General features: G+C 39.3%; 2 protein-coding genes across 6 annotated transcripts; both read left to right on the plus strand.

Annotated features, from left to right (window-relative positions):
- The first annotated feature begins 32,497 nt into the window (after nt 1–32,497).
- On the plus strand, nt 32,498–70,594 carry nrip1b (nuclear receptor interacting protein 1b). 3 transcript variants are annotated; one of them, XM_052117782.1, is made up of 3 exons: nt 40,673–40,898; nt 58,380–58,482; nt 65,365–70,594. In XM_052117782.1, the coding sequence occupies exon 3, from the start codon at nt 65,673–65,675 to the stop codon at nt 68,880–68,882; it is 3,210 nt and encodes a 1,069-aa protein (XP_051973742.1). In that variant the 5' UTR covers nt 40,673–40,898; nt 58,380–58,482; nt 65,365–65,672; the 3' UTR covers nt 68,883–70,594. The 3 variants fall into 3 exon arrangements, with proteins under 3 accessions (XP_051973743.1, XP_051973742.1, XP_051973741.1); XM_052117783.1 differs by lacking the exons at nt 40,673–40,898; nt 58,380–58,482 and adding an exon at nt 32,498–32,599; XM_052117781.1 differs by lacking the exon at nt 58,380–58,482.
- Nucleotides 70,595–81,562: 10,968 nt separating this feature from the next.
- usp25 (ubiquitin specific peptidase 25) lies at nt 81,563–113,665 on the plus strand. Of its 3 annotated transcripts, XM_052117216.1 has the most exons (26): nt 81,563–82,053; nt 84,586–84,663; nt 85,810–85,954; nt 87,182–87,305; nt 87,523–87,685; nt 88,567–88,653; nt 89,538–89,675; nt 89,925–90,001; nt 90,308–90,381; nt 95,588–95,739; nt 98,255–98,382; nt 98,669–98,764; nt 99,057–99,221; nt 99,398–99,618; nt 100,134–100,204; nt 100,361–100,589; nt 101,077–101,301; nt 103,283–103,422; nt 104,115–104,282; nt 104,898–104,993; nt 106,740–106,918; nt 107,580–107,658; nt 108,486–108,565; nt 108,868–108,991; nt 111,026–111,221; nt 112,203–113,665. In XM_052117216.1, exons 1-26 carry the CDS (start codon nt 82,012–82,014, stop codon nt 112,379–112,381), a joined length of 3,456 nt encoding a protein of 1,151 aa, XP_051973176.1. In that variant the 5' UTR covers nt 81,563–82,011; the 3' UTR covers nt 112,382–113,665. The 3 variants fall into 3 exon arrangements, with proteins under 3 accessions (XP_051973176.1, XP_051973177.1, XP_051973178.1); XM_052117217.1 differs by lacking the exon at nt 104,115–104,282 and having other exon boundaries at nt 81,564–82,053; XM_052117218.1 differs by lacking the exons at nt 104,115–104,282; nt 104,898–104,993 and having other exon boundaries at nt 81,567–82,053.
- The last annotated feature ends 7,722 nt before the right edge of the window (nt 113,666–121,387 follow it).

Genomic DNA, 121,387 nt, shown 5'->3' on the forward strand with positions numbered 1-121,387 from the left:
TTCAGCAGAAGAAAGTCAAACACATCTGGGATGGCACGAGGGCGAGTAATTGATGAGAATTTTCATTTTTGGGTAAACCAACCGTTTAACCCTCCTTTTATGTCATTTTGAACCTGTTTAAGAGTTAAGAACAGTGACAAAATAATCTTAATCTTGAATTTGGTAAAAAATTATTTTGGATTCTCCACAATAAAGAATAAATGAATAAGTAAAAAAAAAAAAAAAAAAGGATATATATTTTTCTTTTTATGATACTTGTTAATATTTATGCAATGTCAGGGTGTTTTGGGGGTTACTAGGACTTTGTTATGTGGTTGCTGGGCATTACTAAACAGTTGCTAAATTGTTGCTTACTGGCCAAAGTGAAATAAGACTATCCCCAAATATTTATTAGATCTTGATCCCTGGATATGTGTGGGGAACTTTTCAATGGAAGTCTATGGGATGTTTTGCTCATTCTGAATTAACAATCTTTTAAATATAAACCATGATTCTGTATTTGTTCAGATGCAATATTCCAATTATCAGCTTTTTTTTCCTCCACTCAGAATCAAGTGTGTTTTTTACTTTTGATATACAGTGTATATAGGTGGTGCTCATACACACTGAAATGCTCCTATTAAAGCTTGTCGATGTCGATGTTCATGCTTCTAATCAAAAGGGACGTGTGCTGTATATCTACTGTGCTCTGCCTATTTTATTTTATTTTTTACTCAAAAAGGGTTAAAGAGATTCTAGAAGTCTTGGATGAGAGGTCAAAGGTGACACGTCACAATTTTGATTCAAAGCAGACTTTTTTTGCCCATCTGAGTAAATCAAATATCTCTGCTTCATAATGTGGATAAAGGTCCTGACCTTTAATCTAAAGATCAGCATTCACAGAAAATTAAGTGTAGATTTTCCAAAGACCCCTTTCGCACATGTACAGGGGCTGGCGGTTGTTGGTTAACTGTATCCGGATTCAAAAGAATGCAGTGGCTGCTGAAGCAGAGGTTCATCACATGCTCTAATCTATGAATAGGGCACTTTCCTCTCTCAACAACCTGCTGATCCATGATCTACTAAGGAGCTCTCTGTCTCACAGTAATCCAATTCTTACCTCAGCTCAACGTTTCCATACACACTACACCGCCAGCCAAATCCATCCCTCTCAACTTCTCTTTGCCTCTTAACTTTTCTTTCTCTGAAACACTGAAACTCTGAACTCTGAAATCTGTGCATGATTCAACATATTAAGGGGATATCATCATCATTTACTCACCCTTATGTTGTTCCAAACCTGTATTACTTTCTTTTTCCATGGAAAACCAAAGGGAAGACTGTAAGGGACAGCCTCAGTCACCATTCCCGTTCATTGTACAGAAAAAAAAGATGCCATGAAAGTGAATGGTGATTGAAGCTGTCAGTCACTTACAGTCTTCCCTTTGGTGTTCCATAGAAAAAGAAAGTCATAAAACATGAGGGTGAGTAAATGATGACAGTATTTTAATTTTGGTGTAAACTATTCCTTTAAAGGAATATTCCGGGTTTAATACAAGTTAAGCTCTTTCAACAACATTTGAATACCTCAAAAATGTATTCCTACTCATCTCTTCTTTTTTAAAAGAAAAAAAAAAAAAAAGATTAAATATTCGAGGTTACAGCAAGACACTTACAATGGAAGTGAATGGGGACCATTTTTGGAGGGTTTAAAAGCAGAAATGGCTTAAAATCTTATGAAAGCACTTACATTCATTTTTCTGTTAAATCTGGTGTATTATTTGAGTTGTCAAGTTGTTTAAATCATTGTTTTACAATCGTTTTAGGGTTTACAGCATTACGTCGTCATGGCAACAAAGTTGTATAATTGGATATAACTTAACACAGAAAGGGTTAGTAAGCAATTTGATCATACTAAATAATTTTAACACAGATATTGTTCACATCTTGTGGCAATAATTTTGAAACAGTGAGTATTTTGTAGGTTATGGACTTGCTCCATTAACTTCCATTGTACAGTACGTCTCACTGTAAGCAAAAATTTTCTGGTTATCAACATTATGCCACAAATACGGTCAATTCAGCTTAACTTGTAGTAAACCCAGTATATTACTGCTGTAATACAATGTACAGATATTTCTCAAGTTAAACCAATACTAGCGGAATCAAAGATCTAATCTTGTTCTTTTACAGGCAGAGATGCATGTAATCAGTCTAATCTGATATCACATGCAATGTCAGGGTAAATCAATTCAGATCTTGGTCTCATTTCTGTAAATGTTCTCAAAAATTTGACGAATCAGTCCTGTTCTATCACATAAACAGCATCCAAATCAATTCTCCTTCCAGCCTGACGTCAATGTATAAAAATGAACAAATGAGGAAACATTCTCTTACCAGAGTGAAGCAGAAGAGGTTCATTTTCCTGAACTTTGAGTCTGTGTCTTTCGCGCACTCTTACTGGAGAGATACATACTGTATGTGTGTATGTGTGAGAGAGTTCAGTGTATGAATGTGTATGTCAGCTCCCAGGCACAGAGAGCGATGGGATTGAGTGGCTGTTGGACTGAATGTGGCCTCACAGATTAATGCAAATTGAAAATCCCTCTCATAATCCAATAGCAGCAGTGGGCCGTCACTTTCTGTGTGGCCTTCTCTCACTGCTCCAGGCCTGCCTGTTAATGTGCCACAAATACCCCCTATGTCCCAAAGTCAAAACCAATGTCCCGACTACATGCTGTCAGAGGATAGAAGGACACATGGCAGAGGTGGACTCTTCATTGTCATAGATATGACTTCAATTTTGTTTTAAGCTGTATTATTCAAGTCCTGTAATGAAAAGTGAATATTTGCTTTCACAATTCATGTTTAGAGAACAAAGTTTCAGGGTGATTTGTGCTTACAAAAAGTGCTTTTACTGTGATCTAGTGATGGAAATATAATGGTAGATATGCTACTTTGATATATACCATGGTACCAACTGAAGTGCCCTAAAGTACTTCAAAGAATATTATGCTAATACCATGGCACATAGTCCAAACACATAATATTGCCATGGTATAAAAATAGTACCATTCCCCCCCCCCAAAAAAATTGATCTTTTTTTTAATTTTTTTATTAAACCTTTAATGAAGTGAATACCTTTAAAGGTACAGTAAGACACACATTTGATCTAGCAGGTCTATTTCTGACAGTGTAATTAAAGGTGCTTTTCTTGTACTGCTCATCCTGGAAAAGTTTCAGGGTTAGTTGGTCAAAAAAAATCAGTTTCTTTAGATTAAGAGAGAAAGACAGTGAGAGAATATGCGAGCAAATATCTCTCAAAAGGTAGCATACTTATCAATATTTCCTGAATACACTAGAATTATGTGTGAAAGTAATCTGGACTTGCAATGTGAACTAACTCAACTGGCTATAGACATAAACAGCTCAGCTCAAAGCATGTGTAAAACAGTCGTTTCCTGCCTCAGTGTAAACAAGGTCATAGAGGTAGTTGTGGTCACGAAATTTAAATTAACTCTATTAGTTTAATAGGTTACGAGGTCTCATTAAAGATGTTACTGCATTATAAAAACTTCATCTGGCAGATGATCTGTCAGCGCCCCTTCTGGATAAATTTGTTTCAAAATAAAATAAAATGGAGAAATTACACAAATTATATTCTGCATCCAGTTTGTCATGAATGCATCAGATTTGAATGGTGGAAGGGAAGATGTTGTGAATCAGGGTTTACAATATCTTTGTGTAAGGGACAGACATCAATTTATGTCTTCAGATAACATGGAATAGGCTATTGATGATGAGTCGTATGCACTACTTTTATGACGCTTTAATTGGCTTTTTGGAACTTCACAGTCACAATCACCATCCCTCATTCATCTCTGTTTAGTTTCCACATATGAAAAAAAAATGTTTTTCAGAACAAGTTTTGGAACAACACGAGGGTGAGTAAATGATGGAGAATGTTCAATGCTACTTTATATTTATTCATTTATTTTTGCGATATTTTAAAGTAATTTCCTATTCATTTTGCAACACAGAAAGTATGTTTAAAATTAAAAAGAATACAATGTAGCCCTTATGGCAGAAGGTTAATTTAATGAAGGAAAAAAAAAAGAACAAAAATGTCAAAACCGTTTCAAATTCTTGGATGTCTTTATACCCTCCTCCACTTGAGGGCGCTGTTGCTATGACTATAATTTCAACATTTTTACCACTATCATGGTTAGCAAATCCCGTAATTTAAAGCATTGAAATATGTGTTATCCTAGGGTGACCATATCCTGGTTTTCCTAAAAAAGGACACCTTTTAATATAGGGTTCAAAACAGTGTTACTATGAATGCAAACTTTAATACAGGGAAAAGACACTCTATTAGCATAGCATACATATATATAAATAAATAAAAATGTCCAACATTCTTTTGAATGTCCATGTACTAAAATAAAATAGTTAATGCCATGAAGTGTACCTTCTTTTACAATTACTATTATTTTGAATGGCCATGGAAAATGAAGCAACGTGATAGCAATGTTACTTACCTGATGAACTTTCACCTTTTGCTGACCCTTTATGCTTCGCAGAGCTAGTGTGTGCTTCTAAATCACTTGCACCTTTATTAGCAACTGACACATAAGTGCCATCTTTACATGTCATACATTCTGCTTCCCACGGATCTCGACCTGAACGAAATCATGGACATTTTTTGTGCAAACCTTCTGTAAATTTGCACTTTCGTTTGGGCATTGTTTCCACTCATCTGTCATTTGCTACTACTGTCAAGCAACTGTTGCTTCGCGCGTTTGCGGAGAGATTGACAGGCAGGAATTTGGCCAATAGTTGCAGCAAGCCTCTAACAATCGACCAATTGGTGTGTGAGAAGGCGGGACTTACAAAGTCTGGTAACGCAATGCAAATATGCGCGCGCACACAATTAAGTATTAGACCAGATGCACCTCATAATGCAACTAAAGCCGAATCCCGGACATTTGCGCGAATTTAGAAATTCCGGTCGTACGCTTTTATAAGGTCCGAAAAAGAGGACATATGGTCAACCTAGTTATCCATGCTATTTGTTTTTTGTGTTTTTAAATGTATTCCATGGTTGCTTTTGACACAATAACATGGGTATCATAGTATTACTCGTGTGTGATTTATCGTGTATATTTAGTTTCATTGGGCTATTATTTGGGCAATATGAGAAGGAACCATAGGCCAAAATATATAACGTGATAAGATAAAAGAGGTTGAGGCTTCTGGTCAAATATGTGTGTCTCTCTTTCAGAGAGATTGCAAAACTCACAGGTGGGAGGGAGTGTAATAGGTGAATGAGAGGAGAGGACCTCTGGAGTTTGAGATATGCACCCAAGCGTGAGGTCCCAGAGCCACAGATGATGTGCAGAGCTGCCATGGCATTGATTTTGTCTGCCCTTGTTGAGAATTGGTAAATTGTTCTGACTGGCCTTTACTTTTCACATTAGCTTGCAGCCTTGACTTCAATATGAATTGAGAACAATTCTTTCTCTCTCTCTCTCTCTCTCTCTCTCTCGCTCTCTCTCTCTGATTATATTAGTTGCATTTTTTGTTTGCATTTTGCATTGATCTTCCGCTGCTCTCCATGACCATATCAGAACAGACCTGAGACACATTTTTGGGTCAGAACCCATTAATTGAGAACCACTGTTCTATGACAATGTTTACATAGCTGTTCTATTCTCCTGCCTCTGGTATAACACAAAATGTACTGTATGAGATGCAATGGTGGTATTTAGTCACTCCCTAATGAAGGATTTACACAGTCTGAATCCTGATGGACCAGAAATGGTTTCAGAAGGATACACAGAACACAGTTTGGTCTGCGCTTGTGTCAAAAAGATTCATGTGCACGGATGATTCAAGCTGTCGTTTGTGAGCCAGGCTGCACGAAAGAAAGAAAAACATCAATCCATCACCAATATTTTTGAGAAACAACATCATCTATCACCTCAAGGGCATCACATTTTGTTGATAGGGAAAGACTTAGAGCATATTGAGGTTTCTGTCCATAACCGTTCCAGAGGTGCGTGAGGTGAGCAGGATGGGATGGGGGGCACATCACTCCCCACAGGCATCTTACATGCCTCTGCTGACCTTTGAACCCTGGTGTGCTCGGAATCTGAACCCAAAGGTTGTGACCCCTTACCCTCTCTCCTGACCCCTTGAATGTTTGACGCCCTTTAGTCAAAAAGTGAAACATTTTGCCCCCGTGCCAGGTGACCTCTCGCCCCTTCTCGTCCTGCTAAGGTATGAGAGCACGTTGACCTGGTGTGGTCTTTATTAACTTGGCCTGTTATTAGTCTCACAGCACAAGAATTATCCATCAACACATCAGGCAGGCAGATTCAGTTAAAATGTGTTTATAGCACAAGACTGAAAAGGTGTTGAAACATGCTGAATTTCTCGTATAATCTTTACTATTATCTTAAAAAAAAGAAAGAAAGAAAGAATGACCAATTGTATGACTACTGTGCATTTTCCATCTCGATTTTTTAAAATCAAATTGTATGTTATATTTCCAGGAGTGATGGCAATTCATGTTTTTGAGACATTATAAACATAACATGAAAAATTTGCATAATTCATTTTGAGTCAAAGTAATGGCCTGCATCATCTAATTGCTGCCAACCATGATAAAATAAAACGATACATTATAAATTCTGAATCTATGTACTGATTGCCATTGTCCCATGTCTGCCGAACATGTTGAGTGGTCCAAACATCATCTGCAGCCTGAAACTAAACTTTTGATAAGAAGTTTGGATTGGATGCACTTAGCTGCATAGTAATCAGATGCTCCCTTTCTCCCTATTTAGTGAATGATTTAACCTCCAGTGTGCTGTCTGTCTGCACTGGTCTGAAAACTGGTCTAACTCCATATAAAGCCTCTGAAAGCAACATTTTACAGCTTTTGGATGGATCCATTTATTCTCAATGTGATAATGCACAGTAAATATAAAACTTCCAAGGAAAAAATGCGCTAAAGAACACATTAGTGTTTAGCAGCGTGGCGTTTCGTGATAAATATATATATATTTTTTAAATGGCATATTGGATGATACTAGAGATCTTTTGACTCAAACAGGATTTAATGTAAAAAAAGATTTTTGTTATGTATTTCTCCCAAAGACAAACTCCGCTGTGGTTGGCGCCATGTTGTTTTGTCACATGATTTCCTGTGTTGAAAGTTTGACCCTTTTCTGACATCACAGAGTCTCCTGAACTGAGATCAGTCGGTTTTAAATTAATTTAACTATGCGTTGTGTACAGTGAGCCAAAATACAACGTCCACGCATGTGCAGGGGCGGGTTTATGATTTCTGAGGCCCCAATCAACCGACCAACCCAGGGCCCCATTTGGAAGATTTTTGCTTAAAAAGTTTCATTAAATGTATTTTAAATCATAATTTTAAATCCGTCCTATAAGTCGTACATATATAAAAATTTATAATGAAATAAAAATCTAGTTAAATGTAATTAATGCATGTTTTCCTGTTTTTCCACAGATAAAAAAAGCAATATTTACCTACATATATTTGTACAAAAACATATATTTTTTTTTTTTTTTTTTTTGTGAATAGGGTGTGCAACACCTACTAATTCACCCAGTAATATTTTGGAATTTAGTTGGTATTAATTAATATTATAACCCATCAATTATTTATTGTTGTCCAGTTTGTCATTATAACATGATACAGTATTATTATTATTACTTTGAGGATTAGTTGTATTCAATAGTATTATAGTATTATTTTTACTTTAACCTGGAGCTTATATTCAGATGCTGCAGTGTATTGTTCACCATGTTGCAAAAGGCTGTATTTTTTGTAAGCATCGTAGGCAACATTCATAACAGTAACAGTAAACACACAAGGCATGTCGGCCCCTCAGCACACTAGAGCAGAAGGGGAAAAACATTGCCGTTTATTTAGCTCTCGTAAAGGGATTAAAGGGAGAGGAGGAGGCGAGAACCGGCTAGATAATATAAATAATAGTTTCATATAAAACTTAACCAAAAGACAAACACACACAGGTGTCAGACAGCTGCACGTAACTCTCTCTCTGTCGCACTGCCATCTCCGGTCGGCCCTTATCCCTCTCGGAGGCTTGATTAGCCTGATTAGGGGCCTAGTGTGTGGAATCACGACCCCACCACGCCCTTCGCCCTGCCACATTCCTCCCTCGTTCTCTCAGGCTGGGGAGCCCCGGCATGACGTAACCCCCCCACCCCCACCCTGTCTTTCCCTAGGGGGGGCGTGCCTTCTGCCCTGTCTGCCGGCAGGTCATCCCTGTCTACCTGGATGAGGAAGGGGACAAGGGGCGGGAAACAAAAAAATAATAAATGCTATACTTACACTGTACAAACTCATCCATTCGTGCGTATCTGAGCGTGTGAGTGAAACAAGTTCGGAAGGGCTATATATATATTTTCAGAAATTACAAATCCAAAGTCCTGCTGACCTAAACCCGGCAGCTTCTAAGGTGAACTACTCTGAGAGTGCTGACAATGGCGTGTCCGCGAGTGTACCCAGAACAACATCACCTCAAGCATTTTTTGCATGGATATCCTACCGGGTTGGGGGCCCTCTCGACGTCCGGGGCTCCACACATTTGCGTGGTTTGCTCGGTGGTTAAAACCGCTACTGCGCATGTGGCTGCGGGGTCACAACATTTCATACAAAATGGAAAATATAAATTTTTCTGAAATGATAACTGATAACACTTTTAATTAATTTATGTAGTAATATGTCATACAAACACAGCCCATGTCATATGCTTTACATTTTCCATCAGAGGTTAATAAAGTGTTTTTACTGCTCACCTGTGATCCTGCTCTTAATTAGAGATGATTCCAATTTGCAGCAATTGTCCATTTTAAAGTGTAACCTCTTTAAGATGAGGTGTGTTTTGGGGAGGGGTTACGGCAACACATTTCCATCATATTTGTTCAAGTCATTTATTCACTCTAGTGCTACAAGACTACAGAGAGCTGATCTGCTCTGACACATGCCATCTGCCCTACAGTGGTCAAACCTTTGGCTCCATGAAAGCTTTAGTTCTGCTTGGATAAGTGTAGGTCTCATGTGTGTTTTTCAGGGAGGGCCACTTGTCTCAGGATGGCATGCGGAGTGTGACGTGCATCTGACAGTTGCGGTCACCGTGGTGACTCTGCCACAGGGTGGGACGCGCACGTCATTCCGCACACTCAAATGTCAGTCAACAGCGTCTGTCCTCAGGCCTGCATTCACCCCTCTAATCAAGCCAAAGACAAAATGATTGTCAGTTTTTGATCAGCGTTTTCACACTTCATTTCATTTAGAGTTGTTTAGATTTTGCTTTGATGTTCCATTGCTTTTTTTGTTGTATTTCATAGGTTTTAAAAGGCATGTTTGACCCTGTTTACACCCACTATTAAAACCGTCTCCGTTGATCCGATTACAAGTGGTCAGTGCTAAATCCACGTGCAAATATGGTTTAAATGTTCCGTAGTCTGATCACTCAAACTTCATTCGGAGGTAGTCATAAATCCATGTGATCACATCACATTTGATGGTTTGCTGGTCTCCCAGCCTGACCAGCTGAAAAGTGGACAAAACCCCTCAAAAACAAGCCAACAAAACAGCTTGTCCAGGCTGGGACACCAGATAATCAGCTTAGGCTGTTTTGAGCTGGGGGGTGGGGGAGAACACTTCTGAAGTTTGGGTAAGTTAGGTACTCGACCGTGTATGTGTGTGCATGTCTGCAGGATTCTTACTGCCCTTTTAGTGACCCATGACCTCTAGTGACCCTGAGCCATGAGTTGCCCTTTCATTCCCAGCGGGCTGCCAACAGTAAGGCTAATTCCAGAGGGTGCAAGCAGGCGCCATAAAAGTGTCCCCTTTTAATGATGACAAAGCCCATTCAATGCTTGTTCTCCTTTAATTGGTCTATTTTTGCCTGTTGTTTCCTTTTTTACAAGTATCAGTGTAAGAAGCTTCAGGCTCCTTTCTGTGTGTATTTTAAAGACTTAGAACAATTATAGGTTTATTTATTTATTGCTCTTTACTTTAAGCAACATTTATTTAGCAGAATATGTAGATGATGGAAGAGTTTTGTGTGTTTTGAGTTTAAAATCATATTCTGGTGGCATTTGCACAGAGACTGAACAATTTTGGATGGACTTTTTTGCCAGACAAGGATTTGTAGAAAACAATTTCATGAGTATACATTATTTTCATATAATCCTAGATAAAAGTAAATATATTTAGGTTGTAGACCGTGATAGAGGGCTTGAGCATGCGTGAGACTCAACTCGAGTGCTAAATTCCCTCTGAACTACATAATTAATGAAGATTATATAACATTAAATACATAATAGAAATGAATAAAAGTAGAGGTGGAGTTGGGGTGGTGGAGAGAATTGTCACAGGATTTAGGTAAGCAGCCGTTTATAACCTTGTGTTGTGATTGACAGGAATAGATGGACATGCCCAAGTTTTTCATAGAGGTTAGTTATGTGACGCTCATTTTGTTTCCATCCAGATCTATTAAGATATTCAAAAATACATAAAACATGCAATTTGCACAAATTTTTATGTGGTGTTACTGTCCAGAGACACAGCAATAAATAAATAAATAAATAAATACAATTCTCATTAAATGCTGAAATTCTTAAAAAATATATTTATACTTTTATAATTATTATTTCTTTAAAAAAAAAAAATAAGCAGTGAAACTATTTTGTTTTAAAATATTATTAATATTTAAAATCAAAGTCATGTGGTGCAACCAACATTTAGGTTGCCATTTTGTTGTTATGTGATATTTTTATGCCTTTACACCCTCAAGACTGTGTGGTTTAAAAAACTATTTTGAAAGATATTTTGAAAATGTTATGAAAAGTTAAATTTGGTCAGTAACCCTGAGAAAACTTCTTGATATTCTTGACTGAAAGAAATCATGATATTTGTAAAAAAAAAAAAAAATTTTACTTTGAAATTTTTTTTTTCAAAAAACAATTTTTTCATTATGATTAATTATTACGTTGTGTACATTCTCATGGTTCAAGGAAAGTATATTCATATATTTTACTTGATGTTTATACCACATGACATTTTTAAAGTCATTAAATAATTTTTTTGTTGAATAAAATTATGAAACCAAATTGGACACAAAAATTACATGTTTTTGAATTGACACGTCTATTTGAACTAGATTTTAAAAAGCTTTCTCATTTTTATCACCAGGGACATCCTTATTTGTCTGAATGTCCCTACAACACCATATTGTGGTGGTACTAGAAGGTAATACTATAGTACTTATAGATATACCATGGTATACAATGATTCATCATGGTATTTACATGGCACTCCAAGGTTTTTCAAAGAATGCCATGGTAGAAGAATAGGTGACATTACTATGTACAAAAAAAGACAGTATGTTAATACTGAACCATGGTACATTTTTGTAAGTGTTTCAAGCAATTAAACCATTGCCTATCAGCATAAAATACAGAATGGTTGATAACAATGTGAATATTGCTGTCAAAATAAGAAATCTCAGCAGGGCTAATGTGAGAAAATTAATAAGGAGAACATTTTCCCCAGATGTACAAACATCTAAAGAGTCTCTATCAATTACAGAGGTCTGTTACTTTGAAGCCAGGCAGAAATTAGGACCCATCAGTCAGAGTGCAGGGTAATATCCCAACCTTTGGCAAAAGACTGTCAGCTGCTGCAAAGTCTGCTACTCCCGGGTCTAATTCCCACCATGTGTGTTATTGCGCTAGTCCTAGTTATTCCTCTACGGTCGGTCTTCAACTGCATACTGTAATTGTTTCCATGTGTACTTTAATAGGATTGACTGTTAAACCTATTTTCTGGTCAACACAGAACCATTCTTCTCAAGAATTTGGAAAGCCGGCGGAAAAGCGGTTTTAGTAGCGCCCATGTCGGAATTCTGCATTGATTCTTCAATTATAAATTGCATTGTGCTTATTCCACTGGCATATTTGGCATCAATGGTGTAGTGTAGAACCCTTAAACCCCGAGGAGGGCAGAACACTCATTCTCACCTAAGTACAAAAACTGACGCAAAACGAGAAAACACTGCTTCAACTAGATTAACGTGAAAATAGAGTTTTGGAAGCGATTGATGTCATCTCTTTTGTCTCCAGGGAATAGGTTACCTTGTTGCATATTCATTCAAGAGGAAAAAAGCAGACCTGACTTGACATTGATTTTGTTTATCCATGATGTCCATAGAGATGGAGGTAGCAGCTAGATGGCCATGTAGTGTATTTGTAAAGGGCATAGTCTAGAATCAGTGGATGAAGCCCAGGATGGAGGTTAGACTGTGGGGAATATACGCTGGAGGATTGGGTGTATCAGGAGACATCTTGTTCTTCCAACACCTCCTAACATTCCTTTTTTACCCATATTTCCTGAACGTCCACTGTTATTTTGCTTCAGTTGATGAAAGTAGACGAAGCGAGAAGGATTCTAAAAGCATGTTCGGTCTTAGGTAAGTTGTCAACGGTGCGTGTGCTTTCTCAAGGTCAATACACCCTAATAAGAATTCACCAGAGACCACTGTTATAATCAGCTAACAACGAAATGGCAAAGGGGGGAAAAACTAATTATTTCCAGGCATGTGATAAAGGCTCTCATTGCTTCTATTGAGGAAGGAATAGTTTTAGAAGATGTTGATTTCCCAAAATGCCTATTTGTTTGCTACCGTCAAGAGTTGATTGTGCTTCATGCTGTCTAGCGCTAGTTAAAAATCATGAGATACCCTTCAGACAAAACAAGCTGCATTATTAGTTTCTGTGCAGCATCCAAGTGAAATGCCCTCTGAGGAATCCATGATAAATGTTCAAACTCAGGCGGTTAGGCCTTGGACGTGCTGTAAAACTGCAGCCATCACTCTGTGTCTGATGTGGAGGTCAGTGCCAGCAAAGCCAAAAGGGCACATACATTTTTACAACCCTCATGAGGACGAGCAGGTTTTGCTATCTCTCCATGGCCTTTCTGTGTGGGATGAGTTGGCTTCCGTTGTTTCTAAAGTCTGTTATTTGTGTGAATCTTAAAATGTCCTTCATTGTGTGTGTGCATACAAATAGATTTATGAAGTCTGATGCAATTTAATGATTTAGTTCATTCAGATGATGCACTTTAATGAATGGTTAAAAAACAAACAATTCACTGATTTGTTTTAGTGAATCATTTGTTTTAGGGGTGGGCGATATAATGTGAAAAAATTGTATATTGCGATATTCTTAAAATGTATGGTTGATAACGATATTTATATCACAATATAAAAATGTTTATGGAGATATATTCATTAACTATTGAAAAATACTGAAAGTTTTTATTTATTTATTTAAAACTATGTCTAAATTACTGGTAGACCTTTCATGCCCATTGCAATTAAACAAATGTATTAAAAAATATAATATTATTTTTAATGAGAAATTATGTATTTATATAAGCAAAAAATTAAGGTTCCCCCTTTTAATTTAAACCTATAAGCATTTGCTTTGCTTTTGAAGCAAACCCCTTCATCACATATTTGTTTTTTGGATACTAGAAACCTTTTGGTGACTATATACTAGATTTAAATGCACAGTTGACAAGGGTGTTCTTTTAGTAACTCCTGATGCTTTTCAGCACGCTCTCATCCTAGAAGACTGTGAGAAAAAGGCCCCTTTTAATGCAACATAACGCAAATGTAGCTAATGAGATACAATAATACAATGATTAAAATCTATAATGATTATTTATTTATTTATAAGTCCCTTTTAACCTCCTGAGAGCCGAACATGACTGCTGTGTGCATTTTCCATTTCCCTTTTTGATTTGTAACTAGTAGCACCTAAATTAACATGCCAAAATAAAAAATAAAAACATTCTAGAGCAAATCGTTTTCCTAAAAACTGGTGGCAACATAAGTGTACAATGGGACTAAGTTGTGAAATTTAAAGTAAGACAAAGCTATAGAAAGTCATATTTTTTATCAAACATTTTATTTTATTTCCAGGAGGGTTGGTTATTCATGTTTTTGAGATGTTACAGACATTACATCAGAAATTAGATTTATTCATTCTGATTCAAAGTAACTGCCAGCATCATCCAATTACTGCCAAACATGTTAAAACAAGTTCTGAATCTATGTACTGATTACAATTTTCCCATGTCTGCCAAACATGTTGAGTGGTCCAAATATCATCTGCAGCCTGAAACTGGAAATTTAGATTGAATGCACTTATGCTGCATAGAGAGCTCAGGATGCTCCCTTGCTCCCTATTTAGTGAATGACTTAACCTCCAGTGTGCTGTCTGTCTGCAATGGTTTCAGAACAGTTTGAAAGATGCAGTTTTGTTGGCAGTTCTCCCAAATACAAACTCCGCTGTGGTTTGTAATTTAACTCTGTCCATCTAAAGTTTAACCCTTTACTGACAGCACAGAGTCTGCTGAACTGATATCAGTCAGTTTAAATGAATTTAAATTATGCGTGACGTATAGCTAAGCCAAAATGCAATGTCCACGCATATGTACACAGGGTTGGACGAGGTTAAGGCATGTCAATCCACTTGGCAGTCATGTCTGGAACGCTGCCGGACAGCTACGCGTTTTCTGTGGATTTAAGCAGCATGAAAGTACAACTCCATTCTACTTGAATGGGGAAAGACAGAAATATCCAAAATGGTAGGTTACGATCAAAGAACATATTTCAAATCAGCAGTTAAATCTGACAACAATGGTATCATAAATTGTGGTTCTGTAGCTCAGACAGGGCTGGACTGGTAATCTGGCATACCGGGCATTTTCCCGGTGGGCCGACGCACTTTGGGGCAATCAAGTGCGGACTGGCCATCGGGAGAACCGAGCGGGCTGAATGGGCCACGATAAGCTAAAATGAGCCACCCCGTTATGCAGAACGGACCACAAAACGGCACCGCAAAATGCAGAAAAAGACAGCGAACTTTCAATTTCTCCCATTAATTTTAATACAAGTGCTCCATCTCGAGCTAAATAATCTCTGATGGAATGTGCATTTCCTATCAGACAATATAATTTTGCATAACTACGGTACTTGAAAATTTCTATCGGTTGATACGTCACCACATAATCACCCATTTTAGTTTTGAAGAATATTTTTTCTAATTAAGTTCAGCATTATTCGAGTAATTCACTACAACATTATTTGAGTAATTCACCAAAACTTTGCCAACCAGTTCAACCAAATCATTAAAAAATACTCAAAAAATCTCAAAGGAATTATTAATTTATGAAACAGAGCATTTTGTTGATTTGACTACATTAAAATCAAAATTAGCCTCAAAATAAAATCTTTTGTCCTATTTATTATGACTTATCTCTCTTATTTTTATCATCACTTCACAAACAACTAAAGTATGAACAACATGGCTGGTGAAGCTCCAGATGATTATGAGATGTTATCAGACGCCATTGGTCGGTGCCCTACTTTCCAGTGTAGGAGTTTTGCAAACAGTTAAAAGTGCCAGCCAATCCTTCAGCTTTCTTTTTGGCAGCACAAGGACGAAGCGATGGCTTAGACAGCTTCAGGGGACAACAGAGCCGGAGAGAGATAAGAGAACAAAAACACAAACAAAGCTGAGGACGGAGGAGAGGACGACGAAGAAGGAGAGCAAGTTGTCAAATATTAGGGTGATCCTGTGCCACACAAAATCATCTCTTGCCAAAAACCAAGAAAAAGGAAACCAGGTCACCTTGTAATCTTTGCGCTCGGCAGTCGGGTATGGTGTCAAATCAACAAATACGGACACGCTAACATTCTGGAGAGAATGTTTTTGAAAAGCCCTTTCTATCTGATACTCAATCAAAATATCTAAATCTGCTCAGAGAAAAGAAAAAATTTGCAATCTACCTCAAATGATTGCAAGCTTTCTTGCATTCTTTGCCAAAATCAGCATTAAAAAAGGGCCAGGCAGTGACTGATGTTCCCAGCTGTGCTCATAAATCTCTTGTCGTGTCTATATAATCAGAAGAGGTGATGTTTCTGCCAGTTAAATGGTAACAATGGCATCTATGTTTCTTAAAGGAATGTTCTGGGCTCAATTCAAGATAAATTCAATCGACAGCATTTCTGGCATAATGTTGATTACCACAGAAATTAATTTCATGTCGTTCCTCCGTTTCTTTAAAAAAAGGAAAAACCGAGGTTACAGTGAAGAACTTACAATGGAAGTGAATGGGGCCAATTTTATGGAGGGTTTAAACACAGAAATGTGATGCTTATAATTGTATAAAAGCACTTGCATTCCTTCTTCTGTTAAAACTTTAGTATTATTTGAGCTGTAAAGTTTTTCAAATTGTCATTTTTACAGTCGTTTCAGGATTTGTTGACATTACATTGTCATGGTAACGAAATTGTAAAATTGGCTATAACTTCACACAGAAAAGGTTCATAAGTGATTTTATCACACTAAAATCATGTTTACACACATATCCTTTCTGTTTTGGGGTTATACTTTTGAAATAGTGAGTATTTCTATGTTATAATTGTCCCCCTTCACTTCCATTGTAAGTGCCTCACTGGAACCTCGATTTTTGCTTTGTTTAAAGAAAAGGAGGAACAAGTAGAATATTTTTTTTTTTTTTGGTAATCAACATTATGCCACAAATGCTGTCGACTGAGCTTAACTTGTACACAACCCGGAAGGTTCCTATAAAAGCAGACCCTGCTGCCCTCTCCCTGACAGCATGGATGACCTCTCATATGGGTCTTTTGTTAGTACAGTGCATGTGAGAATACATGCATTTGCATTTTACAATTGTTTAACAAATAGCCACCCGTGGCAGCCTATTATCCCCTATGGAGACCCCCAACACACACATGAGATGCACTCAGACACAGCTGTGGCCTGGCATTCGGGGGTTTGTTGCTACCTAATGGAGGGAAGCAGGCGGTCAGATAGATAGATAGATAGATAGATAAATAGATAGATAGATAGATAGATAGATAGATAGATAGATAGATAGATAGATAGATAGATAGATAGATAGATAGATAGATAGATAGATAGATAGATAGATAGATAGATAGATAGATAGATAGATAGATAGATAGATAAACTACACTGTTGTTAAGTTAAGGACACAATGAGTAATGATTCATGTAAATTAACCGTTTTGTCTCATTAAGCTCGATTTTACTCGTATGCCACCAGCAGATAATTCACAGGTAAATTAAGAGGGGAAGTTCAAATGAGTCAAGACTTTATTTTCCATATATCATTAGATGTTTTGTTTAGATGAGCCCAAATGTTTGAATATGGCTCTGTTTAGAAAGTAAAGCAAGGTAGAATCCTCTCCTCAACTGATGAAAATTCAATTGCTATGAGGTTGCAATAAAATTATTGTGTTGCATAGCCCAGATCATTTGGTTTGGGTATGGAAAATTACATCATATTGAACTCTCTGACTTTCGAAGGCTGACTTTAGTACAGTACATTGGCAAAACTGAGCATCAGCTTCAGAAATTGTTGAAATCGCTTCCAAAATATGAGACACATGAGGACCTTTCTTAGGACAAAAATTTAAATGTCCTCTCAGTTGGAAGGAAAAACTTCCTTGAGACACAAATCTCATTTGTGATTTTTCTTTCCCTTAACCGATGTGTTAGTGGACAAGAATGTGACCGCATAATCAGGATTGGGATTTTCTGTAATAATATAATATAACAAAATAACACTCATAGTGCGGATGCGATATCAGAGACTATTTAACAGAGATGGGCCACATAAATTAAATGAATGGGAGAAATTGGAACACCCAACTGATGTAGAAAGGAAGTCCTGCCGAAGTCTTACAAGTAAAAGAGCCAATCACCTTTTAGATACAGACATCGCCTGTCAATCAACTCGAGAACACGCATGCGCATTAACTATACAAGCCGGGAAAAGTGTCACAAAAACCTCATAATCTGAGGAAAAGAAGCACAATTTATGATTCCAGTGTTGTCCGGTTTTACTGCTGATTTGAAATATATTCTTTGATCATTCTTTTGACCAGCCTTTTGGAGATTTCATTTTGTCCCATTCAAGTGTGTAGGAGCTGGACTGGAAATGTCTTCCCGGGAGCATTCCAAAGTTGGCCGCCAGTGGACTGACTTGCTGTAAAGACTCTGGCAGTATTCAATATCTGATAATAATAATATCTTTAAAAGAAAATGTGATTACTACATGTTTCTAAGGTAACAGGAATCTGTAATTTTACATTACATTTTTATTTATTTTTTTTGCATTGGCTTTAAATTTCACCCTAAATTTAGAAAAAAAAAATGTAAGTGCAAACTACATTTTTGTACATAGGCTTTACACACAAATATGTGCATATGTACATTTAGTGAATCAAACCCTTGTTTTTGATCCTAAAATGGAGATTATTGAGTTTTTGTCCATCCAGCATAGGCAGAGTTGTGCAACCTGATCACACAGGAAGTCAATATGTAGCTATCAAATTTTCCAGTACCCTGATATCGACAAGCAGCTTCTACCATCAGTTCAAATGTGTTTACCTTCTGCTGTGGCGCGACAAATAGCACTTTGTGTCAGCAGCCTTAGTCAAACGCGTTCTCGTCCCATGTTGAAAATAGGAAGTAATCGCGTTCACATAATCAATCGCAAGCACGATACGGTAGTTACATTTTCATTCCAATGACGGTTAGTTTTAAGGTTGGGGTTTGGCCTTGAGGGTAGAGTTAATTATATCCTTTGCAACTAAAAACAACTCGCTTTTTGTGCCACTCTGTGGACATTTCACCCGGAAACTGGAGCTGTCGGCAGTCGTTATACTTTTTGGTGAGCACAGACAGAGTTTAGTTAAAGAACGTTTGACCTACTGTTGCTGAATTCCCTGTGAGATCAGTCTGTCATGTGAGGAGTTCATCTAGGTCTGGGGTTATGCCTTATTTGGGCAGTTTTATGTCTCGTTGGCTTCCTGTGTAGTCCCTCCACAGCTGACATTGCGTGGTCAGAAAGAGCGGAGTGGAACCGACAGCACTGTTTTTGTGTTTGTTAGCAGGACAATCTGAGTCAAGAGTTGACTGTCAAGAACATGCTTTGCATATGAGGGTCAGTGCTGCTCTTGTATGCACTGGGAGATTCCCTCCAGGCCAGAACAGGTTGCAAACGTAGAGAACACTGCCAGTGTTGTTAAGCCTGAGTTTGTGTGTGTAAGTTCACTGTGTTTCTGTTAAGGCTGCTGATGCATGAAATGTAACTCAGGTAAGCTTGAGGGCCTGAGGCTGTCTCAAGTATTCAACAAAGTGATTTTACTCTAGCGCAATGATTTTGTTCCTCACAAGCTCACACCGGGCAGAAAGAATAAGGTGACAAACAAAGTCCTGAATTTTGACTGGATTAACCCTTGGACTACAACACATACACACATATTATTTAAGCTGAAATAGACAGCAGATAGGTCTCACTTATGGGGTCTGACCAGTAAGGCTGGGTATCGATTTGTGTTTTTTGTTATGGAAGAGCTTTTTCAATGGCTTCTATTGTTATTATATTGTGTTGTATTTTTTTAATTATAGGCTATTTTCTATCCCCATTTTTGCAGTGTCGAATTCTCAGGGCCAGCAAAGCCTTCTCTGCTGGCTTAATGTGCCAAACAAACAAATATTTTTCATCCTTTCATTCTCAATCATCTTTTTGCCTATGTTTCCACTTTTATTTAATCTACAAACAAATAAAGAAAACGAAAAGTTTATCCAGTCAGAATTTATTCCTTGATGCTTACAAGCAAAGTGTAACAACTTTTTCACAAATTGCATGTCTGAAGCCGAGCTCGTTAGCCGAAGCAGCGTGTGTGTCTGAGCTCCACCACCTCAGGCCTTCAGAATTTCTACAGAATCCCTCAACAGTGCAAATGAATGTGCAACTTAAGTCAGATTGTCAGATTCATCAGGTGTGATCTTTAGGATATGTCCTTGTTGAGGCCTTCTAGCTGGCCTTGAGTGACGCAATTATGCTTTGAGGGATTGTGACAGGGCAGAGGGCGGGGCCGAGTCCTGATTATACACACCTGGTCCCTTATCAGGCTAATTAACTCACCGTGAGGGATAAAGGCTGACCTCAGAAGGTGGTGCGACGAGAGAGAGAGATCATTTACTGTCAGTTGACTGTCGTGTGTGTTTGTGTCTTTTGTTTAATTTTATCATTAAATCTATTATTTATATTGCCAAGCCGGTTCTGGATTTAAAAACACGAGATGTTCTGCATGACTGTGTGATTGCTTAATTTATTAAACAGGGAAGGAGGACTGATTTTCACTTCAAGTAAATTGTTAAGTGCTTTTTGCATTGTTACAGCAACATCAGGATTTCTCTAAGTGTAAGTTACCACCAGGGACCCCTCTGTCAAGCTCCTGAAGTTTGCAGATGACACCACTGTCATCGGCCTCATCCGAGATGACGATGAGTCTGCATACAGAAAGGAGGTTGAACGGCTGGCTCACTGGTGCAATCATAACCACCTGGAGGTGAACACGCTCAAAACGGTGGAGATGATTGTGGACTTAAGGAGGAACACTCCAACACTGACCCCCCTCACAATTCAAAACAGCACTGTGGCAGCAGTAGAGTCATTCAGGTTCCTGGGCACTACCATCTCACAGGACCTGAAGTGGGAGACACACACATTGACGCCATTGTGAAAAAGGCCCAGCAGAGGTTGTTCTTCCTTCCCCAGCTGAGGAAGTTCAACCTGCCACAGGTGCCGTTGATACAGTTCTACTCCGCAGTCATTGAGTCTGTCCTCTGCACTTCAATAACTGTCTGGTTTGGTGCAGCTACGAAATCAGACATCAGAAGACTGCAGAGGACAGTTCGGACTGCTGAGCGGATTATTGGTTGCCCCCTGTCCCCCCTTCAAGAACGGTACACTTCCAGATTGAGGAAAAAGGCTGTAAAAATCACTCTGGATCCCACTCACATAGCCCATTACCTTTTTGAACTGTTGCCTTCTGGTTGACGCTTCAGAGCTCTGAGCACCAGGACCGTCAGCCACAGGAACAGGCTATCATCTCATAAACAGTTAAAGCCGCCCCATTGAGCAATAACTGTGCAATACACAGTTTAGTCAATTTATATTATCTAACATATCCTCTTCTGCCATTACACACAAATAATTTTTTTTTTATGTACGTATATGTTATGTATATATATACACCGTCACCTTTCTAAAATAATGTCCTACGTAATTGTTTTATTTATTTATTTATTTATTTTTTGCCTAAATCATTTCCTCATGAAATGCGGGAAATGCCTCCTAAAATTTCTGAAAAAATGACTTAAGACATTATATTAGGAAGGTGACTATATTATTATAGTCTTGCTGCTTTTTTTGTATTGTTGTGCACTGGAAGCTCCTGTCACCAAGACAAATTGTATGTTTAATCATAATTGGCAATAAAGCTGATTCTGAAATTAGACTGCTGGTCATTCATCTGATTAAGTTTTGAAATGTAGGCCTAGTGCTGCGTTCCATTCAACTCGGAAAGTCGGATATTACAACTTCCTACTAGGAAAAGTGCAATGCATGAAGTCAGAATTACAACTTGTAGACTCGTGCAGAAATTCTCATCTCCAATTTCGCCGAGATGCAGGGGCATGATGTCACACAAACGGATGTCGACACTCAGGAAGATATACAAAGTAAGTGATAAACATTCACTTTATTAAGTAATATCGATAAAGTTTGTTTCCACATTACATGATATTAAAGCCTGTTTAACAAACGCCTGCAGAAACAGGTGTATAAATCATTATAATCTCTTTTGATAATCGTACACCTGAGGCACAAATGCTAGCACTGCAGCATTGTTTATCAGTTGGGTTGCTAGGAGACGTCAACCCCCTGCTAAGCTAACAGGAGCGTTGCAGTTCCGAATATCGGGGAATGGAATGCATTTATGGTTAGTAGATATATCATGTAGGAACATCCCACATCTATTGAATATAACGCAGCATAACTGTGTACCCTGACGAAACAAAATATAATGCAAGCAACATTTAAATAGCAAATATTTTTAGTTAGATTTTTCCAGGTATTATAGACCTCCTTGATAGATTCATATGAAACATTTTTTATTTTTGACGTTCATTTCACAAAATAGTCATGCTGCAGTTAAAATTAGGCTTGCTTGAGCATTAAGTGTCCTTTCAAAGTTCTGGCTTTCGTGTGTGGACGTGTTTTTAAAATGTCAGTTGGTATTATTAGTTGACTGCCACATAATGTATTATGTCTTATTAATTATGAAACTGTGTTTTCTTAATGGCATGTATGGCACTGAAGGCCTAGACTTAAAATGCAAGCCTGTGGCTGCATTTTTGTTCATTAAGACATTATTAGTTATTATTTATAACTGAGAAAAAATATAGATTCTCTGATTATACACAATTTTCATTTGAAGGATCCTTCTTTTACTTTAAAGTTGACTTCATGAAATATAATTCATATTTTCTTAATGTACCAAGTTAGAACGTAACCTGTATACTTGACAGCTGAGAGAGGATTTCCTTCATACCAAATGAAATTGAAATCTAGAGCTTGTGAATCAGAATTGTATCAAAACGGGAAATCTGTATCGATATCCAGCCTTACTGGTCAGACCTCCATAAGTGAGACCTGCAGTCTGTGTCAGCTTGAATAATAAGTATTTAATCCTGATCAATGGGAGTCACTGCACTGTTAGTGGCAAATCAATACAGTTTTCTTTGGTTTTACAATAGGCTGTCTGGTTTCAAGTGAGCTCTGAGACAGTGTTGTTTGGGAAAACATGTCGAAACAGAGCAACCTGCAGAATTTTTGTGTAATAAAGCAGTCAACAGTTTTCATTACGACTGTCATCTGACCCTTAAGGAAGCTCTGAAGATTCAGCATAATCATTATAGTCACTACTACAAGCTATACAGTGCACATTTACTGTTCTCCGATACTATATTTGCACTGGAAATGGTCAATTATTCTCAGCTGACCTGTGCGTTAAAAGAATACTCTCATAACTCAAATACACATTAAAGACAACACGAAACATCATTTGCAATGCATGTAACTGGCATTATATGACATTTTTCCAAGAGAAACAATTTTTAGTGGGAAATTATGTAGGGTCGGTACTTGATTTTATCCATCTGTATTTGATTGGATTGTAAAAAGTGGGCTATGATATTACTGGTTAAAAAAATAGTTCAACCAAATATAAAAATCCTCTAACTATTTAATCACCCTCATGCCATCCCAGATGTATATGACTTTCTTTCTTCTGCTGAACAGAAACAAAGTTTTTAGAAGAATATCTAAGCTCTGTAGGTCCATACAATGTATGTGAATGGTGAACAAACCTTTCAAGCTCCAAAAATCAAATAAAGGCTGCATAAAAGTAATCCATATGACTGAAGTGATTAAATACAGATCTGGAAACAGATCAAGGGCCAGAGGTGGCTCAGCAGTTAAGGCTCTGGGTTACTGACCAAAAGGTCGAGGGTTCAAGCCCCAGCACCGCCAAGATACCACTGTTGGGCCCTTGAGCAAGGCCCTTGACCCTATCTGCTCCAAGGGTGCTGTTTCATGGCTGACCCTGCACTCTGACCCCAGCTTAGTTGGGATATGCGAAAACAACTGCTTTTCATTGGCTTTGTACCTGTACTCTGAACAATGACAATAATGTTGAATCTTAATAAGTTTCTTTTGCTATAAATCCCCAATTCAATTGAATGTGAAATATGAGATTTATTGTAATAAAAAAAAAAAAAAGGATCTGTTTCTCATCCAAAATTATTGCATTGCTTCAGACGACATATAATAAAGCACTGGAGTCGTTTGAATTACTTTTATGCAGCCTTTGTGTGATTTTTGGAGCTTGAAAGGTTTGTTCACCATTCACTTACATTGTATGGACCTACAGAGCTGAGATATTCTTCTAAAAAACATTGTTTCTGTTCAGCAGAAGAAATAAAGTCATACACATCTGGAATGGCATGAGGGTGAGTAAATGATGAGAGTGAACTTTTTCATTTTTAGGTGAACTATCCCTTTAATATAATTTTTCCCCACCCACACTGTCTAAGTTGGAGTCAGCAGAAAGAAAGGTCATTTCAGAGGTAGTGAACCTCATTACATTTTGATAAAAGATTGTAAAGTCATATCTAGATATAAATATTGTTTTCCTTAGAAAAGATTATTTGTGCACAATGAGACCAGACACATTTATAAAGTATTATTATTAGTTTGACAATAACATTTGATTTTGAAGCCCATAAAAGGTCAAATATTTCTACATTCTGTAAAGATCTTCTTACATCTAAATCAAATAAAACGCCAGTGTGTTGGTGAGCTCATGAATCAAACTGTAGTCAGAGAGTTTAGCTCACTGTAAGAGCTTGTTCTCCAGCTGAGTGACCTTTACTGCATGTCCCTCGTTGATCTATCATGAGTCTGTGTACAATGACTTTATAAGGCTAAGATGACAATGATCAGATGAAAACCAGAGGAATACAATGCTAACTAAACACTACCACTTAAGTCAATAAGATTTTCAAGTTTTATAAATGGGCTTCAAAGGTGTTGTGAGTGGTTGCCAAGGAATTGGTGTGTGGTTGCTAAGGTGTTCTGAGTGGTTTTTAAAGAGATGTTCAGGTAGATATGGCTCAGGATCCTCCTTAATTGTAAGTTTGTGTGATTTTTTTCAGACCTCACAAGGTGATTTGAGATTTAACACTTTACAACAAGGTTCCAATTGTTGACATTAGTTAATGCATTAGGTATCATGAGCTAACAATGAATATATTTTTACAGCATTTATTAATCTTTGTTAATGTTAGTTAATAAAAATACAGTTATTCCTTGATAGTTTATAGTGCATTAACTAATGTTAACATATGTTGAAATTAATATTAACCAAGATTAATAAATGTTGTTAAAGTATCGTTCATTTGTAGTTCATGTTAACTAATGCTGTTAACTAATGTTAACAAATGAAACCTTATTGTAAACTGTTGCCAGTTTAGGTACTATTCATATCCATGGCCAGTTTAAAAGTTCTTGTCATTTTCCACACTCTATAGGCGCAGGGTTACTGGCACAAATGGCTTTAACATGTTTGTGTATATGTGTGTGATGATACTTATTGTCTCATTGGTTTATGTACTGGATATGACCTCACAATAACCTCTGCATGCAGATCGAGCCAAGCATACAGAGGACGGACACTCTTGTTGCTCTGTACAGCAATGCTTTTCTATTATCTGTGTTTAATATAATGCAATCAATAATGAAACTCTTTAGTTTTTGAAAGGTCTTAAAGATTTAAACTGTCCATTATGACATCTCAATCTCACCTAGCGAACAGTCTAATAATACAACCGTCGTGCCAAAACACTGGTGCTAATAAGGCTTATAGCTTTCTTCCATGATTACGTGTGACAGCTTGGTCATGAATTAGTCGCACTTTCACCCCTCTGAGAGGCACAGAGCGGCCGTGGTGGCGGACCCGAGTATCGCCGCGATCCAACACAGCCAGTCTTCTGTGCCCAGGGTCTGGCCCTTTCTGTTTGTTCAGCAGGCATTTTAACCTTCATCTCTGAACAATAAAACAAGAATAGAGCCAGTGTGTGTGTGTGTGTATGAGAGAGAGAGACAGTGGGGGTATTTGACACATCTCCTTACGGTGCTGTGCTCTTCATTATGTTTGGGAACCCTTATTGGTCATGCTAATCAAGTGAATGATTTGCCACCCTCATCCACACCAACTGACAAATACATTATGAACCGAAGGGAAACGTGCGACCTTGAATGTGTTACCTGAAAACCAGCTGGCACACTCTCTGCCAGCAGGAAATGACCTTTCAGAGGTCAATACACTAAATAATTCACAAAGGTTATTCACTTTGCGCTGAACATACAACAAATCTTTAACTCTTTTGCAGCTGGTGGCAGGGAGGTTTATCAGTGACTTTTTCAGGTTTGTGCATTTTGTGAGTGGCTGTTCATAACCACAACCGACTACATTTTTGTTTTAGTTTATTTATTTATTTTTCCCTTTTTCTCCCAATTTGGCATGCCCAAATCCCAAAGTGCATTTAAATCCTCTTGGTCGCGTTAAATCCAAGTGGCAGAGGACAAATCCCAGCTGCCTCCGCGTCTGAGACCGTCAACCCTTGCATTTTATCATGTGGCTTGTAGCGCGTTGCCACGGAGACATAGCACGTGTGGAGGCTTCACGCCATCCACCGTGGTATCCTTGCTCAACTCACCATGCACCCCACCAATAATGAATCTCATTATAGCGAAAACAAAGAGGTTAGCCAGTGTATTTACCACTGAGCTATTTATTCAAGTAAATCAATTCATATGGATGTTTTATTTACACTCACTGAGCACTTTATTAGGTACATCTACTTATTCATGCGATTATCTAATCAGCCAATCATGTGGCAGCAGTGCAATGCTTAAATCATGCAGATATGGGCCAGGAGCTTCAGTTAATGTTCACATCAACCTTCAGAATGGGGAAAAATGTGATCTCAGAGGTTTCGACCGTGGCATGGTTTTGGTGCCAGATGGGCTGGTCATTCAAAACCCCTCATTGTTTTTTTTTTTGTGTGTCAGAAAAATATGGCTCTAATTAATTATCATTTATGTAATGGGAGTTATATATTTATAAAGATATTGAAACCTTACATAGCTCATTTTTATTAGTAAATTGTAATGTAGCAAGCTACTTGTTCAAAAGAGTAGCTTGAATGTAGTTCTACTCCTTATGAGCAGGCCCATATGGAATCTGTGTGTGCAGAAATGTGCAGAAAACTGCAGATTTGTGACACAAATTGTTTGTTTATTAAATATTTCAGCTGATTTGATAATGCTTTCAGCAATCATTAAGCTACAGTTTTTTTGTTGTTTCCCCAACACAATTCTTAATGCTGATTTAGTTTCGCTCACATTCGTCACTCCATGATACAGGACATTTGTTCCATTTTTTTGCCCTCTCAGATGACAAACAGAAACAAACAATAAACATTATGAATTATTCAATGACTTTGATGTGATGGGAAACACTTTGTGGCATTTGGTGATGCATGGCATTTATGATTGATACAGTATGTGTGTACAAACATCAAAATATTGGCAGAGATGATATTTGGGACAAATGTATGTGCCAATGATTAATGATTATTAAATCAGTTTTAAGCCGTGAGCCTCTCCAGATCACATGCGATTCCTATCTGCGTGAGGTAGGAGTGTCAAGCATTGCACTTAAAGGTCACAGTTATGAATGGAAACATCAACAGTAGCAACCAATGATACTAAATCATGCCAGGAATCCACACTTGAAAACACAGTTGCTGGAGTTAACTGCCACTAATTGGTATTACTACTAACTGATTATTTTCTGTCCTTGTATACTGTTGTATCACTAGTCCTATAGCACTATGATTGAATCACCCTGACAGACCCCATCAGGTGGGGTTTGACTGTAGAGTAGAGGACAGATGCTGGCTTCCATATGGCTATGAGACTCACTAAAGGCTACATGTGTTTATTTACCCTTGCACAAAGCAAATCAAGGCTAATACATCCATATGACCTGGCTAGTGTATGGTCTCAACATAATGACTAATTCATGACACTATTGCTCACAAGTGTTTATAAGATGGACTCAAATGTTTTCGTGTAGTTCCCATCTGCGTCAGAATCACCTAAGCGTTTTCACTGGCCTTGTGCAAATCTCTAATCATATGCTGCATAACTGATATCTCAATGCTGCTGAGACATCAGTATTTTCCAGCAGATGCAGAGGGTTTGCAGTTGTTATATGCATCAAAAGCCACATGCACTTGCCAGCACCCTGCAGGATATTTCACTCCTATCGCAGTGAAGCTCTGGACGCCAGGTCTGAGTACAGTAATGACACTGTGTATGAGTTGCCCCAGTGGCAGATGTTTTTAGAGGAACAGGAAACAGCTGAAGTTCTGACATGTCATGAAACCTGAACACTGAGGAAATGGAGTTACTTGGAAGTTACTTGTAAGTCCATGGAAAATGTTTGCAGATGTTTGTGTCTGTGTATAAAGGAATATTTCACCCACCTAAATTCTGTTTTTGTGTACCCACCCTTAATGTTGTTCCAAACTAATATGATTCTCTTTCTTTCGTGGAACACTCTTGTGTGAACTATTCCTTTTAAGGCAGAGGAGATACACTGAGATAAACACAGACAGAGAAGCAGAGCGAGACGGTTAGAGAGGACTGAGTGAGGGGCGGGTGAAATTTTCATTGTGTGAAGGACAAAGTTAGTGACCCGTAGATTATTCAGAGGAGATGGTGTTGCAGGGCCATCTCAAGGTCAGACTGAATATTTTATCTCTCTACTCTCCATAATTTGCTTTCAGCAGTTGGGAGCTGTTTAATCACAGACGGCCGCGTAGAGGTTGTGAGTAGGTCATCCTTACATCAACATTTGATATGTTAGATCTGAAGAAGCATAAATCATAGGGGAGTTACAATATTTGTATTTGGCCAAATGTTGCAGGTATTTTGCAAGCGCAACCTTGCTGTACTGACATTTTATGTAAAGCTTTGTGCATGGATTCTGCAGCAGAGGCTAAATTTGTTTCCAGGACGCAGATAACAGTGGGGAAACACTATGGATGGTCACGTCTGCTATTGACTATAGCACAAGGTTGATGTGTCTCATTTAAACTCCATTTGTATCTGTCCTGTCAATGCATTCTATCTCATACGATTTGTTTAATCTATAAAATGTACAGAGAACATTAAGATTTTTAATTGAAGTAATCTAGAATGCTTAATATAAAGTATAAGCATATAATGATGTCAACCAATCAACTCAGACATACATAAAGACAATTGCCATCAGTGATTTCACAGTGTCATGGAAGTGGTACTTGTGTAGCAGTAGTCAGCAGTCATTGATCCGCAGTGTCGTATCCTGAGTGATTTCCCTGAGTGGATAAGCCTTGTGAGTGTCCCAGAGGGACTGGAAATACAGCGGGGACTGCAGTGCTTTACAAGTGCATGAGTAGCACTACAGTATGAACACTACAAGGGAGTGTTGACACAATGCTAAGCAACAAATTTAGAGCACATCCATTAGGGGGCATTCACACTTAGTACATTTACATGCACTTTAAAGCTAAAAAGGTACTTTAGACAAGTACGCATACGCAGATGTGAACGTTTGGCCACTGCATTTGAAGTTACCTTCAAAGGTTTGTGTTATTTCTGAGGTAAGTTGCTATAAATATACTGACTTTAACTTACCTGCTCAGCAATAATCTTTTCAAACTGTTGCCCTGACATACTTGCTATGGTTGACTTAGGCCCTGTCCCAAATGGCACACTCCGGACTTGTGGACTTCCTCAGAGTCCACACTTCGGTGACGTCATGTAGTGCAGACTTATAGGGCCCCTCGCGCAAGTCCACAAGGGCGCATTGAGAAGTATTTTTGGGACAGACTCGATCGTGAAGCATGGTTATTGTTGGACAGGAGCTGCAGGTTCGGTTCGGGGAAATATGCTGCCTATTGTTGTTGTTTTTACTATTGTGTTTGCGAGATGGCTTGCCATGCAGAGAAATCACATTTATACGCTCCGACGTCGTAGAAGACAAGATTATTTTTCATGCATACAAATGCTGATGTTATGCACGGAGGAAAGGGTAAGCAAGTAACTGTTATTGACTTTGTAGATAAACATATAACTTGTCAAAAGTCGTTAATGCAATAAGTCATTATTATTTGATTTACTGTTTAATTTTCTTTTTTCTTTATATACATATATATATATATGTATTTTATATTTTTTATGTGTACCTTGTTTTTTTTATGTCGTTTTTAATTTACAGGTTTAAATATCCATACTTCACTTACATATGACTCAGTAAAGCCCTGCCATTCGGTTCTATATAATGAATCGTTATACGATCAGCCTATTATTCAGCGCTATTACTATGTTTGAGACATCAACCACTGGTCGATGACCATAATGTTTGTATAAACTGTAGGTAACAACTGGTAAAATGTACACAGTCATAAAAACCATAATGATACTTACACTTAAATATTTTCTTCTCAGCCATGTTATCAATTGTCTGTGTCCGTGAGCTGAAGCGCTCTTCACACCAGTTGTCTGATTGGCCTTTCGCAAGGACTCCTGGGTACTTGAAGTGCGTGAAGCCTGGATCTATGCGGGCTTCGCGGAAGACCGCTTCAAGGGTACAAAGGGGGCGTTGCTGAGCACACTTCAGAGCGTTAAAATGCTAAATGGGACGGCCTACGGACTCGTAGACTCAGCGAGCACGCGCAATTTAAGTCCACGAGACCGAAAGTCTGCATGAAGTGCGCCATTTGGGACAGGGCAATAAAAGAGAAAACTCACCATAGAAGCAGATAGTTCACACTAATGGTCTATATAATGCCCCTTGTGGCAGTGTTGAGAATGCAGTAGTTACTTATGTTGTGTTATGGAGCTTTATAGTTAAAGGGATAGTTCATACAAAAATCAAAATTCTCTCATTTATTCACCCTCATGCCATCCCAGATGTGAATGACTTTCTTTTTTCTGCTGAACTCAAACAAAGATTTTTAGAAATATATCTCAGCACTGTTGGTCCTCACAATGCGAGTGAATGGGTACCAACATTTTGAAGTTTCAAATAACACAAAGGCAGTGTTAAAGTAATCCATAAGACTCCAGAAGTTAAATCCTCAGAAGCGATACGATAGGTATGGATGAGAAACAGATCAATGTTTAAGTCCTTTATTACTATAAATTCTCCTTCCTTCCCAGTAGGTGGCAATATGCACAAAGCAGGCACATTTTCAAAACAAAAGAAGAAGAATGTGAAAGTAGGAATTGATCTTAAAAAAAAAGACATCTTTAAAAAGATATTTATATGTTTCTCACCAAACTCTTATCATATCCTTTCAGAAGGGATGGATTTAACCACTGTAGTCATGTGGATTACTTTTACACTGCCTTTATATGCTTTTTGGAACTTCAGAATTCTTGTACCCATGAAATATTCTTCTGAAATCTTAATTTGTGTTCAGAAGAAGAAAGAATGTCATACACATCTGGGATGGCATGAGGGTGAGTAAATTAGTAAACTGGCTGTTCAAATATATATATGATACAATACAATGTGTAATTGAATATTTGAAGGAGAGACGGCAGCTGAGAAAGTGCTGGTAAAGTATGTCACACATCCCCTCCGTCTTTCAGAGTATTAGCAGTAGGGCAGTTAGCGAGGCAAGTAGACCATAATCTAAGTCTGTTAGTCCGACTTCGCAAAAATCGTAGTGGTATAATTTCAGTCAGATTAAAGCGCTTACATGACATTTTAAAAAGATGAATAGAACTTTTAAAGTGCATGTAAACGTTCTGACTGTAAACACTTGTTTCTAATGGGAGAGATCTTTGTTGTGTTGCACTGCTTGTGTGAAGTAAAGACACGATGAGAGGGAGATAGAGATAAACACAGAGAGAGAGATGGATGTTGTGGACTGCAGACTGAACTCCTTTCCCCCTTTGAAATGAAGGGTTTTATCAGTGCTGTGTACAGCCTATTAAAACAGCCTCCATGCTGCTCTGATAATGAGCAAACAGGGGCAATTGAATGTCAATGCCCCCGTGGGAACAGAGGAAACGTGCCCGGGGGGTACATGTCCGCTTTCCTCCACCCCCACCCTCTTTCTCCCCCTGAGCATGCCAGTCTAGAGAGAGGGAGAGAGAGAGAGAGAGACAGTGTAACCTTGCAGAGTTGTCTCTCTTTGTCCTCTGATCAGTTCACTGGGTGAGGAGAGTGGGGGTGTCTCGCTGACAGCTGAGTTTCCCCAACAGGTGGGTCTCATTCTAACAATGCAGATTGGGCTGTTTATAAGTCAAAGGCTGATTTTGACCTACTAGAACTTCATTAGGACATGACCTTTGAATGTACGTTTCATGTTAGACATTTGTCGATATTTCATCTTTCTCTCTCTTTGTTAAAGGAGTGTTAAAGAAGTAGTTACCCCAAGAACCAATGATGTTTGATGATTTCACTGATGTCCACTATGACATGATGCATCAAAATGTGACATATTTGATTTGCAAGCTACAACGGAGGGAAGATATTGACTTTTCAGTTTGGGAAATGTGCTTTCAAAGCTGGACAGACTGTAAATAGGCAAGTCTTTATGAACAGTTGTTGTATGGAAAAGATAACAGCATATGGTTTGGAACAACATCAGGGTAAGTAAATAATGACAAGAAATGTAATTTTTTGGGTGAACTATCACATTAAAAGAAGAGATCACCATATAGAGTTAAACTTCCCTCTGTTTCATTCACACTGAATCAGAGGTCTGTAACTCTTGCTCTAAACAAACAAGATCCGTTATCAACCTTAGCATCAGCAATCTGACACAGATGAAGGCGTCGAGAGGTCTTCAACAAGAGAGACAGAATAACTAAATCCTTTTAACACGGCGTAATAAAATCTCACCTAGGATGCTTTCTTAGCTGTGTCATTGGGAAAACCCTGTTTGTTCTGGTAAGCCGATATAGTGTTTTTTATTACCTGTTTACCACGATTTGGAAAGATTCTGACGCACGACAAAGTCCACATGGAAATTTGTGCTTTCTGTACAAAAGGCTGCCCTACAAACAATATCAAAGGGACCTCAAGAGAATGGCATGTTAAGTTAGAAACAAGGCCAGGCACAACATGACATGTTTTTTAGAGTTTGTTTGTCACCTGCTGAGAACAGTTTGTTTTATGGGGCGGAGAAATATATATATAGAAAATGTCTGTATTTTTACATTTAAGATTTAAGTATACTATTGGTGGCAGGTGATAATTGACCACATTGTAAACCAAAATGAATTGCTAAATAGTCACAGACAGTTTATGCCTGTAGCTGAGTGTGAAAAAGATAATCATTGTTTGACTGAATTTAATGCATTTGAGATGCAATCACTTTGGTTTTAGATTCCTTTTTCAGGGTAGACACCTTTTTTGCACCGAAAAACAAAGCAGTAGGGGGATACAGACACAGACCTTGGTGTCGATAGTTTAGCTGATGAAATCAACCAAGACTCATAGAAACATGTTACTATACCGACATTATTGCTAAAAGATTTTTATATGGCTCATTGTATGTACTGTATCTCTGCAATTTCCTGGTGATATTTAAGAAATATTCCGGGTTTAATACAAGTTAAGCTCAATTGACAGCATTTGGGGCATTATGTTGTTTACTACAAAAAAAAAAGTTGTACTCATCCAGCCTTTTCGTTAAAAAAAAGCAAAATCAAAGTAACAGTATACTAGAAAGGCGGGGTTTACAATATTATAAAAGAACTACGTTAATTCTTCATGTATTATTTGAGCTGTAAAGTTGTTTAAATCATAATTTCTACAGTAATTTTAGGGTTTTTTGACATCATAGAATGGCAATGAATTAGTAAAATTGGCTATAACTTTACACAGAAATTGTTAGTAAGTGATTTTATTACACTAAAATCATGTAAACATATTATTTATGTCTTGTGGCTTTAAGTTTGAAATAGTGAGTATTTTAACATTTACGGATTGGTGCCTCACTGGAAACCAGATTTTTGTATTTTCTTTTAAAGAAAAATAGGGGCAAGTCAAAATAAAATTTTGCGGTAGTCAGTATTGTACCAGTTAGGTTATGAGAGGTTGATTTAAAACTCGATAAAGTGTTCAAATCTGACTCTCTTTTAGCGCCATACAGTGGACATTTCACCTCGAATCTGCTGCAATGTGTGTTAGGAACCACGTAATATAAATTTGCAAAAATGTTGCCACAGTCACATCATTTTCGTGAGATCAGATAGGAAGAAATATTAAAATATGTAAAAACGGTTGACATGTAATATAGGAAAACGTAGGTGGAGATAATTAAAAATAAAAAAAACTAGAATATTTAGAGTCAAAAAAGTGATTTTGTTTATTTAATACATTAATAATAGATTTCCGTATGGTGCAATTTCTAATCAGGTTCTAAGTATCCATTAAAAGTTTGTTCAGCAAATAGAATTGTTATGGGTCCAAGGGTAGATAGGATTCAGCAGGAGGATAGAATCTTATGTGACATATAAGATTCCGGTGCTTATATCACTGTAGGCAAAGATCATAGGGAGCAAGAATAACAATGACCAAGATTGCTGTGATGGCACATTCAAATCCCCTGTCTGCTTGGAAATGTTTTTTCAAGGGGCTCTGTCCTTTCATCTGATAGTCAAATGAGGCAGACGAAAAGCAAAGCAGCCCCTCCCAGACCACTCTCTCTCTCGTACAGAGATTAACCAAAGACCACAAAGTAGGTCAAGAAGACACGCTTGGAATGCACAAGGAAAGGATAGACCACAAACCACCTCCCTGTGATAGGCCGGGACTTGTCCTTCTGTTAGATTTCGGCATACTTATTCAAATGTACACACACACACACATACACCAGTGGCAACCTAGATTTCAAAATTGAGTAAAGACACAGAAGTGACAGTGTGGCAGGGAGGAGGGCGGGGCCGGGTCATGATGCTGCACACCCGGCCCCTAATCATGCTAATCAAGCCCTCGGGAGGGATAAAGGCGACCGGAGGCGGCAGTTCGAGAGAGAGAGAGAGAGAGAGCGTGTGTTACGGGCAGCTGCCCTGAATGTGTTTATGTTTGTGTCTTTTTGTTTTATTAAAAGATTATTTATATTGTCAAGCCGGTTCACCTTTCCTTTGAACTTTGTTAAAGACAGCCAAAGTGTTTGAGAGGCCTGCGAATGTAGGTTAAAGTCCGAAGATGTAAGTAAATACTCTATTGGCCACCAGTCACTGGGGTGCAAACCATTTTTATGACAAGAAAGCACCAGAGACGGTGATCAGAGACGTTGTTGTCTTGCACCTCAAGAAAAAAAAGTTCTCAGTGTCATTGAAGCATCAACTTCATCTTAGATGTTTCTACTAAAATTCCCTTGGAGAAATAAAAATGGACACAAACGAGACCATTTTTAACATTGAGTAATAGTACTGAGCTATAAAATGAATGTTGATAGCATGGCTCAGATTATTTAATCTGGTAAGAATCTGACGATTGATGTTTTAGTTTATATCGATATCTCTCGTTTGATTGCAGACTTCGGTATTTTGGCAAATCTGAGGAGTTTTAGACATTTGTAAGATCTGTTCTGAAACTCGTCTCTCACCTCGAGAAAAAAACCTTTTTGTGTCTTTCCATGCCTGAGCTTTAGGGGGAAAAAATACTTTAAAAAGTGATAAAATGGGATGAAATCACCTCCCACCCTCTTTCTGACACATATCATGAAGCTGAAAGAGGCTAACTTTGAATCCCAGAGAATGTGACACTCACAATAAAACCTGGAATGATCCATTACTGAATGCTCTAAAAGCTTCCTGTTCAAGAGATAATCCTGTGAAGGCTATTTTTAGAAGTATATTTGGAGCCCTGCAAAAACAGAATATTAAATCTTATGTTTTCATGCTACTCTGATCATATATGAATACATCTTTATCTAGGTCATGATTTTGGCAGCTGTGGGGATCACCTGTGTCATTTACTGACGGTTTAACAGAATGTTTTTTGAAAAGCCTGATTCATTTGTGGGGTTTTGTACATGCATTAGCAAGCACCCCGATTATGATAAAGAAACACAAACTTTTTTAATGAAAGCTTGCCTTTGAAGATCCTCAACAATGCTGTGAAGCCTTGGAAGCTTTACATTTACTGGTGCTCATGCAGGTGTTGCGATTTCAAATATGGCTTACTGCTTTCCCCAATCCCATTCCCCCTCTTCTTTCCATCATTTAAGATCCTTTCTTTTCTATCTCTACGAATAAGGGTACTTTCACACTAACATTGACACTGCTTTGCGAACTGCACTCTTGAAAAGGTGGTCTGGGGTACGGTTCATGTGAACTCTGGTACGGTTCGTTGCTGATATGAATGCAATCGTTCCAAATCGCAGAAGTGAACCTCTATTGATGACGTTTATTTCGCATCATTACAGGCTTCGGATCACAATTATTTTGGTATAATACATTTCTCATATGTGCTTAGTACAGCTTACATTAACACTGTGAAGATTATGTTTTCTTGAGTTGTTACCTAGTTATGCTTGTACTCACATTGATGTTTGGACTGCACTTCGGACTCAAATAATATGATATTAACAGAGACCATCGTGGGCAGGGGGAGGAAACGAACTCGGGTTCAATCCAATTGAACCAAGAGTGAAAGTAGCCTAAGAGTGGCAAAAATATCTAACATCAATCATCTTTTTAGTTTTTCTTACAAAACAATACAGTCACAGCAAGTCTTGTCCAACAATATAAAAAAGAAATGTAGGAATTCCAGCAGCCTCTCAGCTGTTGTTCAGATCAGAGCAGATCAACATTAAATGTGCATGCAATAGTTTAATTCCAGAGTTTTGCGTTCAGCATATGATTTGAATAGATGTTTTGCGAAAAGCTCTCGAGGGAGAAACTTGACACTTGTTTATTTTACATCTCAGCTACTTGACTTGCTGCCCTTTCTTGACCTCGTCGGTTTGGCACGAACTGGGTTTAACAAATCTAAGGAGATAGAGAGTAAATATCCCTTCAGCCATTAGAATTGCTGTAACAAATGTCTTTAGACCAGAAATACAATCACTCTTTAGACTCTTTTGTTTCTAAACTTATAGGTAATATGAGTTTCAAGAGATCAAGTGAGGTTCATCATTGAGGTCACATTTATTGTAAGGAAAGAACATGCATTATAAGTGAATTGTGACTGAGGCTAACATTCTGCCTAACATCTCCTTTTGTGTTCCATGGAAGAAAGAATGTGAAATGGGTTCGGAACAACATGAGGGTGTGTAAATAATGACAGAATATGAATTTTTGGGTGAACTACCCTTAAAGATGGTGGGGACAGCAACACTCCAGGATCTAATGCTGATGGGGACCAGCATCCAAAACACAAAATATTGCAACAGAGTCTTTTCTCATCTCCCTCTCTTTTGTTCTCGCTCATCTCTCCTCTCCTCTGGCTGGCTGATACACAGAGGTTAATGCCTGGATTGGGCAAGAGGTCGAAGGTTAATGTCCTCTGACACAGAGGTCTGTTCCCCTTGAGACAGTCAGGCGTCTGAGTTCAAATGCTGTGAGCACCCTGGTGGACCTGTAGACCCAGAGAAAAAAAAACTGCCAAAGGTTTGTGTCATATTCCCAGCACGATAATGACAAAAGAGAATGAAATTGCATTTAAACTAACATTTTGTACAGTAGAGTTAGATCTGTTAATGTCATACAAGGTTTGGTATTGTAACCTTTTTGAGACACCACTAAATGAAGTCATGTTTGTGGAGGGTTTAGTAGGTGGAAATCAAGTGAATATTTTATCCAGAAATATTCTGCTAATCATAGGATGAATAACTTCTGATGATGATCTGATAATGTTAAACACCCAAAATAGCTTGGTCTGTAGCTGTATTCCCGAAATACATTTTTGTTGCTCAGAGGTTGCTCAAATATTGCAGTAGACTTAAACGGATAGTTCACCCAAAAATTAGAATTATCTCATAATTTAATAACCCTAATGCCACCCCAGATTTGTATGACATTCTTTCTTCAGCAGAACACAAATTAAGATTTTTTTGAAGAATATTTCTATTCAGTAGGTCCACACAATGCAAGTGAATGGTGACCAAAACGTTGAAGCTCCAAAAAAACAAATAAAGGCACCATAAATGTAATTCATATGACTCCAGTGGTTAAATTCATGTCTTTATAAGTTATATGATAGGTGTGGTGAGAAACAGATTTAAGTCCTTTTTTACTTTAAATTATCCTTCCTGCCTAGTAGGTGGTGATATGCACAAATAATGTGAATCGCCAAAAAGTATGTGAAAAGTATGTGAAAGTTATGCTCAGTCCCAAATGGCACTCTTGATATGGACTTGCGTTCTCGTGGCCTTCATTTGCAGGTTCCTGCAAAGTCCACGAGACTAGGGTGTCTTAAGTGAAAGAATCCATTTCAAGTTACTATTGATGTTAGGAATATTTTTGATCTAGTCGCGATCTCCAATTCCCCTGTCCCGTCTTTCTATGTTCGTTCCCAGTGATGTGCAGTCGTGAGTCTGAGTCTATGGAGACTTTGCGAAGGAAGTAGAAAGAACGACAACACACACAGTCGGTCTGTATTCAATCTACTCAATGTTTATTAGAGCAAGCATGTAATTTATATTTTTCATTAGACAATAAGCAGCCAATAGGAAAGCGGTAATAAGGCCTAATGTCAAGGGGGAGAAAATGGGTGTACAGGAAGGAGGCCCTATACAGATGTTCCAGCCGTGATGCCTTACGGTTGACCTTGTTGGACGGGTGTGACCTTAATCAGATCACAGAAATAAGTATGCGGAACATGATAAAGAGGAAAACCGGTCAGCAGTTGCTAAATATATTGACTCGCTATCATGCGCACTGCAGCCTGCATCTGGGGTCAACTGAACACACGTGGAAGGCCAGAAACACATACACAGAGCAGAACAGCATGTACAATTGCATATTTCTCACAATTGAGAAATTAAAGAGATCTTTTCTTTCTTAAGGTAACAGGTTCTGACAAGTTTTGCATTACTAACAAATAACAAATGTAAACATTTTTGTTTGGAAAAGCAAAAGAAAAATAAGTGACTGGATTCAACCTTAGAACATGCCAGTACAGGTTTACTAAGTCTCAAATATCTGTTAAATACCTTTGATGCTTTGAAGATGGTTATCAACAGACTGAGTTGCAGTTGTTCATGTTAAGTTGTCTTTCTCGCACCGTGTTTAAATTCTTTAAAATAGGTTGAGCTTGATTGTCTGTATAGAATGACTTAAAAAAAAGAAAAAACTTATACCAAAGTCTCTTTCAAGGAAAGTCAGTCCACTCTGCAGCTATCTTGGGAACGTGCCTGGGTAGATATTTTCTATTTTGGATATAAGCTGCATAAACATACAGCTCCTATCTACTTTATTGCGAAAGACCAAAAGAACATATTTCAAATCAGCAGTAAAATCTGCCAACATTGGTATCATAAATTGTGCTTCTTTAGCTCAGATCATGCAAAAAAAAAAAAACATTTTCAGGCCGGTCCAGCTAATGAGCATGCATATTCTCGAGTTGACTGACAGGTTATTTCTGGATCTAAAAAGTAATTGGCTCTTTTACCTGTGGCAGGACATCCTTTTCTACACCCGCCATATTGGGGGTTCCAATTTCCCCATTCATTTTAATACCAGTGCTCTGTCTCGGGCTAAGAAGTCAATGCTTATACACCCAAACAACTGTTTTCTGCGGTCAAAGGTTGAAGTCCCATGAACCATGGTTATGTGAAAAGCTTTAGAGCACAGGTCAGGCAGCTCGAGCAGGGGTAGGAATGAAGGGAGGATATTGTATCTAAATTCATGTGGTATTTAAGGTCAAAGTTCAAAGATGAAAGGTCTCCTAAGTTCAAATGTCGACTTGTTAAGATAGCACTAAAACTGCTGATCAGATATGTCTCAGAGATCCTGGATGTAAGGCACTGTGAATGGATCACACAGTTACACACTGCACCTGTAACCAATCCAGACACATAAAGAAAATGATGATGCTTCATCTAGATCAATTTCATACTAATAGCATTTAGAAACTATTGTATTTGCACTAAATATTCTCCCACTTATGGGAGTGGGAGTGACCTGCTGAAAGAGTAAGTGAGGTAAGTGAAGTTTGCCCAGTGCATTTAAAGGTTTCATTACTCTATGACAGCCAACAGATACCAAGCTGTCAGTTCTGCACGTCCTTGCGGGGAGGTGAGGTGACGAAAGCAATAAGGCATTAGTGAAGTCATGGGAGAAGCAAATAAAGTCTGATGACATTTGCTTAAGGCCAAAGGCTGAAACCGTCCACTTGAAATATTGTTAATCTGTCTAGGAATTAAAACAATCTCCCTCTCCTCACTTATAAACGGCATGTGGAGTTCAAATCCTTAAAACTGATTAAGACATCTGATACAAAGCCTCACAGAGAGCTTGATTTTAAGCCTCTTGTATTTGTTATATGCTAGCTAAAGGGAACAAATTCTGTTGCTTTAAATTTTTCAATTGCAAGACAGTTTAGAGCTACTAAAAGTACTATTCAATACAGAAAAATACATTACGGCTTCAAGTAATTACAGAAGATGGCATCAAAATATAGAAAGTAACACATAGTAAATACATCAAGCTGATATGCAATTCAGTGCAACATCAATGCCTACATCAATCATGAATTAATCAAATGTCCCCAAAACCAAAAATATTAATATTAATAATTAAGAGTCATGCATTATATAATAGTTAATGTAAATACATGTTTATGTGCAGTTTAATTTAAATGTTTAATTTACAAGTTATGAGTTACTGCTTATTAAAGACAGTGTATCTAGAAGCCATTAAGTCTCTCCTCTCCTCAAATTGCTAGAGTGTAAGGTGAGTTGACGCATGCCTCCCTCTGCGGAACGCACACGCGCACATTAAAATCGCCTCCTGTAGCTTTAAGCTGCGCTCACTCGCTCACTCAGTCAGTCAGGGCGGGCGAGACAGCAAGAGAGGAGGAGGAGGAGGAGGAGTGTGAAAATTGCGGAGTTCTCGCGGATTCCGAGAACACACAGTTCACACTCAGACCAGATTGTCGGTGCCGGAGCCCGGACTGCCCGATGAGTTTTTGGACTCTACTACTTCCATTCGGAGTGGCTCAGAGCACACGTCCACGCGCAGGAAACACTCGCGTTTCCAAAGGTCTTTCAGGGCTCGGAGAGCGGAATCAGGTACGTGTGTCGAGCCGATGAGATGCCATCTGAACTGCTGGAAGGACCCCATTAAATTAGACCATGATAGCTTCATGTTTACTATGTATATTCTGAAAGTGGGTGTGCTGAAATAAAACCGACGCTCACTGACAGTAAATGAGCCTTTCAAACAGGACACGGTTTTCGTTAAAAATGTCCAAATAGAGTCCAAAGGCGACGAAGACGCGTTTTTAAAAGTTGAACTGTTTTTAACTAACACGGCGTCTTTAAAAGCGACAGCGTCCGTCTGACGCATCCGTACATCGACCTGCAATTAAAAAAAATAGTGCAAACTGAACGCAAGAACGCGTCTTGTTTGAACATCCCCGTATCGCAGTGGTCGCTACTGTCATTTAGTTTCCATTTTGTTTATCTGTGATGTTGCAGCTTTAAACATATTGGATTAATAAAATATTACTTTTGTTCCTCTTTTGCATTTTTCCAAGCCACATTGAAATGAGGTATTTTACTATGTAAGATTGTAATGTAAAAACAGCCTTATGTTTATTATGGTATATGGTTTATTGTAGTGATCATTACTTTTCACTATACGGTATGATCCATTAGACATACAATAATCTGATATTTATATAGTAAGGATATGGCGTAAGCTCGCTGTGTTGTATTTTCACCCCACTTTATATTGGATAGTTTTAGCACTACTCTTGCAGTCATCCTTTGCTTATGTACAGTCAAAAGCTTTCATTAATTTCTCAATCATCATGGTATTAATACTCTAAAATGTCTTAATAAAGTGTCTGACCCAAAGGTTGAGAGCTGTACAACATAAACATCAATACTCTGGTTAATCTCTCTAGGGCAAGACCTCCCTTGCTAAGTGAGCTTGTAACTGTAGTTCATTTAGAAAGAGCTGATGCCACTGATTTTGGACTTTGCATATTTTTTATTTTTTTTTTATATATATTTTTCATAAGGTTTCCTGTGGCTTCAGTCAATAAAAATGGAGTTAAGGAGATCAAGGGTTAAAGTTTAAAGGTAAGCGGAGGCCATAGTTTGGGGGGATTGTTGGTTCAGGTGCTCTCAGAAATCTTTGTCCATCAAGGAAAAGCCAAACAATTACCGAAACGTTCAATAATGGCCATAGAACTGCAAGGAGACACGGCATACATGTGATTTAAAGAGATCAAGTCTTAGTTAGCATGTTTTAGACTTCATAGGAGTTTTGTACTAAGATATGTCATTTCCTCAGCATTTGATTTGTCAGTGGATTGAAGGTAGAATTAAATGAGTTTATGAATTTCATCGGTAATGAATGAAGAGTTTGTTTGGCTGACACACATGCAGTGAGTGCTTCTATTTAGCTTTTTTCTAGTTTAATAATAAAAAAAAAACATAATTTAATTGATTAGCCTAACAATTTTCTTTTTGTATTTGGTATTTCTGCCTTTTGCTTCAGTTACATGTTCTCAAGTTTACATGGACATGATGATCCATTTTATCCCAGACTAGGTTGGATTTAATAATGTTCCAAAAATAATTGTGTGTACTTCAATGGAAGAAAGAAAATCCAATCTTTTCTACAACACCATAAACATTGTCAATGTCACAAATTTGCTTGCGTTTGAATAGCGACTTTGTGAAATTGCACAGAATTGTTTCATTGCTTTAAATTGACTCATCATTTACTGACCCTCATGTCATCCCAGATGTGCATGACTTTCTTCTGTAGAAGATTGTTAGAAGAATATTTCAGCTCTGTAGGTCCATACAATAAGTGAATGGTGACCAGACCTTTCAAGCTCCAAAAATCACATAAAGGCAGCATGAAAGTAATCCATATGACTCCGGTTGTTAAATCAATGTCTTCAGAAATGATATAATAGGTGTGGGTTAGAAATAGATCAATATTTAAGTCCTTTTTTACTAAGTCCCTTTTTCACATTCTGAAATATTGATCTGTTTCTTACCCAAAGTGATTTTATCGCATCAGAATACATATATTAAACCACTGGAGTTGTATGTATTACTTAAATGTTGAGTTTATGTGATTTTTGGAGCTTGAAAGGTCTGGCCACCATTCACTTATGGTATGGATCTACAGAGCTGAAATATTCTTCTAAAAATCTTCTGCAGAAGAAAGTCATGCACATCTGGGATGGCATGTGGATGAGTAAATGATAAGAGAATTTTCATTTTTGTATGAACTATCCCTATATTAATAATGTGTACATTTATTGTATACTACTATTACTGAATTGGTTTAATTGATGGACAATTTGTCATCATTAAGAGGAAAAATCCAAGGATTGTGTCCAAATGGAGATACTCTACTTCATCTAACACATCTATAATAAGTTTCTTACAGTCCAAGTGTAAAACTATTCCCTTTACAATGTTACAAGAGTATTTGGAGAAATCTGAAGTGTTGAGAGAAATGCAGACAGACAACAATTCTTGGCTTGTTTGTGGATGATATTATCGTTGCTAGAGAAATGAATGTGAAGGTAATTTCTCAGAGGGGATGAAATGTTTTAAACCCACTGAAAGTGGTTAAAACAGCCCTGGCTTGTTATCACCATAAAATAGTTCCCTAAATATTAACCTCAACTCATGTCATATTTAATGTTTATGATGAATACCAAAACATAATGTGGGGTTTTCAGAGCACACCCTCAGTGTGGATTAAAACACGTGGTTTTAGCTCATGTAATATAAGCTTGCATGGTGTAACATGTTGTAAATCCATAGAAGCCATGAGCGCTTTACACTCATTAACAGGTCAGTTGACCGCTCAGGGACAGTGAGTGTATGTTTAGTTCCTTGTGCAGTGAATCTTTGTTTTATGGATCAGCCTAAACGTAAGTGAGCACCGGTGCTGAAAATATAAGAGGTTTTGTGAACCAAAAGAAGGAATGAAGACTGTGAAATGGGTTGTAGGGGTAAGACAGTATGAGATACAAGGCACATACAGACCCCCCCAGTCTTGGTATAAAGACAGGGCTTTTTTATTTGTAGAGATGGATTGATTTTTTTTTTTTTTTTTTTCTGATTGATTTATAGTTTGCTGAATTTGCGAAGCAGGATTGCTGGAAGATGCAACTCTGATCAAACAAGCATCACCACACATTCATCCGTAGTGACCCTTAACACTCCCGCCAATTGACCAATACGGTAAAACTTGCACGTTACGTAACATTTTTTCCACGTTTCTGTATTTTTCGGATTTAGTAAATCTATTCCGCAGAGTTCCACTGATTTTCCCCCAAAATAAATGCAAAAAAAGCCTGTAGATACTGTCTGGGCTAGTTTAGAACTAAACATTAATTTAGCTCTATTATTGTTAGATGAACATTCTGCAAAGAAATAGGACATGAAAAGCTCATAGGTCACCTCTAAAACAGTTTTGCCTGGTAAAACAGTAAGAAAGCTGCTGATCCTGAGAAACATGATCACAACTACTGGTATAACACCCAGTAAATGTAATATAATTACTACCAGGCTGACCAATAACTGCCAGCTGTACTATTGTATCCAACTGTGCCCTGTGGTGAGATAGACCTGGAGGTTAAGGGATCCTGGCAAATGGGTTCAAGAGGGTTTTTCTACTCCAGAGTACAATTAGTGCATTGCTTTTATTTGACGCAAGTTACATTAGAAGATATGAAGACAAGCTTTGCTAGATGAAATTCCAGTCTTTTAGTGATTCTGGAGTTGTAAAGGTTGTCACGTCTCTTTAAGCAAAAGTTGAATGTATGCAGAACTCAGTCCAGCAGGCGGTGACCACATTGCATTCAACCCTCCTGGAATCCGATCATGAGTGGTCACTAGAGATGTATGTAAATGGCTATTTGTCTCACCTGACCACTTGTGATCAGATCACTCGAGATGGATTTTAGGCCTATGGCTTTTGTATTTATCAACCCTTAAAACTAAGTACTTCCTGCTGTTGTTGATGGGACCGCCACCTCTGTCACGGGACTATTTCTGCTAAGACTCATTTCGTGCAGTGCTCGGGGGTCAGGATCAGTGGAGCAGTTTTATGTTTCCATGTGTTTTTGGAAACACAGCTGCAAACAGAAACCACAATGAATAATAAAGTCTTGTCACTTTTTGGAGCAGAACACCCCTCTCTGGCCTGCTGAATCACTTAAGACTTACTTAAGGGGTTAAAACATGCTGAGCTGTTGCCAGGCAACAAGGGATACCTCACCAGCCACTGGATGTAGGGTGTATCTATCTTTCCCTCATGTGCAGCCAGTAGTGACATTTTGAAAGATATGCAACCACATGTCCCTGCTCTCAAAACACTCTCTAATGGCTCATGCAGCATGGCATGCTGTGATATATTATTATGGACTGCTGTTAATTTGCTCTCCTGTCACAGAGTTACACAGGAGTGAAGGAGAAAGGAAATTTGTTCAAATTTTGACATTCTAGCAACTAGTTGATTTTATAAATATGCGGTTTTGAACATCTCTAGTGTGTACACACTCGCTGCATCCCAATCAGTCGTTGATTAGTTGAGTGGGGACCTGCCAGTTCTCCTTCAGTAATTTGGGAGATGTCCTTAGACAGACGTCCTTGTGTCCTGTTTCAGGCTTATGGAGGCAGCACCTAGCTTTACTGGCATTAATGCAACACTGTGAACTTGACCTGATGGACCTGACCTGAAAGCTTTTAAGTAACTCTCTAAAACAGAATTCGGTCATGTGACCCCATGCAGATGAGGGCTTATGTGTCACACTTCACTGAAGGTGTGGGTGAGATTTAACCATTCGTATTATGAATTAGCAGCTTCAGCTCTGAGCATTCTGAATGTTGATTCGTGATTGATTTTGTGCACCATAGAAATGAAGAACGAATGATGAATGTGACTTTATCTGGTTTCAGTTTGCTCTGGTTTTTATTTATTTTTACTAAAACATTTTAATGTATTAAAAATGGTAGTGGGCCTGGGTAGCTCGATGAGTATTGATGCTAACTACCACCCCTGGAGTCACGAGTTTGAATCCAGGGTGTGCTGAGTGACTCCAGCCAGGTCTCCTAAGCCAGCAAATTGGGAAGGGTGGGGAAGCTAGGGAGGGTAGAGTCACATAGGGTAACCTCCTCATGGTCGCACTTGGCAGTTCTCACAATGGGGCGCGTGATAAGTTGTGCACGCATCGCGGAGAGTTGCATGCTGTGAGTCATACACAGCAAACCACGTGACCAGATGCGCGGATTGACTTTCTCTGAAGCGGAAGCAACTGAGACTTGTCCTCTGCCACCCGGAATGAGGTAACCTCGCCACCACAAAGACCTACTAAGCAGTGGGAATTAGGCATTCCAAATTGGGGAGAAAAGGGGATAAAATACAAATAAATAAAAATATATATGAAAAATGGCAGACTGTAATGTGTGATGATGCGAATGAATCATTGAATTGAGTATCGGATTGATCATCTGAAACTGACTGATTGAACTGAGTTACGGAAACTATTTGAATAATGGTTAATGATGTTGCTACTGAAGTTTAAATGATAGATGCAATTAAAACAACTCTCTCTTAGGAATGTCTGTGTCAGTGGGGCCCAGTCTGTAAACATTAAAATACACACGGTTTCAAAAGTATAGACACGATGTAAACATTATGTGTGTTAACATTAGTGGGATAGAATCTCTGTTAACACACACAATGTTTACATCTTTTGGCTATAATTTTGAAACTGAGTATTTACTGGGGTTTTTTAATAAATATTATATATTTTTATTTTTCGACAAGTTGAAATTTATTTTTGTGGTAATAAACACTATGCTACAAATGCTATTGATTTGCTTAACTAAATTGTATTGAACTTAGAACAGGTGCACAATGAACAGATACAATGTGAAGGTGTGGCGAGGTTTTTTTTTATTTTTTATTTATTTATTTATTTTTTTTAAGATATCTAAAATGAGAACACATATTTCTGAACCGTATTACTACTAGCAGTAGAGCAAGTTTGCACATGACTTAATTCTCATCAAAGGGGAACACATACTAATTTTATTTCAATTTTAATAATCATATTGAAGTTCAAATTGCAATTGCAGTATTTAAAAATAAATAAACACAAATCTAATTTTTGTCCAGATTGTTCAGCCCAAGTATTAAAGCAATATCTGACATTTGTGATGTTCTATTGTGCAGCGCTTCATTTGTCAAAAATATAGTATCATGTTGTTTCAGATTGTGCTTTGAGGATTGTGTATAAAAGCACTTAATTTGATACAAATAATTATTCAATGTTATGTTTAAAAAAGACATTAATAAAAATAATTAGTTTTATTTGAGGATAGTTGATTGAAATTGATATGACAATTTTAATAATTCCATTTATTTAATCTGTCGAATATGAAATTCAGAAAGAATAACATCCAATAACCACAATAAACACCATGACCTCTCATGTGTTCTTGCTTAAATGTCACAACCGTTGGGCACATAAAAATGTCCTGAAAAATTGTGCTTTGAAAAGAGTGAGAACCCTGTGTAATTCTATGTATTGCCCAACCCTGGCAATAGACACTATCCGAGGTTCATTACCCCCAAGTAAACCGTGACCAATAAAGTTTGTCTTTTTCATGAAGCCTCTGTGGCCTGAGTTGGTATTTTTCCCAAGTTATAGGAAAATCAGTTCTGCTCAACTAAACCTTGAGATGAAGCCAAACTTTCGGCGAATATTTGGATGAGCTAATGTATTACATTTGTGCTCTTATGAGACTGGATGACTCCGTATGAGATACTGGCTGTGCAGAATCTGGTTCATGTTGAGGATGTTTACATGTGCTGTTACTCTACTTGTGTAAGTGCGTTTACACATCTGATTCGGTCACAAATGCCAGACGGCCCAAATAGAGCAGATCTCTTCTCTAAGCCACCTGTTTCTGTGTCCAGGGCTACCCTCAACGGTTATATTAAGGTATGGCTTGCCCTAAATACAGCTTAAATGGGTTTAATAAGGTCAATGATCAGTTTGATTCTGTGGCTTGTTGTTGCCCTTCAGATGCGTTTGCATGGAGCTCAGATGTTGAGCAGAATTGTCAGGGAAGTGAATGGGTGTCGATGAAAGATCCAAGTTAAATGACGTAATACATTTATAGATTTTTATTTGAGCTCATCATGTGATACATTTTTAGAATGGCTTGAGGCTGTACAAAGTCATTATTATGGGTAAACTGTATCATTATTTTAGTGGTTGTTTGTAGTAATAGGCCAGTATATAAAGGTAGATATTTGGCTGAAATGATGAACATTTGCTGATAATCGTGTTGTTTTGGCAGATTAACACAAACGATAGTCCCACTTTTCAATCTACTGATTTCGGAATCGGTTTTCAATGTTTTTCATGACTTGATTAAAATGTTTTTTTTTTTTTTATTCCAGCATTTTTGTTTGCATATATCTTGTCGTGTGTGTGTGTGTGCGGCGTGAGTGTGTTATATTATGTATTTATCAGAGTGGTATCTGTGATCAATCACACTGCTCTCTAGATATCATAATCTACCGTTTTAAATATCGGTTGACCATTAGTTGTCTTTATTTTCATTATTTTATAAATAATACTTCTTTTATGATCACAATTTTCACTGAGATTAAAACTAAAATGCATTAACACAAATGTGCCAGATGTCCATGTTTTAATCTGGTACAATTCTCAGATCACTTTTTGTATGTGTCTGAGACCAACATAGCTTGTTTTGATGGCAGTTTCAGAGCGATCAATATCTGTATGTGTTGTTTGGAAACATTTTCTCACCTTACAGCCATCATAAAAAGGGCTTTCACAGGCTTTAGTGAGAAGACGCACATCATTGGCTCACTACACTGTCACCAAAGAAACACAGGCAAGTCTGGAAATCTCTAAAGAATTTAGAGTTCAAGCATGTGAAGTACATCATAACGTACAGTTAGCCTGTCATTATCGCAAAATAAACTTGACACTTTAATGGGGGGGCAGCGTTGTCAAGCCTTCGTCCAGAGAGAGAGAGAAAGCAGGAAGGGTGCACACACACCTTTGAGCAATAATGTCTAACACCTGTTTCTGATTGCATTAAGCACTGGGGAGAGTGTTTTTTTTTTTGTTTTTTTTTTTTGTTTGAAAAGGGACCACACCAGAGTTGTATTCTATTACAACTAAAGGAAACAAAAGAATCCAAGTTGGGTAAAAACATTTTAAAAGATAACTGCCTTATTTTCTGAAGACTTTCCTGTTCATTTTGCTGCCACATTATCCAGTAGATGATTTAACGGTCAAGATTTTCTTAAGGGGCTTCTAGTTTTTATTATAATATATATTTTATAAAAGAAAAGAATCTGTAGTTCGAGATTTGTGTTCTTTTACACATAAGAGTACCTCCAATACCTTCCACAGAGTTAAGTACAGATATTCTAAACTGATTAAGGAAAATACAGAATTAATATTGGATCGGTATCGGCCAAGAGTTTAGATATCTTAAAAGGATTGGTAGAGACAAGTTACTGCGTTACTGTGCTTTCCTACTAAATAAGCAATTGCTGAGAGACAAGACTCGTGAAAATAGCAGTTATGTAGGAAATCCTGGCACAACAATGAATTTATACGGTATAGTGGTCATTATACAAAAATAATTTCAGAATGCCATGATTGACCAATCGGAATCAATTGTTCCAGAGAGCTGTGTAATAATTTGTTATAGCTATCAAAGCTCTGTTCGTGTGACTATAATTTCTCTGGATATTTATGGCCAAAAACAAGAAATTTTAAAAATATTGTTTTGCTGATGAGGTCATTTTTGGTAGTGAATGATAGAGGAATTGTGTATGCAATGTGTGCTTTTTTTTTTTTTTTTCAATTGGCCACAGATGGGTCTTGAGCTGTGCTTAATTAAGGCATGTGCTGCTTGCATTCCTGGCATCTGATAAGATCCTCATACACCTCTGATGTGAGAAGAGCATGCATTATTATGGGGGTTAATGAAGGTAGTCTCTCTCTCTCTCTCTCTCTCTCTCTGCTGTATTTGTTTTCTCTCTCTTTTGCTGAGCTGCCTGATCAAACTCTACAGCAATCTTCACACATTCTCTTTGGGGAAGAAAGCGAGAAAGTGGGCCATGGTGACCTATTTTCCTCACAGTTCAGGGAGGCCGAGGGTTGCTGTGCTGCAGTCAGTCAGATGGGGTGCAGGGGCTGTCGCCAGACACAGCCACACAGAAGTGGGTCAACGGCAAGGCCTGTTTCTTGTAAACGGCTTGCCGAATGTTAGAGAAAAATGCAAGTACAGCACATATTATACAGATCTGCTGAGACAAGAGCTGAGAAAATATTATCTTGTCTCAGTTACAGTTCATAAACAATGGGAGTCCTGCAAGGCTTCAGTCCAAATTCATGTCCAGTGACTATAGTGTCTCATCATGGACAAATCTACAGTGGGGTCCAAAAGTCTGAGACCACATAGAAAGTATGAGATTATTTTTTTTTTTTCTTCTTTTAAACCCAAAAATGATCGTTTTGGAATTTTGTAAAATGTAAAACAGATGAAAAGGTATGATTATTATATGAAGAGGAAATATTTAAAATCTCTACTATTTCTAGGTCACTAACCAAATGTAAGCAAATTTATGACATAAAGCATATTAACTTTGTACAAAAAGTCTTCTTTCCTTCTTTCATTGAAGCGTCCAAGGTGTTCTATGGGACATTCTGAAGTTAAGCTGCTTATCAGGTTTTGCATAAACGTGTGGAGTCCAGCTTGGGTTCCTGCTGTCATTAAAGGAAAAAGTGGTCTTAAATACAATACAATTCTGAAAATCATGCCAATGTAGCTTTTCACTCAAATATTATGCTGATCAGGGCTAAACAATGAGGACGGTCCGCTGTTTCGACAAAACGTTTACTTGCGACATTGGGGCACTGCTGGATTCTCAACAATTGGGTTTCTGTGATTTATTGAACATTACTCTTGCACACTATTTTTAAAATTGTATAGCTTCCTAACAAAGATTTTGAGAACCGCATTTAATTGTTTTGACATCTCAAAGTAAGAATGGGTTGAAAATTGAAAATCAGTAATGTTTTATATCATAACCCTTTGCATTCCAGCAAAATATTAAAAATTATTTATATTTAAATGTAAAGTAAAAACTGTAATAGTAGAAATGGTAATAATAATTATAAAAAGGTAAATATAGTTTCTGGCACATATAATGCAAAAATACATTGCTAATAATAAAATATACTTCTTTTTTTTGTGTGTGTGTTTGGCGATTTTAAATTTTGCATAGCAAATAAAAATCTGAACTATTGGCACCACATGTCCAGCAGAAAATATCCTTAATGTTGAGTCCTGCTGATCTAATTTGTGATTTGTCTTGAATGAAAAAAGAATCATTTCTCACTAGTGATCTCAGACTTTTAGACCCTGCTGAATTTCTAATCCAATCACAGCCAAGTCATTGAACGTAAGAGATGACGCACTATTGACACACAAAGGTTTTTCCGTAGCTCAGGGTAATTAAGATGACATCAGGATCACCACACAGGCGAAAACCAGGAGTCATGGGAAAATCTGCTTCATCGTTATGCCCTTGGAAACAGATCCCTTTGGGTGTAGCCTTTTATGACAAATTGTTTTCATCGAACACAAAAGGTCAAGCGAACCTCTTGCGTACAGAGAAAGGCACAGCCAAACCATCAGGCCTGGAGCAGAGAGCAGACTGATGAACTGCAGGACTTTGGACCTCAAAAGCTTTTCTTTGGAGTAGTGACTGTTTATGGCACTATTCAATATTTGATCTAGAGATGTCTGCTACAATGAACCACTGTTCTGAATCTAACCAGCAGAGACAGACTTTGACCTGACCAGGGTGTTTCAGTTTTTTGAGTGTGCACAGGCCAAAACTCTAAACATGAGTACTCTGACTAATAGAAGGCAGACAATACAAGCAGTGTACTGAAGTGGGCAGGCCTGTGTCTGCAAATAGCATGCAGTACAGCACAACATCAATGCTTTGCAATGATACGCAGAGTGAAATCGTACTACAAACAGAGCAATATGAAGCATAATTCACACTACGTATAAATTGATGGTATGAATGACAAAGATCACGTCATGACTCTGAGAGGAAAATGTTCGATTCCCAACACTTCCAGTCTTAGTGTCACAGTCTAAACCCCAACATGGTGACCAGGACCCCAACATAGAGAGAATTTGTGTAAAATTTATTTCAGGACTTATCCATCTGTTTCCTAGAATGCTACAATTAATAACAAAAGCCTATTTACATTTTATTTTGTGGTCTACAGTTTCTTTGCTTGCATCGTCATTTGTTTTTATTTTTCCCCCCAATTCCCACTACTTAGTAGGTCCTTGTGGTGGCGCAGTTACTCTCCTCAATCCGGGTGGCAGAGGACAAGTCTGAGTTGTCTCCGCTTCTGAGACAGTCAATCCGCACATCTTATCACGTGGCTTGTTGTGAATGACACTGCAAAGACTCCACATGTAGAGGCGCATGCTGTTCTCCGAGATCCACGCACAACTTGCCACGTGCCCCATTGAGAGCGAGAACCACGAGGAGGTTATCCCATGTGTATATCCCTCTCTAGCAACCGGGCCAATTTGGTTGCTTTGGCTGGAATCACTCAGCACATCCTGGATTCGAGCTCGGGACTCCAGGGGTGGTAGTCAGCGTCAATACTCGCTGAGCTACCCAGGCCCCTGGTGTACGTTTTAGCGAATGTTATGTGTATTGCCAACAAATAATATTTAGCTCCATAGTGCCGATACTTTAGAGTCTTTTTAAGGTATGTGTAGATGACATAAAACGATAGCCTTAGGTTAGTTAGTTACGAGTTACAACTGTAATAATTTTTACTCAAACTAACACTTAAAATGGTTGATGTTCTCCATTTGGATCGCTCTAGCTTTAAGAAGCAATGTAAAAAACTAAAATTAAACCTCAGTTATCGGCGTTGCTGATCGCTCTGCGAACAGTATGCGTGAATCAAACTTCGACATCCAACACAGCTGTGCGGCCTGACTGCATGCCACCCAGATTTTCTGGACATTGTTCTCATCTGTGCGCATCATTGGCACATGCACCACCCATTGACTACTTAAAGAGTATCACAAAACATAGTAGTGCGCATGCTTTGAATGCATTAATATTCGCTCGGGAAGTCAGAAAAGAATACGTAGGAAAGCAGTGTGGTCAGCTGGGTACGATCCAATTTAGAATTCAGAAAAACAAAGTATACTTGGGCCTTTATCGAGACTGAAACCAGTGGCAATCAGAATCTTTATTGCGCCACCCAGGGGTTGGTCAGGAAAACTGTGGGGAAAAAAACAGCTAGTTATGACTCCAAAATCTGACTGAATGAGCCACATTCAAAGCTGTTGTAAAGTTGCCATTATATGCACCCGTTACCTTAGAATTTAACTCTTATATCTTAATACAGCAAGTTGCTTTAATCCTATAGTTTGGCTAATTAACTGTTTATTGTACTTTGCATAAGAATTGTTTATTGTGATTATTGTTAATTAATCCTTTATTATTTGCTGTTTCTCTGCTTCGTATTATGCCTACAACACCACATAACCATGATAAAATCACTGTAGCATGTTCTCTTGTGAAATATTCCTTATCCACTCAATTCCCTGGTTTGGGGTATATACTAATAACCTACAGAACTGATGTGTCAGTAACTCCGTACTATAGACCTTTTGGTCTGATTGAGTGTAACGTGTTGCCCGAAGACCATGTCCCAAACCAGGCTGCAGTAATCTGATGAATTCCAGTGAAGGAGAGCTGTGATGTCTCGAACCCCTACGTGCTGCCATAAGAGTCCATGGCAGATGGCTTCCAGCAGAATCATGACATGCGATAACGTTTCAGTCAGGAAAGGTCAGTCTGTATGGCACTGCACAGTCCCCCACGAAGGATCCACACATTCCTGAGCGAGCTGCATGTATGCATGTTGTGTTCCTGTTAGCTGTGAGGCAGGGTTAGTGTTTAAACATGACATTTCTCTCCTCTTCCCTTACCTTAGTGTCAGTGCACAGAGGACAGTCCAAATATTTGTTTAAAGTGATGAACCTTGTGCAACCAAGGGCACTGCATTTGCATGATGATAAAAGGCACTCTATCCCCTCCTGCAACGCTTGCCGCGCATAGCTTGTTCTCTTTGGAGAATCGCCCTTGTTCAGGAGGGCATTGGAGAAGGATATGGAACCAAAACTACTGTGTGAGAATGTGTAAGTCCACTTGAGGAAAAAGGTTAATGAATGGGACAGTTTCCAAGAATTTAAACTTTCCAAATGCCAAATATTAGTAGAAATTAGGCTAGAATTTGTCCAATAACTTCATTAGGATATGCAACAGATTACATGGTTTAAACATATTGAAAGAAGTCTGACCCTAACCGATGTAAGTGATGTAAGCAATTCAAATCAAAGGCATACAAATCTTCTGCTAAGAAAACATCGGTCATGACTCGCACATGTTTGGACAACTTCACCTCAGTGGAAAATTTACCATCAGAAGTTTATTTAGGCTGCCTCGATTTGTTTTTTGTTTCTCCAGAACTCCATGTTGTTACACATGATGCATTCCAGTGTACATATTGAAGTACTCTAGTGAGTTTTTGTTTTATTATTATTCCGCCTCTGTCTGTTCAGTGTAAAGGTTGAAGATCCAGCATTCAGATAAGACTCCCCACTGGGCTGGAGATAACAGCCACGCAGATTGAAAAGAGAGAGAGAGAGAGAGAGACATTGGAAGAGGAAGCTTTGATATGTCTATCTGGCAGTGTGAAGGTTTTTGTCTTGCAGATCCAGTTCAAGGATGCCTGCAGGCAAGGCTGCCCTGACTGTGCCAGCGTTGCATCTCAAGGTCACATGCGCTCACCCTGTGACTAGCAGTAACAACAGGATGAGGGGGAGGGGAAAGGGGGCACTGTAAAATCCTTAATCCCCCGCCTGTGCATACAAAGAGCTGTCATTAACCCCTCAATGTCTTCATGCAGCCACGGCGCCAGTCGAGGGTTGTCTTTAATTGTCCTCTGCCCAGCCACAAGGCTTTGAAACTGCTCTATTGTGCCGTATATTCCAGCAGAGCCATTAGGTAGAAGGAATTAAATATAGCGAGAGGGGTCTAAAATCAGTGTAATTTACAGTTGTTTCAAGTATTTGTAAACACTTAAATACACTTAAAAAATATCTGGATTTCATTGACATTTTGTTATCTAATACAAACCAAGTGGCATCGGCAAACAAATTATGCTAGACGTTTTCTCAAAACATACTTTTTTGAGTCATTTCTTTCCAAGTAATTTAACCAACTGGTGTCATGGTGATTTTTAGTTGATGTTTGAAGCCAATGTTTTGTAAATCACTTCAGACCAACCATAAACATGTTCTACAAAGTTTTCTAACCAACATTGTGGTCTTAACTCAAAGCAATATACACTCACTGAACACTTTAATAGGAAGACTATGGTTCTAATAAAGTGCCCAACGTGGTCTTCTGGTGTTGGAGCACATCTGCCTCAAGGTTCGACATGTTGTGCATTCTGAGATGCTATTCTGTTCACTACAGTTGTACAGAGTGGTTTTCAGAGTTCCTGAAGCCTTTCTGTCAGCTTGAACCAGTCTGGCCATTCTCCGCTGACCTCTCATCAACAAGGCATTTTCCTCCGCAAAACTGCCGCTCACTGGATGTTTTTTGGTTTTGCCAACATTCAGTGTAATGTCTAGAATCTATTGTGTGTGAACATCCCAGGAGATCAGAAGTTAAAGAAATACTCAAACCAGCCCGTCTGGCACCAACAATCATGCCACTGTCGAAATCACTGAGATCACTTTTTTCCTCATTCTGATTGTTGATTTGAACATTAACTGACGGTCCTGACCTGTATCTGCTTGATTTTGTCTTGCAATGCTGCCACACGATTGGCTGATTAGAGCATTAATAAGTAGGCGTGTACACATGTTCCTAATAAAGTGCTCTTATAGTTATAATAGGTTTCAAATTATAAATCAATCAAATTAATTTTTGTAATATGTTATTACTACAGTATGTATTCACAATAAATCCCATTGCTTTGATATTTTGATATATTGCAAAGGCATTGATTCATTTTAAAGTATGTCTTGAGTGTCCAATTAAGCTTAAGGGCATCTGACTCATGACTGTTTCTCACACCTCTCTTGCTTTTAACTTGTGTATCCTTTTTTTTTTATTTAGTTAACCCTCCATTAATTCTGCTGTCTCACCACCCCTGTACCCTGTGGTCACACTGAAGCTTAGAGTAAAATCCCCATAGATTGTGTCACAGAGCAGTTTGTTTGAGCAGTTTTGTTTAATTAAATCTTGACCACAAGGTCTTGGATAAACTTGAATACAGGTGAGTTGTCATCTGTGTAGCCTTCACAACTAAAAGTCTTTCTCGGATGGGATTTGTGTGTTATTCTTTGAGACAACACCAGCATACTAACCACTTAAAGCTGGATTTAGCAGAGTGAACCCAGTTGACCCAATGTTTGAACTGAAAAGAGCCCATCAGAAAAGCAACGGTCATGTGTATGAGCTACCTGTGCTAAACTAATCTGCCCAACTGGAGTCTATCACCATTTTTGTGTCTTTTTTTCCAATATAACAGAGGTATAAAATGGACACTAAATGATCAATAACCACTGTCGTATTTCCTTATTTATTCTGATGTAAATCTTCCGTGGGCTGGCGTCCAACTCATTTCATTCCACTGTTGCAAATTAGTTTTCGTCGTACACAAAACGGAAGTGTTTTAAGATGATAAATTATATAATCATAACAAATTTGTCAACAATTTCCATTCTCCCTGACACATTGCTGAGGCCAAAGCAATTCTGTAGTTTTGCATTGCAGTGTGTTGTCCTAAAAACACACTCCAGAACCCACACTTGCACACATAGCATTGAAAGTTGTTGTGATGGCAGGGGAAGAGCATAAATCTTTAATATTAACGAGTCTGTCTGTGGCAAGAGACCTTGCAGCTTTGTCCCTCCTCTCAGCTTGCCTACATTACCTCGTCATTTAATTAACAGTAGGGATATTACAGAGATCCCAGGCCTGTGAAGATCTGATATAAATGTGAACATTTTACATTACTGTCACCCTGTTGGCTGAAAAAGTTTGGAGTGGATATACTGTAATAGAAATGGAATAAAAAATTATTTCCGGCCCATCGGTCCTCGCAGGAACATTCTCCATTAGGGCATGTGTATAAGCAACTACCTTACGATATACATTATGATGCGATTTACACATCACAATACATATGTCGCTCAGTACATCTGATCTTTGCTGATGCAAGTGATATGAGCGATTTAAATCCAAGAGATTCAAATGTCTGCTAAAGTATCAAACTTTCATAACTTGCTCATCTTTCATTTTTAAAAATTTTTACCTTCGTGGAAAAACTTATCATCAGAAGTTAATCTAGGAGATCTACATCTGCGTGTAGAGAGACATAATATGTGTGCGGTATATTTGATCATATCTGCGGCATTAGCGACACGAAAATAGATTGTTTTTAAACCGCTTTCTGAATACACCATCTGTCTTCTGTGGATCAAACAAACCGATAGTCCCGCCCCTACACATGCCATTGGTTAAGTCAGTGTTGTAGGGCTGGATAGGCATTTTATATTTTATAACGCCAATGTGACCGTGTTCACATGGCTTACTTATATTTGGGATAGAAGGAAGTATTTTATTACTGAAAAAGTTACACACCTCAGCTTTAGGCCAACAAAACAAAATATGAGGATCAAAATCACAATGTGTTTTCATGGTGCTAATTTTCACAATTCACCCACCATTGTCAGGTGTGTCAAAAAGCAAATTTTTAGAATGGGTGCAGGTTGTTTACAAAGGCCCTTTAAGGCAAGTCTGGTCACTTGGTGTCCAAGTTCGTAACGCCTTCAGGCAGCCTGCAAGACTGTGTATTATTTTTATTTATTTATTTATTTTTTATCTACTTGAATGGGGAATTACCAAAATTTCCAAAACGATTGGTCAAGATTACGTGCAAATAACAAATGTCTTCAGCCCAAATAACACAAAACCCACTATTTTTTTAGGCTGGTCCAACTATAACAGTTAAGATGGGACTTCCATTCCAACAACCACCATTTTCAGCATTAAGATTTCTCCCATTCCTATGCATATCAAGTGATCTATCTCATCCTATACTGTCTCTGATATTTTTCAAAGTGGATGTTGGTCTGGGTGTCTGCTGTATGATGAATGGGACATGCCAGTTATTGGGTTCCAGTGCCTGCAACCTAGAGAGCTGACAGCGTGGAACATCATGTGTTCCCCTGCACTTGCCTTTCCTAGAGCTGAAGTGGTTAATGTTTCGCTGTAATTGGCAACTGCAGCTGCTCTCCAGTTCGACAGGGATGAGTTTGGAGCCTCTGCCTTGCGTGACAGCTGCCTAATTGGGCACTCTCCCCTTGTGGCAGGTGCCGCCTCCTCCAGCCGGGCTGCTGACGAATGGCAGCGGATTACAGATGAGGACACAGTGACCCTCTCTACCTTCCTGCGCCTCTGCCGTTGGCATGTGGGGTGAGTTAGGAGGGCGGTGTGGTGTAGTTCAATGCTGCTGGGTTACCAGGAGGAGTAAGTAAGAGGGTGGGGTGGGGTTGTGCCAGGTGGCAGATGACAGAGTGTCACATGACAATGTCAGTATGTCAAGGGCGCAGACATCAGTAAAGTTGCGGCAACGCGTTTTTGTTTTTCCTGTTGTTTTTGAGATTCAGTTGTATAGCCCCTAGCTCTCTTCAAGCCTTAGCTAAGAGAGAGCACAGGATGGCAGCTTCCTGAGTGTTGTCATGCTGCTCTCCAGCTGTGTGTGTTAAACTGCAAGGTGAGGCTGTGTCCTCTTGTTAGAGGCGATTAATGACACTCGATATGTAAAAAATTCTGCTAATGGAAAATTTGCTGTTGGCTTTATTGTACCTCTTCCATTGACTACAGGGTGGACCGGACTAATGCCAGAAACATACTTTACTGTGGCAGTAAGAAACCTCAGTACTCAAGGGGCAGATCGAGTTACTGTCAAATGTTTATGCCATTAAAACTAGATGTGTTATTATTCAGCTAAGTTGCGCTCTATATATATGTGTGTATGTGATTTTAACTTCTCAGCAAGATTCTTTTTAAACTGTAGATACACCATCACAGTAGATTGCTTGAAAAAGAAAACTTGCCCCTCCCCCCAAAATAACGCAACCAATGGTGTGAGTTTGGAGTGGGACTATATGAATGTATGAACAACAACAGCACAATTGGTGTGTTTGAAAACATTGTTTATTTTTACAATTCCGTTCGGTGGCGCTAGTGACGCAGAAATTACATTCTTTAGCTTTAATTTATGCTAGTATCATGGAGTGCCATCTTAAGTTTCAAAATTCTCACAGAAGGTCATTATTGTCTTAAAGCTTTATATTCCTGCTATTCACAATTGTTGCGAGCCAGATTCAAACTTGCGTTGCCTATATTATTGATACAGAAGAGAGTGGACCGCTAAGGCAGAGAGATTAGACTCTCAATGCTTCTAACTACAGCAAGTCTGCATTTATGTCTCATTCAATGCAACCTGAAGAACAGTAAATCTGGGAGGTGGAATTTAAAAATACATATCCATTAAAAACAATGGTGTAAATTGTAATGAGTTAGTTTCCTAGCACATTTGTGTGTGTGTGTGTGTGTGTGTGTGTGTGTGTGTGTGTGTGTGTGTGTGTGTGTGTGTGTGTGTGTGTGTGTGTGTGTGTGTGTGTGTGAGTGTGAGTGTGAATGACTGCACATGATTGTTCTCTGTGTACATCTCTGATGTGCCTGTTCATGTGTGTGGTGACGCAGGTGCTTGTGGTTTTTGTTTTGTATATATATCAGACAGCAAGTGTGTCCTCGTGTGCATGTTTGTGTTGAAAAGGGGCCATGCAGCTGAGGCTGTACTCTGGGTTTGACTCTAACCTTGTTTCCCCTGTAGCTTTTTTGAAGTGTCGAGTGGAACGGCAGTGTAATCTGTGTCCTGACACACACATACACAGCCTTGAGGGCAGCAGTGATCATTCCAGCTGCTTTCTCATTCCCTGCAGCCCGATCAGTCTGGGGAAAGGCTGAAATGTGTGTTTGAGTGAGTGTGTAAGAGTGGAATTATTTGTGTGTGGAGGAGAGAGAGAGAGAGAGAGAGAGAGAGAGAGAGAGAGAGAGATTCATTCATTAGTATTCTGCTGAGGCGTCCTGCCGGTAGAGCAAATTGATTACCACACTTCACCTGTCTGAGCCTCCAGAGATCTGCAGCAAAGACGCCTGCTCTGTCTCTGAGCTCCCGTCGCCTCGGCAACGAAGGGCCGCTCACATTAGACATCATTAAAAAAAGCTTATAGTTGGGACACTGTTGTCTTGCATATTTTCACACCTTTTCGAGAGCGGGTGTGAAGATTGCTGATGTAGTCCTGTGGGGTTTCTTAATATGTATCTTCCTAGATTAGTAGTAAAAGAGGAGAGTGGATTGTAATTTGTATATTTTCATGTTTGCTTTTTAAATTGACTCTTCCATCCATGCTGGTGACAATGGAATAAGATTGCAGTAGCATAGGAATTGATATCTGTGCTAAAAAAGGGTGAAGTGGAGTGCCGAGAAATGAACCTGAATGCAAACAGTTATGGGTGGTCTGGCAATTCCAGGGAATGAAACATTAGACTTACTTATTTCTGTCCACTTAATGTGAACACGGGCAGGTGCAGGAGGAGGTGAAGGGCTCCGAGGAGGAGTAGGAAGAGCTGTTGTAGTATGAGTAACTTCAGAGGGTGGAGGAGGAGGCTATATGATCGATGGAACTGGCAGTGTTTTGATTAAAGAGACAGTGGGTGTGTAGAGTTGGCAAGTGGAGTTCTCGGAGTAGTAGGAATGCGTGTGCGCTGGAGCTCCAGTGATAAGAGTGGAGAGTGAATGAGATTCTGTAATTGTACCCAGGTGGCATTTCATTGGCATTTTCTGCCAGCATCCATGCCAGCTGGAATGATGCGCCAAGAGGAGGAACCGAGGTGCTTTGCCTTTTCAATGGTTAAGTGCACTTAATTGATTAAAAAAAATAATAGAACCTCTTGTATTGAATTTAATTAGATGGCATACATTAAAGTTAATATATATGCGAGTTCTGGAATTACTTACCACAGTGCTGACCAATAGAATTTTATTGAGAAATATAATTACCTTGTGTGAGCATTTCTTTAAGGCACAAGTCTTTCCTTGTTTCTTCTTCAACTTTGTGTACTTTTAGCACTGTGGACTTTTAGAAAGTGACTCTCAGTATGACTTTATTTGGTCTATTAACAATGTCCAACAGTGTATGTACATTCTTAACAGGAGATTTATGTCTCTTTTTTTTTTTTTTTTTTTTGCGAGTCATGAAAATTCCATCACAGTTTCATTTCCACCACATCTCAAATTTGTTACTGTGTGCAGTAGAATTTCATATAGTGGAAATGACGGTAATGGAATGACATTTTCAATGTATTTAAAAGAAAATAGCCTACTCCTTTGTCTTGCTAAGGCTAATTTCATTGCTCTAATTTTATGTGTTCTAAATTTAATTTAATCATATTTTCACACTTGCATAATTTTGCGATATTACAACTGATTGGAAATGTACACAAAATTCTGCTCATAAGTTATATTTACCATTTTATTTTATTAAAACACCACGTCCCATATTTCACATTTCATCTTAAGCATGTGCTTCACTGACACTTTTGTTGAATTGTATACAAGTACACTAGTTTATTATAGATGAAAAATGGTTTGGTGTGGTGGAAATTACGCCACAACTGTTGGACATTTGTACTTTTTGTAAAATGGACAGAAAAATGTTCACACAATAAATATTTCAATGGTTTGATTGTCACTCTTGTTTTGAATATCATAGTTTCAAACATGTAATGGATTTTCATAGTTGAAAGTAATGAAATCTGTACATAAAAGTTATTTTAAAAGTGCCAAAAAATAAATGCCAGAAGGCATGGTCAAAAAAGGTTTAAGTCCGTTTTAATGTGACCATGTAGTTAGTTTTAATCATAATCGACTACTTGAACATGAAATTGAACACCATGAAATAAATAAGACTTGCCTTAAGACTGATTTGTTTCAATGTGGCAAGTGAATTTTGTATTGTTACCCACTCTAGTATGCATTAATTTTATTTATTTTTCTCTATCTCTCTTTCAACTAGGAGAAATGTAACGGCATTCTGGTTCACGTCCGTCTCTAGACACACAAAGATAAACAGACGTTTCACAATTGTCTCTTTTGAAAGCACTATTAAATCATTCATCTTTTATGGCATCTACGCTGTGTTGTATTAATTGGCATTTTACACAAGATTAAAGTAATCATTTTTAAACAATGGATTAATGTATAAACCCATCACAAATAATTTACATACATATTTCTACTGTTTGTGTTGCTTTTTATTTTTTGTGTGTGTGTGTGTGTGTGTGTGTGTGTGTGTGTGTGTGTGTGTGTGTGTGTGTGTCAGTCATTGGCCTCTTTAAAATAAGGTCAATATGCCCTAGATTTGTATTTGGTTTGTGTCTTTGTAAGTTTGTTTGACTGCTTTTATGATTTATAGCAGACTCTGTTTTCAGAGCTCCATGAGATCACAGCAGCTGTTTATTTGCTGTACATTTTTTCCAGAGCAAAAGTTCACTGTTGTGGACATTACAGTTGTGTTTGTTTAGGTAGCGTGTCGCTCCCCTTATTTAATTTTCTCTAGCCATATTGAATTTAAAAATTCTGTCCTGCATATCTGAGTGAGTGCCTGTTGCCCAGCTGCCTCTGATAACATGATGGAAAGCAGTTTACCTGGTTCCCCTCCTTTTAAAATGTCTTTAACCTTACCTTTAACGCCATTAGGCGTCTGCCAGCCTGGTGCCAGATATTAGTGATACAAGCAGCTATGACTACATTGTCACTTTTTATTAATGCTGAACACTTTGCATTGACTCCAGGTGTTAGACTGCAATGTACTTGACCTTGAATTGCGGCACAATTCCTGTGGATCACCCAATTTTAATCATGCATTTTAAATGGTGCAAATAGATTACAGTTCCTTTTTACTAGGAGTAATTTATTAATTGTCTGGCTACTTTTGTGGAAGGGTCGGAGTCCAGTTAATTTCGTACCCTACATGTGAGGACTTTGCTTTGGATATTCAAATTTCTTCTTGACATTTGCATCAAGAAGTCACATTTAAGGAAATTTTTTCGTCCAACATCTCAAGGGAAATTGCCTCTCAGCCACTGATGGTTTGACCTTCCTGCTCATAATGTCTGGCTGAGCAAAGAAAGATGCCCTGCCAATGTTAAAGCTTCCTGTCTGCCTTTGTTCCCTTCACCACTGGCTAGGGAAGTCACTTAAAATGCTGTTGGGTGTGAATATTTGACATTGTCAGAGATAATGGATAATCACTTGTAGGCGGCTGGAGAAGAGGGAGAGAGAGAGGGTGCAGGAAAGCATATTTTGTTTGCTTTCCTGCACCCTCATGAATGGGGAAGACAAATTACTTTCCCCTATCCCAACTTTGTTTGCAAACTTTCTGTCACATTATATATTGAGTCCTCGTGAGCCTTTAAATGTACCTTTTTTGTCAAGTCAAAACTTGTACATGTTGTAAAGATCTTGCTTGGTCTAGTTTTTATTATTCTTTCATTATGAGTTTCCATACTTTTATTTTGTTGTCTGTTTATTTTATTTTCCAGTCCCAAGTTTTTGTAGAGCTTTTTATTTGTAGAGTAGCAACACTTCCAAGCATGTTGAATTGGCAGGAAAGCAATCTTAATCTGGCCGATTAAGATTAGTGCAAGACGTCAGATGGCTCAATTCTGGCAGGTTGCCCTCTGTGTTGTTAAATTTGGGTCAGTAGCTCAGGATGGTCAGGTAACCGAGAATGAATTAGTTAATGAATTGGTTTTCTATTCTGTGTCCTTGCAGTTCCTCTGTCGCAACTTGTTTTGGTTGACCTTTTCAACTTAATGAAGTTTGCATCAAATTTAAATGTGCCTGACCTTGGACACACCAGTAATGATTCTCAAAGAATCTTCTTGTCAGGTCATCTTGAGAATCTTTAGTTACTGTTCCACTCTGAATATTTCAGGCATCAACATGCAGGTGATTCGCTGTAACAGCGTCCCCAGCTCAAAGTCAAGCTTCACTCCTCGGCAAACCACTGTAACCCATTACACCACTGCTGAAGATGCAGGACATTGAGGGGTGAGGTGCTGTCTGGCAGCTGAATACTGCCTTGGGGGAAGCTGGAGAATCCTGTATTAATTAACCTTTGTGGTGGTGGGCATGACAGTGTGAAGCCAGGAGTATATATGGAGGCAGTTGTGACAGGGTTCAGGCCCGTTGACCGAGAAGCCAGCGGTGCTGTCATGTTATCTGATGCTGTGGCTCTGTGGAAGAGCAGTCTGACAGGTGTGTGCCATGTGCACCCCTCCACACCTGCTAGGCCTACCAAGCCACGCTGACCTGAGTGTGAAAAGCTGTTGACAGCCGTTTTTATCACTTCTATAGTCCTGTTATGCCAGGGAGACTGTTGTAAGAGGAACATATTTTATTTATGTTTTAATCCTTTTTCATACCATATTATGAGTTGATACTTGCTCACATGCAGGGGTGGAAATCAAAAAGGACCTGGTGATGCCATATTAATTTGACATTTGAGTCGCAGTATTTATGCTTACTGCTTGGTGTATTGCAAATTAAAATGATACAGTATATTACAATCTTTTACTCTTGTATCTCATTGTTTTTCTCCAGGACCAAGTGAGCAGCTCCAGCTGTCCTCTGTTATCGAATATGTAAAACATGAATATCAGAGACAGCACAAAGTATTTAGTATATATTCTAGCAAAGATTTTACTCTTCAGTTTGTTTCAAGAATTTGTCCTTCATCTTATTAACAAAGTTTAGGCAAATATCTTTCCTTTTGAATGTAATACTATGAGCATGCCCTACCTATACATTTCTTATAGGTACCCTTAAGCTATCCATTTACACTCCACTAGCTGTGATCTCTGGTGATAATTCTCAGAAGTGCTTTGCCACATGGGGAGTGATGGACATTTAAAAGCCTTTTGTCAATGTTTTATCTCCGATGTAAAGTCTTAAAGCAGAATCCCAACTGGGTGTCTGTGCAGTTGGCAATTGCTTTCACCATCCTTGTGTTTTATCTGGAGTTCCTATCTATTAGGTTTTGATCATCAAATAGAAGTTTCTGTGTTGACAAGCTTTTTTTATTTATTTGTTTTGTTTTTTCCTTGTCTGACTACTGAGAACTTGTTGCTTTTGACTTAAAAGAATGGTTCCTTGGTTGTTGTGGTGATTCTGTGATGTTGACACCTGTCATTCATATAGTGCCTTCTTTCCCTTTGTTGCAGGTTCCCGTGTGGCCACATCTGAGATCAGAAATGCAGAACTTCCAAATATTCCTCATTTCTCTGAAAGTGCTCACAGCATCATTCTAAACCAGTGTGGATTGAGTCAAACTGTCACTGATTGCAATGTGATGCCAGCTGGGTTGTCCTGCTAAGACTTAACAAATACCTGATGGTCTTGGATATAAAACTCTTTGACTGGAAAAGGAGGACAGTCCAAACCCTACTGCTTTCAGAGTTCATTGCACAGATCTTTCGAAGACATTTTCAGTAGTTGTAGAAAAACACATCAGGGCATCCTACTGTAGAACATGACTCATGGGGTGGAGTCTGGCCCTGAAACTCACCAGGATTCCACTGCTTTAACATATCTGGAGGGTTTGCTAATGCATCCGATCACAACTGGGCCAACTGCCACTGCTACACTGAGATCAGAGCCTGACCACAACAATGAGGAAAATGCCAACAAGGTAACTAGGGCATTTTTGCTACCCAACCATGGCTCCGCCTCACCAGACAAGGGCAGCCCACCTAGTGCATCCTCACAGCATCTTAAAAAGGCCAGACTGCTTCGCTCCGGGGCATGGAGTGTAGATGACAGCAAGAAACAGGCTGGGGATGTGGTGGAAGTGAGTGGACGAGGCCTGGATGGCCCTGTGCAGGGGGAAAGCACATTGCTGGCCTCTCTGCTGCAGTCCTTCAGCTCCCAGCTGCAGAGTGTCGCCTTGTCACAGCACATTTCTCAAAGCCACAAACAGTTCAATAGGGAGAGAAGTGAAAGCTCTCCTGTTGATAAGGAAACCCAGCAGAGTTACAGCACAGCATCAGGCCACCTCAAAAGCCTCATGAGGAAAAGCAAGCAGCAGAACCATAACACAGTGCCTTATTGTCGTCGGAGTAACCAGAACCGAAGTTCTGAGTCCCCTCGCTCCATTCAAAGCTCTGACCAGCCCACTGCTTCAGAATCCATGTCCTGCACAGAGCGGCTAAAAGCTGTGGCCAACATAGTGCAGGCCAGGTCTAGTCCGGCCCCTTCCCCCAAGCCCAGTGTAGCCTGCAGTCAGCTGGCTTTACTACTGTCCAGTGAGGTTCATCTACAGCAGTACTCCAGAGAGCAGGCCTTGAAAGCACAATTAGCAAGTCGATCAGCGAGCGAGAGGCTAGCTGCCATGGCCACACAGCAAACGCAGGATAAGAGGCCTCCCAGCATGGGGCTCCCATCAACTTCCCCAAACATGCTAAGCTCCCTAACTGTTCAAAATGGAACACTTTCCCCACCAGCATTAAACTCCAGCAAGAGAAGCCCTTCCATTCCTTTGTCCTCCCCAAGAGACCCCAAAGAGAGACGGCCATTTGACAGACACAGTCGACCTTCACAAAACTGCAGCAGCCTTCTGCTATTGCTCCTCAACAACCACAATGCCCAGCAGCAGCTCACCAAGAACGGACACATGGAGGATGATCGCGGCATCCTCCCAAGCCAGGCCACCTCCCTGCAGTCCGACAGTGACTACTCCAACCAGGAGAACAGTCTAACCAAAGACAGCAGTGACGCTGAGAGCTTTTCCAGCTGTTCCCCTATTGACCTCTCCATGAGAGGCAGATTGACTAGCCAAAAATCTGAGGCCTGCTCTTCCTTAACCTCCTCTTTAGACAAGCTCACAGAGTCTCTCATAAACAAATGGAAGCCGGAACCTTCTGCAGCAAAGGTTCATGAGGCCATGGATCTGGATGCCAGCCCAGACATGAAATCCCATGATAAGGTCACCCTAATGCAGTTACTGCTAGAGCGCAGAAATAACAAGGTAAACAAAGGTCCAGATAATCCTGGTTTGCAGCCTGAGGCAGTCATCAGCAGCTTGACTGCAGGTCCACTTAAACGGATTGGCACGCCGGAGGACAGCAGGACGTGGAGTCCTCTGGACTGGCAGACAGGTGGATGTTTATCTACATTCAGCTCAGTCTCACCGTCCTATTCCTACCCATCTCCCCGTGCCCAGTCTAGCCCCCTTGATTTGTGCAAGTCTAAAAGTCACTCTAGTGAGAAGATGGCAGAGCCTTCTTTCAGTGCCAGCAAACTACTACAGAATCTGGCACAGAGTGGCGTAAATAACTTGTCCCCTTCTCCTCCATTACACACTTACAAGTCAACCAGCAGAAGGCAAAGCCCAAAACTTGATCTTGACAAGCCACAGGCTCTTCTGAATCAGTTTGTCTCTCCAATAAAACAGAACAGAACCTCCATGCTGGATAGACCCCCTGCTACTTTCACACCTCACAAGCATGAGCAGTCACTCTTGGCATCAACGCAGTTAGAAAACCTTCTAGAGAAGCGCACTGTACTGCAGCTTCTGCTGGGAACTGCTTCCCACAAGGAAAGATCCAGCATGCACAGAGTCTCTGAAGTAACACCAAGGGGGCTGGAGAAGCCTCAGTGGACCTCCGCCACCTGTGACAGCTCAAATGGGCCTTTACTGAACGTCAAGATAAAAACAGAGCCAGTAGAGGAGAATCTTTCATCAGACAGCTCTGATGATGGCATGTTCCATCAAAGACAATCAGAGCAACCCACTCCCATTTCAGAAGCACAGGACAAGATCAAATCTGAGCTATGTCCTAAAGAAACAGCTGAGAAATTTGAATTTCTTAGCCAGCTTTTGAAAGAGCAGAATGCTACCTACCTTTCAAAGCCACACAACAAGCTCCTCTTGAACTCTGTAAAAGAGGAGTCATTGGATTTTCACAGCCCTGCTCCTAAAAAAAGAAAACTGTGCATTGAGCTGGCCGAGCACCTGAATAATGAGCTCTGTCAAGTATCAGGAGATACAACAAGTGACAATCTGGTGTCTGGAACTTCTGAATACATGAACAGACAGCTGATAAGGCCAATGGAAGAAGATTTAGCTAGGAGTCCAAGGAGCAAAGCTCCTCTGTCCAGAGAAAGCCAAGGCTTCAATGTTCTCAAACAACTCCTCCTCTCAGAAAACTGCCTGAAGGAGTTATCCCAACCCAGAGGGACCCTGAATCCCTTCCTCCCTGCAGCCAATGGGAACTTAACTCAGTCTGGTTTTTCTCATGAGTTATCGAACTTACCATGGTACCCGTATTCTCTCAGTACAGGGCCTGGTGTCCCCAAATCAGTGTCCACTCCAGCATCTCATGATAGCAATGGGGAGTCTCTACTTTGGGCTAAGGGCTCTCCCAAAGCCAGTCCTAAACCTGTTAAACAAGAACCTGAGGGGTCACCTGGAGAAACTTTTATCAGGGAGGAGAGATCCAGTCCAAACTCGCCACCTTTTACCAGATCTAACCCGATTCTGTACTACATGCTCCAGCAGGGAAACGGCCAGCTAAGAAATGAGATTCGGGATCAGGAACAGCCAGCCCACTGTGCAGTGAGTCTAAAAGTGGAACCTTGTTGTGATAACGCTGACTATTACCACAGGATAAACTCTCTGGCTCATAGACAGACTCCCAGCCAGAGAGAGGAGAATCTGAATGGCTCAGTGGAGAAATGGTAGATCTCTGCTACCAAAGACAGCAAGATGCACAGTCATGCGTTTCTGTCCATTTTTATTCTTAAAATGATGAAACCAAGACTGTTTGGCTGTTTAAAATTATTTTGTTTGTATGTTTAATTTGTGTTTGTTTTTATGTCCGAATGAGATGGTCACATGGCCCTCCATGATTTAATTATTTTGCATACACATCTTTTGTTGAGACTCTGCTATGAATGGAGTTGTAGTGTGTATGCTGAGATAACTGTTCAGCAGAACATAACATTTAAACCATGAAAAGCCCTCCTGTACCTGAAATATTTATGTTGAACATTCAATTACATTTATTATTGATGAATCTAGAAATGTTACTGTTAATTTCACTCTATATTTATCTACAGCCAAATCAGGACCCTTCCTGTTTTTTAATGCAAATAATATTGTACAGCCTAAGCACAATACCATTACGGATTTGTGGCATTGAAAGTCCAATAATAACAGTGGAATAAATTGTAATTGTAATATTCTTACAGCTGAATTTAAAGGAATTGCAGTGTAATTTATCAGGTATCTTTTATGTCAAGCTTTGTTGAGGTCAAGAGAGTTTTTCACATATTCAGGAATGAGTGCTCTAGAATGTTCTATAATTGTAGCTTAGTCAGTTCTACATTGCTTTAATTTCATCTGGAATGAAACCGTAGGTGTTATGTGATGATAGTGGCATGATGTTTAAAAAAAAAAATAAACCCAAACAAAGTGTCATATTTTTAGCAAATGAAATGCTTTTTACAGTTTGTATAATTTGTTTTGTACTTTATCTAAATATTCTGCATGTAGCATTTCACAGTCTTGTGAACTCTAATTGAATTATGTTGAATTTTGAAAAGATTATACAGTTTGTCCACCAAAGCCACAAAGGTTTATTATTTTGAATTCTAATTTTTATGAAATAGAAGATCTCTCTACAGGGGAAACAGATCCCTGTTTAGGATGCTGTGTGAATCGTATGTTATACTGTGAGAAGGGATTGCAATCCAGTTTGATTTTTTTATTAGTTGAATTGAAGTAAATCTTTTTTATATATATTCTGATAAAGGCCCATCACTCACTAAGTCTTAAATGATCCTAGAAAATGTCAGAATTTATTCCACATTCTCTTAATACGATGCATATGTTTTGACAATGGTTAGATATATTTATGTAAATATTGCTTTCATGATGAAAGATGACTATTTTGTATTGTTCAAAACAAAAATAGTTTTTAAAGTCTTGTATTGTACATATAAAAACTGTAATAATGTACATAGGGTACTGGAGTAAACACTTTTCTGCATGTTGTGGGCTAACGATAATCTTTGTTCACATCTACTGCTCTGTCTGAGGCTCTGCTCTGCTGCCTGTAGCATGCACACGCATGGGGAGTGCCTGTGTATGGGGAAATGTCAAGTCTTAAAATAGATGTTTTATCATGGAGAGATGGGGACTTAAACTATAATCTGTGCAAATGCAGTCCTAGACTTGTGAGCCAATGCTCAAAACTGTGAGGACAATTGTGCATTTTGTTAATGGTTTTATGTTTCTGTTATCGGTTAAAAAAAGAAGCTTAATAATAATAAAAAAAAATATTGTTCAGTTTAATTTAGTCTCTGTAATATACTCCTGTAATGATCATTTGGTTTTCTTGTGTTCTGTTTATGTTGTTTATTTGCACTGATAGCATAATAAAATATTGAAAAACACAAAAATAAATGTTTGTAATTATTACTTTTAACTTTATGCATTGAAGTTTAAAATATGGTGGGAATGCAATTCCTGGTTGGTACATGACAAATGAATTTTTGCTTCAATAATCATAAAATTATCTATAAACATCCTTAACCTTAAACCGCTTGAAAAGTCATGTAATCTAATTCACTCAAATATTTCAGTCTATATTTAATATTTACGCATTTCAGTTGTATAACCAATATCAATAAAAACAATTTAACTTGGATGGAAATCTTTGAGTGTTGGTCAAAAGATGTGGGAATCCTGCTTGCTATACATAGAGCAACTATAAGTAGCTTAGTGTTAACCCCTGTGAAGGTTAAATAAATGTTAACTAACACTTAACTGCCTGCATTCATTCCCCCAAAATCACTTCTGTGTCTTTGATTCCAACCGTGAGAGACTGTAATATATAAAAAACTTTTCCAATCTGGTATGTGCATTTCTGCCAGTTTTCAACAATGGCAGGAAAGAGATGGTAAGGAGTATTTGGAAAACATTGTCTTATAATTATGGGAAAACAGGTTCTTGGCTTCCATTTTGAAAAGTGGCTTGTCCAACCATTGTGAGAAATGCATTGATCTCAATTCTAAACTTCCTCTTGGCCACTTAAAACAAACATCAGAGTAAACATTTCATCTTAAAATCGAGACAATCATTGGATTGCGTGTTCCAAAGGACTACATGACATTTCCCTATTGTCACATGTAATTGTTGGACAATAAAACCATGCTTAATATATGAGTATCATTACAAAATATTTAAGTGCCACTTATTTTAAAGAAAGATATCACAAACACACATTTTATCCAAACGAAGTTTGTTAGGTTTTAAATAGCACTATACAAAACAATACTGTAGATAAACTGTTTAATATTAAGACAAAGATTTGTTAAAAGTGAACAAATGTGATTTTGCTTTTAACTGCTTGTGTCTAATTCAACATGATCTCATGCAGGGCTGGACTGGTAATTTGGCATACCGGGCATTTTCCCTGTGGGCCGACGCACTTTGGGGCCGATCAGGGGCGGACTGGCCATCGGGGGAACCGAGCGGGCCGGTCGGTCTTCCACGAAACGTGCCGAATGGGCCGCGATAAACTCAAATGAGCCGCCGTGTTATGCAGAACCATCAACCCCCACCCTGATCGGATCATCGTCAAATACATTTTGTGTACCATGTAAGAAAGGAAATATGAGGGATATGAAGGAAGCGTATGTGATTGGTTGGTGTATAAAGCCAAAAGTACAAGACAAGAAAGCTAGGTGTCTGTGTACAGGAAGCACGACACAAATTTTGGCTAGAATTATTTGCACTAATTAATGGGTCAAAAAGGTTGCAACACTCGCAGTGGAACAGTGGCTTTCACGAAGAAATGCAAAAAGATGTCATCCCCAGTAAACAACTGGAGATGAAGGTGGAAACAACAACAGTGGATCTGCACGTCAAAAGCTTGAGTGTTAGTGGGTCAGGAGATACCTCCACTATAGTCTGAAGGACTATAAAGACATTATTATGGGTCTAAACTCCTGAAGAGAAATATTCCAGTATCTCATAGCATTCGTAGTGCACATGTGTATGCGTGTACAGTCAAATGGAGTATACTTTGAAAGGCTGAGAGTTTGACTGTACGCATATGCCAAGCATTCGCATCAAACCCGAAGTATAATTGGGGCTTTAGTCATATGTTGCCGTGCAAGTCATACGAATTCTTACGAATTCTCATGAGACCGTGCTGGTCTAATTCCAGGCTTTTTGAATGAGAGGATTTGTCCACGTCTCCTAGAGTGACTGTTTTAGTTCAGCTTCCCTCACTTTAATCCTCTCATGAGGTTTCTTTCCTTTACCTTTCTACAAACTTTGCTCCATGTGAACTTCCACATCCAGAGAATCTTATCATGCCTGAACTACCAATAACCCCTGATTTTTTTTTTGGCTTCCAAACAAAGGAGAGGGCATACGCATAAGTCACACGTCTAACCCTAGGTCAGCGTTTTTAACTGCCCAAACGGCCATTTGTCTGTCTCACATCCTCCGATATCCTGGATTTTACTGGTGGTGGATAGTGGGGGTTTGGAGTTAGCCCAGAAACTACTTTCAATTTAACTGCAGCCCACTACACAAAGGAAATGTGTTGGACTTCCAGGAAGACAAAGTACTCGGGTCAGCAAGGTTCAGCAGTTTGAGATGGAGAGTTGGAGTAGCTGTGTTTATTTCCTGCAATGAGCACGGTCTTGTGGGTCAATGTTTAACTCAACTTCATCACCATCCACAGCTGTTGGTTTAGAAAACACTCATTCACAGGTGCTTAATTGCATTTTAGGGCTTATCTGGCATAATGACTCTTACAGGCTGGTGTCAAATTGTTCTTTGACAAGGAAATAATTGTGTACCGTTCAATTATTGTGAAAGAAACAATAGATTTGTGTTATCGTTAGTGTCTAGCTACATAAATTGTCAATAAAATTAATTATTACTTAATTCATTATTCCAGATTCAATACAAGTTAAGCTCAATCAAAAGCATTCATGACATGATAGTAATAACCACAGAAAATTGTTTAAAATAGATTACTTAAATTACTTAATAGAGTTCTCATCAAAAAATCCTCCACATGCAGCAATCACAGCTTTGCAGATCCTTGACATTCTAGCTGTCAGTTTGTCCAGATGACATTTGACCCCACACTTCCTGTAGCACTTTCCACAGATGTGGATGTCTTGTTGGGCAATTCTCACACACCTTACAGTTTAGCTGATCCCACAAAAGCTCAATGGAGTTAAGATCCATAACACTCTTTTCATTATCTGATGTCCAATGTGTGTTTCTTTGCCCACTCTAACATTTTCTTTTTGTTTTTCTGTTTGTGGCTTTTTCTTTGCTATTCTTACCATAAGGCCTGCACCCCTGAATCTTCCCTTTACTGTTGTACATGAAACTGTTGTTGAGCGGGTAGAATTCAATGAAGCTGTCAGCTGAGGACATGTGAGGCATCAATTTCTCAAACTAGAGACTCGATGTATTTATACTCTTGTTTATTTGTACATTTGGCCTTCCCCATCTCTTTCTTGTTAGAGCCAGTTGTCCTTTGTCTTTGAAGACTGTATTGTATGATGTATGTAGTGAAGACTGTTTTTTTACATCAGTAATGTCCTGACTATACTTTGTGATCAGTTGAATGCAACTTTGGTGAATTAAAGTACCAATTTACTTCTGAATCAGCAAAATCTGTACAATATATATATATATATATATATATATATATCACACATTTACTTTCATTATATATTATATTTAATACTAAATTACAATATATATATATATATATATATATATATATATATATTTGTATAATATATATGTTATATTTACTGTTATTATATATTATATTTAATACAATTAAAATAGTATATTTATAAATACTAAATTACAATCTTTATTTATTATATCCGTATATACATATTTATAGCTGTCTTTCATAATATTCCCGTGGCAACCATTGTTTTATAGCAAAAAGCCACAAGGCTGTGCAATACATTAATTTCACCATGGTTAAAGGGGTTTTAAGGGACTTTATTTTTCATTGTGCCTAACAACACCACTTAACAGTGATAAAAGAACTTTAACTCACATCCTTGAGTGGCTTATTGCTTTAAACAATACTGCATGCTTCAGGTATTCTTTCTTTTAATCCATTGTTTTATCCAGTCCCCTGATTGATGCTTGTAAAGGTGAGCTTCTTGAAGTCTGTGCCAGTGCCTCAGGGGTTGTGACCTTTGCCTCTCTCTGACATCTCCAGCTCAACTCACAGTGGTTGATCTGCAGTTGCCCAGCAGCTGTGACCCCACCTCCCTCTGATTTCCCAGTAACCCCTATATTTAAAGGCCACCAGAAACGCCCTGTTGTTGATCACGGCAACTGGTGATGTGTTGACCCCATGCCACAGAACATAAAAGAGCTTAACTAACCTATATTGGAGTTAACATTTAATGGGTTAATGAATCAATGAATTGACTGATATTTCAAGTTCAATGCAGGACTTCATTGATGTTTTGTTCATGATATAAGGAAGCCTTGAATATTCATGCATGCTCAATGAAAACTTTTGATCTGATGCAGGCAACTAGTTTTCACTTTCACTCAAATGATATAATTTCCTCATTTTAATGGAGGAATATATACATATATTTTAATAATGGCAGTATTTAACAAGATTATGTCAACATTGTTACAATATAGTAATTTAAGGTTAATTAAAAATGTAGCATGATTTTATTTGTATTATATTTTTGTGTTATATTTAAATTCTGAAATAAATTACTAAAACTGATAACAAATTTAATAATATAAATAATGTATTGTTTATCTTATACAGAATATTATATTTTTAAATTTCTTTATGGTTGCAGATTTTTTTTATAAAAGTTTAATAAGTTTTGTTTGTTAACATTAGATAATAATTACTTAATAATTATCAATATTTTTTACATCTTGGTTTGTTATTTTCTACATATACTAATACATTTCAAACATTAAAAGTTGTATATGTGTGACGAATGAGCAGCGAGGCAGACGAGGAGGTGTGGATCCAAATGCAGTAAACTTTTATTGAAAGATCAAATAAACATAAACACAAAAGAAAAACCCACAATGGGGAAACAGGAAACTTAAATACTGAGAACTCGGGCAGGGAAAACACACCAGGCTAACAACACTCAACGATCGACAAGGACTGAGCAAACAGACAGGGTTAAATACATGCACAAGGGGAAAAGGGACAAATAACCAAACAGAACTCAAACAAGGTAACCAGGTGATGAACAGAAACCAAAGGGCAAACTAATGAGACAGGTGAAAACAATGACCAGTGAACACGAGGGAAAACAAGACTGTGGAGCTACAAAAGTGACAAAAATGGTAAACAAAGGGCAACAGTGGAAAAAGACAGGGTATACATAACAGAGCTCCCCCTCAAAGGATAGGCTTCCATAAGTTCCTAAAAAACAAAGACAAAAGACAAAAAACCCACAAAGAACAAAATGAAGGCACTGGGGCAGACAGGCAGACCAGGGGGGGCACAAGAGCAAGGAGGCAGTCCAAGGGGCACAGAGGGCAATTAGGCAGTCTCTGGGGGTGTGTGCTGGGAACCAGGTCGGGTGGCCTGGGGAGCTTCCACCGGGTAGGGGCGGGTTTAGGTGGACTGGGAGATGGCCGCAGAGCAGGGGCCGGTCCAGATGGCCTGGGAGCTGGCCAATTGGCAAGGACAGGGACCGGGTCAGGGGGCCTGGGAGGAGGCCACTGGACAGGGACTGGTTCAGGGAGCCTGGGAAGAGGCCATAGTACTGGGACCGGGTCAGGAGGCCCGGAAGGCGGCCACAGGACGGGAACAGGGTCAGGAGGCCTGGGAGGAGGCCACAGGACAGGGACTGGGTCAGGAGGGCCGGGAGGAGGCCACAGGACAGGGGCCGGGTCAGGAGGCTTGGGAGGAGGCCACAGGACAGGGACCGGGCCAGGGGGCCTGGGAGCTGGCCTCAGGGCAAGGACAGGTTCAGGAGGCTTGGGGCCTGGCCGCAGGGCAAGGACAGGTGCAGGAGGTCTGGGAGCTGACCTCAGGGCAAGGACGGGCTCAGGTGGCCTGGAAGCCGACCACAGGGCAAGGACGGGCTCAGGAGGCCTGGCCGGGAGAGGCGGAGCCGGGAAGGAACTAGGAGGCGTCGGAGGCGAGGCTGAGGGAGGCTTTGGAGGCGGAGCCGGGAATGGCTCTTGCGGCGGGGCCGTGGGAGGCGGAGCCGTAGGAGACTCGGGAGGCGGAGACGAGGTAGGCGGCGCCGTTGGAGGCTTTAGGAGCGGAGACCTGGAAGGCTCTGGAGTCTCTGGGGCAGAGCCGTGGGAGGCTCGGGGGCGGAGCAAGGGAAGGCTCGAGAGGCGGAGCCCTGGGTGGCTCGAGAGACTGGAGGGGTGGAGCCCTAGAAGGCTCGAGAGGCTTGAGGGGCGGAGCCCTGGAAGGCTCGAGAGGCGGAGCCCTGGAAGGCTCGGGAGGCTTGGGGGCGGAGCCCTGGAAGGCTCGGGAGGAGGAGCCCTGGAAGGCTCGGGAGGCAGAGTACCAGGAAGCTCGGAAGGCGGAGCTCTGGAAAGCTCGGAAGGCAGAGTACTAGGAAGCTTGGAAGGCGCTGACTCTTGGACGGGCACGACCACTGGCGCTGGCCTTTGGACGGTCATGGCTACTGGCGCTGGCTCGGGGACGGTCGAGGCGACAGGCGCTGGCTCGGGGACGGTCGAGGCGACAGGCGCCGGCTCGGGGACGGTCGAGGCGACAGGCGCCGGCTCGGGGACGGTCGAGGCGACAGGCGCTGGCTCACTGACCTCTGAGGCGACAGGCGCTGGCTCACTGACCTCTGAGGCGACAGGCGCTGGCTGGGTTACCATGGTATGTGCCAGCTTGGGTTCGCTGGGCGCTGAGGGCAGAGCCAAGGGGGGTTTAGGGCACGGGGCTGCGGAGGCTGGAGAGCAGAGACCTTTCCCCTTCTCCTCTTCCTTCGGGCTGATGCGACTGGCGAAGCTGGGACGCTGTTCCTGGTCAGCGTGGCTTCAGGCTCGCTCACAGTGACATGCGGGGGCGCTGGCTCGCTCACCGTGACAGGCGTGGGCGCTGGCTCGCTCACCGTGACAGGCGTGGGCGCTGGCTCGCTCACCGTGACAGGCGTGGGCGCTGGCTCGCAGACCGGGGCAGGAGTGACAGGGAGCGGTGAGCTGCACGCTAGTAGGGTCGTCTCCAGGTAGTCGCGGAGAGTGCAGCCGGGCGTTGCCTGTGGCACCCGCTCCCTCAGCGAGGGGTTTAAGCTGTTCTGAAAAAAAACCACCAATGCTGAGTGCGGGAAGTCCGTAAAGCTCGCCAGGAGGAGAAAGTAGAGAGCGTGGTCTACTAAAGGACGGTTTTCTTGCTGCAAGTTGAGCAGCCGGCATTTGGCCCGTATAGCTGCTGGATCCATGTGTGGTTCGATCGTTCTGTGACGAATGAGCAGCGAGGCAGACGAGGAGGTGCGGATCCAAATGCAGTAAACTTTTATTGAAAGATCAAATAAACAAATAAACACAAAAGAAAAACTCACAATGGGGAAACAGGAAACAAATACTGAGAACTCGGGCAGGGAAAACACACCAGGCTAACAACACTGAACGATCGACAAGGACTGAACAAACAGACAGGGTTAAATACATGCACAAGGGGAAAAGGGACCAATAACCAAACAGAACTCAAACAAGGTAACCAGGTGATGAACAGAAACCAAAGGGCAAACTAATGAGACAGGTGAAAACAATGACCAGTGAACACGAGGGAAAACAAGACTGTGGAGCTACAAAAGGGACAAAAGTGAAAACTAAGGAGTACAAAAGTGACAAAAATGGTAAACAAAAGGGCAACAGTGGAACAAGACAGGGTATACATAACAATATGTCAACATTGGTTAATGCATTATGAAAAATAAACAGTAAATAATTGTGTATTTATGAATTAACATTAACCAATGTTAAAAATGTTATAAAATATTTTTGCTCATTGTTAATTCATGAACCGTTAAGCATTAAATCTTATTGTAAAGTGCTGATAAAACCTGATGTTTTCTTTGAATATGTTCTCGACATGACCAGCTCAAAGTCAACTTTACAGGTCATGGACTTTCAGTGCAAACATTTCCACAATTCACTCTTAAATGTGAAAGGGTGCTTTAGTGTCAAGCAATCTCACTGAGGCCAGATTGAGATTAGAACTATTGGTTCTGAGGCCAAAGGTCAGCGAGTGACCCCCACACCCACCCCATTTGTACGAAATATTGCCTGAGATTCATTTCCACTCCTAAAATCCCCCAGACGGACCAGTGAAACCTTTGGATTACACTTCAGATTAATGTTATGAGAGCTGGAAAATGACATGAGGGACAGGGGTCAGCTTTTTCAGATGTTCTGTGATTTAGTTAGTTAAAAATAAAGACATGCAGGTCTCTGTAAAATACCAATGAAGAATGTTGTGTATGTATTAAGTGTGTTATTTAACTTTCTAAAATCTGCTTTCTATTGAGCTATTATGGCTATTACATGAACTGACATGTGGCTGCCTCTGGTGGTGCTGAATGGCCTTATTATTAGATTTGCATGACTTCTGATCTGTAAAAAATGTAAAGTAGAGCAGTCTTATGTAACCTGACAAAGCTGTGTTTATTTAGGCTACTGTACAGGAAACTGTTTAGATAGTGCTTTCATTATTGTTGTAGATATGCACATGCTGTAATACATTAAATACCATTATTTATGAGAGAAAAAATCTGGAAGAGGGATACAAAACAACTCATTCAATGTCATGTGTTAGTAAAATAACACCTTAAATACACTGATGGTGCAGGCACTCCTGTTTAAGACGTGCTCTCATTTGCGTTACTGGTTCAAACTTAAAATGTATTCATTCAAAACGATTGTGTGGAAAGTAACCCTCAGAAACAAATTGTTTGAATTAAATAGAGACAAAAATACAAACACTCTGACCTCCTTCGGTGACTTCTATGGTGTCCTTTTGGCCCGTACATAGAGCTTATGCAACTTTCTTTTAACTGAAAATATGTACAAGAGTGCCATCTGCTGGCAGCGTTCAGGTTTGACATGTGAACCTGTATTACTGCACGCTGACCAACATAAATGCATTGTGGCATGTTGTGGGAAAACAAAACGTTAGCATATTACTTTTGTTATAGTTACAGCTCTATCTATCTATTATCTTTTACTGGTGATTGAAATAGAAAAGTATGTTCATGGATTATGTCACATTACTTTCAGTAAACTGTCCACAGCAAACAGAAATAACAACCCACTTAAAACATAAAAAAAATTAATAATAATTGACCACATCATCTTCAAGAGACTTCCTTTGAAATACTTCACAAATTCTCTCTTTCTCAACAGTGTGTGTGGCCGTGGCTCTTAGCTAACTGCCTGAGGTTGAGAATATAAATCTAGGGAATAAATCCACATTTATATCTTACATGAAAATGTATTTCAAATGTTTGTACATTCTTTATGTTTTATAATTATTTTAGTAATTCTGTATATTATAAAATAAAATAAAACACATTCTTTAAAATGTATAGCCCAACCCCATCACTCCTACCGAACTTTTATACATGTTGAATCTCTCTTATATCGTGTCAGTGTCTGAAATTAATGGTGACTCAGAGGAAAAACATGCCACCAGAAATTACAAAAATACCCCCAAAATTCAAAATATGAATTGTGACTTCTTGTATAATATTATATTCTAGGCCGAAGTACACATAGTATTGCGTAAGATATAATATTTAATTACTTAATAAATGTATTAAATGTACATATTTAACATAAAAGTGTGACACAGTTTTTTATGATTTGAAAACATATGCCTATAAATGTTAAAAAAAAAAAAAAAATAACAAATTCGAAAATGTTATTAAATTATTGAAACCTGAAAAAATTAAACCAAAAACATTTTTTACATTCAAATTACACTTTAAACAAAACAAAAATATAATAAAAATAACGAAGTTGAAAAAACATCATACCAACTCCAAACATTTTACCCTCTCCAGCTTCTTTCACCTTTTGCAGTGACTTAGAAATCACTCTACAACAACTTCTGGAAAATTATAGTAGGCTACAAATTAAGTCATAAATACAGATGTAAACTAAACAAAAAACTAAAATACAAAAACATCCAGGGGGAAATATTGCCCCTCAATGGAAAAATTAATTTCTGACACTATCATTTAATTTGTGAACACCCACATAAACATTTCATATTATTAAACAAGAAACAACAAGGATGAATATAAAGATATTTACGCCAGACTGCACACCACCTAGCTGCATTTTCCTTTTCTTACCCAGCCATGGTTGGGTCATACTCGGGCACAGACCGAATCTGATGAGATTGTATTTTATTTATTTTTTATTTTTTGCATTTCATGCACTGATTTTGAGAGAAAAATCCATCTGCATTGAAAAAAACTATTTTGTGGTGAAGTAATTATAGCAGAAAATATTAAGTAATATTCTACATTACATAAGTTATATAAGCATGAAATTGAATACATTAAGTAAATATTTATTTTAATTCAAACATGTAAAAATGAATGCTTTAGCTCATAAGTAGATATTTTGTATTTTTATTTGTTATTTTTATAATGTGCCACCATGTAGCAATCAAAAAAATTAAAAGTAGAAAAACCTAATCATATCTATTTGCTAATTTGAGTACATTTCAGTAGTAAATAAAATAAGTACATTTTGCAACATGCACCTGGCTTGAATAATTTACGAGGTTGCTTGGTTTCCATGTTTGCAAGTTTATTTACAACGTTTTATTATGTTGTTGATTATGTTTTGTAAAGTCTGAAATTCCATTCATGATAAAAAAAAATAATAATAATAATAATAATAAAAAATATATTTTGAGGTCTGCATGCATAGCTCCATATAGTGTCTACTGCTAATAATGCTAGGTGATGTTGACCATATGTCATGTGGAACATTATGTAACATGTTAGCCTAAATGAAAGTTCAAAATGTGCACTGTTCTAGTAAAATGGTCATTTGAATATCTTGAACATCAGATTTGTAAGTGAAAGTTTCTGTAACCAAATGTAAGTTACATTTACTCTCTCAGATTCGTGTCATTTATGTTACAAACTCAAAGTCAGCTGACTTTATCGCGCTTGTGTAGTGTGTGTGTGTGTGTGTGTGTGTGTCTCAACATGTATTACATGACCGCATGCATGTGTTTATGTTGAGGCTGGGCCGTAAACACCAAATAATAAATTGAGGGGTACACATTCCCCCCAAAATTCAGAATAATGATAATAATGGATGTGAGATTATCTTGAATCAATACAACTGGTTCCTCCCAGTCCTGAACCTGGTTTTAGCTCTGTGGGCTGATTATAGAGGGGTTGGGGCATTTTTATCTGTTCAGATTGGGAGACTAGCTTAAACCGGCTAAGACCAGCCAACCATCTTTGGCTGGTTAAAGCGTCTCTGCTTTACCTTTAAGCGTTGTTAAAGGTAAAGCAGAGAATCGCCTCTGTATGTGTAAGCGAGATCGTGTATTGCTTTGTTTGTGCATGTTTCATGTGTCTGTTTACGCCATCACAATGACGTAACCGCTTGTGTGTGTGTGATCCAGACCCAGCTAATAGATGTCAGAGATGTCAGATGCTGTGCTCGTGTTCGTTATGGCGCTGTTGTAGCGCGGATGAGTACGGGATTTTTCTTTTTTAACCTCTCACATCTGAAACTCTTTTAACTCCTATATGCTTCGTGTTTTACCCTGGAACCTGAGTCCATCTCGCCTGGATCGGAACCGGCCATGACGGTGGAGCAGAATGTCTTGCAGCAGCACTCTCAGAAGGTAACGCACACTCACTGGTCGAACATACAGACCCAGTCCGGTTCGGCTCTGTCGGTGTAGCGAGGAGGTTTTCGGATGCGTTGGAAGTTACTGTGGGTCAGTGGGATTGTTGCGGCCTAGTGTTAGCATTAGCCGCGCCACAAGTTCTGTTTTTTTTTCTTTCTTTATATGATTAATTATGTTTATAAACTTACGAGTTTTTAGTCCACTAAAGGGTTTTTAAGGTTTAAGACAACAAACAACTACAAATAAAACGGCACATGCTTTTAAAGATGCGAAACGGTTTAGTGTGGGCTAACAGAGCTAAAGCGGCTAAACTTCCACTACAAAACACTGAAATATCACAAACAAATCCCTCAATTTTCACTCCGTTATCACTGAAATTGCTCTAAACTTCAGCAAAGTCTCTGTTTAAGTGTTAAGATTTGTTATAATTACTCATTGTGAGTTTTACGTGGTTTAGTGGGTGTGTTTATGTTTTGACACTCACGAACAGCTGCTTTATTATTGTTATATGTGCATGTTGTTGTGCACATTTGTTCGTAAACATTAGATTTTCTTGTTGATTTTTTTGCCTCATTTGTAGTTTTGAGGGCTTAAATTGTATTTGTTTGTAAACGGTAATCATGTATTTAAAGTCATTTATTAGTGTTTTTGTGTGTTTCTTTTGGCTCATTTTACATAGTCAGATCATCTATTCAGTTACATGTAATGAAAATTCATCAGAATAAATGGACCCCTGTGCACTAACTAAAAAGTGGCTTTATAAACGGGGTGTGTTTTCAAGGCTGATCCTTTGCTGAGAGTTACAGCTGATAGCCTACTTTGGAACCGAAAGCTATGTGTTTCATATGAACTGAAAGTGAACAGGCTGTACACTATGTTTGATTTTCAGCAGCCCTGAATTGGCCATGAGCTTGTGCTGCTTTATCATATTACTGTTGTGAAATGTGTTACATTAGCTGAGTGCATCATAATCAGTGGCTGAAAGTGTGAGGACGGCGCCTTCCACAGTGAGTGTTAGGACATGCATGCTTAACACATACCATGTTTCATGTCATATCATGAACTGAAAGGAAATAAATGCAGTCAGAGGTCATTCTCTGTGGAGCATCTTCTCATCTTCTCCCCCCTGGCAACAATTTTGTTATGTAATGATGTAACTCCGACTTAGATTTCGGTGCTGATTGCTTGAAGCATATGAGGCAAGGAGAAGAATGTTTGCACAGGACAGCATGGAACATGGGACTTCTGCTTAACTGAAATGGCCAGATGAGTAGAAACGGATCAGTCATTCTGGAATTCAGTTTGGGAGGAGTTTAAGTTCAGTCTGGAACAGTCAGTGTTTGACTCATGCCTTGCCTATTCACAGGCAGGACTGAGATAAAGGGCTCTTTACTCTGTGCCAAAATAGAGTTAAATTATGTTGTAATCAGACAATATTTTTAAGGTGATCATTTGATGGATTTTTTAATGAGTAAAACATACCTCCCTTACCTAAATCTAACCAATAGTTTCTTGAAAGATAAATGAGAGATAAACAAAACAGACATCCTTAACATATGCCTAAACCTAACCAATAGTGTTTTAAAAGCAAATGACATGAAAAGCTAATTTAGTGAAGCAACCATGTCATATCTTGTCACTTCTATATCCATTTTGCTTCACTTTCACTCCGAGTGTCCTTTGCTGGGCTCAAGGCTCGATCTCCAAGTTCAAAGTCCAACACACTGTCAGGTGAGCCACTGTGGAAGTTAATCACAATGGAATAAGTGTGTAAATGTAGGTGGGTCTGTAATGTAAATAAAATGTGTAGTCTTTCAAATGATGTGTTAGAGTAATTTCTTTTTTCTTTATAATTTTTTTAAATTTATTTATTTTCTCTCAATTTGGAATGCCCAATTCCCAGTCCTCGTGGTGGCGCGGTTACCTCAATCCGGGTGGCAGAGGACAAGTCTTAGTTGCCTTCGCTTCAGAGACGGCAATCTGTGCACCTTATCAGTTGGCTCCTTGTGCATGACACCGTGGCGACTCACAGCATGGGAGGTTCATGCTACTCTCCGCGGTCCATGTACTTACCAAGTGCCCCATTTAGAGCGAAAACCACTAATCGCCACCATGAGGAGGTTACCCCATGTGACTACCCTCCCTAGGAACCGGGCCAATTGGGTTGCTTAGGAGACCTGGCTGGAGTCGCTCGGCACACTCTAGATTCGGGCTTGCGACCCAGTAAAAGTGTATTGATATCTTAACATAGCAGGGTGTGAGTAATAGAGTGGAAAATAAGTGTTTATAAAGTCCTAAATGGTCATAGTTCCAGTGATATATGTGAAAGTGAATAAAAGAAAGAGTTGTCGTAGCACCTCTAGTGTTCATTTCATCAGTAAAATACAGCATGATGTAAAAAGTGGCATGTAAAAAGTTTGCAAAAATGTAGTTACAGTAACGTTCATTCTGTGAGTAGGTTGGCCATTTCTGTTGTGTTTCAATTGTGCTTTCTGTTGTGTAACGGACAATGTGTTGTTTTCACAGCACCAGCAGACGTTACTGAACCAGTTGAGGGAAGTTACTGGAACTACAGATGTTCAGCTGTTACAGCAGGCACTGCAGGTGAATCAGTTTCCTTTAGTATCTAGCTATAATCCAATTGGTCAGTTGCATCATCTTACAGTCAAATATTTTTGTATTATGTCCACTGTAATATGAAGGGTCTGTCTGCGATCTGTAAGTCTACTACAAGGTACAAGTTACACCCCCTTCAAATAAGCAGCAAAATCCTGAAGTCTTTGAACAGTTGGATGCCACGTTTACTCTGTGTTTGTTGTTTATTTTGAGTCAGGCAGCACCCTACACATTTCACCAATTCATAAATCTAAACCTAATAATTTTTCAAATGAAAACATTGTAAAATCAAATCACAAATTAAGTTGTTTTGAGTACAATCATACCGTCGTATCACTAGGTGGTGACAGTGAGGAGAAATTAAATGAAAATGAGGAAAAGAAGAAGCTTTCAGTATGCTAAGCTAATAGGCTGATGGATTAGCTTGTGAGCTAACTGGAGAAACCATAACAGAAAAAAAAATATTTGACCATTTATATATATTTTTTATTATTGTACAAGCAGATATTGTACAAACGCCTTCAGGAATACAGTAAAAAACACTTCCACAAAATTTCACATTAAAAATGTGTTCAATTTACCATTGATATCTTCGGTGTAATAATATCATGTATGACATATAATTAAAAAGTTGTACTTTGCCATTTTTAAAGAGTTTAGGGAATATGAGTCATACTGTGATTGCATAGGACTTTAAAAGTTCTTGTAGCCAATAGAATTGCTTTATTATCTAATAGGGGCATTATGTGTAGTGGGCGTGTCGTGAAGTGGGTGTTCCTTGTAGTCTTGCAGGACGCAGACAGATACACTTAGCTATAACGGCCCTACAATGTGCTTCCTTTATGTTAGTTATCTCTCTTAGCACTTGAGAGTCTGTTTCATCTCACATAATATAATAATTTAAAGTTCTGTACATTTATTTACTTATTGGGTAATTAGCCATGTATTAAGCAGGATAATGTACCGTCAGTTGGTCATTATTGCAACATAAACCCTTACAACCCTGTCTGGGTTAATTTTGCAATAATGAGTCTAAATTAGTACTTGTATTGTGACAAATTTGGTTGTGATACTCTTCATATTTGTGCATGGAGACGTTTGCTGATTGCTCTTTGTGTTTTTGTTTGTGTCCAGGTTAGTAACGGTGACCTAGCTGAGGCGGTTGCTTATCTCACAGAGAAGAATGCTAAAGTCCCGCAGCAAGATGAAGCCACATATTACCAGACGGCCCAGATCACAAATGATAGATACATCAGCGTGGGCAGCCAGGCTGACACAAGTATGTATTTAAATATCAGAACATTGATTGGCTGGAATCCAGAGGAAGGTTGAACTAATCTGTGATGCGATACAAGGAAAAGCCATGATGCATGAAAACAGATTGTAGAACCAGGTGCACGTGCTCTGTTAACGCTGGCCAGTAAACTGAGTCATGCTGTTTGATTATAAAGGATGTCAGGAAGATTCGATTAGAATTGTGCTTAGATTCCCTGATATGCTTATTAAAGGGATAGTTCACCCAAAAAGGAAAATTCTATCATAATTTACTAACCCTCATGCCATCCCAGATGTGTTTAACTTTCTTTTGCTGAACACAAATGTTTAGAAGAATATTTCAGCTGTTGGCCCTAACGATGCAAGTAAATGTGTGACAAAATTTAGAAGCTCCAAAAGCAAAAACGGCAGCATTAAAGTAATCAATACGATTCCTGTGGTGCAATTAATATCTTCCGAAGCGATATGATAAGTGTGAGTGAGAAACGGATCAATATTTAAGTCCTTTTTCACTATCAATCACTTTTACATTCTTCTTCTTTTGTTTTGCCGATTGTTTTCTTCATGCATATGGCCACCTACTGGGCAGGGAGGAGAATTTTATAGAAAAAGGCCTTTAATATTTATGTTTCACACCCACACCTATCATATTGCATCTGAAGACATGGATGTGACCACTGAAGTCATATGGCTTACTTTTATGCTGTCTGTATGTGCTTTAGGAGCTTTATAATTTTGGTACCCATTCACTTAAGGACCTAGAGAGCTGAAATATTCTTCATAAAATCTTCAATTGTGTTCAGCAGAAGAACTGGCATAAGGGTGAGTAAATGATGAGAGAATGTTCATTTTTGGGTGAACTATCCCTTTAATAAGTCACAAATAAGAAGCAGCCAGATTCCATTTTGTGGAATTAATTGTTTATCTCTTTTGGAAAGAGATACTTAAACGAAACATTGTGTAGCTCATAACAGTGGGAGTTTTGGCAGCACTCTGATAAATACACACTCATCTGAAAGAGTCGGAGAGATATTTAGTATTCGTCACTGTTGCTGTGTTTCAAAAGATAGCAAGCTGCTGTCTGGACTACACATTTGGGCATCATAATTGATGCCTATGGTCTCATCATTTTTGGCCCAAAGATTCCATATTGTAATTGTGTTGTGGTAGTTCAAAAGGCAATTTTCATTTGGCAGTTCCCCATTTATGAACATTTCTATTGTTGTTTCAGATGTAATTGATCTTACTGGAGATGATAAAGATGACCTTCAGCGAGCCATCGCTCTCAGTCTGGAGGAGTCAAGCAGGGCCTTCAGGGAGACGGGCATCACTGATGAAGAGCAGGCCATTAGCAGGTGGGGTCCACTGCTCTCTTTTAGCCCTTAGACTGCTGATTTATTTTGTTATTTTGGTTCATTATAATATATAACTATGCTATTGTTTATGTTATTGTCTATTATTGTATGGCAAGTCATTTATTTAATTCATCAAATTGACCAGTAGAGTTGTTTTGGAACCTTTTCATTATGGAATGACCAGACTGAAGTGAAATTTGTTGTCTTTCTGCTGTAGAGTCTTGGAGGCTAGCATTGCAGAAAACAAGGCCAGCCTGAAGCGCACTCACACAGAAGTATGGAGCGATTCGCCCAATCCTTATGACAGGAAGAGGCAGGAGAATTGTCCCGTAGGGCTGAAGAATGTGGGTAACACCTGCTGGTTCAGTGCAGTTATACAGGTCAGTTTCAGTCACTGTGATTGCATCTCAATAAAACAATAACACAAACACAAATGGCAGTTTAATTGTTTTGGGCCTTTGTTAGGGGTGCATTGTAATTGGTATCAGTCAATATTACAGTTTAGAGGAATATTCTGAGTTCATTACAAGTTTAGCTTGAAACAGAATTTCCTTTTTAATTTAGATTTACCATAAAAATAATTTCAGCAATATGGCACTCACATGATTGTTGGTGCAAGTTGGGCTGGTTTGAGTATTTCCATAACTGCTGATCACCTGGGATTTTCATGCACAACACTGTGCCAAAAACAAAACCACATCAACAAGACCACGTTGGGCACTTTATTAGGACCATAGTGTTCTTAATATATTGCTTAGTGAGTGTATATCAGTATAAGACACAGTTTTTCTATCAATGTATCCCTAAGTTTTTTTAGCTTTTAAAATACTGTCTCATGACTTGTTTTTATAATTCTCAAATAGTATATAATGTATGAGTAGTCAATTTATTAGCATAATACTAGCTACTACTTAATTAGCTGATTGTTTGGGTCTCCTAAACGGTGTGAGAACATGAATCATGTAGAGACCTGAGTAATGATTGCTGAGTACTATGTCACATGCTGTTTACCTCCTGTGTGTAATCTGACTCCTGAAGAAGCCCCTTCTCATGTGAGAACCACAGGCAGGTTGGGCATGCTGATCTATGTGGATATATACATTTGAAAGAGTCTCAACATTTCTCATTAGCTAAGCATGAAAAATGCCAAATACATTTGTTAGAGGTGTTTGCAGTCTAGTTGTCTAATGTATTGTGCCAGGCTGGGTTGAAATTCAGAGCTGGTACAAACTGTTCTCATATTGATTTTTATTTTTTTCAGTCTCTTTTTAACCTGCTGGAGTTCCAGAGACTGGTGTTGCATTATTCGCCCCCTGCCCGAATGCAGGACTTGCCCCGTAATCAGAAGGTAAGATGCCCCCCAAACACCTCCACAGATATTCAGCAGGACTCAACATGCCATAATAGCTTCTATTTCTCACTGAGACACACTTTCAACTGCGTTGACCTTGCTTGACCTGATTTGAAAGCCTGAATGCTATGAAATCATCCTGCTGTTGAGAGCAGTGATTTCAACCCATCTCAATGGCCTGAGACCAGGGGAGGTGAATCAGAGGAAGTGCTTTTTCAAGGGTCTCTGTATTCTGACTGTTAAACTGTCACATTGGCGCCAGTCTTCTACAGACCATGTTTGAGAGTGAGAGAGTACTAGACAGTGTCCGGCTCAGCAGGCCAGCTGTGATCACTATGATTTCTTTCTTTGGGTCTATCTCTGTGGATCCTGTGCTTGTGAATGGGGTCAGCAGACATAGCTGATAAACCGATTTTAACCCCATCTGCTGTTAGAAGACCACAGAGCCCTGGATTCATCTCTTTCTTTTTATAAGTCTTTTTATAAGTCTTTCTTTTCCTCTCTGGAGCCAGTAGAGAAGCTTTTGCTGGATTTAGGTTTTAATCAATTGTCAATGAAAGCTCTAATGAGGAAGAAAATCCAGCTGAAGTTAGCTGATCAAGGAATCTGACCTTCCGCGTGTTGGCCTCCATGTCAGATCTAGTCAATCTCCATCCAATAAAGTGATGTGCAACAAGACATTTTCTCAATTGTTTAAATTTTTGTTACATTATACTTGGTAGTTCCACTCACAGTGAAATCTCCCTCTACATTTTTATATTTAACATTAATATTCTTACTGGCTACGATTTTGTTATTTCACACAGTATTTTACTATATGTGAGGATGAAAAAACCCTTGTTTTTGTTAATAATAATAATTTATTCTCCATATTTCTGTAGGAGCACAGGAACCTGCCCTTTATGCAGGAGCTGAGGTGCCTATTCTCATTATTGGTAGGTTCCAAGCGTAAGTATGTGGACCCATCCAGAGCCGTGGAGATCCTAAAGGATGCCTTCAAGTCCAGTGAATCTCAGCAAGTAAGCCTCTGAACCTCACCGATGATCCCGATAGAACAACTATTTTTGGAAATATTCTTGCCGAGGTTAAATCTGTTACACCCTCTCATCTTTATAAGGAATAATAGTTTCATGTTCTTGCGCTAAGTATGGATGCTTTCAGAAAGAATACAGATATATATATATATTTTTCGAAGACCAGTTGAGACCTGTTTAAAAAAAAAAAGAACACATTGTGTAATCTGAATTTGTATGTATTTATGTGTACAGCAGGATGTGAGCGAGTTCACCCACAAACTCTTAGACTGGCTCGAAGATGCATTTCAGATTAAGGCTGAGGAGGACAGGTGAGACCTTAAACGTCCTACCAAAGGCTAATGGCCATCCCACAGCCATTTCAAATGGCCGTCCTCTGTATATCTGTGTTTCTCTCATGTCAGTTAGAATAATGTATGACCAAACCAGATATTCAGCTGGAATGACATTAATTATGATTAAAGCTTCACATTCACCTGTATGACTTCAATTACCACCATTAAATACCCAATGAAGGCAGTCCCGGTTTGAGTCCAACAGCCAAAGGACTCTGACTCCTCTAATTCAGAGCATTTCCATGCTGGTATGATTCCCATGTTTACTCTTGTTCTACACAGGGAGGGAGAGAAGCCAAAGAACCCGATGGTTGAGCTGTTTTATGGACGTTTTCTGGCTGTGGGGGTTCTGGAGGGTGAGTAGATTGAGGCGGGGTGTTATCAACTGGCTGTGAGAGTCCTTGCCTCTTGTTAAGAAAAGGTGATCTTGCATTAATATGAAATGGTGTTCTCTTTGAAGCATGAGTCTCGGTGTCTCACTGTGGGATACGCTCCTTCCGCGTATTCCTCATGAGCTGTATTGCATCATGGCAGCCCTCATTGGCTGACAGACGTGACACTCATGTCTGGGAGTGACTCCGCTTCCCAGTATAAAAGGAGCGATACAGCGTCTATTCGTTATTCAAAAACCTCTACTCGCTTCACACCAGAAGCCTGGATTACCGTTCGGAATAGTCATGGACTAGGATCCACACTGGACGCTGACTATTCATTCTAGTATCTTTTGTCGAATTACTAGCACCATACTGTGATCGTTTTGTCCTGCAATTTACTTTTAAAATTTCTTTAGCACTCCAGCTAAATTGCTGCAGCAATGTAGAGTACTTTAGCTAGTTCGGGGGATTCTTCGTGGCTTTGCCCTTGTGGAAACAAAATTTCATGCAAAGACACACACCAGGTCTGCTCTGCGTGTCTTGGGCTGAAATATGCCCAAATGGCGATTGACAACCCGGGATCTAGCGTTCCAAGCTAGCCTGTCGGGCCAGGATCCCCTCGATTCTGCTAGCCCTGCTTTTGCTACCGCCCCAGCTTTGTCCTGGGGTGCGCTGGATTACGAGGACGGGAGGAGGTGCTGGATTATGAGGATGAGGGACAGTCAGATTTTCTTTTCTCTGAGTAGGTGGAAGATTTTGAGGGTTTCCTTTTCCTTCCTACTGCAGTATCGGCACAACCCCTCACTGCGGCAGGAACCACAGAAGCCCCAGATAAGTAATGGACTGTGTGGTCCATTACTTATCTGGGGCTACACTTAATACGCTTTTTTTCTGTTTAATCTTAAGCCCAATTTTTGTGAATGCTCTATAAGCTTTCTCGTTATGCGCTCTGACTGCGCTGTCACCAGCCAATCGGCTATGAATGTAGCGAGAGGAATGCTTTTTTTCTCTGAGCGGAGTTAGATCCGCTTCCATCCACTTGATAATAGCAAATCCCACCATTGTTTTCTCACGGCTGATGTGAGGAAAACTCTATGGAGAGTCAACCCACGGAAGGCTGCTGGACCAGACAACATTCCTGGCTGAGTGCTCAGAGGATGTGCAGACCAGCTGGCAGATGTTCTTACCAACATTTTGGAGCAGTGCTGTCGTTCCAACGTGCTTCAAGGCCACCACCATCGTCCTCGTGCCAAAGACGTCTTTAGTGTCCTGCCGCAACGACTACCGTCCCGTCGCACTCACACCCATCATCATGAAGTGCTTCGAGGGGCTCGTCATGACGCACATTAAGACACAGCTGCCCCCCTCACTAGACCCACTGCAGTTCGGGTATCGTCCAAACCGTTCAACAGACGAAGCCATCACCACCACCCTCCATCTGGCCCTCACCCACCTAGATAAAAAGGACACATACGTTCGAATGCTGTTCATAGACTTCAGCTCAGCATTCAACACAATAATTCCTCAGCACCTGATTGGAAAGCTGAACCTGCTGGGCCTGGACACCTCCCTCTGCAACTGGATCCTTGACTTCCTGACTGGGAGACCTCAGTCAGTCCGGATCGGGAACAGCATCTCCACCACCACCATACTGAGCACTGGGGCCCCCTAGGGCTGTGTGCTCAGTCCACTGCTGTTCACTCTGCTGACTCACGACTGTGCAGCAATGCACAGCTCGAACCACATCATTAAGTTCACCGATGACACGACCGTGGTGGGTCTCATCAGCAAGAACGACGAGTCAGCATACAGAGAGGAGGTGCAGTCTCTACTTTCTTTGAAGTCTGAGGAAAGCACATCTCCCACCCCCATCCTCACTACATTCTATAGAGGGACTATTGAGAGCATCCTGAGCCGCTGCATCACTGCCTGGTTTGGGACTTGCACCGTTTCAGACCGCAAAGCCCTGTAGAGGACAGTGAGGACAGCTGAAAAGATCATCGGGGGGTCTCTTCCCTCCATCAAAGACATTTACAAAAAACACTGCACCCGCAAAGCAACCAGCATTGTGGATGACCCCACGCACCCCTCACACAAACTCTTCACCCTCCTGCCGTCTGGAAAGAGGTACCGAAGCATTCAGGTCCTCACGGCCAGACCGTGTAACAGCTTCTTCCCCCAAGCCATCAGACTCCTCAATACTCAGAGACTGGACTGACACACACACGTGTCCTGAGTTGCACTTTAATTATTGTCACTTTATACCTGGCTGCTACCTCAATAACTGCTATGTGCATAGAACACTATCTCATAGTATGTTATGTTTACCATCCATCCATCTTCAACCGCTTATCCGAAGTCGGGTCGTGGGGGCAGCTGCTCCAGCAGGGGGCCCCAAACTTCCCTATCCCGAGCCACATTAACCAACTCTGACTGGGGGACCCCGAGGCGTTCCCAGGCCAGTGTGGAGATGTAATCTCTCCACCTAGTCCTGGGTCTTCCCCGAGGCCTCCTCCCAGCTGGACGTGCCTGAAACACCTCCCTAGGGAGGAGGCCAGGGGGCATCCTTACCAGATGCCCAAACCACCTCAACTGACTCCTTTCAACGCAAAGGAGCAGCGGCTCTACTCCGAGCTCCTCACGGATGACTGAGCTCCTCACCCTATCTCTAAGGGAGAAGCCCGCCACCCTTCTGAGGAAGCCCATTTCGGCCGCTTGTACTCGCGACCTAGTTCTTTCGGTCATGACCCAACCTTCATGACCATAGGTGAGGGTAGGAACAAAAATTGACCGGTAGATCGAGAGCTTTGCCTTTCGGCTCAGCTCTCTTTTCGTGACAACGGTGCGATAGAGCGAGTGCAATACCGCCCCCGCTGCCCCAATTCTCCGGCCAACCTCCCGCTCCATTGTCCCCTCACTCCTGAACAAGACCCCGAGGTACTTGAACTCCTTCACTTGGGGCAAAACCTCATTCCCTACCTGGAGTACGCACTCCATCGGTTTCCTGCTGAGAACCATGGCCTCAGATTTAGAGGTGCTAATCCTCATCCCAGCTGCTTCACACTCGACTGCCAAGCGATCCAGTGAGAGCTAAAGGGTGTGGGAAAAGTTCGGAGAAGCCACTTTCGGTCCGCACCAAAGTGCTTCTGGAAAACCGTCTGCCACCTTAGGAGGGGGAAACGGGGAACCATTCAAGCTGTATACAGCAAAGATGGGACGCTGTTGACCTCAACCGAGGAGGTTATTGGGCGGTGGAAGGAACACTTTGAAGAACTCCTAAATCCCAACACGCCCTCTATGGTAGAGGCAGAGCCGGAGGATGATGGGGGATCAGATTCTGTTTCCCTGGGGGAGGTCACTGAGGTAGTCAAACAACTCCGCAGTGGCAAAGCCCCGGGGATTGATGAGATCCGATCAGAAATGCTGAAAGCTTTGGATGTGGAGGGGTGTCATGGATGACACGCCTCTTCAACATTGCGTGGAAATCTGGGACAGTGCCTAAGGAGTGGCAGAACGGGGTGGTGGTTCCCCTCTTCAAAAAGGGGGATCAGAGAGTGTGTGCCAACTACAGGGGTATCACACTTCTCAGCCTCCCTGGTAAAGTTTACTCCAAGGTGCTGGAGAGGAGGGTTCGGCCGATTGTCGAACCTCGGATTGAAGAGGAACAATGCGGTTTTCGTCCTGGCCGTGGAACGACGGACCAGATCTTTACTCTCGCAAGGATCCTGGAGGGGGCCTGGGAGTATGCCCATCCGGTCTACATGTGTTTTGTGGATCTGGAGAAGGCGTATGACCGGGTCCCCCGGAAGAGACTGTGGGAGGTGCTGCGGGAGTACGGGGTGGGGGGTCCCTTCTTAGGGTGATCCAATCCCTGTACGTCCAAAGCGAGAGCTGTGTCCGGGTCCTCGGCACGAAGTCGAGTTCATTCCATGTGGGGGTTGGTCTCCGCCAAGGCTGCGCTTTGTCACCAATCCTGTTTGTGATATTCATGGACAGGATATCGAGGCGTAGTCGGGGTGGGGAAGGTGTGCGGTTCGGTGGGCTGGGGATCTCATCGCTGCTTTTTGCAGATGATGTTGTCTTCATGTCATCATCGGTCCGTGACCTTCAGCTCTCACTGGATCGCTTGGCAGTCGAGTGTGATGTTATGTTTACATTTGGCATTTTTAGAAACAGTCATCTTTTTGCACTACTGTGTACTGTTCGGCGCTGCACTGTCTCTCACTGTGCCTATTGTCCTTTTGAATTTTTAGTAATTTATTGTACTGTGCCGTACTTTTTGCACACGTTTGCATGTGCACTTTATATAGGTATGTTATTTAGTCTGTGTAGTCTCATGTGGTTCTGTGTTTGTCCTATGTTGTTTTATGTTGCACCATGGTCCTGGAGGAATGTTGTCTCGTTTCACTGTGTACTGTACAAACTGTATATGGTTGAACGACAATAAAAACCACTTGACTTATTGTTGAATAGCCTATTTCGCTCGGAAATGCATCACTGTTGCAAACGGCTTTAAAACTTGTCAATGGGAAGTACTGTATGTGCAAACAAACCTGTTGTGTGAGTGCTTGTATGGCCTGAAACATATTCTAACCAAATACATAAACAAGCTACGCAGACTCCATTTCATATGTTGTTGCTTTCAGAAATGTCTAGGAATGCAGTTAAAGGATGAAAATGAAAACTCTGATCATTTACTCACCCTTATGCCATCCCAGATGTGAATGACTTACAAAAATCTTTGTGTTCAGCAGAAGAATGTCATACACATCTGGGATGGCATGAGGGTGAGTAAATTATGAGAAAATTCATTTTTGGGTGAATTATCCCTTTAATAAAAATGCAATTGCACAATGCATACTCAACTTTGCCTCCAGGGGTGTCATAGTGGGTATTAGTTTAAACTGTCATCACCTACCTGAATAATAACACCAGTCAAGCATTCAAATCTGCATTTGTGTACATTCATATAGTGTTTTTCTGGTCTAAGGCTGCTAGTCAATCTTGCTTGCATTGTGTTTGGAAGTGTTTATTGTGCATGACACACTTTCACTGTGCTGCTTTCCATATGGTGCTCACTAAATAAGAGATTACACATAAAACAAGGTTATCACTATACAGAGGACATTACTGAGAGTATTTAAAGAATACAATTATGTGAATATGTGTGTCACTGTGTTTTTCACAGGAAAGAAATTTGAGAACACTGAGATGTTTGGGCAATACCCTCTTCAGGTGAATGGCTTCAAAGATCTACATGAGTGTTTAGAGGCGGCCATGAATGAGGGCGAGATCGAGTCGTTGCATTCCGCTGAGAACTCTGCCAAATCAGGGCAGGAGGTTTGTAGTGATGGTCATCTCTCTGTTTCCACCACAGAATGAACCATATACATTTAAAATATGTCCCTTCTCTAAGAATGAGTGGGGGAAAAAAACATGTGACCTCTGACTGAGGTTTTGCATAATGGCTTTTCAGTCATCAGTGCCGCCCTGGGCAGATTCCTACACCGCTTCTTCCTGCTAATTACTTCGGTTGAGTGCAAATAAAGAAGGAAATTCTCTGGTGTAGATTATTCTGAACACCAGCCGCTCAAGTCAGGCTGGGGTTTTAATGAAAGCCCAGCACACACTATCTCTTTCAGGGCTCAGAATTTGAGCTGCTCAACAGAGGCAGGTCATCAGCACTCATTATAGCAGTTGGCAAAGGAGGCAGAGATGGAATGGATCACATGCATGGGCTTGTAACGAAGAATGTTGTGGAAAAATGGACTACTAAAGAAGGATTTGTGGAATTAAAAAATGCTTTCAGGTGTCATTTTAAAACCGGTTGATTTGTGTGAAATGGATTAGCCAAGCATACATACATACAGTGAGGAAAATAAGTATTTGAACACCCTGCTATTTTGCAAGTTCTCCCACTTAGAAATCATGGAGGGGTCTGAAATTGTCATCGTAGGTGCATGTCCACTGTGAGAGACATAATCTAAAAAAAAAATCCAGAAATCACAATGTATGATTTTTTAACTATTTATTTGTATGATACAGCTGCAAATAAGTATTTGAACACCTGAAAAAATCAATGTTAATATTTGGTACAGTAGCCTTTGTTTGCAATTACAGAGGTCAAACGTTTCCTTTAGTTTTTCACCAGGTTTGCACACACTGCAGGAGGGATTTTGGCCCACTCCTCCACACAGATCTTCTCTAGATCAGTCAGGTTTCTGGGCTGTCGCTGAGAAACACGGAGTTTGAGCTCCCTCCAAAGATTCTCTATTGGGTATAGGTCTGGAGACTGGCTAGGCCACGCCAGAACCTTGATATGCTTCTTACAGAGCCACTCCTTGGTTATCCTGGCTGTGTGCTTCGGGTCATTGTCATGTTGGAAGACCCAGCCTCGACCCATCTTCAATGCTCTAACTGAGGGAAGGAGGTTGTTCCCCAAAATCTCGCAATACATGGCCCCGGTCATCCTCTCCTTAATACAGTGCAGTCAGCCCTGTCCCATGTGCAGAAAAACACCCCCAAAGCATGATGCTACCACCCCCATGCTTCACAGTAGGGATGGTGTTCTTGGGATGGTACTCATCATTCTTCTTCCTCCAAACACGGTTAGTGGAATTATGACCAAAAGTTCTATTTTGGTCTCATCTGACCACATGACTTTCTCCCATGACTCCTCTGGATCATCCAAATGGTCATTGGCAAACTTAAGAGCGGGCCTTGACATGTGCTGGTTTAAGCAGGGGAACCTTCCGTGCCATGCATGATTTCAAACCATGGCGTCTTAGTGTATTACCAACAGTAACCTTGGAAACGGTGGTCCCAGCTCTTTTCAGGTCATTGACCAGCTCCTCCCCTGTAGTTCTGGGCTGATTTCTCACCTTTCTTAGGATCATTGAGACCACACGAGGTGAGATCTTGCATGGAGCCCTAGTCCGAGGGAGATTGACAGTCATGTTTAGCTTCTTCCATTTTCTAATGATTGCTCCAACAGTGGACCTTTTTTCACCAAGCTGCTTGGCAATTTCCCGTAGCCCTTTCCAGCCTTGTGGAGGTGTACAATTTTGTCTCTAGTGTCTTTGGACAGCTCTTTGGTCTTGGTCATGTTAGTAGTTGGATTCTTACTGATTGTATGGGGTGGACAGGTGTCTTTATGCACCTAATGACCTCAAATAGGTGCATCTAATTTAGGATAATAAATGGAGTGGAGGTGGACATTTTAAAGGCAGACTAACAGGTCTTTGAGGGTCAGAATTCTAGCTGATTGACAGGTGTTCAAATACTTATTTGCAGCTGTATCATACAAATAAATAGTTAAAAAATCATACATTGTGATTTCTGGATTTTTTTTTTTAGATTATGTCTCTCACAGTGGACATGCACCTACGATGACAATTTTAGACCCCTCCATGTTTTCTAATTGGGAGAACTTGCAAAATAGCAGGGTGTTCAAATACTTATTTTCCTCACTGTACAAATTGAATTTATTTCAGGATAAATGCGTACCTATCACTTTTGCTCAAACTTACATTTACATTTACATTTATGCATTTGGCAGACGCTTTTATCCAAAGCGACTTACAGTGCAATTATTACAGGGACAATCCCCCTGGAACAACCTGGAGTTAAGTGCCTTGCTCAAGGACACAATGGTGGTGGCTGTGGGGTTAGAACCTGTGACCTTCTGATTAACAGCCCTGTGCTTTAGCCACTACGCCACCACCACTCATTAACTTAGGGTTTAGGATTTGAACAAACCCCCAAACCCTGAGTATTAACTGTAGTTCTCTACATTTGATTAATGTTTGCCAAGTCAATGAGACATTTGGCATTATTATTATTATTTCTTTTTCAGCACTGGTTTACAGAACTCCCACCGGTTTTGACATTTGAACTGTCTAGGTTTGAGTTTAATCAAGCCTTAGGTCGACCTGAGAAGATCCACAACAAGCTGGAGTTTCCTTCCATGCTCTACATGGACAGGTTGGTGTGGTCAGCTTTGGTTTGCTTTTGAAAAGGTGGTCTTGGTGGATGGATTCTTACGAAAATCACAATGAAGTGCTATAGTGAGAGCATTCAGTGGATGCAAACAGAAAGCCAGTGCCAGTTTATAATGAGAATAAAAGTTAAGTAGAAGTGGACAGGGACATTTTGATTTTATTACTTTGTTTCTTTTTTGTGTTGTGTATTTAGTTTTGGTTTAGTTTTTTTGTTTGTTGTCTAATCAAGTTGTTTTAGCATCAAACCATAAGAATTCAATTGATTTCAGGTACATGGACAGAAACCGAGATACCACACGGATAAAACGAGAGGAGATCAGAAGACTAAAGGAGCAAATGACCATCCTACAGCAACGACTGGAGAGGTTTGTTAACTGTATCCTCACCTCAAATATTTGCTGACCTCGCTGTCAACTAACGTAGTAGGAAAATCTCAGTTTTAGACATAAAAGACGTTTTAAGACTGTTAAAGTAAAGATTAAAGACATGCTCCATTTCTGCCAGAAATTTGGTAGTAGTTTGCTTTAAGATTGACTAAAACTGAGACCCAGTGAGTCTGTTTAATTGCTGTTTCTGTGCGTTTGGTCTGTTGCTAAATAGTTCTCCCTCTTAGTTAAAATCATTATGCCTAGAATGTTCTTTGTAATACTACTTTAGGTATCTGAGCTATGGCTCAGGGCCCAAGCGGTTTCCTCTGGCTGATGTTCTCCAGTATGCCATGGAGTTTGCATCCAGCAAGCCTGTATGCATATCACCTGTAGAAGACATTGATACAACAGCCCCACCTGGTGGCACAACTGCACAGCTGCCATCTGCAGCAAGGCAAGAACCAGCTAACTTTTTCAATGCCTCTAATATCCGTGGGCCCTCAACACTGTATCTTTTTTGATATTTTGATATGAAAAGAACAGCCCAATTTTTAATGTCTTCTTCAGTTGCCTGAGATATTGCTGAGATACTGTAGTGTTTATTTGAGTTGTTCTGTTTGACCTTCACAGCACAGGGGAGCAGCCGGATGCATGTGTCTCTGCAGAGGGCTCCAGCACTGGTCCACAGATACAGCAGCAGCGGGTGCCAATCCATAAACCATTCACTCAGTCCCGTGTCCCGCAGGACCTGCCCATGCACCCCGCCCCACGACACATCACAGAGGAGGAGCTGAGGGTGCTGGAGGGCTGTCTACACCGCTGGAGGAGCGAAGTGGAGTACGACACCAGGGGTACAAACACACATGCACATATGCACTTCAGAGCTAACCGTTCACATCCATGCAAATCCTCACACTGTCATTCACTTAGATTCGCACATTTTGAGTCACTTTGAGCTTTATGCATTAAAGTAAAAAGGAAAGTCTCAGGGTAACCCCCTCCCAATGTTAAAAAACAAGCAATTAACCACCCCCACCTTCAATAGCTACAGTATTTATATCATGATCGATGGAAACGTATGTAGAAATAATTTTGATGCGTTTGGTAACATTATTGGTATTTTTTTATCGAGTGTTCATAATTTGCATAGACACACACATGAACATTATTATATATACACATGCAAACACTTTTGTTCATTTATACTTGCATAGAGGCATATAGATGTCATTACACATGTGTGCAAAACACATACATGCTCATCATGTAAACAAAATGAAACTGCTGTACAGCCTGTTTTCTGTTTCCCATCATTTTAGGCTTTGTACATCAACTTATTGGAACCCTTGTTGTGTGTTTGTGACAGATCTGCAAGCTAGTATATCCAGAATCCACAGAACTATAGAGCTCATGTATTCTGACAAGTCCATGATGCAGGTGAGAAATGTTGGAGTCTGAAATGCAATGACTGTTTAAATGCACAATGCATGGTATAAGATCTCTGATACAGTCTTAACCATCTCAGAAATTACGCCACAGAAATTACTAGTTTATTTTCATTCTGAGTATATCGCATGAACATTTCTGTTTCAGGTGCCGTACCGGTTGCATGCTGTTTTGGTCCATGAGGGTCAGGCAAACGCGGGTCACTACTGGGCGTACATCTATGACCCACATCACCGGCGATGGATGAAGTACAATGACATCTCTGTTACAAAATCATCCTGGGAGGAGCTGGTGAGAGACTCGTTTGGTGGATATCGCAATGCCAGCGCGTACTGCCTCATGTACATTGATGATAAAAAACCCTTCCTCATCGAAGGTAACCTCATCTGCATATGCTAATTTGCTCGTTAATTATTGAGTCTCTTATGTGAGACCAGCACAGCTAATGCGCAGAGTAGAAAAAAAGCACATATTTTTGGCTGAGAAGGTTTGATGTAAAATGGTATTGTCAATGCATTTAACATGAATAATATGAAAATATTTCCAAGTCACATCATTTTAAGTGGGATATAGTGGGATGGGATTATATCTATTGGGTTTTTATATTATTAATTATTAAAATAATATTATTTTTCCCTGCACACTTAGCCTTGGTCACATCAGCAGAAAATAAAAGTTGTTTCAGAGGCAAAAAAGATTTACATTTTGATTGAAGATTATGAAAACTATTTTTTATTTTTTTTATGAATTGTGCACAATAACACCACAGACATTTATTAAGTACTTTTTAATTTTATAATGTATTTTAAGTAACCACTTTTAGTGTATGTGTGAATTGCTGACTGTCCTTTTATGTTTCTCAGAGGAGTTTGATAAAGAGACAGGGCAGATGCTCAGTGGTTTGGACAAGCTTCCTCCTGATCTAAAGGAGTATGTGGAGGCAGATAACAAGCTCTTTGAGAGGGAGATGGAGGAATGGGATGCTCTACAGGCACGTAAACTCCAGCAGGAGAAGCTGGCTCTGGCTGCAGCCTCTAGTTTGACCGCCCAGCCCATGAATACAGAGCCCTGCCCTCCAGACAACGCAGGTCAGCTTATTAATCTTACCCTGCATCCGAAAATATGCATACTTCACTACTATATAGTATGTAAAAAGAAAAGTATAATCTCAACACATGTACAGTGTACTAACACTCAGTATTCAGCTCAAGTTTTAAAGACGTCACTTCATTGAAATTTTGGCTTTCCATTCTGATTTATGAAACTTTGTACTAGGTAGACATATTCCAATCTTCACAAGAACGGTTTGTCTATAGTCCAATCATAACATTTATATGATTGGACTGCAAAAACAGATAATTCCAAAATCGTCAAGGGATTGACATCATAACTAGGGATGCACCGATCATTTAATAAATGAAATGTGTTTCTTTATTTTCGGAAAATCCGCTTAGACGGCTGTCACGTGGCACCTGTTACTTTTGGCAGCGCTGTTCAGAATGGGTCAATCACAATCAAGTGTTATTGGAGGATTTCAAAAATTTATATATTTTATAGATACTGCTGTGGCAGATTTAACATGTATGAATTCTTGCAACTATCAGTTTTAATTACAATTTACTCTCCAGGGTGAAACAATTATATAAGATGTAAAACGTTTTGAATGATTTGAATGCTGATCAATGTAGGATTCTATTTTGTGAGCCCTCTAGCGCCACTTTGTGTAAAGAAACCTTTGTGTCTCACAAAACTAGGTTATTTCAACATTTGGGTCAATATCAAAATATGTTGACAAACGTGTCCCTTGACCTTTTTTAGTCGTGAAAAAGAAAAAATTAATATATACTTATTTTTAACACAAGCATTAGTGCAAGGCCGAACAAGTGTACAAAAAAAGTAAAAACAAATGTATTATTAATCATTTAAAAATAATGTTTGTCCCTTGAGTTCATGGCATTGGTGTCATTAACGCTTAAATATGCATTTAGGGATTTTTCCCAGCATATTAAAAAGTTATTAATTCACATTTTAACTAATTTTTGCTCACAAAAATATTTGGTATTGTGCCCCATTGAATACAGAGGTGGAGGTGGAGGTGGCCATTCCTAATGTAGGAACCTTTGTCATTCAGTCGAATGAGGGAAGTTATGATGACGGGGTAGACGTCCTGGTGGCTCAAAGCCCCTGGCTGTTTGGGCATGAGTTTCTCTGCAGCCCTAAAATTCCCAGCATCCCCTTTACGACCCGTTCTGTCACACCAATCCCATTTCAGAATTACATGATTTGCAAGTTGCTCCTAAAAGACTTCCAAACTACTTTTATTTTTATTTTATTTTTTTACAAAATAGGTTGTAACCCATTTAACCCTCGTTAGTGTTAACTTGCTTCATTCATGAACAAAGAACAACAGCCAAGTTGACCTTTATGAATAAAAATTAATGTTAGTTTACCCTCAGCGCTTATAGGCAAATACTGAACTGAACGGAAACTGTAAATATTTTGTACGTTGGAAAGTCAAAATGTTTTGAGAATTACCCATTTGCAATTTCGGTCAGTTCCTCGCATAAATCTGTTGTGCGACTTTAGAAAACATGAAATACAGCACATGAGTTATATGGACTACTGTTTACATTTTAAATATTGTAATATGTGTTGTTTTTTTTTTTTTTTTTTATGAAACTAAATTAACTGTGAATGGTTAAAATATATTTATTTAAAAATTTACAAATAAAGAATTTGTTTTAATGACATCTTGAGCATAGTCCTTGAAAAACGAATAACAAAAAGTCCTTGAAAGTCCTTTAATTTAACTTTGAAGCATCTGTATGAACCCTGATATCAATACTTATTTCGTTTTTAATAACTTGTTGTTATTGCTACTTCAAAACTAGATCATTGAACATTTGAAGAGGTTAACTGATCATAACAAATGCAGCCTGTTTAGTTCTAAGGGGAAAATGGTCATATACATTTAATTATGACTATTTTTGGGGTAAGAAACCTTGACTAACATTATATTTGGTAAAAAATAAAATGCACTTTTGTCTTGTCTTTTACTCCCCCTAACAGCCTCCCAGCAGGACCCAGAGTATATGGAGCAGCAGTCGCCCACCGGAGACTCCAAACACCTGCAGGAGGATACAGAGAGAGCCATCACCAAAGCAGCAGCTGAACAAGATGGGAAGAGCCCAGAGGCACTGCTCAACACAGTAAGAGTCATTGTGTTATGCAGTGTGTATGAAGAATAAGGTCTGGGCTAACTCACATTCGCTGTTATTTCACAGAAGGTTCGGAGACCCACACTTTGAATGGTTTTGCATTGAAAAATCATTTCTGAATTGAGAGAATCTTTAGAAGTGTATTTATAACATTCTGCTCTTCATTAGTTTGGAATGTAGGGCAAAGTTTTCTTGTCCACTAATGGGGAAAAACAAGATTTCAATCTGTGTAGATTTCAGGACATGAAATAAGAACTTTGCTTCTCATGTCATGCTATTTGTGCTTTTTCATCTGTCTAATGAACGACCTGGTCTTTGGTTATTTGATTCTGATCACACAGAGATGTTCAAAGGAGCTCTCTGTCCATACAGCCCATCATCATTTTGCCCTTTGTTGGAAATGTTGTGGTTCTGAGCTTTTATCACAAGCAACATTTGCATATTGCTTCCCCCATCTAGATGAAACTCATTTGGCATCTTTAAAGCACCAAATCAGATCTAGAACAAATTAGGTTATTTGGTATAAAAATTAAATATTTGTCACAATCTAACTGAAATGATAATAAAGTTAAGCTCACTCTGTGCTGATAAAGATGAACTGGATTTGTTTCCCCATGAGAACGCACACTTGCTCTCCCGGCGACCTCCTCCTCTCTTTTTCTCTCTCTTTCTGTCTTTCTCAGTCATCTCATCCCGACCACCAGGTGACCTCTGATGCCTGCCCTCCCCCTGACCCTGAGCAAGACGACTCCACCTCTTCTCTGCCCGCAGCCCAGCGGGTGGTGGAGGTGGCCATTCCTAATGTAGGAACCTTCGTCATTCAGTCGAATGAGGGAGGTTATGATGACGAGGTAGACGTCCTGGAGGCTCAAAGCCCCTGGCTGTTTGGGCATGAGTTTCTGTGCAGCCCTAAAACTCCCAGCATCCCCTTTACGACCCGTTCTGACACGCCAATCCCATTTCAGAATTACATTATTTGCAAGTTGCTCCAAAAAGACTCCCAAACTACTAACTGTACTTTCTTTTTCCAATGCAGTTTTGCCATGTCATGACTTTTGAGATAAGAATAGCCCCTGTAAAATGTATTATTTTCTCTTTTGCCTGACAAACACCCCACCCCCCAACATTCATGCAGCATTAGCATGTAGCCTAAGCATAATTTTTTTTACAGTTTTTTTTTTTGTAACTGTACTGCCGAATATGGCTTTTGTGTTAAAGGATCAAAATGCACAATAACGCAGCATGATTCTTTGGAATTTAGTTTTATTTGAAAATGTAAGTGCTGTTGGCATGACAATGAATTTGCTTTTCTATAGGAAGCTAATTAGTTTATTTCAGTTGCTTGGCTTATGTATGCATGAGATGAGTTTATTGGCTGGTGGCTGAGGTGTGATTGGCATGCAGACTGCCCAATGAGAGTTTTGGAGGCGTGGCCGGTGTAGTAATATCCTTCCCTCCTTGGGCAGGCGATGATGACCCCAAACATGCAGGGTGTCATAATGTCCATTGGCAAATCCAGGAGTGTTTATGACAAGTGTGGGCCTGAAGCAGCCTTTTTCAAGGTACATGACCTGCTGCATGCCACACCCACCTTTACATCTCATTTGCTCTTTGACCACACCCCTTCCCTTTGAACATCTCACTTTCCTTGGGATCTCAACTTGACACCATTTTCTTTCTTTTATTCTTCAGATTAAAGATGTGAGAGCAACAGGTTTTTTGGGGGTTACACTTTTTCGCTCATGGCTTATTTGGTTAGCCATATAAGTTTCAGGGTAATTTACCGTAAACCTAACTTAAACCAAGATTTTCTATTTTTCTGGCAAGCTTATGAGCTTTGATAACAGGGCAACTGTTGTTAACTTCACTTTCTCAAATCTGCTTGCTTGCAGGCTAACTATTCCAATAGATATTCCAGGTTTATGCCAGGTTATCCTAACCGGCTAACCAAGTAAATTATGTTCGAATAACCGAATGTGGCACTTCTGACCTTTTTATGTATGTTGTCTGCAGGTTGTATTAAACCTACCTTTTCTTGTTCTGTTAATTTAGTGATGTTTATTCTTTATTTACCGTACTTTGGAGTGAATGTAGGTTTGAGTTTGCTTCATAATGTTTTACTGACAATGACAAACGTTCCTTGTCGTACTGTGGGCAATACTATCGCAATTTGCTGTCAGCTAAACATTAAAATGTATAAACCAACACTGATAGGCAGCCTATGCAATATTATTTATTTCACACAACATGCACTCAAATTAAATGAGTAACAAGACCTTTGTTCAGTTAGTAACATTGACTGAAAACATCTGTGAATTGATTTGTGAAAGGTAACTTAAATAGTAGGGCTGCAACTAACAATTATTTTTGATAATTGATTAATCGAACGATTATTAGAACGATCATTCGGCGATTATTGCAACGATTAATCATTAGCTCGTGTTGCCGGAAGTCGCCAGCTCTCATTGAAAATGAATGAGATGAGGTTGTTTTGTCGCTGCGTGTCGCTGGCAGTGTGAACGCAGCTTTTGATCGGGACATTGGCGCAACTCATAGAAAAGGCGCTCTCAACGAGAGTGCTTCTGTATTTACTTATTTGATATTTTTGTATAATTCCCTTGTACTTTGTGATGTACATCACCTGAAGCTGTTTGCAAAGTTTAGAGTGCATCTGGACTGTGAGCTGACTGTAATTCTTCCCCTGCTCAGTCAGGTGTGAACTGCAGTGCTGCTCTCGCTCGTCATCATTAGAGTTTAATTTGATCTCATGTTACGTTAAATGAGATCAAACAACTATTCGACAATGACAATTTTTGTCGAAAATTTTTTGTATTGTTGACGGTAACATAGACTAATCGTTTCAGCCCTATGACGTGGTGGCGTAGTGGGCTAAAGCATATAACTGTTAATCAGAATGTCGCTAGTTCGATCCCCACAGCCACCACCATTGAGCAAGGCACTTAACTCCAGGTTGCTCATGGGGGATTGTCCCTGTAATAAATGCACTAAGTTGCTTTGGATAAAAGCATCTGCCAAATGTGTAAATGTAAATAGTTTAAAGATGTTTGGGACAGCACTGTATAGGCCTCTTGTTACTTTGTGCAATTTGTTATCTCCAGCTGTATATTATAACATTTATTAATTGTGGTGCACTAAATTTTGTTGACTGATGATCTTGTCTGGATGAAGAGGGTGAATTTCTGAGGTTTTTATTTTCTCTATCCAGATCACTAATTAATGTTTCAGTCACTCTAATTCTCTCTTTATCGCTCTCTCCTTCTTGCCTTTTTTCTCTGTCTCTCTAACAGGCAATGAAAGTTGAGTACACTCGTTTACTGAGATTTGCTCAGGAAGACACGCCCCCTGAGAAGGACTACCGACTTCAACATGTAATTGTTTACTTCATACATAACCAGGCACCCAAGAAGATCCTGGAGCGAACTCTGCTCATGCAGTTTGCTGACAGAAACCTGGGCTTTGATGAGAGGTATAAATGATATCTCATTGCAAATCATCTCTCTCAAAATCAAGCAAATGTAAAATGAATTAGTTGTTTCGAGGCTATTTTCAGATTTACGTCAATTGCTTGCTTAAAAGAACTGAGATCATACCATAAAATCAGCTGAGCGGAGCACCAAATTGACAAGCATTAGCCACACATAATGCCATAGCTTGACAAAACAGTTAACTAATGCCTTAAAAGGGAACCCTGTTCAGAGCTTTGTCCTTTGCTAAAGGTCAATGCTGTTGTTAGGACTTCCAGACTGTCACAGTCATTATCAGTTCGCCAAAGCGTCTGCTGCAGTTTATGATCATTGTGTTACCGAACAGGTTCCTGTCTGCATGCCCGACGGGCTTTTGTCTCGGTACACTGTCTTGTGCGTCTCCAGAGCAGGCTGCACGCTCCAGTGTGGGATGTGATCCATATTCATAAGCAAATTGATTTCTTTCTCCTCTGTTTTGAGCAACTTAATTAGATTGATGCAAGTGTGGCCTCAGATGCGACGCTCCAGAGAACATTTTTCCATTTTGTTTTGGATAATAAAGTATGATTCATGGCCAGAGAATGCATCTCTGCGTCTCGTCTATGAGAGCAGCCCGTGAGTCACTCCATAGCTCTAATGTGGTGACCCTGTTGTTCCCTGCAGGTGTAAGAGCATCATGAAGGTGGCACGTGCTAAATTGGAGCTCATTAAGCCTGATGAGGTGAACATGGAGGAATACGAGGTGAGAATTTTGTTTATGATGGTTAGAGGTTACATACAGTGGGATCCAAAATTCTGAACACATTTAAAATGTTGTTTAAATCAGGAAATAAACCAAGTTTTAGGATTTTGAACAATTAAAAACGAAGTTATTCGTTTAAAAAAAGATTTATGATTAAATGAATATGAATTATGTCTTGGTCACTAATTAAATGAGCATGTAAACTCCTTTGTACAAAAGGTCAGATTACCTTTGCTTTTATTGAAGCACACAAGATGCTCTCTGGAACATTCTCAAATCATGCTGGATAACATGGATCATCAGGTTTGTCACAAACCTGCGGAGTCGATATCATTTCGAGTGCATGCGAAAAGAGTACTAAGCAAATACTAAAAAATTCAAGGCCATTTTTGTTTTTTATATTTTTCTATTAAATATTTTACAGAAGTTGTTCTGCTGACCATATAAATTGCAATGAAAAATGTAAATTTACAAAAGCAAAATAGAAGCATTTTCACCAGTTGATTAAAATTGTTGGACACCATCAGATCTGATGTTTTCACTTTTTCCACATCTATGCATTTCAAGTTTACTTGAAATTAAATTTAAATTGACCCTGTTTACTTTCTCAACACAGTACATGATCTTATTGTGAAGACTCATTGGTGTATGTTATTGCAAGGACAATGTCTTGTTGAATATGCAATTTCACTGTGAAATGTCACATTACTTAAGATAAATGGGTTGCAAATGGTGTTTCTGTTGACTTGAGGGAAGGAAGTCAGTGAGTGATTTCCTCTTAATTTCTTTTTAATTAAACCTCATTTATGCTAATTTCTTGGAAACAGATGTGGCATCAGGATTACAGGAATTTCCGTGAGACAACAGTTTTCCTGTTGGTTGGGCTGGAATTATTCCTAAAGAAAAGGTGAAGCTTTAGTCTTTTATTTCTTGAATTTTGTCTTTTAATAGAAGATATACTCTGTCTTGAAAAATGAGGAACACCAAAGGAGCCCTCAGGAGATCTGTTTGCTGTAATATCACCACTAGATGGCAACATATTATAGCTTGCTTCAAAGCAGAGTTTCCTTTTTAAGAAACCTTCAACCTACCTTTTAACGATTTCCTTAAATTTATTCTATTTGTAAAGAATGAATTGTCCCTTTTTTTTATTTAAATCATGAATCAGTGTTGTGCAGTATTAAGATGATCCTGTTCTGTTCACTGCAGTTACGTGGAAGCGTTGATGTACCTGATCTACTCCTATCAGTGTAACAAAGAGCTCCTGGCAAAAGGGCCGTACAGAGGCCATGATGAGGAACTTATTGCCCATTACCGCAGAGAGTGCCTACTGGTAAATAATGACCCCATATTTACCCTGATTTATGACCAGCTCATCCAGCTGAAACTGTGTTCCCAACAGTTAAACTGCACTCAAATCAGTGCTAAAATCTCCTCAATGACTTGCACTAACTTTCCTGTAAACACTAGTGCTTTTTTAGATGCAAGGCCAATTATTGGAACAAATCTGTATAAATTGAGTTCATTGAAGGGAATAGTTTGCATATGTGTGGTTTTGAAATTTCAAGAGGAAGTGGGTGTTTTTCATAAGTTTTGAATTATGCCCTTTGGATTCACTTGAATTTTAAAATCTAAAAGTCAAAATTTTAAAAGGTCCATTTGTTGCCTTCACAGTATTGGCTATAATACATTTTAGCTTTGATTGATATCTACTGCCATTCTCCATTTATGAGTGTCTAGGTCTAGAACCTCTTTCCTGCATCCGGTGACCCCCACACAGCCATTGTGCATAATGTAATCATCAGTCCTGGAATAGGAAGCATGGAGTGCTCTGAGTGTAAACGCATTAGTGGGAAGTACGTTGCTGTCCTTGCTTCACCTTTTCTGAGCACTGCAGAGGCCTTGGCTTCATCTCAAGCTGTGCCGTTTACCATTTGCTTGTCTTCAATTGAAAATATCGCTAACATTGACATAGCTAATGTACTGCGATGTTTTTGCGCATTGTAGCTAGTTGCTAATTCCAAAACAGACTGGCAAAAGGGGTCAGTGAGTTTACTGCTGCTTTTGAAGATCAAAGCATTCAAGTGCTCCAGCAAGAAAGCCAGCTTTTACGTCAACGGTCCGGAACAGTCTCGGATGTGGAGTGCGCTTTGTTGAACGGACGAAGGCTTGTGAAGGGTGTTTGAGTTTTTTTTTATTTTCTTCTTTATACTGAATTCTAGGATCCTCACGGTTGTGTATATCTTTGAAATGTCTGGGAATTTTTAAGTTGTGTGTCAAAATTCATGGAACTCGCTCATCACAAATCACCGTGAATGATTCATTAGTGAATCTGTCTGAAACTAAATTATTTTTAAAAACTGTTATTCGGTGAATGACTGGAAAGGTCATGGAAAAGTTATGGAAATCCTTTTTTTAAAAGTGTGGGATCCTTTGAGTCAATGATCCTCTCGTCAATGAAATTACTGACACAAATGTTTGTTGAGGAAGTTTTTTTTTTTACTTGGTCAACGATAGCAAAGACTAATTTAAAAAGACACATCGTAGTGATAATTATTGTCGATAAGTGTTTTAGGCAAAATAATTCTGTTGATGGAAAAAAATATTACTGCAAGATAATATGCAAGACACATTGCACTAACAAGAACTGATTCAAATAATCTAGTCATAGTATGTTGGGGGATTTCCCCTCTTGAGCTGCTAGAGCTAAACACCTGTACAATTAACTTTACTATATGAGTAATCTGCTTACTCAAACACATCCTGTATATGTGAGATTAATCTGCTGTTTCCCCAACATAAACCTAATATTACAACTTGCATCTGCACAGTCAATGAAGCAAATGAACTGGCAAAATAAGTTATGCGGTAGTCAGAATGCATAACCTGCGCTTTGAAAATGCTGGTTCCTTAAAACTCTTGTAACACAATATGCTAAACTGTCTAAACGTTAGGAATTCTTAACAGAGTAACTTTTAAAAAGTATCTTATACTTCAGTATATTCATTATGTGCTATTATTTCAGGAGCTTGTGTTTTCAGGACAGTTTCCTCATGTTGTATAATCTTACATATAAAACATATTAATCTTTACATTTTATCAGGAAAAAATTCAAATTGAATATATTGTTAAAGTTTGTTTTGATACGTGTTTTTGTGATTTTACACATTATTGTCATAAAAAAAAAATGTATTGAATAAAATGATATGCCATTTTAGTCTAAATTTACAATAAAAGTTATTTTCATCAAAAATGACTAAAATAAAAGCTTTGAAAATTATCACTGCATGCAGTTTCTCTCCGATGATGCATTCCATGTCTAGAGCGAATGTAGCCTAACTTTTGTTTCTTTGTGCTTGTCTTGCAGAAGTTGAACGAACATGCGACCGCCCTCTTTGAGACCGGCGAAGAGAGTGAGGTGAACTCCGGTCTGACCATCATGAATGAGCTGGTGGTGGCCTGTATTCCACTGCTGCTGGTGGATGAGATGGAGGAGAAAGACATGGTGGCTGTGGAAGACATGAGGAACCGATGGTGCTCGTATCTGGGCCAGGAAATGGAACGTAAGTCTACATTAAACACTCCGGCTTTTGTTAAGTGGCATTCGCAACACACAACTTCCATAGAATGCTTTCTATGGCAAGCATCATTATTACTATTGCTCTTCATTTGTATTACCAACATGAATGAAACCTCAAATCATGGACTTTGTTGAGGAGAGGTTTATTTAACAGTGATCTGATTTTTGTGAAGGGTCTGTCTGCTTCCTGCAAGACTACTACAAGGCACGCCCACAACAAGTTGCAATAAAAAACAGCAAAATGCTAAAGTCTTTCACCAGTTGGATGTCACATTCATGTGTTCAAAAGTTTGTGAAATTATTAAATATACCACAACTTAAGTTCTATTGAATACAATCATAACACTGTATCACTAGGTGGTGACAACGATGAGAAACATGATGAAAATAAAGAGAAGCTGTTCCACTGTATAACTAGCAGGCTAATTGTCTAGCTGCATGCTAATTGGCTTATAGGTTATAGGATAATAGTTTGTCTTGTGAGCTAACTGGAGGAAACAGAACAGAGAAATGTTTAATTTCACCATTTATATCTTTGGTGTAATAATATGATATGTAACATAGAATTTCAAAGTTATTCTTTGTTCATTTTACATAGTTAAGACAACATGAATCACACAGCGATTGCATAGGATTTAAAAAATTCTTTCAGCCAATAGAGTCACTTTGTGATCCAAGGGGGGTGTTACTTGGAGTGGGCGTGTCATGTAGTGGGTGTTCCTTGTAGTCTTACGAGACGCGGACAGATACATACAAAACAGGTGGGAAAAATGCTTACATTTGTATTTAAGGGGTAACATAGAGACTTAGGGTTTTCTGTCTGAGGATAATTTATGTTCTGTTAGGACTTGAGCTATTTGTGATGCTTCAGCAGAGAGAGCAGGTGCTTGTTTATCCACACTGTCCCACGCACACTGTGACATCGGCTCAAACTCTTTCCCGCTGTTTCCCCGCTCTCCTCCAGCTAATCTCCAGGAGAAACTGACCGACTTCCTTCCCAAACTCCTTGACTGCTCAGCCGAGATCAAAAGCTTTCACGACCCACCCAAACTGCCCTCCTACTCCACGCTGGAGCTGTGCGAGCGTTACAGCCGAGTCATGACATCGCTCACCCTGAGTCGGACCCCCGCAGATGGCAGATGAGCTGCGCCGTTGTCCTCTCCCTCCACTAACACATGCCTTCCTTAAAGCAGGGCTTTCCCAAACCTACCAACCTTTCCTTTCTCTTTTGCTGCTAGAGATTTTATCTTTATCCTTATTGCTATTATTAATATTATTTTGAGAATTGTGTTATATTTTAAAGCTAATGCAACAGAAAGAAATGTGTGAATTTGAGCAGTGGAAGAAAAAAGCATTTAAGGGATAGTTAACACTAAAATGAAAATTCTGTCATCCTCATGAACTTGTAAATGATGGCAGAATTTTCATTTTTGGGTGATATATCCATTTAACTCAGAGAGTGAAATTTTGACATTGGCGTATGCAGCTTTAGCTTTGTGAAATGAGGTTGAGGATTCATTTCAATATTTCATTTAATTAAAGTTTTGAATTTTTTTTGCCCCCACTCACCCCTTTCACGTCAGAGGTGGAACAACTTGCTGCTCCGTCCTCAGTTTGTTACAGTGTTATTACATTGTTTTTTGTTTGTTTTCTAAGGACGGTGAAACATAACGCTGGAGGTTCTCGAACGGGTCTGTTGACCTGACGACTGGGACTTTAATACAAGTTTTAAGTGCTGTGGTTGACGGCCACGGGATACACTGTGGCTTGTTAATACTTTGAGAGAATAAAGTTTTATTTATGGCTCTTTTAGGCCAGATACATATTTTTTTAAATGTTCCTAATCTTTATTGAACTTGGCATTGAATGAAACTGAGCTGTACTTCTTTGGGTATCTCAAAGAGAACAGGGCATGTTTTCTCTATTGACTTGGATAGATTTGTTTGTGCCTAAATCCCTTTTCAACTTTTCCTGAGTTTGGTTTACCATAAGGTGTTTCATATATACAGGAATAGCCAGTTGTTGAGTAAAAATGCACAAACACTACTGCTTTCCCAAAGAAAATGCATTAGAGTACAGTAAAGTACTAAATCTGTCTTTAACAATCCATCGCTGTGCAGTCATTGTATAATATGCAGATAAAATGCTTTGTTTTTCAGTTTGTTCAAGCTGTTCACACTAGTGTAATGGGAAAAGGGGAATTTGGTGTCGCCAAGCATCAACTAGAACTGAGATTTTTGCTTTGACACTGGTGGAACTTTCCAGGATGGATGCACTCATAAAAAATTGATTATCATTGTACATACTTAAACCATTATGTTTGTCAAAGAGTGTGATAATTTTTTTTTTCTTGCCAGAGCAGCTTGCTCAGCACATTTGACATAAAAAGCTATTAAACAAAGCTGACACAAATAAACAAACCAAAACCCTCCATAAAATCATGATTCTCTTTGAATTAAAACACTGTTTCACAAGTAACAACTTTGGGGGAGGAGTCTGACAACAACCACGCCCATTTCTCTTCTGACCTCCCCATTTCTTTATTCAAATGTTCCGTCTTACAAATACCTGTATTATACAATTATCTCTTCACAGCTTTTAGTCATCTTTTGGAAAACATGGCACAGTCATTTTGAACAAAAACGAGCAGTTGAAATTCATGGAGTACACAAGTAAGAAGAGGCTTTCTTGGAACAGTTTTATTTTAGATTTATGCCAGAGTGGTGTAGCCTACCCGATGACACACTTTTTAGAGAAATAAGGTCGCTGATGGAGAGATGCAAAGCAGCCATTCATCACGAGATTACCAAAGACCTGTTTGTTAAACAGAATGGAATGAATGGCATGATTGTAGCACTAAATTAGATTTCTGCTGATGTGTGGATTAACTGCATACAGCAAGCTATTGCCCACATTCAGCATTTAAAAACACCCTGATTATTCCATTAACTTGAAGGAAAGATTTGAGTGTGTTCAGATTAATTTAAATGTTTTAGTAAAGCAATATCCAGCGCTCATATGCTATAAACAAATATTTTAAAGATTCAGGTTTTGTGGCCATATCCCGTAGAATGAGGAAGAAGTACATGTTGGAAACGCTGCCCATGACGTTATTTTGCCGCGAAAATCTAATTGGCGCGCGCGGGCCGCGGCAAACGCTTTGAACTCGCAACAGTCCCGTTTAAACAAAGTTTGAGAATTTTTCATTTTTTTCTTTGTATGAATACTATTTAGTTAAAGTGGCAGATGGACAGCCCTACTCCTGACTGACCTACACATGTCGAAGTTTGTAAGTGGGTGAAATTTGTTGTTTGTTTACATTCTGAACTGACAGAAATACTTGCATGTAATATGTGATTATCATTCTTATAAATCACAGCATTTAATATAAAAGCTTTCACAGATCTAAATACATATATATATATATATATATATATATATATATATATATATATATATATATATATATATATATATATATCACAAATATAAAACTCAATGTTATGAAGCTTATCTCGAATTTCCATTGAAAGTAAATTGGGCAATAAGTCGAACGTGAGTTCTAGGCATTTATGGCAATTAAATGCTGGATTTATACTAAAGCTGATTACTTTTAAGACCATACGTTTTAATGGGATTATAAGTAATTCTTTATAATAACAATCTGTAAGCATTTAATACACATTATATAATGCTATACAGATCAGTAATTAAAAGTACATTCAAATGTGTATCTGAAAATATTAATCCAATATTAGCCTAATGTCACTTCTGACTATTTGAATGTACATAAACAAATATTCAGTTAGGCGTAATGTAATAAAGTCTGTTAATGTTATTAATGGAAGTTCAGTTTTGACAATCAGGACAATCATTGTTTGCCCCATGCCAGAAATATTTAACAAAGTCAGACCAAAATCAGTCCTTTTATATAATTTTTAATTACTGTATCTTTTATTATATTTTGACCTGTGTTTTGCCATTAAAATAACCATGGAATCTGGAATGCTGTTAAATAACAAACAAAGAAGCAAATATTTATTCTCTGACAATGACCACAACAAAGGAAAAAACAAAACATACATTAATACCTTTTAGATTTTTCCCATTCCCAAAGTAGAATTCCAGGGCTGTAATCGCCATAGACATTGAGAGAGACACATTCCCCTCAACATTCATAATAGTTGTTGATTCTTGAATTATTACATTTGTTCCTCATAATCCTGAACAGGTGATGTGTTTTCCACTATATGCAGTATTAGTCTATAATATAAATTCTTCTGCAGAAGTTTACTGGTACCTTCTTAATCTGTGAAGGTATTAATCTGCTTATGTGTCATTATTTAACCCTGTCCAGACAAACAGAACTGTTACTTACCTTGTACTCGTGTTGTTGTGTCTTGGTCTTTTTTCTTCACTTCAATGAATCATTGCTTTCTGATGTCTGCTGGGGCTTTTTAAAACAATTTTTTTTTATAGTTTTGACTTTAAAAGGTCAGACGGAGTATCTTTTAAACATTTCTTGTCCCAACTGTTGACTGCCGCACTCCACTGATAACAGCCTGCCCGTTTCCATGGTGATAAGTCATTGTCTGACTGTCTAGACACCCTGTGACACCTAACACAAGCCCGGAAGTCGCGGTTGGATGTACAAGTCAAAAATCAAAGGCTCAGCTGCCTCCTGCGTCTGCTCTTCTGATTGCTATTGTAGGTCCACAAGAGACATTCCCAACTTTATTGCAAAATGGAGGAGTCTGTTTAAAATTACATGCTTGTACATGGTGGTCCCATTTTATTTGAATGTATTACACCAGAGGCTCAAATCTTTGTCAGCGTTTTAACGTTAAAGGGTAGTTCACCCAAAGATTAAAATTCTTTCATTATTTACTCACCTTCATTTAATTCCCATAGAATATAGAAAAAACAAAAAGGGAATTTTTAAGGATTTTTACACAGCTCTTGTCCATACAAGGACAGTTAGTAATGGACCATGTCTGTCAAGCAAAAGGACATAAAGTACCATTAAAGAGGACTTGTATGCTATATTCCAAGCCTTCTGAAGCATACTACAACAAATATAGCACCATTGACACCAACAGCATTTGGTCACAAAACCAAAGAGAGAAACAAAGATGTTTGATGATGGTCTGTTTGTTCACAAAGCTATTTTATGGCTTGAGAAAACTTGTAATATAGCGCACAAGTCATATTTTTTGTCCTTTTTTGGAGTTAAACCGACATGGTCGTTAAGAACTGTCACATGAAAAAGAATGCTACGTGAAGACAATGTTCCTTTTGTGTTTCACTGAAAACAGCATATAGGTTCAAAAGGTTAGGCTATGTCCACATTCATCTGAATATGTTTGAAAATGGCGTTTTCGCTTCAAAACACTTTCTGTCGACACTACCATTTTCAAGCATTTTCCAAAAGAAGCTCGTCCACACTAAAACGTATGAAAACTCTTAAATCCCCTAACTGTGCATGCAAAAAATTGCCATTCCATGTAAGGACTGAAAAACAAATGTCCTCGTTTTCCGTTAATGGACAGCAATTCAGAGAATACTTCCTGGCACTTTTGATGGAATGCAATGTTGTACAAAGTAACATGTATCTTTAACAATGGTATCAAAGTATATAGCAGGCACAACAACACTGCTAGAACATGGCCACCATCTTGATTGTTTTGGATTGAATGGATCATATGACTGCGACACATGAGAATAAATGTGTTGTCGTCTTCTGATATCTCATTTTCCCCTGTCTACAGAACAACACTTAAGTAATGACAAAAATTTTCATTTTTGAACGAACTACTATCTATGTATGGCTATATATAATATAATATGGTAATATATATATAATATGGTCTATATATTATATATTATAATTGGTTCCTCTTTATTACTTAAGCACTAACGGTGCAACACAACCCCCAACTGTCTTATTCTGTTCTGTTGCAGTAAAACCATTGTTTTCTCCTCAAAAGAACAGTTTAGGTTGAATTTAAGTTTTGCTGAACGATCTTGCTCTAAATCAGCTGTAATAGCAAGAACTGAATGAAAATGGCTGCTCTATTTTCTTTGTTCTGCATTGAGTCCCCTGTGATTGGTTGCTTCGTGCAGAACATGATTGGAGGTGTTTACATAATTTACTGGTAAAGTTTTTTTTTGCAGAAAAATGCTAGAAGCATTTAAAGTGTTTTTATTTTATAAAAACCTTTAAGAACTATGCAGAATGATGCTGTCTGATAAATGCAAGACCAGCAGCAGATACAGAGCACAACTGGCTACTAAAATATCCCCGGTCTCTTGAGGAAGCCAGTGGCTGTTTTCTGAGAAACCAGCGAGCAAAAGCTTCAGAGGACACTCTGTTCAAAGCTATTCAGCTGAGGTATTTTTTTGTTCTGGAGAGGTTTTTTTTTTTTTTTTCCTAGAATGAATATCAATCAACGGGTGTCTCTTTAGTGTGCTAAAGCTTGCGAAATGAATCACTGCACCTCTAGACGAAAATAAAAACAAAATGAGAAAAATACACTGAAATTGCCATCCATCCATTTCCTTCGTATTTAATGATGCTGTCTCGTTGGGTTGCATCTGGGTGTCAGACCGTGATTTCACGGCAGACATTGCAGCCCAGCTGGGTGCACAGTTATATCGACAACGAATCGGGAGGGGGGCAGTCATGTTTAGAGTGTTTGGGGGGGTGGCTTTTGGGTCCCTCTCAAGGTGTCCCTTCCATGGAAACGCAGATGACTGAACAAGATTCCCATCAGTCGACAAATAGAGAGAAGCCGGGCTCTATTTTTATTTGCTGTTACTAGGAGCCCACAGCCAATTCCGTCACCCTGACACGCCCTGTTTCAACAAATGACCCTTTTCTTCAACCAATCACCGGCTTTGGCTTTTTGCGATTATCAGCCAATTGACAGCTGATATCTGTGCACATTCGGCTGATTAACAGAAGTTTAAAAGTAGGACTGGGTATTGATACCAATTTCCTGATTCGATTCCAATTCACTAAGCTCTCGATTCGATTCCAATGTAGTTTTGAGATCGATTCATATGGGTGTATTTTTGTTATAATGTATATGTAGTTAAAATTAAAGAAATTCTCTCCCAGCTAATGCTGATAATTATACAGGGGACCTTCTGACTTGGCACATTACGAAAATATTAATTTGACTATATATTAACAAATGACCCTTTTCTTCAACCAATCACTGGCTTTGTGGTGTGGAGCATTATGACATCACACAATAATGGATTTCGTTCATCGTAAAAAGCTTTTCTCAGGCAGATTGGCTCTCCAAATGAGAGTGTCGGAGAGGCATCGCTGATGGAAGGCAATCTCTCTCTGTGGTTGGGGATTGCCCAGTTGGGGCCATTTGATCAGTCCCCTTGTTTCCCAGCTCTGCATTTGGTTTTATTGTTCATTAGTGCCAACACTGACCAATCACTTTCAATCACCATAACTCTCTGGTTACAGGAAATATCCCAAGCGATGGATGAATAGCTCTTAGGTCATTTAAACCCTGGACATGTTCCAGTGTTTCACTTACTTCTGATGTACCGTTAGTCTCTCTCTCTCTCTCTCTCTCTCTCTCTCTCTCTCTCTCTCTCTCTCTCTCTCTCTACCTCTCCCCCTGTTTTCTTCCTATTTTAGATGCATAGATTGCAATCGATTCTTCACCAAATAACACTAGAGAACTTAGAGACACTATGCTAAACAGTAGAAATAGACAAATATATTGTCAAGGCCAATTAATTAGCCGATATTAGGCTATTTTGCGATTACCGGCCAATATCTGTGCACATTCGGCTGATTAACAGAAGTCTAAAAGTAGGACTGGGTATTGATACAGATTTCCTGATTCGATTCCAATTTACTAAGCTCTCGATTCGATTCCAATGTAGTTTCGACATCGATTCATATGGGTGTATTTTAGTTATAATGTCCCTTTTGCTTACATATGAAAAAAATTCTCCCAGCTAATGCTGCTAATTATGAGGGACATTTAACATGGCACATTACGAAAATATTAATTTTACTAATTATATTTTATTAGTTTGTCATCATTTTGGTCACATTTTAGTTTTTAAAAATGAACAAATCCATGTAGTATTCAATCAATAAATATGACGATATATTACATATATTATTTTTGTTTACATGTTTATTGTTCAATTACATAATTTGTACTATTTACAGGTATTTACATTGATTTGTTGAACACCTGTTAAAACACGGTACTGTCGGTTCTGAGCATTTGTAAATGAGCATTTTTTTATCAAGGGAGACTCGATTGGCTTTATCTCATCTGTCCTACGTGTGATTTTTTTTAAATTGTTTTTGATCAAATACTGACTGTAAAGAACAGAAAGGGTATTAAAAGAGACATTATTTAATGACAGATAGGTTGAGTGGATCTCGTCTTTGGAGACACATTATATGGAACAACTTTTACTCTCAACACGCAGTGATACTACACAATACTACACAATCACTGGTGAGTGAAATCTAAACATTTACATTATTTCCTCTCTTTGTAGTAGAGGGTTGCTCTTAGAGTAAAAGATTGATCTTTTTCCTCTAGTGTGTCATTTATGATTACAACCTTGAACCCGATTGGATAAACTGAATATATGGTCTGCAAGTAGTAACTAGTGGATTTATGATTTTCATTTTTGTGATTTCGCGGTGCTGGCTGTACATCTCTTGAATACCATCAGCTGTGCAGCCAGTTTGATTAAAACTGGCTGCACAAGGCTTCCTTCCTTACCTGAGTTCTTTCATCCCTAAAGGAAAACTCCAAAAATAATTTTGTAACAGGATTTAAAATGGGCAAGGAAGAGGTAGGAATCGGCTGAACAGTCAAAGAAATATTGAATGTAAACTTAAATAAAAAGACACAAACATAAACACACGGCAGCTGCGTATGGCTCTCTCTCTCAAACTGCCGCATCTCTCTCCTCGACTGATTAGCCCGATTGGGGGCCGGGCCTGCGTTGTCACTCATAAAAAATGTGTTCTGTTTTTATGGTTTAATGGGAAGTCTTTGGAGTGTGTTAAATTTTTAATGTTATGATGTCAAAATCAAGATTTTTTTTTTTTTCATATCTAGCACATAAAACAGAAAATTATTGTCTCTCTTTGGCGTAGGCCCCATCTGGCGGTCCAAAGAAGTTGTACTCGGAACCGTCATATCCTGCCAGAGATGGGAGGCAGGCCCCCGTGCAGGACTGGACTCAACTGGTGGTGGAAGTTGCCGTGTTAGCACACTGAAAAAGCAATGTGATAGATTGTGAGCAGACTTACAAAGCAATGGCTTACATGTGATTGGCTAGGAGTTACCTAGCTAATGGTGCAGTGATGTACAGCTGTTAGTCCTTCCCCTAGAACTACGATGTGCTTACATTTACTCCACATGTTTAAAGTTAAATCCAGTCCTAGTGCTTATTTAAATTTTGTTAGATTTATTTAATGTTAATAAATACTACCATAGTATTTGGTCAGCGAGTTAACAGCTTTTTGTTTCTGCAGACACTTTAAATGGTGACTTGTGTGAAAAGACCCACAGCCTCATTAAACATGATTTGAATTCTCCACATTCTCAGCTCGGCTCTCCTCAGATGCCCCAGCCAGCGCAGGAACACATATTTGCACTTAAAGAACTTCTGAAGGTGACTGAAACACTGAACACATATCCTCTGTTTCATTTTTACTGCTTCTATTAGTTACATACTAGGTCACAATTAAACTGTGATCGCAACTCTTTTTACTTCTGTAATGTGAGTGAAATAGGACATTTAAGAGAAACAAATAAAATGCGAGACCTTTTATCCATTAGGAGTTGATTTGACTATGGATAGTGGTCTCTATGCAACAGGTGGTTGGAGGGGTGGGGATTGAATAATAAGAGTCTTTTATAGGGATTGCATTTTAATGAAAGATTACGAATGCAAGCATTTCTGTTTTCTTTATGTATATCTGCTAAATGTTTTTTTTATTACTTTTTGGAAAACACTAGCATAAAGATGATCAAAGCTAAACGATGTATACATTAAAACCATGAAAACCTGATTTAATAGGAAATGGGGTCAATTTTGATTAGGGATGTCCCGATGTCGATACTGGTGTCGGAATCGGGT

Source organism: Xyrauchen texanus, chromosome 44, assembly GCF_025860055.1.
Source record: "Xyrauchen texanus isolate HMW12.3.18 chromosome 44, RBS_HiC_50CHRs, whole genome shotgun sequence".
NCBI lineage: Eukaryota > Metazoa > Chordata > Actinopteri > Cypriniformes > Catostomidae > Xyrauchen > Xyrauchen texanus.

Coding starts and splice junctions, on each gene's coding strand:
- nrip1b (XM_052117783.1), top strand. CDS start 65,673: ATGACTCATGGGGTGGAGTCTGGCCCTGAAACTCACCAGGATTCCACT.
- usp25 (XM_052117216.1), top strand. CDS start 82,012: ATGACGGTGGAGCAGAATGTCTTGCAGCAGCACTCTCAGAAG. Junction 87,306..87,522: donor GAAGAGCAGGCCATTAGCAG/GTGGGGTCCACT, acceptor TTTCTGCTGTAG/AGTCTTGGAGGCTAGCATTG. Junction 104,283..104,897: donor AGGGAGGTTATGATGACGAG/GTAGACGTCCTG, acceptor CTCCTTGGGCAG/GCGATGATGACCCCAAACAT.